The sequence below is a fragment of the Pollachius pollachius genome (genome assembly GCF_949987615.1).
Source record: "Pollachius pollachius genome assembly, chromosome: 12".
In the NCBI taxonomy this organism is placed as follows: Eukaryota; Metazoa; Chordata; class Actinopteri; order Gadiformes; family Gadidae; genus Pollachius; species Pollachius pollachius.
The window spans coordinates 9,342,769-9,445,268 of NC_136945.1; the positions used below are offsets into that span (position 1 = coordinate 9,342,769).

The following is a 102,500-nucleotide window of genomic DNA, read 5'->3' on the forward strand; positions in this document are numbered from 1 at the left end:
GAGAGAGAGGGAGAGAGAGAGAGAGAGAGAGAGAGAGAGAGAGAGAGAGAGAGAGAGGACCTATTGTTGAAAGGCAATTTCTTACTGTATTGTCTGGCTTGATCAATGCAGCGTTATTGGGCACACCCACTAACCCTTCACCCACTAACTCTGTAAGGGTTAATAGGTGGAGGAGGTAGCAGGTGTTACAGTGGTCAGCAATAACCATGCATTACTATTGGCTAAGCTATGCTTAGCTAACTATATAGCTAAGCATTAGCCACGTGTAGAATCAGGAGCCGTAGAATACTTTTTAATTCCGGAAGAAAATTTGGATCGGGGTAAAACTTTGTATTTGTGTAGAAGGTCAAACCAAACATGCACTTGGTGCTCTGAAGCATATTAAGAAGCCCCCACAGCCAATGATGTCATGAATGTTTGATATGATGTAGTGAGTTGCATTTAGTTATGTGTTCTGTAATGTGTTACCCTTGTGCAGTATTGTAGTGCATCTCTTTTGATCCGGGGCACTATACTTGTTGTTACGTGTGTTACAGAGAGAGAGGGGGACTCAAGCCTGTGTGTGGCATTTACAACCCTCTTTCCATTTGAACTGAGAGGAGGAAAATAAAAGCCAGTAGGCTGAAACAGAGAGAGAGAGAGAGAGAGAGAGAGAGAGATAGAGAAGAATAGAGCGAATGCAGAGAAGGCGCGAGGAAGAGGGACATAGAGTAAGGGAACGAAAGCGGGGGGAAAACTGGGGGAGAAGGAGTGAAAAACTGGAGAGGGGGAAAAAAGGGAGAGAATTAGAGATAGATAGAGAAAGCATTGAAAGAGCTCTGTAGGCCAGTGGTGCTATGGTTGAGCAGTCCTTTAGACTGATGGGAATGAGAGAGAGAGAGAGAGAGAGAGAGAGAGAGAGAGAGGGCCTATTGTTGAAAGGCAATTTCTTACTGTATTGTCTGACTTGATCAATGCAGCGTTATTGGGCACACCCACTAACCCTACACCCACTAACTCTGTAAGGGTTAATAGGTGGAGGAGGTAGCAGGTGTTACAGTGGTCAGCAATAACCATGCATTACTATTGGCTAAGCTATGCTTAGCTAACTATATAGCTAAGCATTAGCCACGTGTAGAATCAGGAGCCGTAGAATACTTTTTAATTCCGGAAGAAAATTTGAATCGGGGTAAAACTTTGTATTTGTGTAGAAGGTCAAACCAAACATGCACTTGGTGCTCTGAAGCATATTAAGAAGCCCCCACAGCCAATGATGTCATGAATGTTTGATATGATGTAGTGAGTTGCATTAAGTTATGTGTTCTGTAATGTGTTACCCTTGCGCAGTATTGAAGTGCATCTCATTTGATCTGGGGCACTATACTTGTTGTTACGTGTGTTGCTGAGGACTGGTACAGCGGATTAGTATTCCTTCCCACACACTACCACATAACCGCAAAAGAGGAATACAAAAAAGTTAGAAAGCAGAAGTGAATAAAAAGAGCGGGAGAGAGAGAGAGAGAAGAGAGAGAGAGAGACCGAGTGAGAGAGGAGAGAAGAAAAAGAAAATCCACCTGTGAGACAAAAAAAAAAAATCTCTTTGGGTCACCAGACATTTCCTATTCATTAGCGGTTATAAAAGCCTGACAAAGAGAGGGCTACCACCCTTCATCTGCCTCTTCACTCTCTCTTACGCTCTCTCTCTCTCTCCCTCTTGCTCTCCTCTTGGCTGCTGGAGAGGAGGAGAGTGGGGAATCATTTCAGGAGGGGTTGAAAAGGTTAAAGTCTAGCAGAGGGCCTGAAGATGCTGCGTCTGCCAGGGGCACCTGAAGAGGGGCAAACATTTACCGGTTAAGAAAAGAACCAGAAGGGAGAGAAGAGTGGGTGCGGGGGGGACAAGCGATCAACAGCCTGCCCCCAAGAGCTACAGGGGCCACGCTGAGTGGCTAGTGTAGGGCCCTTGGGGAGTTTGTCTTGTAATTGAGTCAATTGTTGACCCCCCCCCCCCCCCGTTCAGCTCGCCTTGACGATCCCTGGGATGGGAAAAGCCTGCAGAATGATAAATGTTCTCCATCTCTCTCTTTCAAAACCTCCTCTCTCCCTCTCTCTCTTGAGTTCCCCCCCTTCTCTCTCTCACTCTCTCTCTCTCTCTCTCTCTCTCTCTCTCTCTCTCTCTCTCTCACTCTCTCTCTTTTAAACACACACCCTCACATAGTAACACTCACTCTTGTTCTCTGTCTCCTTCTTTCTCTATTGCTCGTACACATTATTTTTCCCCAACTTCCATCCATCCATCCGTCCGTCCCTCCATCCATTCTGTATTCCCCCTGTGTGTGTGTGTGTGTCTCTCTCTCTCTTGCTCTGTATTGTCTCTGAGGGGTTAATTGTTCCGCCGGTCAAAGGCAATGATTTAGGGACGGCTGTTTGTATGTGGTATGTGGTATGTGTGTGTGTGTGTGTGTGTGTGTGTGAGAGAGAGAGAGAGAGAGAGAGAGAGCTAGTGTGTGTAAGGGAGGCAGGGGGGATCCGTTCAGGGATCTGCTGAGGCTTACAATCTTTTCACCCCCAAATCCCCCCCCCCCAGCGCCCCCTGTCCCCTCCTACCCCCTCTTTCTAGACTCTGCTCCGTTCTGCATTCGCCTCCTTTTTTTCTCGCTCTCTCATCCCCCCCTTTTGTTTGCACCGTGGGACGAATGTTGATCGCTGGCCTCTCCTCTACCTCCGACACACTCAACCCACTCGCTCTCTCTCTCTCTCTCTCTCTCTCGCTCCCTCTTTCTCTCTATCTCTCTCTCTCGCTCTCTCTGTGTCTATCACCCTCTTTCTCTCTCTCTCTCTCTCTCTCTCTCTCTCTCTCTCTCTCGCTCTCTCTGTGTCTATCACCCTCCCTCTCTCTCTCTCTCTCGCTCTCTCTGTGTCTATTACCCTCTCTCTCTCTCTCTCTCTCTCTCTCTCTCTCTCTCTCTCGCTCTCTCGCTCTCCTCTCTCTCTCTCTCTCTCTCTCTCTCTCTCTCTCTCTCTCTCTCTCTCTCTAGGTTGGGGAGGGGGTTGGTGGTGGTGAGTATTTGTCACTACCATTAGAATCAGACCAAATGTCTCCTCCAACAGGCAGCGGAAGCCATGATTGAGAGACGAAGGAAGACGGGAGAAGGGGCAGCAGGGGAGAAGAAGAGGTGTGCAGGGAAAGTAAGAGAGAGAGCATGGGCGCTACGCAAAGACGACGGTTCAGAAAGAGAGCGGAAGGGTCCAGTGTGCGGGATAAGAGGATAGAAGGGGACACTTTCTGTTGGCAAGGGAGATCACTTTTAAACGGCTCCTTCATTGGAGAAGTCTTTGTTTGCACAAGAGCTCTGCCCGCTCCGTGTCCCATTGTGCCGCCGGGCTCATCCCACGGGACAGTGTGTCACAGAGGAGCCCCTGCCAGGCTGCCGAGAAACTGTTGTCACCTTTTCACTCGACCACTCATTAAGGGCTCCCATCCCAAGTGGCTCCCATCCCAAGTCTCGCTAAAGCACCCCCAAACGTAACCAAAGCAGAAACAAAAGGTTACAGTCATACACAATACATCCCCCCCCCCCCCCCCCATAACCATCCCATGCAGCCAACGTCCTCACCAGAGACCACCACACCAAACGGAGACACTTCACCCTGCACATCCACCATTTCCTCCCCCGGGTCTGTAGTACGATGGCCCCATGCCCGCACATTTGTCCCCTTTCTTCTCAACACCCCGGCCGCGGCCCTGGCCTGCCCTGCCCTATAGCCTGCTGCTGGCGTCACATGCAGCCGGCCGGACAGACAGACACACTCCTTAATTCCTTATGTGGGCTTCAAACAAGCCGTCGCCAAGCCACGAGAGAGAGAGAGAGAGAGAGAGAAGAGAGAGAGAGAGAGAGAGAGAGAGAGAGAGAGAGAGAGAGAGAGAGAGAGAGAGAGAGAGAGAGAGAGAGAGAGAGAGAGAGAGAGAGAGAGAGAGAGAGAGAGAGAGAGAGAGAGAGAGAGAGAGAGAGAGAGAGAGAGAGAGAGAGAGACCAATAGGCATCCAATGTTCTTCTGGAAGGTTGTTTGTGTGAGAAGAGCTCTTTGTAGTTTAGGCCAGAATTCTTTTTGTGACATTTCACACCTAGTCATGCGCGTTTGTCTTCTTTCGCACAGAAAAGAAAAAAAAAAAATCCTCGAGGCATACTTTCTACTCTACGTAAATCTGTTTCATCATCCTTAAAAGGTAAAGCTAAATGTTCCTGAGCGATCATAGAGATTGCGGAATAGCCACAAACTAGCTCCGGGAACCTTCAAGCTACGCATTTTGCTAATTGCCACGATGCAACCATAGTATGGATGAACAGGTAAAAAAAGCCGACCAGTATGCCAACTGATGCAAACCTCATATTTGGAAATCTTAAAAGCAATCGGGCGAATGCTGCAAACTCATGGATTTGTGTTGGGGGCCAGTACACAAGGCAATATAGAAACCCACATGTTTTCTTGTTCTATTTTGTGTGTACGTACATGTCAGTGTGTGTGTGAAAGGGAAACAATCCCCTTATTTGCTGTAAATGTAGAAAGGAGAGAAGTCTAGATCGGTCCCTCCCCTCCTCTCTCTCTCTCTCTCTCTCTCTCTCTCTCTCTCTCTCTCTCTCTCTCTGCCTGACACTCAACCCACCCTCTCCATTTGCGGATCTGCTCGTGTGGTGTTTGTTAGGAAATCCTGAGCAAACCGCGGCTGTTTGTCCTCTCTTTGTCAATGAGCGGTGTTTATAGACTTGTACTATTGACAATCGCACGACTTCACTTGGCCTCTCACAGGCGGGATAACACTGTGCAAATATGTGCATGTACACACGCAATCACAACCGTGCCGTTGAGAAACACACCCACCACCACAACCCTCCGGAACGGCCTGCGTCACGAAAAGCAGACAGAAAAAGGGGGAAAGAAATCTAGCCATAACATATATGACATTGAAAACTGCCAATTGAATGTGAATTTGCATCAACAATTCTGCGCTGTTCTGGAGGCATGGGGGGTAGGAAAATATACAACACTCAGACGTCGCAGGGGGGAAGCAGCAGTGAGGAGTATTGTTCACACGCCGTCGTGAGCGAGCTGCACACAGGAGCACGTGGCCGATGTGACGGTGCGGTGTCGGCAAGCTGTAATGAACCGCCTCGGTCACACTTCAGGCTGGAGCAGCATTTGTTTCAGTGCTTGCACCTTCGGGATGATGGTGGAGGAGGAGGAGGAGGAGGAGGAGGAGGAGGAGGAGGAGGAGAGATGCCTATGTCCAACAAGAGACAGATGGATCCACATAGACATGCAGAGGAGAAGAGACAGGGGGAGAAGCAGAGGAAGAGAGAGAGAGAGAGAGAGAGAGAGAGAGAGAGAGAGAGAGAGAGAGAGAGAGAGAGAAAGAGAGCGCACACTGCAGGTACAGAGTGAGAGTAACCCATGTGTCAGCAGCAGAGGGGTGGGACCCATCAGGGGTCTGTCAGCACAATGGACCCCCGACCGTGCCCAAGACCCCTAATACCCATGCTCCCATTTCACACATCCTTTCAAAGCACCCATATACGCACCCTCCCACAAACTCTAGCCTGCCCCCAACTCACCAAGCCGCTATCACAGTAGTCAACACCTCCACCTCTACCTCCACTACACCCTCCCTTTCCATCAACCCCCCCCCGCTACCAGCCCCACCAAACATAAGAGTCTGACCACCTCCACCTCTGCCTTCATTACACCCCTCCCCCCAAGCCATCTAGCTCATCGACCAATTCAACAAGCCCCTTTTACGCAGCCCGTTCAAAGCGGGAATGTTGTTCTGCCTCGCCTTCTGTATTAAACGTATAAAACATCAGCGACATTGCTTGTGTTTGAAGAGTGGTACGATTGTGCACAGCTTGCAAAAGCAGCCCAACGATCAGTTTCACCTGCCATTATTATTGAGAAGCAACGTTCGCGTATCACAGACTAGTGTGACGTATCTTCTACGTCACACTAGTCTGTTGTGGTACAGACTAGTGTGATCCGGAACACCGGCATGATGTGTACAAGCATAACATTGGCTGTGTTTGGTTCTGTGTTAAGAAGCAAAGCCGGCATAATGACGGATCATCTTCACTGCAATATTAGGGCGTCTTTGGGTAAAAGGGGCTACAGTCATTACACTCACCACTCCACCTCCACTACACCCTCGACATCCATCTCCCCCTCCCCCCAAAATCAGTCTCACCACCTCCACCTCCACCTCCCCCTCACCCCTGTTAGCAGCCAACAGATAGACAATGGCGAGAAAGACCCCAGCTACAGCTGTGTCAGTGTATGTGTGTGGGTGGGGGGGGGTGGGGGGGGGGCATGTAGCTGAAACAGGGGCCATCAGGGGCCATCAGGGCACCTTGTCTCTGTGTATTGGAAGACAATGGCCCCCATGTGAGGAACAGTAACGCTCACTTCCTCCGTCCTGGCAGGGAGCGGGCTGAGAACGGTGGTGCTTCCAGTGTCGGTGGTAAATGGGTCATTATCATGATCTAAGGTGAAGTGTGGAGCAGATAATGAGACAATGCTGCCCATCACAGTGCCTGGGGAGGGACGGCCTTGGTCGCCAATCAAACGTGGTTAAGGAGAACCATGGGGGGGGAGGGCCGAGTCAGGAAACAACCATTTGGAATGGAAGAAATTACAAATGAATGCACCATTCAATGGCAGTGATATATGACGTCCAATGGCAATGCGCACTAAGAGTTATAGATGCCATATGTTTTAGATATGAGCAGATAAGAGCACTTAATTAGGATTGAATGTGTTCCAGAGAGTTGGCTACCGAACATCCAACCAAATGATTTCAGAGTGGTTATGTTGGAGATGGATCCGCAGTGAGATCTCGCCTCCAAACTTCTCAGGCCCTTTTTTACTCTGGCAGAAGAGAGCATCAAGTGTAAAGAAGTAATCCTTTGGAGTAGCAAACCCAATGAAATATATCCCTACATCCTATGCAGTTCCAGGGAAGTTCTGGCCCAGTCCCAAACATGGGAAGTCCTGCGATGAAGGCCGAGCTTTGTGGAGCGGGGCGTGAGGGAAAACGCACAGCGGTAGGTAGGTAACCTGGTAACCATTTGCATTAGCCAAAACTACTAAATATTCTGCTTAGAGGAGACTGTTGGCAAATATGATTTGTTTTTGTTTGTTTGTTATACTGTGAACTGCATTTTTCTTCTTAAAAAAACATGCCAATTAAATGTTACGTTGAACGATATCAAAGATGGAGAAGAGCGAATGCCAAGAAGAACACACGGAAAAAGAGAGTTATTTAGCGAATATAAAGAGCTTATTATTTTGAGGAATAAATTGAACACCTTAGCTCCCCGGTTCAACCAAAGGGCCCTCATACAAGCGGAGCCTCTATGGCCCTGGGAGAGAGGGCTCGCTCCCTGCACCCGAGGCCTTAGCTGCATTAGCATGCTAACAAACCCCCCTACTCCCCCCTGTCCTTTGATTGTCTTGATTTAGCTTAGCTTCACACTAGCCCTCTCAAGCAGGCTGCTGGCCGCCACTCAAGCACAGCCCTCTGCTCTCCTTTTTTGTGTACAAGGCCCTTTAGAGGCAGGCTGGTTGCTAGACAATGTGCTTGGTTATGTGGGTTATGTAAAGACCCTCCTGCCACACAAAAGCCAATGCGGGCGCCTGTTATGTGCGGCTCTTCAGTAACCGGGGCTCAGTTAGCAGAAGAGCTGTGGCGCTTGCCACCGCGGCCCGTTTGCTCTTTAATGTGTTTACCGAGAGGAGGGCGGATGAGAGCAGAGGGACGAGGAAAGGAGGGGAAAAACAATCAGATCGGCCAAACATGTCAATTACCTTCTGCTCTCCAACCGCCTCTCAGCTGAGGTTAAAACAACTCCCTTGTTGACCAGTTAGTATATTAGACAAGGTTTTGTGTGTGTGTGTTTGAAAGTGTGTGTGTTTGTTTGTTTCAATGTGTGTGTGTATTTATGTGTTTGTTTCAATGTGTGTGTGTGTGTGTGTGTGTGTGTGTGTGTGTGTGTGTGTGCGCCACGATGCACACAGGCGACAGATAAAGAGTAAAAGCCCTCCAGCCAATAGTGCGGTGGTAAACCGCCACCTCAGACACACCGCTAGTGGACTCAGCGACGGGCCTGTGGCCAGAGGGGGTCAATGCAAGCCCCTGTGTGTAATGGGCCCATCTAAAAGGCGCTCGGGCCTGCTTACACAGAAGTACATCCACACATATGCATAGTATATGCCCCACATATAACATCAAAACAATGTGTGTATGTGTGTGTGTTTGTTAATTGGATTATACATGTGGAGGATTCATTGCGTTGATAAAATATACCTACACATCATTATAGAACAGCACATTTATGGAACGCTTGTATTTTATCTGCATGCAAACTTGATACATTCAAATTTATTTGGACGTGCACTAATGAATAACACTGCAGATATTTGCTGTAAGTGAGCTGTTTATTTCCGCTGTAATGGGAGCCAGTTCTTGTTTTGCAGGGTTAAACATACACACAATGTCACTGAGATTAAACACATAAACTACAAGGTTTTGAGTAACGGAAGGAGAACACTGCTTCACTCATTCATAAAATGTCATGATGTTACAAACAATTAGTTTGGAACAACATAAATCTACAGATGTTTATGCACACACACTCTCACACACACACACACACACACACACACACACACACACACACAAACACACACACACTAACACACACACGCACACACACACACACACACACACACACACACACACACACACACACAAAGAGACACAAACGCAGGCCCACATACATACAAATATATACACAACCTGACATAGAAGATTACACAGAGGAAGAATTTCGCCTGCACCTCACACACACTCAGGAGCAAGCTGCAGCACGGGCTGGCTGTTTGAGGGACAGACGAGTCTGCTTCCCCCAGGAAGGCAGGGTGAGAGCTGGGGAACTCTGGGTCAACCGGCCAACCGCCACAAGGAAAAACACTTCAACCACCGTCAGCTGGAGTGACACGCAGAGAATACGTGTGGGATAACGATGACCCAATTGCTATGTATGCTGCAATATATATATATATACAAACACAGACACACACACAACCACACACACTTATTTTTGCTGAAATATTTTTCTGGTGGTTGAGTACCCTTTCATATCCCAGCAAAATGTCAACAGAAAAAAAAATGCACAACAAATGTAGATCGGTCCAGAGTAGATTGAGGTGGAAGTACCTCAATCTGATACAAATATTGTGCTGGCTAATTCCAGCATTTTATACCATGTGTGATTTTTTCACACTGTCCCTTCTCTCAAATAAACAAAATGGTTATATACCGTAATGATACATATATAACAACGAAAGATAGAACTATGAATCCATCTTATGTTATGATATATTTTCCCAGGTCCTAGAGTCTTAGATTACCTCAACACACATGACTAGGTACTGAGAAACCAAACTACATGCATTCCAACGAGTGACCTCAAGGCTGCTCCTCACCACTGTGGTGGGATGTTAATGACAGCTAGCATGGGTCAAACATGCTCAGTGACTGGGATATAAAATAAAAAAAAAAGCTTTGCTCGGGGCTGATATTGAACGACGACGTCTGAGTACAGAATAGAATGCGTCATGTTCCCTCACCGTGTAGGCTAACCATGCAACCACATAAAACCTGCCCCGCTCAGCCACGCACAAACACACGCATACACACACAGCAAACACACATGGCAACATGGTAACAAACGTGCGCAACCTCAACACAAACGTGTGCGCGTCGCTCATCACCTTCTCTGCTCCGCAGCTGTGAGAGAGGAAGTCAACACAGAGCCGCTAGGGGAAGGGACACCAGCTCCATGGGTCTAGACGATGTCCTTTCAAATCTTTTCCAAGAGATAGTTCTCTCCAAAGTGCAAATGAGGCCTCGGGTTCGGCCTCCTCAAACACTGAGCTTTTGGTGAGGAGGACACCCCGTTAGGAGATGGGAGAGGCAGTGGATGGACGTGGGGGGGTCTGTGGGTTGGACGTGGGGGTCTGTCATCAGCAGACTAGGCTAATGGACTACAGGTGCCAGCTTATGGGGCCGTAAACGTGCCACGAAGCGCAGCAACTGTAGGTCCCGTCACAAACACACCGAACCGGGAATGTACTGACGAAGGACGCTCGTCGGGCACTGCTGGGGAAATGATCAGGGTGTCTTGGGTGGGGGTGGTTGGGGGAGGGGGAAGCCCCCACATTGGTCCCACAGTCTGTTACTAAAGATCTAGCTTATAGCAGCATAGCATGTCTCTGATTGGGCTTCTGAGTTATGTATGTATACAGTATATATATATATGTTAACTATTTGTTTTACTTTCTGTTGAAGATATTTGGGTTTATACATAGACATTAACAACAATCAAGATGTCGTACTGGAGCCATTATCAATGAGTCAGAATTCAGGAGAAAGTTTGATTGATTTGAACCCATTCAACTCAATGGCAGCAATGAACACTCAGGCAATATTCTTAACACACACACACACACAAACGCATCGAGCCAATGGAGATTCATCCAATCCTCTGTTTCTACACATTTACACGACACTGCCTTTCTTTTGAACACCTGTCGTTCTTCATTGTAGTAGCAGGTGGACTGCCCTTGTTGTAGAGAGAGAGAGAGAGAGAGAGAGAGAGAGAGAGAGAGAGAGAGAGAGATCGAGAGAGAGAGATGAGTGCAGAGAAGGGGGAAAAAAAAGCATCAAGAAATCCAAAAGAAAGAGAGGAGGAAGAAAAGGGGGAGGAGAAGAGGAGGAGGAGAGGACTACATTCAGGAGGACCTGAATCAACAACCACAACAACAGCTGGGAGGGCCACAGGGCCATCAGAACATGTGTCTCCTACATGCATGATAAGTGCATGAGCACGTCCCTCCCAGTGTGGGAACTAAAGAATTCACATTCATTCGATTTTTTTGTGAACAAACCTCACAAAGTGCGGTTATGTAATGGGGTGGCATGCAATGGGTGGAACGGGAGTAGGAAACGGTCCAAAGGCTGAATATTCTTCCTTCTGTTAATATTCTTCCTTCCTACACACAGAATGTATGATATTGGATGATTTGATATAGGTCAAGTCCATGACAGTATTTTATGTATTTGATGCATTATAAGAGCAGGAAAAGGGTGATTAGACACGGGTAGTAGCAGCCGCAGTAGCTTGGATACAATACAAACCAAAACCCAGACTGCATTCTCGGGCTGTGTTAAGATTACAAGCCATAACCTTTTTTTTGTTACTTATCTAACTTTGCGAGACAGATTAGTGGGGTTTTTATGGGTCAATGAACAGCACACATCACATGAAACCCGGTTCTTATGTTAAAAAAATCAAAAAATCCCTGATCTGATCATTGGCCATGTGACTGCAATATGCAAAAAAAAATAAAAAGATCTGAATGGAGCATTAAACAAGCCTGTAATGTATACACGTCCGGAGTGACGTGGAGAACATGAGAGGAAAGGCTGGCCTTGTTCTCAAACCAAAGCCTGGGCAGACGACAGCAGATGGACTACTAAAAGACACAGCATGCCTCTCTCCCACACTCTCTCTGTCTTTCTCTCTTTGTGTCTGTATGTCTATTCGTGTGTGTGTGTGTGTGTGTGTGTGTGTGTGTTTGTATACAAATGTGTTAAATTAATTTGGCTTCATCTGTATTCCTGTCTGTATCAATCAAAATTAATTAATTATAAGTGTAGCAGCTTAGTAGAAGTAGTAGGTTGCATCAACAACCACACTTTGTGTAGCCAAATAAACACGGCCCTACAGCGTGGTCTCCACTACTTCTCCTCAGAGGAAACACGCCGCGTGTTGCCCATGCCACGACACACACTAAAGTCCCATGTGTCCGTCTTTACTAGCAGGCTCCTCGTTGGTTATGGGCTGGCAGGAAATGAAGGCCCTCCTTCTTGTAATTAATAGGTACAATTATGTAATTGAGGAGGGGTCTGCAGTGCTTCTGCAATGGGGACCAGATGTCGGGCCCCCCTACTCTCTGTTGACTCTCTGTTGACTCTGTTGTGAATTCAGTTGTTCGTTTGTTCTAATCACTTACAGTGGGGTCAGCAACCGTACCAAGACCCCGGCCTGGCCCACGCAGCCACCCAGACCGTGGCCCCTACACTCAACCACCTCTTTTCTTTTTTCTTTCTCTTGTAAATAAAGATTTAATGGCTTACCAGTCTGCCAATAACCGTAATGCCTTCAGAGGGATTTATCTCGCGGAGAAGCGAGGCAGCAAATCTGGAGGGAACAGACTAGCCAGGGTAGCATGCTAGCTACACTAAGAACTAAGGTTTTTTCAAGGGGGGGGGGGGGGTAGGAAGGAAGGAAAGTTAAAGCATTGATTTACCGAATGATGCCAGATATACTATGTTTTGGCTTGCTTATCCACCATTAGTATGATGTGTGTATGTATGTGTGTTTGCTTGTGTGTGTATATGTGCGTGTGTATGTGTGCTTGTGTGTGTGAAACCGGTGTTTGTGTGTGTGTATGCATGCGTAAAAATGTGTGTGTGCTAATCCAGTAGTGAATATGCATGTGTGTGTGCATGCTTGTATGTGTCTGTGGATGCTTGTGTGTGTGTGTGTGTGTGTGTGTGTGTGTGTGTGTGTGTTGCTAAACCACAGCGGTGGTCGGTGAAGCAACCGTTGTGAGAGTTTTAACTTTTGATTTTGGCAGCCCTGCGCCAGCTGGTTTACATGCAGCTGATGTCATTCCTGTCCGTGTTGCTGAGACCAAGGGGAACCTCCATGTTTCAACAAGCACAGACCCACCAACGCTTTAATGTAATGCTACATTGGAAAAGCCATTAGAAAATACAGGCCACCTTTATGTTATATGATAAAAAAAATGCGCTAACATGATTGATTTGAATTTTAGATCATTTTAATTAAAGTAGAGAATTGATTTACAGTTAACCAAAAATTGCTTTGCTACTAAAAATCAATGTACTACATTTAATGAATTCTATTCATATTTTATCTTTAATAAAAAGTAAGAAAAAAGTAACTCTTATGTATTTCCCAAAATAAAGTAATTATTTACAATGAATTTCAAGATTATAAACAGAGAGTTTGAGGGGCCTAAACAGCTAGCTCAAAGCAGGCTATTGGATGTACCATGTGAAAACGGCCTGGTGAGTGAGCTGCTCTCTGTCCGGTGGAAACGTGAATCCATGTGAAGGCTAAGCAGGGCCCAGATCCTTCTCCTGTTGAGCAAAACAAACAGCGAGTGTGCTGGCACGGAGGAGAGAGAAGAGGCAGCCGCACTGGGTCTTATCAGATCCAAAGGCCTTGGTTAAAGGTTTGGAGTCTGGCGGCCATGTTGTGTGTCGTTGACGTTAAACCCAACTGGTAGAAAGTTATACACAATATACATCAAGCAGATCTAGATTTTTAGGGAGTATAAAGTGTACTATCGTTTTTGTGTGTTTTATTTTTTTAAGGTTTACACACTTAAATAAAAATTTGAACATGGGACACTGAATGAAACTAAGTCAAAGAGTGAGAAAAGAAAAAGCAACCTAGGAGTATGGTAAAGTTGTGGAAGGCTGTACTGGGCAGTAAGTCAGCCAGTCAGCCAGCTAGCGAGCCAGCCAGCCAGTCAGTAGGGACAGTGGAGCTGTAAATGTGTTCCAGCAGGAAAAGCTAGGCTGAAGTCTGGAGCCGGCAACTTTCCCCTGCTGCATCTAGCGCAACTCCCTCCCTCCTTCCCCACTCCCCCCATCCCTCCCTCCCTCGCCGTAGCCCACCCAAGAAGCAGCCCATGGGCATAAATTTGAGAGCCTGACTCAGTGCGGATTTAAAACAATCTGCATCTCTCTCTCTCTCTCTCTCTCTCTCTCTCTCTCTCTCTCTCTCTCTCTCTCTCTCTCTCTCTCCCTCTCTCTCTCTTTCCCTCATTCTCGCTGTCTTTTCTCCCATTCCTTACTCCTATTCTTGCTATGAAAAAAAAGTCTCTCTCTCTCTCTCTCTCTCTCTCTCTCTCTCTCTCTCACTCTCTCTTTTCTCCCATTCCTTTTCAGTCAATACCCACGGTTATGAGGGATCAAATATTTCATTCTTGGTTCGTGCCAATAATATTATTTTCACAAATACTTGATTTGATTTGTCTTTGCAAAGGCTGTAGCAAATAGGCATTAGCTGTATTTTAGTGTGGAAATGTGGGCTGCGTTGACTTGTTTTCTGAAAGCTGCTGGCCCAAACACAGTCATTACAATTTGAAAGAATGGTAGCAGCTTGTCCCAAAGCATGGTTTGTAAAAAAGGATATTGCTCTCCAGAAAGGAACTGAGCGCATTGTAATGATTTCAGCTCAAGGACAATTATTAGTTTCCATGTCTTTGTAATTTATGGCCGTGGACCACATGGAACATTACAATAAATAATATTTAAAGCTTCAGAAAATGACACAAACGACAGAAGGGACAGTTACTGTGGTACAAGATGTTTCTACTCAAAGTAAAACCAAATATTGATTTGATGCCAATTAGAAGAAGTAAAAATAAAGCAAAACTCAATCTCTAATTCGAAAACAATTTCTATGACTTTTCTGAATGGGACCACCAGTTTAGTTAGTACATTGAATGTATTCATTTACAGTAAATGTATACACCAAAAAACATATTTGTAGATTGCAGAGTTCAGGGACATGACTTGGAAGTTAGGTAAGTTTAGTTGGAATACAACTTACTTGTTAACATGCATATCACGCATTGCGGTTGTAAATATTAGTCCTGTTTTTTTGACTGTGGAAGCAGTTACCTCTGACCTACGGTGGATTCATGTCAGTGTATCAGTGACGAGCTGCCCACATTTGGCCTGCAGTGGTTGTAAGTCATCTGCAAGTGTGTGTGTGTTTGTGATCCTCAGCTATGTATGTACTGCTTTCCTGTTGTGACATCTGATTTGGCTAACATGACGCTGACAAGTGGCCTTTCAACCACCCTGATTGACAAAAACGACTTTCAAAGAGAGGGAGTGTGAAGCAACGCGTCAATTTAGCAGAGGACAGGGAAGGATGGGACATCTTTATGCAAACAAAAGACACCCCAACTAGTGATTAAGACCAGAAATAGCATTGCCGGCCCCTTTAACAACACATGCGTGTGTTAGACTACTAGTTTAGCATGAACGGTGCCGTGTTACATGGTTTCTGTAGTTGTCTACTCAAGGGTTAAGGGTTGGGTGTGGAACTATAGTTCCAGCTTGGCCAGCACATGTGTCCGTTCCAAAAAGGTTTTTTTTTTTTTAAATCTCATCTCAGATAAGGAGAGTTGTTGTTGAGAAGGCTTGTCATCAACACACAGTCAGCATATCTCTCTGATCTCGTTCTCCTTGAAAATATTTCTCTCTGGTGCTCACCACTTCCCTCCCTCTTGGCGGCTTCTCTTTGCTTACTTTCAGTTTTTTTTCCTGCTTGATGTAAATGGAAATTAGAAGAAATGATTGCAACCATTTAACTCTATGCGTACCGATAAAACTGTTTCATATTTATTTAAGATACCTAATAAGACCTTCTATGAGAAACAAATCATTGTGAACGAAGAATACCATTAAAGTGCAGCCTTGTTGGCTGTAAACAAGTTGCATTCAGGGGCTGGTGTTTGAAAGATTAAACCCAATTGTGTTGCCCAAATTCACTTTTTCCCCAAATACCCTCGACTGCACTCAAAGCCGTCGCACACAGCTGCTTTCACGTTTTTCACCCGCTAACACATTCAAACCAGTGCACCTCATCACCTGTGTGATCTCAGGGCGGCCGGCCAAGTGTGCGGTCCTAATTGGCGCGAGAGAGAGCAGTGGCTTACACCGAGGAGGACAGTCCGACAGTCACAGCGCTGCAATTACACGGACGATGACGCCGCCCTAACGCACCGCCGCCATGGCAACCGGGGGAAATAATAAACACCGCCTCCTCTTCAATCTCTGCCTGCCAAAGGGGACGACACCATGTGAGTCATCCACTGTGGAGAACACACACATCGAGACACACACACACACACACACACACACATTCTCTTAACAATGCGGGTGCCCTCATTGAAATGACCAAGTGAGAACATGCACCACACAAAGACAGACACACACACACACACACACACACACACACACACACACACACACACAGACACACACACTGTACTTTATAACCTTGTTGCACATGCATTAACGTAGATATTGATTAAAATATTGTAAAGAAGTTTATTCAGTTATTCTTTGGTCGTCCACATTTTATGGAGAAGTGCAATACTAGCGACAACCACTCACTTATTGAACCATCTTATCAGCCAACTGTTACCAAACTGAATAAGGGCACTGAGTGTGATGTTGGAAAACGGAAAAAAACAACAGCACAAAGACCTGTTCTTTTATCCTCAGCGCTACTCACACAAACAAGACACACACGCACACACAAACACACATGGCACCCAACCACACACACACACACACACACACAAACACACACACACACAAACACAAACACACACCCACACACACACACACACACACAAACACACACCCACACACACACACCCACACCACACACACACACACACACACACACACACACACACACACACACACACGTCTAGTGTTTCACCTGGCCTTTGTCAAATCTAGATGGAATCCACAGACTTCTCCATCATGTTGAGCCCCAGTCGGCTGGTCGCCTCAGTGTTGTGGACCAACCTAACCCGGCGGAGGCAGGAAATGAGCAGTGTGTGAGCAGAGCCGCTGCTGGCCCTGCATGTGAAAGCCATCGGCCGTGTTCACCTGGATCCCGTTACTACTGGTTTGATTTCTAATATTAACCACATGAGCTGACAGCGAGTCGCTCTGGCGGCCTGCCTCCGCCGTGCACGCTCCTACCCACTGAACACACACCTATGCAGTACGCACGTACACACACACACACACATACACATATACACACACACACACACACACACGCTCGCACTCTCACACAAACACACACATACACACAAACGCCTATGCATTGTGCACACAGACACCCCTACGCATATATGCATAGACACACACGTAAATATATATATATATATACAGTAAATACACACGCACATACAAATAAATTAATACACAAACCCCTACGCAGTACACACATACGCTTACCTACGCATTTATATACAGACACACATACATATATATATATACACACGCACATATGCACAGACACACACATTCACCCACACTCAAGCATATACACACTCACACACGCATACACACAGCGAAGCAAATACTATAGCGCACTAAATGCACACAAAAACAGACTTGTATGAATAACAAAAGAAAATAAATCGCCACCCTGAATCAAAGCATAGGGGGGTAGAAGGGAACGGGTGAGAGACCAGATCCACTCTGCCTGTTACTGTCAGTATCATAAACTACAAGGAACACACACACACAAACACATTCCTGGGGCATATGCCTGGGCGCTAACATGAACGTGCATACCAAGCCTTAACGAATACTGAACACATGCTAGCGACAACGCTAGGCCCACTGATGACTGGATGTCGCGTATTACTCCGTCTCATCTCCTTCAGCCTTACCGCCGGGTCAAGACGGCTTATAAACATTCAGATTCAATTCGTAGTATCTTTTTGTAAACACCTTGCTGAAATTTAATGTGCCTTACTTAAATCCCCTGATGATGATTATCGTGTCTTTAAAAGAAAGGTTAAGTGAATTTAATAATGTTGATTGACGGTGTATGTTAATTTCAACACAATTTTAAATACAAAAAAGTATGGTTAACACCTTATAATTTAATATAGGTTTTTATAATTACACACATTGAACCACATTTCACCCATTGTATTATCACAGAAATAAAACTTTACCCGCCTTTGTATCTGGATTTATCAGATGCCTTATTCCTTTGGTTATACATAACCTTTTCCAACGCTCCCTCTGCTCTGGGGAATTTCTTGTGAGCTTCATTTCTCCATAGCCATTATTTTCATTGCTGTCCCCTGCCACTGTTGTGACCCCTTCTCAGTATGGATTTAAATATAACCCTAAAAGACGATTTTCCGAATATTCGTCATGAATGTCACATTTCTCTATTGGATTGTGGGTGCCCTACGCTTGCTCTCATTGAGTGCTTTCAAACGCCTAATGCCTTTGCCCTCTGGTGTCAAACATCCATTTTGTGTAGCCCTGTGTCCCACCCCCCAGGATCATTCCATGGATTCCCCCGAACATCCCCTTATGTTTTACTAGAGGGCCTCACCGTGGCCCATTGAATGAAATCATTAGGGCAACAAGGGGCTTGTCACGAGGGCTGACTTTGGCATCTCCACCGGATAGATGTTAGTCATTTAGTCAAGTGAAAATAATCCCGATAGTCAAACAATTTGTGATGAGTCGCCAACCACCTTTGTGGTTTAACAATGTTTTGTTGTTCTTCAGGCTAAATGACACCAAACGAAATAAAATGATCTCACCGATGGTCTGTCGTAGTTAGTCTACTGTTTGTGAAGACGACAATACGACAATTGATTGGGGGAACTCGGATCTGATTCACACTGAGGGGATGTTTCAAAGGGACATTTGATTCAGTAACATTAATTCATGGCAAACCAAAACAATGACTTCTAATTTAAAAACTGAAAATCCAAGCGAGATGAATTAAAAAACTTCAAAACCTACGCCGGGGGTAACAGAGAGAGGGACAGTGGCATGAAGCGTGTCCATGTGTTATACATGTCATGTTCGTTGCTCTACGTGTGTACACTGTACACTGTGTGTACACTACACTGTAACCTGCGTGTGCCTGCGCTGCGTGTGTGTGTGTGTGCAATGGGTAGGCACCATTCTTGTCTGTTTTTCTTCAACAACAACAAGAAATAAATCTTCTCTTGGAGCATCTCCCCGCTTATCCCAATCTAAAGAAGGTCTTCTCCGCCCCACCAGAGCCCAGCCAGGGCATGGCTATAGCAGGGCTTTGCTGGGCCAGGCCAGGACAGGACAAGGCAGACAGACAGCTGCTATTAAACCACGATTGTTTCAGGTTCACAGGGTGTGAAAGGCCCTGATTGAGGGGCTCTGATCCCAGTGAGGGTGGTCCTTCTCTCTCTCTCTCTCTCTCTCTCTCTCTCTCTCTCTCTCTCTCTCTCTCTCTCTCTCTTTCCCTCTCTCTGTGGAAGAAAGGAAGGAGGGAGGAGGTGTTAGGGAAGAAAGAAGAGTGGAGGACGGGATTGTAAGCGTCACATCACGTGACACAAGTTCCTTGCCGAGCGGACCAAAATGGAATCTGGACAAAACCACACCACTTGTTGCTGCCTGCCTGCCACTGTGTGTGTGTGTGTGTGTGTGTGTGTGTGTGTGTGTGTGTGTGTGTGTGTGTGCGTGCGTGCGTGTGTGTGTGTATGTGTGTGTGTGTGAGGCTGAGTGCGTGGGTTTGTGTGGCACATGACTCGCAGTCCTTAATTTAAAAGCATGCATTACAAATCATTACTGGTCAATAAATCATCATTCATACCCTCAAAAATGTACTCCACAATTGGCAGGAGAGAAGCTTTTGGTTGACCATGGTGTGACGCTGAAGGAAGACCCTGCTTAAGAACCTGTTCCCATGTATCACATGGACTAGTTAAAACATTTTGAAGATATTTGGTATTGACGCTTCACCATGTATTGTTCCACCTACAGTTTACCAGTTTACAATGATCCCTCATTAAAAGAAAAGATACAGTAGTCCTTTGTTTTTCAATTGGGACATGCGCTCTGCGTGTGTGTTTCAGACTTATCTCTTTGCTCCTGACTTATCTGTGATAACCCTCTGCTGGAGTTAACCCAGCACTGGCTGTATAGGACAGTTCCTTCCTGTATATACGCTCTCTATTTGTTTAAGGGCATTCCTTATAGGGGGACCTTTTGGCCTTAACACAGAGACAGAGAGGAGGAAGCCTCCCTGCAGAGCCTTTCACCCACAGCCAAAGTGCACTTTTCTTCTGAAAAGAAGGTTCACAACTCCACCCTGACAAAAAGGAAAAGTGTTCAAGCTATATCTTCAATTGCATTCAATTCATTCTCGATGTCAAAGTCATCAGAATAGCATATATTATGTTATATATATATACATGTATTTCTGTGTGTGTGTATGACTGTGTGTGTGTGCGTGTTTGTACGTGTTTGTGTGTGTGTGTGTGTGTGTGTGTGTGTGTGTGTGTGTGTGTGTGTGTGTGTGTGTGTGAATATGAAATAGCTGCTTAGCTTGTGTGCTCAGCACTCCACTGTCAATGTAGAATAAATAAGTGTTTGGCTCTTCTATTGAGTTTGATGTTTACACTCTTCAGCGCTGGCCCACAACATGAGACAAACGGCCTAATCTTTCCACATTAACAGCTAAAGTGACCTTTAAAGAGACAATAAAATGGATTATGGTACAATTATGCAAAATGTCTGAGTATTTGCCTCTTCAGATGAAAGAAAGTAAATAAATGAAATAAAGACTATCATTTTGAAGTAGATAGGCCTATTGGACTACAGGCCTAACGCCAGTCCAAATTCGACCAAACTTGATGTGAAATCTGCTTTTAACCCGTTGATGCTCGTTAAGTGGTGGGTGTCTGCCAGAAAATCACAGTTAGAAAAATATATTGGCACCTAAAGTATTTCAGGTTACAAGAAACAGCTGTTTTCAGGCGGCGTTACGAACCTCGGAAGAACCCCCCCCCCCCCCCCCCACACACACACACACACACACACACACACACGGCGAAAATAAAATAAGCTAATATTGGCAGACAGACATCTAAAATTAGTTTCTGAAATGAAAAGTGAAGGCAAAGTCTTAAGATCAACGTTTCCTTAAGTCTGGATAGTAACATCATTATTACGAGTGTGTGTTGTCACACACGTTTATCCATCACAGACATTGATTCCGCCTGAATAGAGGAGCAGCAAGCAGTTGAATCCACAGGTTGTTATCAACCAAGTAATTTCGCCTTGCTCAGACCACAGTTGGTTCAGCTTTAGTGTGTGTTGCATTGACTGGCATCACATTGAACTCAAAATAATAGCTTCCACACTTCAGTCATTGAATCCACCGCTTAAGATGTGGTCTGGTTCATGCAGTTTGCAAATAGTTGTAATAATTTGCATGCATCTCGATAGCTTACACTGAATGCATTGCAGTCGTATAGGCTTCTACATCATAATGAACGCAGTTGAAAAATGCTACTTCTACTTATATGAATTGCGATGTTTTGAACATTTGGATGAGGCAGAAACACCGTTCAGTCGTTTCACTTGGCAAAGCGTTCTTCTTTATGCTTTCACAGCAAACTCTACAGATTAATCAATAAATGTAGCCCTACCTTATCACTTCGGCGGAAGAGTATTCTGCATTAATTCTCTGACTTCATGCCCAGTCCTCGGATGGTCTCGGAAAGTTCAGGGACTGAAGACTCAGCGTCCCGCTGGGGGTTCGAGAATTTCCAATAAAGTCTCCTCTTCTTCTCCGCGTTCTGGCGGACGCAACACAGATGGAGATGGTTCGCCCCGCGTATAAAAAGCAAGACGTTATCCCTTCCGTTAAAAGTTATTTTCCATAGTTTTCTTTAAAGCCACGTATCGTAAACAGTGACAAAATTGTATCCCATGTTCGGTTATGGAGTCCCGCAAAATCCGAAGTTGGTTCAGCCAATGCGGGAATGCGCACCCCCTTCGCCTGACTCCCTCCTCCCCTCCCTGCTGCAGTCTGTGGACCACCCCGAAACAGGAAGCTCACTTTTTGTTTTTCTTAAAAAAAAAAGAGAAGAAAAAAAGAAGACCACGCCGGTTGGGGTTTTTCTGTTCCAAGTTAATTTATTGCACACGTCATTCGAACACAGTTGAAGGATAAACGCCGCTGCTTTATAGAATATCAAATTAATCCAATATATAAAGGCCTACATATATTTGAAAAAATATTTACAATTGCGCTTTGCCACTGTTGCACGAGAGCATTAAGGACACCACGACCTTCATTAGAAAAACAATGTATCGTTGTCTTATTTAACGCAGGGCCGACACACACGTCGATCTATCAATATGTTTGTTTACTTAAATGCTGTTACTTCATAGGCAACTTCTTGACTGCGTGTGTGGGTGGCTTACGTGTGTGTATGCTGTAGAAGCCGAGTCTTACTAGGCTATTAAGTTGTTTAAATCAACCCAAAACCCGGGGTGGATTTCAACCCGGATCTTCAAAACAATATGTATCTTATGGCAAGCCCCAAGAGAAGCCCAGAGAACGAGTTTAGGCCTACTTGAACAATTTGCATATAGCATAGCATAACAAGGATTTGGAATAAAAAAAACTATTTACAGAATTTGAATAGATATCAAAGGTTTCATTTAAAAGGCCTAGTCATTTTTTCGTTTACTCTTGACAGCACAGCCCAGGTTTTGATTCAAATTCATATGCAAATATTTTATACATATATGACATTTGACAAGATTCAAAATTAGAATGTCCCGTTATCATATTATGGAAAATATGCAAACTTGCTGTAGGACATCTACCACAGATTACCCTATAGATGAGCAATGTCCACAGAGTTCAGAAAGTTGTTTTGAACAAGGTCTCAAACTAGTGGGCTGCAACCAGCCTATCAGCGTGTGGGTACACCGAGAGAGCATAACAGCAGGTAACCAAATCAGATATCCTCAATGAGAGTCTTGGGAATTAAGTCCCAACATAGCCACCCCTAAAGCGGCCTCACAAGGGATACACGGTGGTGGTGGTGGTGCAAGCAAATATCTCCACAGATGCCGGGGCCATATGCCTTATCAGACTGTGGCAATGAAAATCCTTTTGCGGCTTAGCGCCTCATTCACACCAGGTGGAAAGTCCTCTACTGTAGAGTATCAATGGAGAGGATTGCATTTGCAACGGAGCTGTTGAAAGAGTGAGAGTGTCATGGCACAGGAGGTGGACAGTGCTGCTTGTATTTATGTGAATGCTTTTCAATGTGAGGTAACTGCATATGTAGTTTTGTAAATGTATTCATATGCATACGTATGTATGTGTGATCAAGTTTGAATGGTTACACTTTCCGCACACACACACACACACACAAACACACACACACACACACACACACACACACACACACACACGGGCGCACACATATGCACATGGGCACACACGAGCACATACACACTTGTGTATGCACATGTTTATATTTTACATTCAAATGCCCAAATCCTGTCAAAATATCTATAGGATTTAACAGTATTTTCAAATTGCAGGTTAGAAGGATGAGTGAATAACAGTTACAGGTGTTGACTTTCAGAAAGAGTCAGAAGTTCATGCAGAGTTTACTCTTGAGGACAGATTACACAAAGGATGAGTAGCTACTCAGCCAAAGCAGAGACTTCTGGCTCGATACCTAGTTCCAGCGAATATTAAAGATTGCAAAGTGTTTTGGTAAGTGAACACACACTTCACTTACCAAAACAAACTTTTGACGAGCTGCTCTATAGGATCTTGGTCATCAATACACCACTGATTAGGTGTTCACTCATTTGTGAACACACTCACTGCTGAAGCTACGTCAACAAAAATATGCCGCCCTCATTGTAATTACCGGTGATTTAATAACCGTTAATTCACATTATTTGGAAAAACATTTATGCAAATTTGCAACACACAAACGTAGAGAAAACAAGTAAAAGAAGCACATTGCGAGGGATTGTCAGCTTGACTGGTCTCCAGGTTAGCCCTAGGGCCATATGAGGCTAGAGGCTCATATAGCCTGGGTGTGTGTGAGCGAGACGGAGCGAGAGACCATGCATCTGTCATTAAGACTCGGGAGCAGCTGGACATCATTCCCCATGTGCTACAAAATCCAGCAGATTGTTGACAGGATTTGTTTTTCCATTGCAGATGGCCCTTTGCACATGTTCCCCTCCCATTGGTCAGGGTCTCAGGCAGACTGCCGATGTGTCGCCTGTATAAAGATGCTCTCTATCTTCTCTGTGTTTCACCTTGGATCGTCACATGACCCACCCACACACTCATATACACACAAAGTAGAATGAGGGATGTAAGAGGCGCAGATAACAGAGGAACAGAGATGGTATAGGGAAGGTTGCAATGCACCCACTGTCCTAAAGCAGAGTGAGAGTTAAGGCCATTCCATTTTTGGTATCATGGAAAAGTTCAAAAAAGTTGATGGAAATTTTTCATTGCAAGATGTGTGACAGATGTTGGAGGGGAACTGTGGTGACAAAATGTTAACAGGTTCATATTTTTTTTGAATGGAATCATTACTATCTCCTCCAGCATCATTTAAGAAATTAGAATTATGGTGTTTCTGTTTTCTTTAATTAAACTGCAGTTAAATTTTATGATCCAGCAAACTCTGTTCTAAGGCATTAGTACGGAGTTGTGATGCTTTATCATTGCTATGTTCATCAATCCATCCCTCCATCCCTTCATCCATTAACTGATTCTCAATTATGGTTACACACACACACACACACACACACACACACACACACACACACACACACACACACACACACACACACACACACACACAAAATAATTAATATTATTATATATATTAGAATGTTCTTTCAGTTTTTTGCAGTTGCTTTTTACCACAAATTATCATTGTAAATGCGTAATTATGTTGGAATCCCGATATAACAACCATCAACAAATCAATTTACAGCCGCTAGAGGGCACCATAACACAGGCTAGGAAGTGGACGTCCCAATATAGAAACAATATGCAATGGATGAGTAGAGTTTACTAACGAGTGGTAATATCCTATATAGCCTGTATCCAAAAATAAAGCTTCTTGTAATACTTTGTAATATAATGTGGCCTAGTTTAAATCCTGAAATGTAAAAAAAACATTTATGTCTTCTGTAGAAAATACAATAATTAAACCCAGCCAAAATTCGGAATAGCGGTTTGTCAGAGATTTAAGTAAAACTGTCTTCATTATGCTAGAATATTGTCTACCTCTATGCGTGTGTGTACGTGTATGTACGTGTATTTGTTTTTATGTTTGTGCGTGTGTTTGTGTTTGTGTGTGTGTGTGTGTGTGTGTGTGTGTGTGTGTGTGTGTTTGTGTGTGTTTGTGTGTGTGTGTGTGTGTGTGTGTGTCTGTGTGTGTGTGGCTGTGTGTGTGTGTGTGTGTGTGTGTGTGTGTATGTGTATGTGTGTGTTTATGCATGGTTGTTTGTCAATCTAGGGCATGTATTTACGCATTTATGAATGCATGTATTTATATGTGCATTTAAGAAATGTGAATAACTTGTGACGTGACTCAGATTCATTGGATTTGTAGTTAGATGCCTTCCCACCCAAGGGGGGGGGGGGGGGGGGGGGGGGGGGGGGGGGGGGGACAGCAGGGGCCAGTGCCCCATAACACTGAGCAAAATATAAAACAAACGTTTTATTTATTTTTATTTTTACCTCCGTCCGGACGGGGGGTCGATTGTTTGCGATGGTGTGGCACTGACGCACAAGGTGGAACTTGAGATTTATAATGTATCATACTGACTTTATTGCTGTTGGTGATGTATGATACTGAGTGGTTTGATGTCAGTGAAGGAAACCTAAAATGTTGTAATACTTACAATTGCTTTAACCAATTAAACTTTTCAAATGTATAATATTGACAATTGCGGTAACTGAAGGAAACACTTAATACTATGCTACTGAAATACATGCTGTTACGGGACAATTATTGTATATTGTCTTTTTGAATGACGTTACTTAGTACTAAACTAAAAATTTTGCATTCTGGGTTCAATGTGCCCCTCCAACAAAGCAACTGGCCCCAGTCTGCCCCCCCCCCAAAAAAAAAAAAAATAGTGGTAACAATGTTCAGGGTCATAATTATAAAATTCAAATAACAATGATAACAACCCACAATATAATGGGACATAATAGAGTGAAACATTGAGACAATAAATCTCCTTTGACACTTCCTTAAAATCCTATAACTATCGCTCAAAACAAAGAGAACAACCTAGTCCATGGTTCCACTCTATATGCTGCTCTACAGCAGACTCCGGTGGTCACACGTGTTAGCCGTAAACTACAGGAAGTGGCATAAAAAATACTGGTCGGGTATTTTCCGCTCTATCTTCTCCTTTAGAGAATTAGGAGGGAAATCTCCACAGGAAATTGCATGCGGTAAGAAAGAGCTGAAAGTATGAGTGAAGGTTAAGATGAAACAGCTAGGTCTCTGGCATTAATTCCCTGAACTGTGCTGCAAGAACAGTTGCAAAACAACTCTCTCCATTATGCATTTCACTTCTCCCATCTTTGTGTTTGCAAAGCACTAGCATTCTAGGACAAATAACAAATAGCTATAATCTATGATGGTCGTTACAACCGTAGTGACATTGTAGAAGTTATTTGCACACTATTTATTTGAAACGTTGTGAAACTTCATTCAACATTAACCATATTAACAATTGTAACCCCCTAAGTGTTTCAATTCAATGTTCAATGATATATAACCCTATATCATATGAAACATAATTGCTAAACAAAACATTAATATTAGAAGAAAGGTAAAAAAGAAAGAGCGCAGACCATTATTAAACAATTTTGTCAGACCCCTGGCCATTGTTTTCTAATTAAAAAGTTTTCTATATGTTGTAACAGAATGTCTTGCAAAAGAAGATAGACAGAAATAGAAGCTAGGAGAGCTTGCTACAATTACCGGCCATTTCCACAGCATGGCATGGCAGCGGCAAATCTATATTTTTAATGTTCACTACTGGCTGCATATAAGGAACATGCAATGATTGCTTGTGGATTGGTGGCTATTTATTTAATGTAAGCAGGCATTACGTCTACAGGCCTAGCAGTACCGGGTTCTATGGAAGTTAAGCAGTGCTGGTAATGGTCAATTATTGGATTTGAGACCAGTTGGATTTGCTCATCGATGTACCCTATTTGATATCCCCAATGGCCTGCGACAGAGACGAGCACCGTCATTCAGATGAGATGTTAAAGGTGACGTATTATACCACCAGGTGTGAGTGTGAAGCCTTTTTTAAAAACACGCCCACTGCCTGGGCATGTCCACCTAGATGTATTACAGATAGATGAGCAACGTTTCCTACAGTCCATTGGGTAGGCTGGTATATATCCGGCATATATCTAGGTGTCACCTTTAAACCGAGATCCTGTCTCCCTTTGGTCACAGAGGATCCCATGACACTCATTGTAGGGGTAGGGGTGCTATCTCCGAGCCAGATTCCCACCCTGTCACTTTTACAAACATGGTTCCCTGATCATTCCCCGGTTTTATTTGGATTGCCAGTATCTGAGCATATTGGCAGTACCTTGTGTATTGCCAAGATGGGTGCTACACACTGGTAGTGGATAAGGTGTCATAACGCCCCCCCCTAAAAAAAACCTCCCTGTAAAGCGCTTTTGGTCTCTTCACAATTCTGCGGCCTGCACATATGAGAAGGTCACTACTCAGAGACCGTACACACCCCTTTAGAGGACGTGAGGTCCTCCCAGAGCTAAGCAGCCCGTTGCCCTTCTCTGCCGGGGTTTGCGTCAAGTATCATCGTCATCACTGATCGGTGCAGAGGGGAACAGGCATAGTGTTTGTTTTGGTCTGCCAGATACAAAATAAAAAATGAAATGCACTGCACACTCAGTTGGCTGGAATTAACCAACACCTTTTTTAGACGGTCATTGGAATGATTTAGCATCTTTTTTCTTTATACGACATGCTTTCAATGGAGCGGACTCAGTCTCGCGATTCGATCACGGATAAGCCCATCGGTCCATGAACATTTGGGATTACAAACACCGTGTAAAACCTTGTCTCCACTTTAATAGAATTTAAGATGTGGTCTTTATTTGTTGAGCACGATAGAGCTAAATCTAGTGTGCATGCTCAAAGTTGGGGACCAGACGTCCATAACAGTGTTGGCCAATGGGACATGTTGGACGGAGAACGAGCAAGAGTATTGTGCCATACCTTGCCTTGCTCTTGATTGCCCAAGCCCATTGACCCATCAGCTTCATACTGCCAGGGCGCTTTCAGATACATAGCAATACACCAGAAGGCTGTTAGTTTCCAATGTAGTGCAGACAAGTTGGCTCACTTGGTTGCCTCATTTCCTTTAAATCGCTGTAGCTTCAATCATAAATATCAGATATTAGTTTAATTCCCATATGACAACAGCTCAGAGGTTAAATATCAGAATCATTGCCGGCCTAGCAGCAAGAGAGTACTTTGGCTTTTTGAGATTGGGGTGTGGCCATGACACAGCTGCAGAGGAATGGCCGTATTTAAAGGTTTGACAAATCTAGTCAAACTTGGACCAGAAATGAAAAGGACCCAGAGCTCCATATTTAGGCAGTCTGCATTTGTTGCACTATTTTTTAATTCAAAGCAAATAAAGGCCCAGTTTTGCTAGCAAAGCTAATAGTAGAGTATAGGGATAGGATCGTATGGTGAAGTTGAAAAGGAGTATGACACCAATCCACAGGTTGTGTCAACTGGGTTTGATCTTGAAAGTCAGAAGTCTATCTACAATTGGGCAAGATGCGTAACCCCTAGTTGGTCCTTAGCAACCTTACCTGTCTGTATTTATTTACTGTTAGTTGCGTGGAAGAAAGGTGTCTGCTGTATGAGTAAGTAGTGGAAGCAGACAGTTTGTCACCCATTGCAAATTGGAATGTACCCCGCTCAAGTCAGCACATGAACGCTTACCCTGAGTTTTATAGGTTATGTATTTGTCTTTCTAAAGGATGGTAACAACATTTAGCCATGATCTGAAAACCATTGAAGAGAATTCATCCGTGCCATTTGTCATGGAAAACATAGAACTTAAGAAATGTAAAAAAGTGTTGTGTCAAATTTAATGAACAAATACCTTGGGTATATGATAAGTATATAGCTTTAGCTGTTGCCTACAACTTTTGGCTCATATAAGTGCCAGTTTCATTCCAATGTTGCCCTGTCTGTCAATTTAATTAGCAAGAGTGACAGTACCATAGGTCATAACTCTTTGTTATAATGATCATGCACTCACCTGCCTATATTCTCTTAGGTAAGGACATGTTGCTACAAGTACCATTACTTTATCTTTGACTCAATACAGGAATCATTGCTGGTTGGTACATGCTTAATGTATTTTTGGATAATAGTGTTTTGAAAGGCAGAGTTATGTTTCCTTTGTCTCTCAGGGATTCAGAAGCCAACCAATAACCATGGCTAGTCGAACTGTCAAGATGTTCAGTGCTCAGGGGATCAAGTTCTCAAGACATTCATGAATCACCAGTCCTCGTAGGACATTCAAATATGTGTACGGTCTGCAAAACTGTTTGAAACTAGGGTATCCTTTTCATAATTGGTTGAAGGTTCTGTAATTTTCTTTAGCTTCTCTTTTCTCAAAATATTGATGATCTTCAAACTTTAGAATCTTTGAAGTGAACTAAAGGAGGGGAGCAGAATAAACAGATTATGGCAAAACAGGACTCTGTTTAATTTGTATTTATTGGGTGTAATAATCAGAATAAATTGAACACTGTGGTCAACCCATGGTTAATCTTGGATCCAGCAGCTCTACTATGTTATTGCAGAATTTCTGGGGGGAGACATCAAGGGGTGAAATGATGCCTTGTTTCCTATTTTTTTTCTACCAGAGATACGTGATTTGTGCGAGTGGATGAAGCTTTCAGAAATTGATTTTAGTAAGTGTATTAAAATCTGGCCAATCTATATACCATGGTGATTAAATACCTTTGGACCGCTTTTTGAAGTTAACTGCTGATGGTTGAGTCTGTGTCCAATTACGCACTTACAGACCCCAGCCTCCATGAGTTATTGGTTGAAACATATATGGCTAAAGAAAGTGAAACGCCTTATTCCCCCAGATCCACGTTGTATGCCATCAGACTTTAGATATTATTTTAAAGTATCATTTGTGAGACCAAGTGGAAAACATTTTTCTGCATGCTGCTCCTATTGAGAAAATAAAGCTGGAAACCACTTGCAACAAATTGCACAAAAGAAATAACGTTTGTAGTTTTAAGTAAGTTGAAAGTTATTGAAGATCACGTACATTTTTTCCTTTGTCGTTGGATACCAGATTGCTTGATAGAATTTGCCACAATATAATATGTTTTTTTGCAGTATATTATGTTTGTGAATACAAACATAAAAAAGATAATCTTAGAATAATTGCAGACATATTACTTTACATTACTTATTTCCAAATGTCCTTATGCAAAGGACCACATGAAGATGCGTAAGCGAAGGGCAACGTATCATGTTTCAATTAAAGGCCCATTTTAGCCTAGTCTCTTTGTTTATAAATAGAGGTTTGTATTCGTATAGTTAACAACAAGGTGCAATTTTAAAATTAAACATGAGCATAAATTAATTTATATAGCTTTCGAAACCAATCAAGCTACAAAGGTGTAGCCCCTAGAGTCCTCTTATGGGCCCTCAGTGGTCCCCAAACCTACCTTTGAAAACACCCAGCTAAGAAATAATTGATTCAAGTTATGACCAGCACATAGACAATATAGTTGTACTAATTACATAAAAAAAGTAAACTAGTCTATAACAATGCTTTAAGAAGTTACATGCTTAGATGATCCTTGAGTTCACCAAGGATGAGGATACATGTTTTGTAAAGCCATTCTTATGTCACACAAAGTGATATATCAGGAAACTGGGTGTGTCGTAACAAGGTCACCCTGTGCTGATCCTTCTGTTATTTGAAGTGGCTTGTACAAGGCTGTAAACACACGAGCCAGCCAACCATATACACATCTTGTGGACTGTAGAAGCAAGAAGTATGTGTTAATTGGGTTTTGTCTGGGTTATGCTTCCTCAGAAGGCAGACATCCTTTCGGGTCAGATCTGCATTATTATAAAGAATGGCAATTCTAGTCTTCTTCAACAGGCAATAATAACACTGTTATGTCACTTACTCACCAGTGTAGCTACATTTAGTGTGTTTTCAATGGTAAAAGATAAGAGGTGGACCATATATGCAACATTTAGTTTGTCTTACTTAACAATATTAACACATGTCTTTGTTATGGGGTACAAACTTAAAGACTCAATTCAGTCAGAGGTCATATTTATGGAGACTTAAGTTTTGTAGCCTATATTACTGGTTTACTGAGCAAACTGCCTTAAGCAAAGGCTTGCACAAATAAATGAGAAAGCCCCTTGAAACTTGCTGTCAAACATGTCTGTCTGATAGCATTAACCTCCCGCCCACCACCCACGCCCCGGGGGATTTGTGGGATGGCAAATGGAGTGAGGGATTAGGGTTTTTTAGTGTCAGCAATCAGTGGGCCTGTGGGTCAGTGTGCCACTGTGCCAGTATATCAGTGAGTCAATGGGTCTCTGATACAATCTTCGAGTACTCCCTTTCAATCTCCTTTTCATAATAAACATGAATTTGTCATGCAGATTGCTGTCATCACATAGTCTCACCTTCTCACATATTCATGGAGAAACCGTTTTGTCTCTTCACCCATCATCACACCTGCAGCTATACACGCTCACTGCCTTTTCCCTGTATTCTCTCTTGGATAAGATTTGGTTGTTTTTGAACTGTGGCAGGGGAAGAAGAAATGTGTCGTGATGTGAAGCAGAGGAACTGTGGCCACATTCTTAGTAGTAAAGACCAAAGTAAGCAATTTATTCACCATGCGTGAAACTTTCCCTTTCCCTTTGCCTTTTAGATTACATTTTAATGCAGAAAAAGGCAACGATGACACATGATGAATCAGTAACAGTCAGTTCTTCTCATGACTTCATTTTGGCTGCTCTACAGGCATTGCCACATTTGGACTTTATTTTATAAACCACTATGGTTTAAGCTGCTAGTCACATCCTCTGTGATGAACTGAATGGAAAGTGTCAGTGTGGTTTTAAGGATGGGCAGAACGGACTCATTCGAGTCACAGCAACAGAAACCAAACGCCCTATGGTATCTGGATATGGTTTGCATTTTTTTTGCACTTCATTAGAGCTAGGGTCAGCAATTTGGAGAAACCAGCCAGAGTATGCCAGATTTTTTACTTTTCCAACCGAGGAATTTTCTTCAGGCCTCCCTCCAAAACCAAAATTGAAAGGCGTCTTCTCTAGAGCCGCTACGGGCTGCGGTGCAACATAGCACGTCAACAAAGACAGAGGGACGAGCCGGGAATAGATCAGTTATAGGATGTGATTTTATTTATAACATTATTGAAATCCTTATCGATCAGCATTGACTACAGACATGTCCGGGAAAATCTGAGCTGAAATGTTCCGTATTGTCACTTTGATCTGAAGGCACATGCCAATGTGGTGCCAGGTGCCAGGGAATCTCAAAAGTGTTTACAACACAAACATAGACTCGATAGCACTTCCACCTTTTGTTTGCGCAAGCACAACCTTTGCCTAGGGGAGCACGCTGGTGACATGACAAATCCTATGTTTCTCATGGGATGTGAAATTTGCCAGGAGGGATGTGAAAGTTGATGTATGTGCATGACGCAATGATGCATTTTAATGTTAAGAAGGAAAAGAGAGAAAAGACCCTCTGATATTTAAAGATTAAACAAACACAGCACCGATTTTTACTCTTTTTTATTTAAAATATAATTTGATTGTCATTTCAGACCATTTCAGAACACCCTGAAAACTCTTAACTTTTAGTTACAATTGATTCTTCAGAAAGAGATGTTGGCACAATCACGATTTGAAGAAAGAATTACAATGCCGCATAATTAATTTTCACCATCTGTTCCACTCTACACACATATTCAATATCATACATGTTACACAACTATAGCATGAGACAAAAACATTTGCTTTTTGCTTTATTTTTGGCAGTACTCAAGCATCCTACGAGACGTAGATGCTTCAAGCAGAACTCAAAAGTACAGTAAGTTGATAAAGTGCTTAGTAAGCTATGTACGGCCCCTCCTTGTTGCTGAGGGGCCTAAAAGAGGAAGTGCTTGCAAAAAAAGGAAATATAAAAAATAAAATAACACAATAACTCTTAGGGCATTGAGCAGACGCTTTTATCCAAAGTGGCTTACAATAACTATTAGGTGAAAATTGTTTGCAATAACAAACATTGGCAGTATTCATTATTACATTATTATAATTGTATAGCACTAATCTCAATTTATGGATAGCTTTGTAGCTGTTTGCTATTTTATCCTTGCTTATTTCAAAAGCACATCATCTAGTTGCTTCAAATTTGTACCTGTTATATCACATTATCAACGTCCTGTGATTTTAAGACACTGACCGTACAGCAGAATGGTACAGTACAGACCATTCAGGCCATTACACCATTAAGGATATACAAGAAAGCAAAAACATACATTTAATTCAAAGTCAAAACTTCAATGAAAGACATACGTAGCAAGAACCAGATGTTTCCAAATCAGATGAATAATCAATTGTTTGCTTGGTGGAACTTGAGAAGCATATGACTTTAACAAAGACTTTGGAAAATGCAAATGCCGACGTGCCTGCCACACATGCCAAATGACCCATCTGTTTCACAGACCTTCACATTACCTGGTTCTGAAGCAATCGCTGAATGTTTACTCGTGTGGCTGGGAAATAACCTTGAGTTCAGGCCATCAGAGCCTCAGTTGCCCAACGGGTTGCCTGAGCAAACAATACAGTGCAGATGCTGATTAGCTGCATTTCCCCAGCATGGAGCACATGCATACAGCTCTCAGGGCAGATTCTAGACGTCAGATGCTTGACGCTTAAATGGTGAAATCTGACTTCACCCGGGACCCTCTCACCCTGCTTTCCATTATTCATAGATGATCACTTCAAACATCTCCTCAAATTGCTAACAGAATGCAATGAAAACAAAAAAGCATGTTCGACGCACAAAGCTTCTAAATGGAAGACTGTTATAGTTATGAATAAGTCCAACATGAATACACTTGATCGGATAAAACAATTGTCTTTTTTTGGACATATTTTTCTGCATATCAAATTGATGTGCAGAAGGAACAATTTAAGTTGAATAGGTGAATAACTATAATTGTTAAAAAAAAATGCTGGACATAAGGGCAGCAGTTACACAAATTAAGGTAGTGTGTGTTTCTATGGAAGCCATGGAAGTACAAAGTTTTGCTATCACTGCAATGCAAAGCAAGTTGCACCTAAGTAATGGTTAGATACAATTACAGTATAAAAACTACTCCCTTCAATCATGCTCCCATTATTAAGGCACTATATCATACTGCATCTCTGAACAGAATCTCAGCAGAATATTGAATGATAAAAGTAACAACTAGTTTTGCATGAGAATGAGGACACAATATCAATCCCTGTTTTTTGTGTCAATATGTTTTGGTCCAGATTTTCTATAACCTTCTTAGTATTTGGCTGTTGGTTTTTTGATTTAGAAAAAAATATATTGCATTACATCAGAATAACGTTAGTCATTTACCCCCATGATGGTTAAAGAATTGGGTACCTGATACTGCATGTTTACTTACCCAAAAGTATATCAAACATTTGTTTGGATGACTTGCAGAATTGAATTGGCATCTACCTCTGTTATTAGTTTTTTGCAAAGCAAAATTCAACAAGGGTTGCTAGAAAAAAAAAATATTGTTGTGTGATGCTGAAGGAGCTCAAGGAGCCCTGTATATATATATGTATGTATAAATATTTATATACACATATGTATATATGTAAATAATTGTTCTTTGTATGTGTTAGTACCTTTGTGAATGTCAATGGGAATTTCCCCAAACCCTTGTGTGATTACATTAACATCGACCACCGCCTCCGCCTCCAGCTCCATCGCCGCCTCCCTTCCATCTATGTGCATCCGCAGGAATCCACGATCATGTCGGGGACGTCCATCTTCACGATGTTGTGCTGCGAGTTGAAGTACATCATGGAGAGCGGCCTGCGCTCGGTGGGCACGCAGCAGGACGACACGGCCGTGTTGATGCCGTTGATCTTCAGCTGGCTGAACACCGTGGCGTGGAAGGAGGACGCGATGCCGGGCGACCCGGACAGATGCTGTGGACACTGGCCCATGCAGTAGTTCATGTGGTAGCCCTCTGGGGCGATGATCCAGTCCTGCCACTGGATGTCCTTGAACTTGATGTAGAAGTCCCTCTTGCAGCACACGGTGACGTCGTCGCCGCACCGGAGCGAACGCCTCCTCAGCGAGTGTTGGGACTGGTCGTCGCGGTGCCGCACCTTGGCCACCAGGAAGGGCTGGTGGTGGGGGTTGGCGCCGGCGCTGGAGGAGCTGGAGGAGCCCTGTAAGGAGCACAGGTTCTCCCCGCCGTCCTCCCAGCAGCTGACCTCCAGGTGGAGGTGGCTGTGTTCGCGGTCCAGGAAGGCCTGCAGTGGGCGGGTGATGGTGAAGGTGTGCCAGTTGCTCTCCTGGACGTCCAGCGTCTTCTCGACGAGCAGCGTGCGGTTTGAGCCCCCGGGGAGGCCGGACAGGAAGATCTGGGCTTGTATACGGTGGGGGTCCTGGCCAGAGGAGCGGGCATAGACCCACAGAGAGGACTGGAGCACCTGGATGTTTTGGCCGTGCTCCTGCAGGAACTGGAAGGTGAGGCCGAGGCTAGCGTTGGGCCCACTGCCTCTCTCCCCTGAAACAGAAACCATGTCAGTTAAAACCATCAGCTAAAAGTGTGGAATACATTTTTATTGTTTTTTTTTACAAAAAATTATGTGACAACTTTTATTTCCTTGTTGTCATAACGAACTGAGAACTGGAAAAGTTAAAAGCAATGTGTTTATTGCCAAAAAAAAGTAGATGTCATGCAGAAAAAGTAGGCGCATTCAAAGAAATAAAGTAGGCTATCAATCATATTGTTTCTTTGTATGCTATAAAAGTTCAATCTGCATATGGTCATTGCTTGACCTTTTTTTTTTCCTTCGCAGAAGCGTTATGACCATTAAAGTCCCTTGAATGACCAGGACTTGATTTCACCGTAAAAACCTTGTCCCCGTTAAAATGTAAAACTCACCTGTTTCTGCAAAGCTTACTATCTCGTAGCCATGATCTTTCGTGGGTATGGTGTTGCTGACGCGCACCGCTTGGAGTTTGCGAAGCACCGTTAAAAGCGCCACCCGAGGAATTGTATGAGTGATGTTTGGTCTCTCTTTAAGGTGCAATTTGCTCAAAATCTGTTGCTTCGCGACCTCGATCATCAGTCTTTCCTCCGCTTCCTTATCCAGTGCCGGCAAACCACAGGACACACATCCAGGGGAGTCACCACCAGTCGTGACCTCAGCCCGGAGCCCCGTCAACATCAGAGAAGCAATCAATAACAACGTTGGCAATATCATCGACGTTATGTTGCTCTCCTTAATCGAAGTGCGCACGTTTTGTTTTGTAGGCAGCACAAGTAATAACACACGTGAAAGCATGGTTTGAAGGCTGTTTCCCTTAAGTAATCCTAGTCGAACTGGAAGAATATAACATTTAGAGAGGTTTTGGTTGATGATGGTCCGGGTCCTTGTGGCCGAGTGGACAGGCTTGTTGAGAGAAAGAAAAAGTGACTCCTCATCTAATGATTGAAATATCTGGGGTAATCCACAAAAAACGTGTGACACGTTGGAGAGGCGTACCAATGAGCGCACTGAGGCATAGACCAAATTCTGGCATTGCATGTCTCAGCACCTCTCACGTAACACACACACACACACGCACACGCACGCACACGCACACACACACACACACACACACACACACACACACACACACACACACACACACAGTTGACTGGAAATGCTGAACCGTAGCTTTTACGCACACACGATAGCCAACTGCATGTCTGCTGCGCAGTGGCGGGCGCTAATGAAAAGATAAGTTTTAACCTCGCTGTATTCTGACATAGGCCTATCTGACATTGTATGCGTGATACAATTAAGCGTTCTTCAGCACAAACATTACACACTTTTCCCGATGTTGGACGGACAGTATGACAATTGCATTAAAGAGGAAACGCTGTGACGACTACGAAGTGTTACGGCATTACTTAACTTATTTCGAATTCGACAGGAGCGAATTCAACATACCACCGAACCAGGTGGTAAGCATCCCATTGGGACAGCGGCTTGTCAGTAATTATAGTCTACTTGCCCAAAGTGCCCAAGGCCGTAACGGCCTGTTCAGAAAGTTGTCTTAACATGTCGATTTAAAAGGCGCCGAATCAAGTTGCTTATTTGTGTGTGTGTGTGTATGTGTCTGTGTGTGTGTGTGTCTGTGTGTGTGTATGTGTGTGTTTAAATTGAGTGCGTGTGCGTGCGTCATGTGAGTGTTTTCTTGTTTGTGCGTTTGTTTGTTTGTTTGCTTGTTGTTTTTTTTTAAGTGTTTGGGTTCTTTGGAAGGCTTTAAGGTTTAAGGTATAAGGTTTATATTAGCATTAAAAAAAAGTGCTTCATACATTGTGAACCATATGCGTCAGGTAGCTGTGGTAGCGCAATCAGCCAGCTCATTCATGTCGGTAATGGTAGGTAATCCCTTCGCTGATCCTTGAATTCAACCTTACCCAAGCCTAAATTATCCACCTCTTCTCTCGACCCTACACGCCCCCAGCATCTCGTTCTACTATTAAAACGTTGAACAAAATGTAACCAAAATGTATTACACCTTTACAAAAGGTAAATAGGCTTGATATCTACCACATAACCGTGAAATGCACATATTTAAATTAACTATTGAAAAAAAGGGCTGGTAATAATAATGAACTACAAAATAGTAAAAAGTAATATATATTAATATATAAAATATATATGTATTAAATATAAAAGGATAAGCAAACAGACAAAGAGCAAAACAATAGTGTCTATATGAGTAACAGTGACATTATAGTTATATTTGTCGCCCCCTATATAAACAATGAGTTTAATTATGCCTAACGGCTATATTTCCTCCTTAAAGATAAGACAGTTGTGTGGTTGGAATGATTTCCAAATTATTCTCTCTTTATGTCCCCGTTGGCAATATGTGTTTTGATGTCTTGATTGGCCACAAAATATAAAGCAACAGCTAAGTGTTTCCAACACAACGTTAGTGCCATGTACATACTCCTTTAGGGAGCTGGCTCGGCCTTTTTTCATGGTCTTCTTGCCATTTCAAGCAATGAATAGTTCCTATCAGTCACGGTTGGGGTCAAATAACAAAACGATTTAGGCCTACTTTAATTTCGGGTGGATTATTCACAATATGTCAGAATGAATTGCCGTTTTCTTATTATTTCTCTCTCTCTCTCTCTCTCTCTCTCTCTCTCTCTCTCTCTCTCTCTCTCTCTCTCTCTCTCACACACACACAAGCTCACAAACACGCACGCACGCGTGCCGCTCGCGCACGCACACACACAAGCTCACACACACGCACGCACGCGTGCCGCTCGCGCACGCACACACACACACACACACACATTAAAACAATTAATGTGGATCGGCCTTGATGGATGCCGATCCTGTGACTGATAGCAGGCTACAAGACGAGTCAGTTACATTTAGGAATATCGCGGAACTAGCCTGCCGACACGCGGTACGTATTTGTAAGTACAGGAAGAGCGTGGAAATCAATAACAGTAGGCTACTCAATCATAAGCAGATGCAGATCGTTGGCTCATTTTGGCTCTAGGGTCGATGTTTGAAATGCAGCATTCCTACATGAAACCAAGAACGAATAAAAGGCACTATTCTTAATCCGAAATTATCAGACATCCTTTAAACGATCCTACAACGATGAAAAGGCATATGAATGAGATTTATAGATGATCACGCTGTCCTGTCCCTGTTGTTTCCTCTGCTGCTCCTTTTCCGTTTTGGGCTTTCGGATGTATACAAGTTAACTTAAAGGAATATGCCAGTAGCCTACCACAAACACTGTAAAAAGTGCTCTTGACTTAAACTTGGTGACAAAAAATGTGACGCTGCCACAGTGGCCGCAGCTCATAGGTGAATACCGTTTTGTATATTTTGTGTTCTCTAATTTGATGAATGCATTATTTCCCAAAAAGTAATCGTCTGGTTATTTTTCACATACTGACAGACCGGGGTTTGACATGAGTGTGGGGCGCCCTGGTCGGCAGTTTAAGTCACCCGGCGGCCTATCACTTCTATCCGTCTCGTGCGGCGCAGTTGTGACAGTGCGGGTCGCAGTAAACCAAGTGAAGCTAGCAACACCATTATTAGCATCGGTGAGTCTTCTGGAGATGAGCCTATATAGCTTAGCCCACCCCATAGCTAGCGCCTCATATTGTGACATGTCAGTACCTGGTTAGTTTAGGGTAATGGCCAACCTCAGTGTTAATATTTGATATTTAGTTTGGGAGGCAGCTGACGTTTTGTTGACATTATTGTTGCCTGTTGACGAAACGATATAACGTGAACGTCTACTGGGCTAATGCACTAGTGCTAGCTGGCCATTTCGCTAGGTCGGTGGGTAGGTAACTAGGTGGCTAATTATACTTGCTGGAGAAAGCAAGCTAATGCCATGAGCTACCATTAGCTATTGTTACCCAGTGTTTCAGTAGCCTAGCCTCGGCACCGACAACACCACCTGTGCTCAGCAAACACATCGTGAAGAACTGGACAATCCATATCGGACTCATTGAATACAACCCCTCTTGCGGTGAGCCTAACCTTGTTAATGACTCAATTAGTTATGTTTTATAAAACCCATAACAAGCGACTTTCAGCACCAATAACACCAGTAAACGTTGTATTGCATTGGGTGACAATCCTTATGGAGAGCGGTCACGATATCCCCGAAGTGAATATAGCGTTGATGCTTAGACGTTGTTGGTCGTTCATCCTTATCTGCACCAAACCCTTACTACCGACGAACTGTTGATTCCTAATGATACTCAAATCGTGCATAAAGTCGGTGCCGTAATGATCGGATTGATAGGATTATATAACCCATTACTGTATCCCTGCAGATTAACTAACTAAGGCTTCGTCTTGATTGGTTGAATTAAGATGTAAACAAACGGAACATTTTTAGGATGAGCTTTGGATGCATGAGACCATATCGGGATCTGTTCTATTTATTCTTAAAGTTATATCAACTTCATTACTAGAATTATTTAGTATTACCCGTGTTCAATGTACTGTATATTTCATTCAGCATTTTGGGGGATTCGCTAGAATTGTGCATGTGCGTCTGGTCAGATCCATTAGTAATATTTTTTTGCAAATGGTTCATTCATAATATTTGGACCAGTTGAAATAGCAACACATAGTTATTTATTCCTTATTAAACAAATTCGACACTATGCCTGATTCTGCTGTAGTGACCATCCGTTCATTTGTTTGTTGGAGTCAACACTTTGACCAGAAACACATGCTTTATATATTTTACTATATTCTAAGCGGTAATTATTCCGATTTGGACGTCGAGCCTTGACAAATAAGTATTGGTTCTTGGATTATTTCAGATGAATACAAAAATGTATAGAAAAACATGGCATTGTCATTGCCTTGTATTCTGATAGTGGGGACGTATTTATATATCCCACTATCAAATAACCTTTTTCCTATTCCAATTATATTTATCAGTTGACAGTACGCTTGGTGCTACTTTGCAATTCCCTTCTATTAAACCATTGAGCAATAAGAATGTGGAATATATAGCAGGATTTGAGGCGTTGGATCAGTGAACCACCAGTCTGCTGTTGCTAAGGCTAGAAACAAGGAAGATGATGGAGCCTGTCTTCTGTACTACGCCTCATTTCCTGCCCCTTGCTCATTTTGGTCCTTACGATCTAGCATCAGACTATTATCAGTTAAACTCTAACATCAACCGAAATGCTAAAAATAAGACAGCATTTCGGGTGATCAAATTACTGATGTCATTTTTCTTTGGTCATAATTTAATGTGAGTGTTTAAGTAAACTTATTTGTTCAATATATGAATTAAGCGTACACTGATTGCCTGAAGTCTTACTCCTTACATCAACTATTAATGCAGATATGCATTCTAAATGTGGATTGAAACTACTATTAAAACTAAAGGGTATATACAATGCAGGTTGTTTAATCATGCATTGGTTCTTTTGTTTGACATTACCCGTTTGTTACTTTGAACAGGTATCCATATCGCCTTCTGTGTCTGAATATCTGTTTGCAGCAGCAGAGTGCCTTTTTCTAGAGAGATTTGAAGAGCTATTTATAGATCTCTGCCAGAGCAGCAAGCATGGAGCTGTTGCTGCTGCTCCTCGCTCCCTTCTCTTTCACACTCATTCTTTTATTCCCTGCTCCTCTCGCATCCTTCCGAGTCCAGTTGTGTCTCTGTACCCATTTCATTCCCATGTTTCTTGATTTCTTTCTCTGCTTCACTCTTTTTTCTTCCCTCTCATGACCTCCACCCATCCTTGTTTCCATCCCCATATTCCTCAACTCGGTCTACTTGATGTAAATTATGTATCGGAGCGGAATGGTAACTGGTTGTGTGGTTCCAAGTCTGGCTTTGATGAGGCTTGGTTTCCTGATTGACCTTACACGATAGACCTAACTCTGCTGCAGAGTTGATGCGTTTTGGCATGATACTCCAACTCAATTCATCCATTAAGTCTCACTGCACAGTGTGGCTTGTAGCCTTATAGCAAAATAAACTGTTTTGATAAATGACACACACACACGTATTTTGGTTAGTAAGTTAACATTTTGTTAAAATGACAATCACTGGACAGAGTCTGATGATGCTTCTTGATTATAAATGTGTCCCTTGTTACAAGACCCAAATTCCCCTTGACATGATGTGAGGCTATCAAGTGAGATCATTCAATGTTAATTGCAATTATTATTTTGGTTCAGTGTTTGGTACCTACCTTTGTGCAAATCAAGCATTATACATTCTCATGCAAACACCAAGCTTTCTGAGCACAATGATTGGATGCTGAACTGACGTATTTTGTAAGATGAAACCTCTTCTGTTCATGTTTGTGAACAACAGTAGGTTTGTGTCTACTAACGAAAAACCTAAAATAGCTTCTGGCAAATCCAGGATGGCCCTTAATGTCTTTGTGGGTAGAGGCATTGATTTATTTGATACAAATAGTTCAAGAGGGAAATTGAGCATGCCTGGATGCAAATGGCTTCTATTTTCCTTGGCACTGGCCTTCAATATGTAGCAGTAGTGTATTTCTAGCTGTTGAACAATGCACCGTTAATCCTGGTCAATTACGGGAAACAACTTTTACGCTGTTTGGTCCGACGTTCCAAAAGCAATGCTGTCTTGCTGATAAGTCCCTGGTAAAGCCCTGTTTGATGTTGAACTTTTCACTGCCTCTCTGGCATTGGACTACACAGTGGGATTTGAGGGAAGAGAGATAGAAATGTACTCAGAAGGGGGTTATTTTATACCATTCAATTATATAGATAGCTTGTCTCCTCCCTCTGATTTATTTGACTGTAGAAGTGTTGATTCGTTGACATGAGCAGAACTATTAAACTACTACAGCTCCAAATTTGGATGGATGGTGTAGAAAAAGGAGGGTCTGCAAACAGGTGCTTTTGTGTTTATTGCTCCGGTAGATGTCCAGATGTGTGCACATAAAGCAGCATTAAATATTGGTCATAAATAGGCCATCTGGTTAATTTTTGTGCTATGAAGACTTGCATACAGGCGGATGCAACTAGGTCCATACACAGCTGGGCTTTCTTGGTGGCATTAGGATGGTCATCGCAATCATATTATTTTAAGAGAGGAGAGAGCGAGAGGGAGGAAGCTGGAGAGCTAGAGAGCAAACACGACCTGGAGACGAAGAGACATCTCAACAGGGAGGGTTGGAGTGAAAGGGAGCGGTGAGCAGTGCGTATCACAGTAAGCAACACACAGAGAGAGAGAGAGAGAGAGAAGAGAGCGCGTGAGCTAGCTAGTGAGCAAAGCTTTCTAATTCCCTCTCGTAAGCGTGCCTCATTCAGAAAAAAAACCTGGATACGATGAAAAGATAGGTTTCGATACAGATTCTGTAAAAGACACGTCTGATAGTGGTGGTCACAGTCTGGAGATCAGACCAAGCGGAAGGTAGAAACAAAGAAGAGTAATGGAGAGAAGTGAGCCAGCTTCCCAGCCTAAATGTGTTGCCGCGGGAAACGCAATATTCTACTCCAGCGTTTAAGACCAAACTAATCGTCGTTTTGCAAACCTGCAGTCACCGTTTCTGTTATCTCTTGTGCTTCTTTAATGTGCTATTGTCCGTAAAACCCTTTTATCCTCCAAGTCTGGGAACCCAGCGTGCCCAGTTAAAAATTCAAGTAAGTTTCTTCTGGGTTTTTACTTCTATTGCTGTGTGTGCATTAGTGAGTATTGGTAACATGCAGCCGAGTAGGGTAGGATTTGAGTTACTAATGCTTCCCTCAACTCTTAGGAGTGTTTTTGACCTGCTGCCATTGTCATCATTAAAATTGCCTTTTTACCTTCACCAGCCTCCATTAGTTGATGATGCTCCCAAGACAAAATTTGGGAGCAAAATTTTGGGTCAATTTTCTGCAATCTCCCATTAAATAAGCAAATTATATTAAGAAAGCACTATTCAAATGATGAGGTTTATCAGGCTCTACTTGGAGTAGGTGATTATAAGAATCGGTTAAAGCGCAACACGTATATTTATAGGCTTACTCCTTAATGCGTATACCTTTTCCTTTTTAGTCAATGGTACAGGGCAGCAACAGCGTGCAGCAGGGTTTGGACTGGTCCTGAAGGCATGCTATCAGTGGCAGCTGTTCCCTGATGTCTTGGACTCACACGCACAAATGAACATACCACACCTACAGAGTGCAGTGAGGCCAGTACTGGGGTTACGAGGGATTCCCTGCTCCTGTGTCCTCCTCAAAGAGTTTAAGTGTGTGTGTGTGTGTGTGTGTGTTACATGGGGGCGCTCACTTCAACCTTGTCTTACATAGGAGGGGGAGGGACTACGCATACTCTATTGGTTTTGCCTACAGCTTACATGCAGTAAGGCTTGTTGTTGCTGCACACGGATACGCTAAAGACTTGTCACAGAGACGCAGATGATTCATAAAAAGGGCAGGAATGCATTATTCATAAAATGGAGGAAATTACCTTAAATTCAATTGTGCTGTGCATTATTAGCGATAATGAGCCGTTAATCTTTACTCAAACCCACATTTAAGACAATAATGTGTACCAACATATGGCAAGAGAAGGAAAAGGAGACCGTAGCAGCAGCAGCAGCAGCAGCAGTCCTCCTTTTAATACAAAATCTATTGCTGCTATTAATAGCAAACGCTCCTCTTGTCTTTAGTGCTGGTTTAGCTTTAGAAAACTAGTTTATTTTTTATTTTTTTATGTCTGACTACTTGGTACAATTTTCCTTGGCTCATATACATGTCTTATTTTTTCAAACTATATGAAATATTTAGTGCACAAATTATTTGTTCTAATTGAATTTGGAGATGCGTTAAAAGAAAATCTGCTTTTGACACGTTTATCTAGTAAAAAAAAAAGACATTCAGGTGCGAGTTAACCACAAATAACTTTATTTCCCTGTCAATTGTTCTCTTGTTGTAAGGTTGATTTCAGCATATCCTTTCTCATCGCCTGGCAAATAGTTCATGTCTTAATGTACACACATTAGGAGTCAAACTTTAGCATTTGGGTAATGGGGTTCAAAGTAAATATTCCACTGCACATATTAGTTATTACTTAAAATGTGAATATTAGGATGAAAAAATAATAGATATAATGCTTGGATGCCAATCATTGCAGTCAAAACATTACCCTAATGGACGTTGTTTCTTATTGTGTTGAAAGCTGAAGTCCTGACATGTATCCTTGTTCTTCTGCATCATTAGCATATTGAGGACTAGTGCTTCAAATACGGCCTTTTGTACTTGGAAATCCAAACAATGGATAAAGATCACAGAAACACCCAAACTAGATAATCAAACTCCATTTCGGCTTGGACTGCTTACAGATTCCTCACTTATGTCCCCAAGCCTACACACTTGGCCCCTCAGTCCCCTGAGAGACTGAGGCTAGGATGACTGATGTGGCTGAAGCATCCAACTTAAATCCCTCCTCTCACCCATGGTGCTTGCTGTGAACACACCTCTGTCGATATGGCCATGTGTGCTTTTGATGTTTGTTTGGTTGTTTTTTTTGGTAACTGGTTCCCAGGTACTGATTGCTCAGAAAGCCACCCTCTTGCATAACAATTATCCGTCCGTGGGAAAAGCGACCGAACAGGGGATGGGAGTAAGCTACTGGATGAGAGGCGTTGCGGAAAATCAATAGCTACCCCCAGATCAGCTGCTGCCGTAATTGCCATTGAAGTCAGCAGGTTCACACTCCTTTCAAACTCAACTTTAGATGAACATGCAAAGGTGTATTGTCAGAGACTTATCAATGATGTGTATGGTTTGATTATTTCAGGCTGCTTCCATACTTTCACCCTTTTTTGATCTCTGCCACTCTTGAGTTGTTTTAGTATTTGTCTTGATTTTCTTTAAAGCCATTGAAATAATATTTTGTCTTTGACTCTAAAGAGTAAGAACCTTTTACTTTACCTGTCTAGCTAATGGATACGGACAAGGAGCACTGATAACTGATTTCTTCTGAAGCAAACAATTTCCTTATCAATTCACTGCATACCACAATGAATGAATGGCTTTTGGGAGAATTAATGCTTAAACATGCTTTAGGTAATATTAAAGAACTATTATTTGAACACAATTTGTTAGAAATGCCATCTGTCAGTTATTAGTGAGTGAAATGCTCTGTGAGAATATGTTTCTAGTTGAGTTCGCCTGGCTATGCATGAGACAAATACAATTACATTAACTAACGATTACCTGTTTAACCACTCGCAACTCTTTTCTGAGAAATCAGGGTTAACCTGATTTGCAGGCCAAATGGGTTCCCTGAAACAATCAAATGCGGGCATTTGCCATTTTAATAGTGCCGCAACAGGTGCGTGAAGGAAACCCTTCTCGATAGCTGAGAAACATCAGGAGGCATGGAGCATAGCTCTCTTCTGCTCTATTCGCAAGGTAGATACTGATAGGCAGGGTGCATTAAGCATTCCCCTTACGTTTACTGGTGTGGGCGGTTCCCACACCAGTAAACGTTAAAAAAAAGTAGAGAAGAGCTAAGGAAGGATGGAGAGGAGAGTGTACATGAGGAAAGCAGGTACCAATCTGGGGATGGTTCTGGTGGCAGGAAGCAGATGGTGGAGGGCAGTGAGAAGCGGACCTGTCGCCATAGCTAGGTCACCTACGTGATCAAGCTCCAGTTTTGTGTTCAAAAATGCCGTTCATTCAGCTACACCAACAAATATAAAAAAAAATACATTGTTCCTCATTATTATGATGGTTGTGATGATGCAATAAAAATACCTTGCATGATCCAGTGGCCATCACTTATCCAAATGGTATCTAACAAGATGTTATCTAGAAGGAAGACATTGTCCTCTGCAAAGCTCAGCCAGCGTCTGCCACCGTAATTGCCTCCGTAATTGTGTACTTTACCATTCCTGGAGCATTCAAATAATACTCTATATCTGCCTTGGACCTGGCCTACCATGTTTTGTCGCTTTATCGTGTCATGCTGTGTTTCTTGAGAGAAAGCTATGACCTAAAATGTGATGCTGACTGGAAGATTAATAGAGAACCAGACCTGTTGTGATGGCTTGATAACGGTTTGATCGACTAGATGGCCGGCTGCTTACCGTCCCGCCTTCTGGTCTTTTTGGAGTGGACACGCTGAGGGGTGACAAAGACTGCACTGACTCCTGGCCCAGCAGGGGCAGCCGGTCGGGTTGATTGGCTGGATGCCTGAATTCCAGGCTTGTTGGCTGGTTGGCTACCCTCACAGTCCCTCTTAAGAGGCCCTTGCACAACCACCACCACTGTTTTGACTTTGCAGTGAGGCAGATTTCACAAAGGGTGTCTGAGTTCTAGTTTGGCAGCTCATCAATGACATTTGATGGACTAGGTCCATCAAATGTCTCCACTAGGTGCATATGCAGAGCAAGAGCAGTGTGGTCTCTCTGCTAATAGGATATTTGGTTCCAGAAAAGGCTCTCTAAAGGGGAAAATCCACTAACACGTTTCATAGAATTTTTGTTACAAACATTAAGGGCAGAGTGAAGCAGTGGGTTTGCCATGCCTTTTGTAGCTTTGCAAGTACATTTCTTTAGGAATTTTCCAGATACTATGATGGTGTGTGGAAATGCAATTTGGTCTCATAGGGAAACTTTCCTGTACATTCTTCATTGTTGTCTGATGTTGCCCATCGTTTCTAGCAACATTTAGGGATGTGCCAAACATTTTATGTCTAAATATTGCTGCTATCAATGCATGATGGTATCCTATAAAGAGTGTGGATTTGTTTGTAAGAATATAATGCTTATTAAGCCTATCTACTCTACATAGCATAATAATTTTAGTAAACAATCGTATGGTCTTAAAAAGACAAATATAGGGTATCAAGTAGTTCAGAATGGGATTAAACTATTTGTCAATCACTGAAGACGGCATTGATCTATCATCTGCTTTATTACATAATTTACAATAACGGTACAGCCATCATTTCTTTAACAGCCCTTTTTAAAAATGGAACACATTTTCAACTTCCACATTTGAACACTAATTGATGTGGCTGCTAGCATTGCTGAAGTCTCTTATTGACTCTGAATTATTTAGGATGCATGTTCGGCTTGTTGTTTTTAAATGATCTGTCAGCAGATGTTTTTCAAAGTGTGACTGGTAATCTTCCCAGTCACTGATTATTAGGTTTTTGGTCTCATGCCAAAACTTGAAAACAGGCTTTCCTATTGACGGGTACCAAGTTGAGAACCCCTCACTTTGCACAGAGTACCTGTGCACCTGCAATCTAAACCTCTGCTTTAGCTGGACAGAGAATACGAGAATATAAAGACACCTATATACTTACTTATAGAAAGATAAAACGCTGGCTAGACGAGCTGTAAGGTAGCCTTGTCATTTATTTAGGGTCTTGGGGTCTTATTTAGGGTCTTCGGGTCCACTGACAAGGGTCTTGTCAGTGGCCACAGGGAATGAAAGAAGAAGAAGATTGAGCTAGGAAAACGAAAATAAGGATGCTTGAGTGCTGATGGTTTATCCCGCTATTTGTTTCACCATTTTCCTTCAAGGTGGATTCTGAGTGCAGACACTCATGATCACAGAGCTCTGATATACGCTTCAGTGGTGTTATTGGTGTTGCATCCATTGGGATAGGGTTCCTGCTTGCAGGGCTGGGTGAGACCTTTCAGGAAAGCACCAGTGACGGAGCTGTTGACTGCTCCTCTGCCCTGCTGGCCAGGGCTATTTGTATTAATACATTACCCTATAGGGACGGCTTATCCAGAAAATGCCTTACTGCACCCATTACTATGTGACAAGTACACGGCCAAAGAGACCCAGAGTGAAAGCTCTATGGTTGCTTATTATGGTATGGTGAAATATCTATATGGTGATGGCTCTCTTGACATATTATGTTTTTTTTGGAATCATTAGAAGTGCAGAATATACCGGTAAATACTGTTTCATTCTGTCCTACTATTTTGCAGGAAAACGTTGAAACAAAAGAGAGAATTCATATTGAAAGAGTTTGTGTTACCACTGGATTGCGATTTTTTTAATTACGATATTGACCCAAATTTTAAATGACCTAAATAATAAGATAACTCCCCCCCCCCCCCCCCCCCCCCCTTTTTCAAGTCTCATTTAGGAAATAAATAATTAGTGTTTGAAAATAATGATATTTACAAACCCATTTAATACCAGGTAGGCTGTTGTTTTTAACTAATACGGTGACGCAAGCTAGGTCAACTTATGTTTGAACCAGTGTGGGAACTTTCAAATGGGTTCACGTCTAGTGGGCGTGGGCACTGGATCGCCCTAATTATACACTCTCCCATGTGAGCAAGCTTTTAGGTTTATTGAAATGAAAGCGAAGCAGTCACTCTGCCTAGTGATAGGTGTTAGGTTTATTATATGGCAGACCTTCCTGTTAGTCATGGCTTCCATCGGGCAGAGCAGAACGCAAAGCAGACGTGGGTTATGGGGTCATCTACACACTTCCGTAACCTGTGTGAGAATTACTTGTATTCTCACGTGTCAGTTAACATTTGCCACTGCCATTGATTGGTGAATGTTTTATTTGCAGATGGCAGTCAAAAGTAGTGATGCACGATTAATCGAATCGCAATCGCGATATCAGCCTTTGCGATTGTGTTACTGCAAAAGGCTGCGATTTTATAAAAAAAAGTTTCCTTTTTTCTTTTTTAAATATGTATTTTCTAATTTATTATATATTTTTTATTTAATTGTACTATTGAGAAAACCTAACAAGTTTGCACAGCAGAAATGCCTTTATTTTAAAAAATATATTTTTTTAATTCTGTAAAGTATTGTTATTTTGAAAACAGTACTTTACACTTTTTTAGTTTTTGTATTTTTTATGCTAGTTTTAAGTTTGTATGTTTTGAGTTGAGAAAGAAACAATTTAAAATTATCAGTAATCTGTATGCATTTTCCTTGATAACCAAGCAAGTAGACCCATGACACCATTTGTTATTATATCGCCATCACATTCGCATATCGCAATATTGTTCACAATAATCGCAATATGACATTTTCACCAAATCGTGCAGCACTAGTCAAAAGGCGGATATCAGCCGATACTGATTAATCGGTGCATCCCTGCTCCCTTTGCATTTACAATCGCAGAACTGTTTCTTGATGACAGTGTAAATATTAAGTTGTGTGGTCAGGGTGTAGGTTCCCCTTTGATAAATAAAAACTGCACAGCCTACCTAGAATTTGTATTTAGAATTTGTAGTTTTGTTTAACACTTAGAGAAACAAAAATGCAATTATATTTTTAACAGAAAGCTACACAAAACTATAAGAATATATATATTTTGCATAAGGAATCAGGAATCGGACAGCACTGTTATTTTGTGTAATACCTTTATGTATGTTACAGAATAAATTCAGTTTGCTAGATGAGCCAACCATACACACACATGCATGCACGCGACCATGACCTGAGTCTGATCATGGCCTAAGATTTAAACCATGGGCCGACCAGGGAGTCGCTTGTTTCTAGACATGGATGCGCCTCCGATCATAATCGACCAATAAATCCTCTAAATGGGTGATCAGTATGTGTATATCCTTTCAAGCATCATTTCATATGCATTAGTGAAAGTCAAGTCAATTGTATTTGTATATCCCTTAATCAAAGTTTCAATCTGAAAAGGCCTAATCCTTAAAGGCCATATATATTTATGACTCCCCCTGAGCCTACAAAAGTGCTTTATTATCAAGGAATAAATCTTCAAGAACACAGAATGGGGGATCCCTTCTCCCAGGGATGGTGAGAAGTGCAATGGGTGCCACAATTGACATACAGAGTAGTATTACCAGCAAACATTTTAAGTGTAATTAAAAAATATATATATTTGTATTGTCCATGGCGATGAGGTGCTGGCTAGGGGCTAGTCTTAGCTGGGGCATAGATTGGGCAGGGTGGCCAAGGAAGCTGTAGGGGACTTCTAATCCAGTACCTTTCGGCACGAGGGCTAGGCTAGTGCTGGTTAACAGGTCGATTCAGGGGTCTATAGGTGTCTAGCGTTCAAGCTGGATGCTTTTCGTAATGGAGTTTGGGCAACCGGTCATTACAGAAATCAAGTCTAAAATATATAAATGCTCGGATGAGCATCTCTGCCTCTGCTGCAGATAACATTGGTTTGATTTAGCAATGTATCTATGATGAATTAGATGCATTGCATTAGATACAAATGATCTATTGCAGTTCTGGTAATACTTTTTACATCTCAATCAAAATTAAGCATATGGTCAGACATGAAAGACGCCAAAATGTCTGACACAGGAACTTTAAGAGATAGCAGAGCCATCTAAACACACTGACGTCCTCAGACTGTGTTGGTTTTTTCTTATTTTTATTTTTTTAAGCTGCCTGTAGATTTGGGCCGCCCATCTTTTAATTCAACCATCCGGATCGAGGATGAGTTGTTTGATCCAATAGGAATGTTGTCAGTGTAATAGGGAAAGCAAATTCTGTCACTGGATAATAAGGCCAAGAGGAAGACCCTAACCTTAGCGTGATGAGAACATGAAAAGATGGGCACTGTTCTGATAGGCAAAAATACAAAGTAGAAATGGATACATTAAAATCCATTTATGAAAACCTTAGCCACTCATGAAACATTTTTTACGAATAGTTTTCTTAGGTAGAGAATATCTCTAACGAACCAGGGAATAACGTTTAACTCTGCCCCTTGTAGTTTCTGGTTTCCAGCCCAGGGTTTTTGCCGTTTGTCATAGTACAAGTTCTGCTGTAACAGAAGACCCATGCTGGATGCATGATTATCAAAACGTTGGTTCTTGTTTAACCAAAGCAATTTAAATGGGTGAGCCATCGTCTTTGTCTACGTGTTCAATCGATTTCATGTCGTACTGTACTCAATTTGAGATACATTTCCTTTTCATGTTTTACCATTTGCTATCCTTTTGCTAAGCTTGTTAGCACAGTCAGCAAGGCACGGTGGTTTGTACTCATCCCAAATCTGCAGAATATTCTGAAATAAAAAGAATTGTGAAAGTTCGTTCTGAGAAATGTTTTCTTGTAAATATGTCACTAACAATGCAGTCTTACTTATAGGCAGACATAAGTTCATAATTGTAGCATAAAATTTCAAAACACAATTAATCCACAGGCTTGCATTGTGATTAGGGTCTCTTTAATCGAAATGTTATTCCTTATTAGCCTAATAAATGTATCTCATTGATTTGTAATGTTAAAGAAACATTGCGTCATATTCACAAAAGCCTTCTTAAGGCTGCTTCTTGCGTGTGTACCTGAGCCCTTGTGGGCCTGCAAGATTGAGCCATTTTTTTAAGGACCTGAAGTGTGCAGTTGTAAGTGGGCCAGCGCCGCTGGTTAGTACCTGAGTGTTAGTGTTTGTGCGAATACCAGGTGTGTTTGTACATTGGTAAATGCGCTGAGCTTTATAAGTGTGTGTCTGTGTGTGCGTGTTTGTGCGTGCACGCAGAGGGTGGGGGGGATTGAGGGGTATGGCTGCTTTTCTCTTGGTGACAGAGCCTGTTGCCATGGAGCTGTTCTCTCCATTGGCGGAGGCCTAGTCCAATCACTTAACAGCACAGTCTGTTTCATCATTGAGAATTTTCTCCTCTCTTCCCAACTCACTCTCCTTTTCGCTCTCCCTCTTCGATCATGTTTTCTTCTCCCCTTTCATTCCTCCCCCACCCGCCACCTTCCTAACAAAATGAGGTAAAGAGGATGCATATGGATTGTAATGAAGGAATGGTCATTTATCCAGTGTCCATTCTGGTAATATGTTGATGTTGACACTGTTCATCTTTGAATCCTCTTATTTTATTATCTTCTGTACTGACACTAAATTCTCACATTAGAACTCCTGATGCAGCTTAATCCCCCCTCCCCAATTTATTTCTCCTTAAATTGAGCATTATGCTAATTGTGCTGTCATCTTGTTAGGTACATGTGATGGCCTGGAGATTGTGCAGTGAATCTTTCCTGGTCACTTTGCTACATAAGCATCACTGCATGCAGTGATGCTTACACTACTGGCTTCATTCATAAGGGCTGAAGCTATGTTCCGAGTTGTTTATATTTGGCTTCTCCATGTGTGACAGTCTTCAGCTGTTTTTGCTAAGCCAAAATAAATGTTCTGTCAGTGCCCTGTTGCTGTTATTTAGATACTCCCCAAGGGCTAGCTTCTGACAAACAAGTTGATAAGAAGACGTTTCGGCTGGACCTGCACATGCCCATTATTATACATAAGAAGGGGTGACTGATAAGAAGTGCTCAATGACATCAGTGGGGAAACTAGTGTTGTGTAAAATGTTGAGTTTTTTCGCCCATTGCCCAATCTAATCCTCGACCTGGCAGTACTGTGAGCCGCATCAATAAAGCATTCTGGTTAAGGATTCCCCCTTCCTCCTCTGCTACCTATACATTATGTAAAAGGGAGAACTTGACTTGCTCATCCCCTTGCATACATTGTCGAGGCGTTCTGTGGTTCCATTAGGCCTACTCTCATTTCTCTGATGCCTGTTTTGTCATTCTTGCAGAGAAAGTCAAATTTAGCCTGGTATAGCGTGGTGGGGGAGAGAGACACATGGAGTAACTAAGGAAGGGGAGGGAGAGAGGAAGATACTTTTAGTGAAACGAGGGGAGGAGCGGGAGGTAGAGTCATGGGGTGTGAACAGGAAAGAGGTGGCAGATGGAGATGAGGTGCGACTGAGGAGAGGGCGAGAAACACAGGTGTAACTAAGGAACGAGGGAGAGAGGTTGCTGAACTTGGAGAGCGAGTGACAGAAAGGTAGCTAGGTTTGTGGGGAGGGAGGGAGGGAGGGAGGGAATGAGTCAGAGCTCATCCCACCGGACTGAGTGGGTTGGCTGAGCGGAGGAGGATGGCGTCAGCAGCAAGGGCTGACAATCGGGAGGACACATTAAACGTGGAAGAAAAAAGCAGAGAAAAAGGAGAAAGTAAACAAAACGGTTAGTGGTGGGTGGACCAAAGGATGTGAGGACGGGAGGGGCTGGAGGGAGAGGGGGCAGATGACAGGCAGGGGTATCCTCACTGAACCGAGCGAGCACACATAACGGAGGTGGTGGGATGATGATGATGGATTCGTAGTTGAAGAAAGACGATAAGTAAAAGAACGGAACCCCAGTTTCCGCTCACTAACCGTGGTCGAGGAGCGCTCGATCCTACCGAGCCTTCCTTGGTGCTCAATTTTGGGGAAGACGCCAGTTTCCTCATTTACTTGAAACTGAGGTAATTAGTCAAACTTGGCAAGGGATACTCGTGAGCATGGGCGAGCCGGCCTTCTTCGTGAACGGTCGCTGTATGGGACTGATACACGTGTTCTTGTCTGTCAGACTGTACAGTACCCCAGCCCAGTCCATTCGCCTACTAGTGTTTCAACCTTTGCCAGACCGGATCTGTGTGGGCATGGTACACTGTAGCCAAGGCAAAAGGGCGAATTCTGTCTGACGTTCATTCACACATAAACCACAAACACCGGTGCGCTATCATACACCTGCAACAACTACTGTGAGGACATGGTCTGCTTGTGCTTGCTTCCTTTTTTGTGAAACAGGTTTTCAGTGATGTTGTCAAATGGGCTCTGCTCTGCAGAATACTGAGTAGGTGAATTATGTTGAGGTTCCATTCATCTTAATTTCTTACTCGGAGGCTACGCAGAGACTATATTGCATTCTTGGGGCAAACTGTTATGATGATTGACGATAACTTGATGCAAAAAGGATATTGGGCACAACTATGTACTAATGTTAATCCCCCTTCCGCACCCACCCAAGAAGTTTTGCAACTCTATGTGATGGGTTTTGGTAATAAGCTAATGCAGTGGCATGGAAATGAGCAACTGCAGAAAACATTTGGTGCTGTAGACCCTTATTGTTGTCCAAAAGCTAACAAAGGGAAGTCATGGGCCCTCATATGAGGGAAACTATTACTTGAAGATATATGCATCCATACACATTATCACCATATTACAATTTCATGCACATGTTAGCAGACCCTATGCCCCCAGTGTGCACAGGAATTCCGCTCACTTCTGTGGAATGCCCGGTTGCTAACTATTGCAAAGACCATGACCCAGCTTGCCCTGGAGAAACTAAATTGGACAGTGATGTCCCCGCTGCACATAGCCTCCTTGACCAGCATACTGATGGCCATACAGTGCACATGCGTGCCCTGTATCAAGCACTTTTCATGTGAAAGTAATTATCATTGAAGGTGATCAAAGAAGTGGTATCCAAACTCTGCCACTACACAAGGATGCAAGACATTGCGCAAGGTAATTTCATTAATTTTTTCCATATTTTTTGTATGCGTTTATCAAACCCCCTGTTTATTGGTAGCTGTCACATGGTCATTTAGTCCAATAATTCAACTATGCAGATGTCCTTTTTGGATATGTAGCTCGGAAATAGATATGGAAAGGTTTAATATCTCTCACTCTACTAACCTTCCCTTTTTGCTCCCCCCCCACCCACCCTCCAAAGACCATGCGCTCACATCCCCTGATTGTGAACCGTGCAGCATTGGCTGTGTTTGGAGTGGTAACCCGACACAGTGAGCTGGGCAGGGGATGACCTGTGGCTGTCAGCTAGTGACTTGTCATCCACTATGCTTGTATTGGTGGAGCTGCCAAGGACGCTAATGCCCTGAAGTGGGTCAGAGTGCCCTGCACTGCTTCATGCATGCTGCTGCTGGACTGCCCTGCTCATGTGTGGTTTAACCTGGGGGGGGGGGGGGGTGTTTGTGGTCAAGCTATGAAGACTTCCGCCAGCAATTTTTGCTTTGGTTTCAATTACATACGCCTGTTCCAAAACAATGATAATTTTCAGCAAAAACATAGTACAAATGGAATTGCACCATGCATTTATCTGAGCCTCTTCTTGAAACCTCTCCTCTTCTAAAAAAAAATGTGACTCTCATGGTGTAGGTAATTCCTGTGCACTACCCTGTGCTATCACTTCAGTAAAGTTGTAATACAAGCGAAGAATCTCAAACTCTTTTCTGACCATTGGAATAAGTCATCTTTATTTACTCTTGGAATGGTGTGAGGGCAGGAGAAAGCTACTGAAAGCCATTGTTAAGGCAATAAGTGTAATGCAGAATGTCGATGTATAGTCAAAAGCAAGTGTACTGAATAAACCATACGTGTGAGTAAAAGGTGTAAAGCTCTAGCAATCTTGTGCCTTACTGTGTTCGGTTATGAGCTACTTTTATTTTTTTTCTTCCTTTTTCCTTCTGGCGATTTTTATTTGTCCTCCTCTCTGGGCACTTAGCGCTAACTGTAATCCACATATTTATTTTTAATATCATCCTTCTCCCTGCCCCTCTTACTGGTGCTCGCGCGACGCAAATGCAGCGACGCAGCAGCTGAGAATGACGTTACCGTCTCCTAGGCAACCCATGTCCGTGTGGGGGAAGTGGGGCGCATAGAGGAGGAGGAGGAGGGAGAGAGCAAACGAGAGAATGTGAAAGAGAGAGAGGTGCGGCTGAGGTGGAGTGAATAGGGTAGGCTGCTTCATTCATGAGCACCATTTGGAGATCCCATTCATTGTGTGTGTGTGTGTGTGTGTGTGTGTTCTACTCATTCATTCTATCATTGCAGAGAATATTTGAATCAAATTTCCGATTTACACCACATAAGGCACAATTGCATTGCAAGCAGTGTGTATCCGCGTGGATGATTTTACATATGCATACATCAATATGTGAAGAGGCAGCCAGAGCCCCTGGTGAATCATCAATACGCTGTGTCGGTAGCCAAGTAGAAAGTGTATCTGCGTAGATATCTTGGCTCTGGTGTGCTGTGCTTGCTGCTGCATGGCGTGCTTGTGTAACTGTCTGCAGAGCGGGGCGAGGTTGTGTGGGTGTCCTGGTCATTGATGCATTGCGTTGGTGCTGCTGCTGCCGAGGAGGCTGATGACGCCCTTGCTGTTGCATTGCCTGGGTCTTCCCCACACCGGGAATCCCAATATCTCTCGCTCTCTCTGTGTCTCACTGTCTCTCTCTCTCTGTCTCTTTGGCTCTCTTTGTCTCTCGGTCTCTCTCTGTGTCTCTGTCTCTGTGTGTCTCTCTCTGTGTCTCTTTTTCTTTCTCTCTCTGCCTCTTTCTCCTTCTCTCTCTCTCTCTCTCTCTCTCTCTCTCTCTCTCTCTCTCTCTCTCTCTCTCTCTGCCTCTTCCTCTATATCTCTGCCTCTTTCCCAGCCCTAAACACATCGGATTGAGTGTTTCCCAATAGCATTTTTATCTCTTAGGTGTTTGTGGATCCCCCCATGTGTCCAAGCAAAGTTTGTTTAATACCGCAGAGGGTGCCGATGTACGTATGTGCGTATGCCAAAACATAATTCGATGATGATGACTGCTGTAATTAACAGGTTGTCGTTCATGACAAGGGAGGTGGCAGAGCTCAAGCTGTTTCCTCTGATTGGAGGAAGTTAAATTAAAAGGAACTTGTAATTGGAAGATGATGAGCGGTTTGTGATTGATGAAGGCAGAATACTGAGTGTGAGTGGCTGACTCTGTAGGGTGTACTCAACTTGCTGCTACATTTATTGTTGTGTGGTATTAGGTATTTCCTTGTTCTTGGATTGGATACTGGACAAATGTAGTAATCGGAATTGGATTAGTGGTTAAAACACCCAATGGCAAATCTGTGGCAAAATCCTGTGTTCAGCAAGGCTTGGTTACCATAATGATTGGCTAGACAAGTGGATTAAGATCTAGAATACTACATAGATGCTATTAACATGGAGGTTAAGTAAAGAGTTACTTTGTGGTGGGAGATAGCACTCGACTTGTTCCCTTTCAAATAGTACTGATGCTTGCAGTTTGGGGAAACCCATTTTAAGGAGAAATGCACCTTTTGCAACATCTTTTGGTTTCATTGAATAAATATCGACTTTATTTTTTGTAATGGTTGCCCAGGCACTTCTATTGGCCAATGGGCTCAGCGTTTCCAGGAGCTCTGCCCTACAGAATCCCCAGCAGCAGCAGCAGCAGCAACGGCAGCAGCAGCGATGAGTCACTGGATGTGTGAAAAATGACGTCATCCGTGTCTTCCTCTTTCCCTCTCGGTCTCCAGGACTCCTCATTGGAAGGCAGAGCATGCAACTGCACTGAGACGGAGACGGAGAAGAGAGCAAGAGAGTGAGAGAGAGCGAGGCTCCAGAAGAACGTTCAGGTGGGGGCTGGTCGGTCGGTGTTTCCCTCCCTGTCCCACTTTAGTCTGGCTAGCTAACCGCTGCCCATTCAGTTCCACCCGATTGCTGTTAATATGCCTGCTACTTTTGTGCTTTTTCACCGGTTGTGTTGTTGTTGATTGAAGTGTTTTTCTGGTCTGCATCGATCTTGCACCTAGGGAATGTGGGGTTGTCAGGATGTCATTGTGTAATAGGCGTGTGTTGTTCGTTGTTTTGAAGAATGATTTATTTTATTTGCACAACTCATCTGTTTGCAATCAAAGATTACATCTTTTTTTATTAAGCTTCATCTTGGAAACAATGATTAGGATTTACCAAGATATTCTTACTGGTAAAGCTTTACACTGCAGCTGCTAAAACAGTCATTTTTCAATATTGTTTAGCTACGGTGCATCACAAAATAGCGGAAATATAATTGTTTCTGAATGATTTTCATAATGGATCCGAAGTGAAACGCCAGTATATATTTATTTTGAATCGTCTGGGATTCATTGTGTAAAAATAGTATACTCTTCCTGATGCTATAACTACCGAGGCAATCAGGTACGGAGGGTCAGTAGTTTTGCTGCTGAGATATTCAACAATAGGAAATATGGAAAATGAGTTTGGCCAGGAACTTGGGGAGGACGGCTGAAACCAACTGAATGTCGTGAAACATTAATTCTCCAAACTAATAATAAGCGGAAGAAAGAACAAAATGAAAATGTTTGGTTGGCTTGAGCGTAACAGCCTCCTTTGCCAACAGTACTCTTTGATCAATACTGTAGCCTGAACCTTGCAGATCATAATAAGCAAAATTGTCACTATAGAGAGTGGGGCAGAGCCAGGTTAATCCGTGCTCTCAGCTCCTCTGAACACGGTCTTGAGTAAGTGCTGTCTGCTCTATTTACCTTTTTATAAATCAATCAATAAAGAAAGAAGTCACAAAGAAATTATTGATATAATACTTGAATAACTATTCATTTAAAATTCCTGAAACAGAAATTTATTTAAATATCAAGACACCATTGATCGTTTAAGAGATGTCTACATTCTTTGAATACAACTATAGATTTTCAACAATGAACATCCACTCCCTGGGGATTATGGCACGGTTAATGGATTTTGTCGTGCAAATAATAACCAAAGTGAACAATCTGTATAATCATGAAATCCTGAAGCCATGAAGATGGTTAAATAGAAATAAACAATCTCTTGTCTAACTGACCTTGTCGCTGTAACTGATGCCTCCAGCTCTCAGGCTCCAGACTGGCCATGGACTGCCGTGCTCCTACTGCTGCAGCCCAACCCGCTACTCCACTCTAGTGGGATCCCCTCCTCCTTGCCGGTGGCATCCACCCTGCGAGTCAGCGCACATCTGATACCATCCATAGGTATTCCACACAGTAGTCGCCACCAACCTGTCGGCAGCTCTGCAGCTACCTCTCTGTCTGACCCCTCTGATGTCCCAACGGATAAAGACCTAAGTCACACGCCTGAATTTTTTTTTCTTTTTCTCCCTGACCCCAAGCCTCTGCTGGGTCCTCCAGCCCCCTCCCCCCACCCTCTCCCTTTCCCCAGAAAGATGTCAGTAAGCCTGGCACCGGACATCCAGCAGCAGGGAGAGAGTGGGCCGCTCACCGAGCCCTGTAGCCGAGGCATGGGCTCCCCCCAACCTCAGGCCACCAAGGATGGGGCCGGGGAGGGCCCGGAGCCCGACGATGGCTCCCTGCACGATGCACAGGTGAGACACAGGGATGGAGAGAGTAGGGGGCCGAAGAGGGCTACTACTTTCTGGATTTCAAATTGTCTACTTATTCATAATTGTAACATATTGTGCCATTTTTACAAAATAGGTTGTAACATAGCAGGTTTAATGTCTTTGTCCTTTACACACAGAGACGGGCGCCTAACCACAGCCATAGCAGGAAAAGGCCTAAGGTAACGGTACTTTCTAAAATAAATAACATTGTATTATATCGAAGGTTGAAAGGTTTTAGTGTCGTTAAAATAGAAACACTCAAAAATTTGTCCAAACGATGATAATATTTAATATTGCACTTCTGATTCAACGACTATCTGTTGTTATTAGTGTGAAACAAGACTATTTTGGGAGCATCCTCGTAAACTGGAAGGACACGATTCTTTTAATATCTAAGATCCATGTACCAAATTAGAATTTCTAATGCATTTAGAAATATATATTTGTAGCCTATTTGTGTTTAGTAAATGACTTATAAAAAATATTTGATTAGTCAACTTATCTAAAAGTTACGTTGAAGTCCCAAATAAAAAACATTTATAACATTTTATAATGTGTGCTGATGGATGGTAAACTGTTATTACGCCAATATAGACCGCATCATACATGAGCTTCACTTGCTAACAACTAAGGCTTGAAAAAACCAAATCTTTATAAAGGCCACATCTGTGTGAAACAAATACTTTAAAGTACATCAAATCCTATCCGAAGGCCCCCACGTTCTGCTGAAAGGTACAAAGACTCACAAAGGCACTCTTTTGATTGTGACCTTTTAATTCAAGTGTTTTGCATTGAAAAGCTGCAGCATAACAAATCAATGAGTCTGTGAAAAGCCTTTTGAAATTGTGGGATGTTTCTGTTGGGGCAGCGCCCCTTAGTAGACAACACATGGTGGAAGATTAGATGGTTCTATGTTTAATATAATGAATGGTATTGATGCTATGCGCGCCAAGGCCTGGAGCACTAGTGCTATTCAAGAGAATGCGGATAAATGCACTATTTTAAATGACGGATCACCAGAAATTAAATTGGATTTGAAGTTTATTTCCCAATTAGCAGGCTTATTATTAGTAGCCTAGATAACTTTTTCAAACTCTTGGTGCAAGAGGGGCATAACCATTTAGCAAACCTTGACCATGTCAATATTATTTTTGAAAGGTATTTCTATAGAATACAGGGCATAATCAGCGAGGAGTGAAATCGTCGCAAGGCTAAATTGTCACCGACACTTGTTTAGAGGCTGCACAACCATCATTTGTCTGAAATATTTGTATACAGGCCGCGGCCTATATTCGATTAATTACGGTATGGTGAGTATGGTGTAATTAACTGAATGGCTTGTGTTTCAGTCTAATGCCAAGCTGAAGCTGGTACGGAGTCTGGCGGTGTGTGAGGAGTCCTCGGGTCCATTTTCTAATGATGGACTTCCAGAATCGGTATATTTCATGCTTTCCTATACAATATGCTCATGCAGTATCACGTATAATGCAGTTTTCCATACCATAAGTCAGCTTAATGTATTGACCGTTGAACAGTCTTGTTTCTATCTGCTGATCCGATCTCGTTTTCCAGGATATCATTCAGCTTCACATCAGCTGTCCGTCCGACAAGGAAGAGGAGAAGTCCTCCAAGGAGGAGTATGAAAACGAAGAGAAGGATAAAAAGGACAAAACGCCACGCAAAATGTTGTCCCGCGGTAAGATTGCGATCGTACGCATTGTATAGGTTTTGTTTTTTATGACGTGTGATGGTGAGTTGCATCATCTGACCATCTTTCGCCAAGAAGACAAAGCAGTCGGGCATGGCCAAGTATCTTATTGTAATTTAATCTCATTAAGAGTGCTAGTGCAGTGCCCCATCAGTTAAATCATTTAAACCAATTTGCATCGACATGCAAGTGACTTCTAAGAAAGCCAATGGGAATTATTTGCTTTGTTTAGCCTGTCTTCTTTGTTTCTTTTGTAATCTTTCTTTATCTCTTCACTTCTGAGACATTCCGGCCTTTTATGAATCATAGAGCAGTAAGGAGACAAAACGACTTAGCCAAGGTGTGTGTGTGTGTGTGTGTGTGTGTGTGTGTGTGTGTGTGTGTGTGTGTGTGTGTGTGTGTGTGTGTGTGTGTGTGTGTGTGTGTGTGTGTGTGTTGGTGCCTCCATAACTACATGGAATTAGCCAGTCAGGTTAACACTTAATCTCCTCTCCCTCTGGGAACCTCGCAGCATGGAGTCGCTGGGGTTCTCCAAGGCTTTAAATAATGGAATGGAAATGCCCTCATTGATATATTTATGATCTCCCTCAGACTCCAGTCAAGAATACACAGACTCCACTGGCATCGATGTCCATGAGTTTCTGGTCAACACACTGAAAAACAATCCCAGGTATTTGTCCCACATTCCCTTTTGCTTTGTGGTCAGGAACGGACAAACAACAACAGTGGTATGTGTATGTCAACCTGTCAGACTGTTTTATTTTGTTTATCATATATGTCCGATCGGTACAAAGGCTGCTGCTTGAATCTTCAAAGGAGGACAGCATTTTTGACCCGGAAGCTTTAGCCTGCGCCATCCAAGGAAAGGAAATCCCTTATTTCACGTAATGGGCTTTCTATTTAGAGATCTCCCCAGTCTTTGGCATTGGATAAGTCTGGCCTGCGTCAGCGCTGGGGGTGCTATTTCCAACCCATTTAGATGGGTTGGAAATAAAGAGCCTTGCCTTTTGATCTTTCCCTGGTACTTACAAATGCTAATCAATAATCTCTCTCTCTCTCTCTCTCTCTCTCTCTCTCTCTCTCTCTCTCTCTCTCTCTCTCTCTCTCTCTCTCTCTCTCTCTCTCTCTCTCTCTCTCTCTCTCTCTCTCTCTCTCTCCAAAGGGATCGAATGATGCTGCTCAAACTAGAACAAGATATCCTGGAGTTTATAAATGATGACAAGTGAGCCACATTCTTCATAAACACTCGCTCGTGTTTAATTTAGCATTCCCTGGTCTAGCCCATTTCTGCTTATAGGCTGTTGTGGTAATCAGATAAATATGGCATGTTCTATTTGGTAGGACAAAGTTAATTGGTACTGACCATTGTGTTATATAACTGTGGGTGAGCTTTGGCCGAGACACATGGCATTTTAGTAGTAACATGACTATATCCATAAAACATTTATTTGAATACATCTTGTTTGTTTTTTGTCGTTGCATATACATATGGAAAATAACCTTCAGAAAGCAAAGCTAATGGACATTGGTTACATTGTTTCATGTATGTGACCGTATTGGAAAGTTGGCTACTGCTACCTAAGTAAACAAGTCATGGCACCATGTTTGTCCACGGGCAGTAGGAACCTATGCACTGACGTCTGTCCCTTGGTTTTTCACTGGCAGTAACCAGTATAAGAAGTTTCCCCAGATGACCTCTTACCACCGCATGCTGCTGCACCGGGTGGCCGCCTACTTTGGCATGGACCACAATGTGGACCAGACGGGCAAGGCTGTCATCATTAACAAGACGGGCAACACGCGCATGTGAGTCGCTCAAGAGACGCATTCACTTTTCAGTTGAAGCAAAAGTACAGTGTTACTATGATGTTTTCTTCTTATCGTATGTGGATGATGTTGAAAAGTCATCACAGTCGACTCTCAGGGGCCAGGTTTGAATAAATTGAACAATGGCAGGGTTTGTGTGTTGTACCTGTTCTTTTATTGGATGCATGATACTAAGAAGGGCCCCATAGGGATCTTGTCGACTCAAAAACATTGTTTTTGAAGTTGACGTTGTTGTGCTCTCGTTTTTGATTCGCCCCACAGCCCAGAGCAAAGGTTTTCTGAGCACATTAAGGATGAGCGCAACATTGACTTCCAGAAAAAGTTCATCCTGAAGAGAGATGACGCTAGTATGGACAAGGACGATAATCAGGTACTTGCCAGTACTGTGCTTAGTAAGTTTTGGACTAAGAATATGAGTGGTATGCACAGTACAAACTATCTTCATCGGAGCCATTTCATGGATTAGTAACGTTCTGTTAAAGAGAACTACAGCATCTGGATTACATTGTTTCTCTTGTTCAATCTGCTGTTTGAATCTTGTATGTGCTTATATTGAACTGAATAAGCTGCTGTTGAAATACCAACCATCCAGCAGTTTTTTGAACTTGGTGTGTCATGTAGCTGTCAGTGAAACACAGGAAGGTGCCTATTGGCACAAAATTGAGTAGAGGATGCAGAACAATCTTGCTTGTGATGTTTTAAAGATGCTATAGCAGGAAATGGAACAATGCATTTTAAATGAACTAGAATAAAATGATAGTTTTATTCTAGCGAATGTAGAATTGGTCTGTGAGTGCTCCAACTCTGTCTTCTTGCAATTGCAGCCAGTCTAGCAAACCACAATAATTATGATCAATGCATAACAGATCTTACAAAAGGATGCAATGGCAAGGTGCCCTGAGTGGCCCAGGCATGAAATCGCAGCTTTAATGAATATCATGCATGTGTTTCGTGTAACACTTTGAGGTCTTGTTTCCCTGCAGATCCGTGTTCCGCTGCAGGATGGGAGGCGCAGTAAATCCATTGAGGAGCGTGAGGAGGAGTATCAGCGGGTACGAGACCGGATCTTTGCCCGAGAAGTAAGTATTGGATAGAGACAGCTTTTCAGACCCCATCATCAGTTAACAGTGAATCTACGGTGGTCAGAGGAAATGAGAGTACAGGCAGGGAGAGATCTTCTCTTTGTGTTAAACCCGTACTGAGTCATGTAACCGATCCCTGATAAAACTTTAGGCTAACCTTAACTTAACCTTAACCTTATTTCTTGCAAAAAATTGAAGCATTGGGCTCTTCTGTGGCCCTTCTTCGGCTGGAATTAGCCATTTGTAATGTGCAGGTGTCTTTTTCTTTACAGTCCTCTCAAAATGGCTACATCAACGACAACAGGTAAGATGATGTGTCCACTAGAGAGTTTGTTGTGTATAGTAAATAAGACATGGCCAGACCTGCTCCCTTACTCACCCCAGATGACACTGCATGCCTTGCCAACATCCTGTCTCAGTAGACGGGGGCATGTGCCCTGAAAGACAATGGGGTCTATAGACGCAATACATTTAGGTTGTCTTAATAATGGCATTTAAAGCAGAGCTGATTTCATATTTTGCCGCCGTGGATTTAATAACATTTGGTATGAGATGTTCACTTCCTGAGGTTAAATTAACTTGTAATAATGAATTGGCTGGGCCTGTTGGTTTTGGCTCAATATGACTGCAGGGGTTATATCATCTGTTGCAAGCATGTGTTTGTTGTGGAAGGGCATTTTGCAGGGGAGGTTAGCTAACAGAGGCAGAAAAAGTCCACCACCCTCCCCAGGCTTCTGGCTGTTGACTATGACAGATTTGTAGACAATATGCTGAGGAGGAGAGAAAAAGGGGAGCGTGGGCCTTTTGAGCAGTCGTGTTCTGCCTACTTTGCGATTTTATTCCTTTATTTAATTATTTTTATTTTCTTGGAGGGCTGGAAGTTGTGCACTGTGCCTACCTCAATCTCCTACTGCTCCCCCCCCCCACCCCCCACCTTTCCAAGCACCCTCAACCCTCCTTCAATCCATTCCTGTAACCCTAGCGTTTTTCTCCCAATGTTAACCCCAACAGACTTTCCACTGAGGGCTACTCCTCTCAAAAGAGGAGGCAGATCTTTAGGTACTGGGGTGTTCTGCTGACCTTGACCTCTGTGTTTGCCATGCCCATTTCTGAAAGTGGTTTGGTGGTCATAATGGTGGTTGACTTGTGGTGCTTTTCCTCTTTTGGTTTTTGTTTGTTTTTGTAATTGAAATGTATCTCTATCTCTGCTTGGCATAGTCCGCTGATTGATGGCTATTCCAGCACTGCACTGTGGGACCCCCCATGACCCATGCATGGCTGCTTTATGATCTCACTGGGGACTGATTTGACCTAGCTTACTTTCCACTCCGTCGATCATCATTAGCACTGCAAAATTGTTTGGTTATTTTTCATGCAGCAACCGCATTGCTTTCAGTCGCATTGTTTGTTTCGTGAGTTATTTTTTTGAGTTTTCAACATCATCCGTTGTATAATGCATAATAGAAATCTCTATTGTGCGTTAGACTTGCCACGATTAATTATGGGAGCTGTATGTCAAAACAAGATGACGGCAATTTTTTTGTGATAGGAATATTTAATCATCTATGCTCGAATGTAATACACAGTATTTTTTGGTTCTACGTTGTCAGGCAGAAAATATGAAACGTTTAAACCAAAGACACACTTACTTTCTTCGCCGGTTGGAACCAATCAGTTTTTTGTGTCCTTAAAAATAGTACAAATACATTTACATGATACAAATAAACTAAGGATTATTTCAAGGGATGTCCCTACTTTAATGATAGAAGGAGGATTTAAGCAGTTACTGCATTAAGCACATTTACCGTAATTTAAATGTTGAAAGCAACACCAAATTATAATTTCTCTGGGCTTGATGACATCTCAGCTATCAACAAATGTTGACCAGTCATGCAACACAATGCAAGGTCGAAAAAGGTACAAAAAACTACTGCTAACTGTCGACGCAGCAACAATATGGTAACTTATTTAAAGCTGCTTTATGATTAAAGCAGCTTTAATTGATTTTTGGCCACTAGAGGGCAAAAGGTACACTTCAAAGAAGTTGAATTAACAAACACAGTAGGCAGTCCCCCCCACCCCCCTCCTACGACCGTAATGAGTGATTTCTCGCTCTTTCATTAGGTTAGAACAGTTTGAAAAAAATCTATTTGCCACCAAGCATTAAAGAATTTGGTGGTGGGAGACAAATGTGGGTTAATGGGATATTTGAAACTAGTAGATCCCATAGCGTTGATAACCAGTTACATGCATTACACAATTAGATCTTTGAATATAAGTATTGGTATTAGTGTAATAGTATTGCATGATGAACCTATATTTTCTCATAAAGCCCACCACAGAAAACATATGTTAACCTGGTTGACACATGTTTGTTTAAACACTTAACAATAAATTGCCAATAAACAAACAAACATGGGCTTCCCATTACTGAGCAACCTAAATAGCCTTCAGAGAGGAAATGGAACTAGTGTCGATTTGCTCCAGCACTAAGGATGAAAGCACGAAACAACAGTGTCGCTCGGCCAGATTGCATACATATAAAGGTGTGTTTCTATGCAAGCGCTATAGATGGAACATCATGTGATGAGCTGGAGAATCCCCCTCCCCTCCTCCATCTCCCTGCTCTCATCTTTGTCTCCAGAGCGATGTGAAACAAGCGTTGGCTGCGTGCAGCGAGCAGCACAGCACCCGCCCGTCCTTAAAATAGGCTCTGCAGAGTGAGGTCTTTAAATAGATTCTCCATTAATTACAGGTTCTCTGAAATATTTATCAACTATTGCCATGTCAAAAACATGGCTCTACGAAGCTGGTCTGTTTTTACCGGGTTTCGCCCAGCCCCCGTTCTGTTTGGCAGAAGATTACAAAAATCATCATCATTTTAATTTTCCTATTATTTTTGACATGTGTATTTTTTTCCCTTTTTTACCAACATAAACCTCAACAGGATCGCACACTCTGTGTTAATCCGCTCAGCATAAATTTGTCACTGGCAGTTCCTTTTTATATTTTGGCTACCATATTGCAAAATATTTGGTTATTTTGATGTAAATGTTTCAATCAATCAAATGAAACATGAATACGTTGTATGATTTGGAGTATTGTCTGTCATGCAGCATTGCTTGAAGACTACTATAGCTGCCGGTAGGCCGATTTCTTTGGAAGCAACATAATGTTAATAGCATGTTGTTTGCAAGCCCATCCATGAGCCCTTACGGAGTTGGTACCCAGAGGTTGTGCTTACAGTCTGATTGCTGGTTTTCTTGGCTGCTGCTCCATCGCAGAGCGACTACATCACCGCTAAACACAACAAGAGCAACACATGTTTATTCAGCAGTCTAGTATCAACAAAACAGTGGTTACTAGTTGCAAACCAGTGCAAGTATTTATTCCCTAGAGAGTGTGTCTGTTTTGTATCTGGTCTCAATCTGTGTATTTCCGTGTGTTTGTCTCCCTGTTTATGATGAAGTATGTCTGTATGTGCGCATGTTTTTAATTTTGTATGAACCTGAAATGTTTCTATAATCACCAAGGTTCATTAGTTAATGGTCTCAAGTGTCTCAAGTCTTGGATGGTTTGTCTTTTGTGTCTTGACGTATTGGTGTGGTTTGTCTTGGGAGATCACTGTACCTGCATGGTTGTGTTGATTTTTGTCGCACCGTACTGTTGCGGTTGCGTGGGTGTGCGTACGTTGTTATGGTTGGGGTTTGTTGCCTGTTTTCTTTGACTATATTTTAAATCATAGTTTAATTGAACAAGCCCACATGCATCTCTTGTCTGTCGAATGCCCTCATCCTGTCAGACTCTGGAGCGGCTGATGGCCAATCTGTCCTCCGTCCTCCAACACCCCCACCCTCTATGGCCCCGCTGTGTCTCTGTGCACCTTAATGATCAGTAAAACATTGTTCTGTTCCTCTGTGTTTCCTTTCTGCCCATTATACCTCTCGCACAAACCTTCCTCCCTGCTCCCATTACCTCGGCTCTTTTCAATCCCCATATCCTATAATTACACCCCTTCATCCCTTTGCTTTTGAACCTCTGTACGTGACTGACTTCTTTGTGGTATTTCTCGTCTGCTTCTTCCCACTTTCCTACTTTCTGGTTCCTTCCCGCCCCCGTCGTTCTCCCACATCCCACCACCGCCCCCGCCCAACCAACCAGGGGGAACCGTGAGAGCTCCAGCCGGGCGTCCAGCAGCCGCCAGAGCAGCACGGACAGCGACATGAAGTGCCTGGAGCCGCGGCCCTGGAGCAGCACCGACTCGGACAGCTCCAACCGCACGCTGCGGCCGCCTGTCACCAAGGCCAGCAGCTTCTCGGGCATCTCCATCCTCACCCGCGGCGACAGCCTGGGCAGCAACAAGAGCTCCCAGGGCAGCTGCCGGGGCTCGCGTTCGGGTATGGGCCCCCCCACGGAAGAAAGGGCAAGGGGGTGACGGCAGGGAGGGAGGGAGAAGGGGGGGGGGGGGAGGAAGTGGATAGATGGATGGCTGAACCCTGAGGAATCTGACCTATGGAGAGCAGTTGTCAAATATGTCATTACAGGAAAGACTTTCCCTCATTAATCATATCCGTGATGTGGATTTTTATGCTCCCAGGCTTTTGAAATTGTGCTTATTAAAATAGTAATATGAGAATTTAAGAATATTTTCAAATTAGTATATCCTCTAGGGGATCAAATGACAAGTATTACATTTGTAATGTCCGTTAACACCTTTGATCGTGTTGCTCAAATAGTTACACATTACACACGAGTAGTGTACTGTCAAATCAACTCATCATTTGGCGGTTCTTCTATTCTTCTATTTTTCTTCCTTCGCTTTCTTCAACGTTTGTTGTTTGTTTTGTCTGTGTCTTCAAGGCCTGCCCCTGGTGAGTCCGGACCTGTGTCCCCCAAGCCAAAATCCCCAGACCAGCCGCAGCCTGCTCCCCTGCCCGCCCCAGACCCAGCAGCCCCACGCCCAGCCCCCACCACAGACCGCCCTGCTCCCCACCCCACAGCAGCACCCCATGGGGAACCATATGATGGCCCAGGTAGGAACAGCCTCCACCCATGTCCCAGTAATGGCCGTGATGATACATTTGAATGAGTGACTTGGGTGGTTAAATTGGGCCTATTGAGAGATTTTGGAACCACCTATTTGGTCTTGATTTGTGATTCTCTCTGGTGTTACATAACACCTTAGAGAACCTCATGTTTTCTTCCTCCCATGATGATATCCGTCGAGCAACTGCGTTGCGTTTCCATGCACCACGTTGTCTTCAAAGCATTTTGAGGCCAAACCGTTTATTTTGGTTACCAATTTCCTCAGTGTTCTGACCCAAATCTTCCCTTTGTCGGCCTGTTTATTAACGTGTATTCATCTGTCTCTGCAACGTCTTGCTCTCCTCCTCCTCGCTCACTCCGTGTGTGTGTGTGTGTGTGTGCGTGTGTGTGTGTGTGTGTGCGTGCGTGCGTGTGTGTGTGTGTGTGTGTGTGTGTGTGTGTGTATGTGTGTGCGTGCGCAGCCAGTGACGTCAATGCAGCCCTCCCAGTCCGTCTCCTACTCCAGCCCAACCTGTCCCCAGGTCCTCCTGCCCGTCTCTCCTCCCCAGCAGTACACCATGGTACTGACTCCTTATTGTCACGCCTCACCAAACCCTGTTGTCGATCAAAGTGACTTGGGATATTCAATCGGGCTTGCAAAACATAAATACATCCGGTTGGACTTTTAACAGCTGACTTGAGACTTACCAATATTGGATTCAAGCCATTTGTCTTTTGAATGGAATCAGATGCAATTTTAGCGTTCATCCTTGTGAAGTGAATAACATCCGCCTTTGGTTTCTGCCCCGACACCGCCTCCTTCCTCAGGGAGAGGAGCTGGCCCCCCAGTTCAGCCAGATGACCCTGAGTCGGCAGGGCTCCAGCGAGAACCCAGAGGCTCCCCCCATGTATCAGACGGCCCCGCCCTCCGCCGTGCTCACCCAGCACCCGCCCCCCCAGACCAGCTACATCATGGCCACCGCCGGCCCGGCCATGGCCCCGCCGTCTGGCTACCAGCCCGCCACGGGGCACTCACATCCGCCGCCCCCGCCTCCTCCGCCCTCCCAGCCCGTCATGCAGGCCCCGCCCCCACCGCAGGGCTACCTGCAGCCCCCTCCGCCCCAGCAGGTAAGGGGGCAACAGCCCGACAGGGATTACGTTACGGTCGTTGGATTCAGTGGTGGCCGTTTGGGAGTTCTCTACACATGGGGGTCTGTCGTGACACGCACCAGTAAACCAATGGTGATTCTTGTTAAAGTATGTGTGGTGTGTGGAGAACCGGGGGCCGAGAGGGAGGTGTCTCTGAAACCAGAAGATGTATTGACTCCAGCCGTCTTTTGTTATCGAGGGGCGAACGTTAAGAATAGATCCACCGGCTCGCAGAGTTTGAATGGCGGCCTGTTGCATCGTGGCCCAGGTTGACACACACTCTATCGAGTGTGTGTGCATCCGCGGTTGAGTAGACCACTGCTGCAACCTTGTACGTTTGTAGGATACGTTTCCTCTCTTAAATATTTACGAATGCCCTGCGTTCTGACCTGCCGTCACCAATGCACTTTGAAGAACGCTCCATGGTCGGCATCATGTTCCTAACCGCACATCAACCAGCCCTAATGGAACGCCCTTCCGCTGTTAAAACAGAGCTGCAAGTACACATTGTTCTTGACCCTACCACTGCTATCACTCAGTGAGCCTATCAAACTGCTTCCTAGCTTATCCATCAAACTTTCCAATTGCCATTTGAGCTTGATCATTTCGACTATTTGCAAGTGTTTTTTTCACTGGATTGGATTTGATGATTGTCTGGTGGAAACAGGGCAATCAATGCTTTGCCTACTTTGATCCAACAGTGGAAGAGTGAAATGTTGTGAATTTCACCAAGTAGCAGCATTCCCCCGGTGTGAAGTGCTTTCCTCCCACTCGGTTTGCTATACGTTCTTCTTTTCAGTCAGTCAGTCATACTGGCTCTTATATAGCTTCTCAGATGTATCTTTGGCTCTCTCCTCTATTGGTTAGGGTTATATTGAGCCCTTAAAATGGTTTATGGGATGCATTTTCCTACTGCCAGTGATGCTGTAGTCGTAATGAAGGGATGTTTACATATACTCACACATAACTTGTGTCTTGTAAATTGTGATTAAAATGAAGGTCAAATGATTTGGCCAAATGTGTATATCTGTATGACTCCCTGGTGTGGTCCACTCATGTCCACACACGTTAGTTGCAATAAGACAAATCTATAATATTTGAACTGTGAACTGTTGAATCCACATTAGTGGCTCAAGTGACTCAGTGTTTCGGATGTGCAATTCACACACTCGCTACAGGTCTGAGCGTGTCTATTGTGGTGCAGTGGAGCGACTCAACTCGGCACTAGCCAGTGTCCTGCCAAGGTGCTTACCTTCCGATAGGAAACACAAAATCATTTATTTTGGTAGGTGAACCATATGGTACCTTGCAAAACCTTGTTGAAGGAACTACGAGACAAAAACGATGAATTATACAATCCACGTTGCTGTTAGCGGAGCCATATTTGGTGAAGGCACCCGCGCTCCCAACGCCAAGGGGCACACTTCCATCTTAAGGAAAAATAGCAATATGTGCATTGTTTAATTCATGGTTTTAGTTTTGTAGTTTTATTAACCAGGTTTTGCAAAGTGACACATGGATCATCCATCGATAGATTATTGAACCCAACCTTGGCCACGCTTCCCATCAGAGGGTAATTGTTCCATCAGCGCTGAGTTGAGTTGCTCCATTCCACCACAGAAGAAGGAACCTCAGTCGAGAATGGCCGATCAGAAGCTATGAGTGTGTGTGTGTGAATTGAACACATTTGAAACTAAGGGAAATATGTTTAAAAACTCAGACGGGAGAAAGAGAGTGTTTCAAAACCAAGTCAATGATTGCACGCGTTTCAATCTATCAACAAATGCCTATTGGACAGTTAAGGAGCCAATTTAACATTAACAATTGAAACTAATTCATACAGACATTATTTTAAGGTATTTGTGGAAAAAGTATGGTTTGGATTCATAAATATGTGTACATTTGTACAAACCATTGCAAATTCATTCAAATATAAATTAACAAGACACTGTAAACTTGTACAAGACCCAAGTTGACTACAATAAGCATTATTCCGTATTGTACTTTCTATCTGTTTACTTTGTCTTAACTGGTCTGTCTATTTTTATATATTTTCCCCTTATCAACTCCCTGTATAGGCTTTGTCTTTTTCAATTGATACTCTGCAGAACGAGGCGTGTGTGTGGGTGGGTGTGTGTGGGCGGGGGTTGGTCCACAGCGTAACAAGAGAGCAAATATCGACATCCCCAGACCAGCCCCGGAGACGGTTGGTGTGTTGTCATTTATGTAGATGAGGGTGGAGGCAGCAGCAACAGCAGCTATCGATTCTTCACGGCTTCGCGGCTACTCACTTTTGCTATGTGTCATTTTGATGTCTCCTTTTGTGTGCTCACACAGTATGTCTATGTTTATATGCCAGTGTTGAATAAGCCACTGTGGGCTGATACCCAAAAATGGAAAACTAAAGAGGCAGACATTGACAGCGCTGGGCCTAAATATAAGCCCCTGTGTACTTTAGTCAGAGTGCATTTCAGTGCCTATACATGCACAGCCTTAGCTGGATAAGGATGAATGGATAGCAAGAATAAGGCTGCATTCAGAATCAGGTAACTACATGCGTTTTCAGTCCATTGATAGCTTCTTGTCAATGTGTTTACATGACCAATGCATATGAGCAGATGTTGTCTGTGTCAACACCCTACGCATTCTTCCTTCATTTGGTGAATCAGCTGCTTCTGGTGTGTGTGTGCGTGTGCGTGTGTGTGCGTGTGTGAGTGTTATGCAGATGTTTGACCTTTTGCTGCATGCACAGAACAAACACAAAGCCAAGGCTATTATGAATATCCTTTTTACAGACCCAAAGGTGTGTTATTTGCAATATGTCTGGTCCATGTGACTTGAATCTTGAATTTGGTATGCTGTTTAAGGTGTGAAAAGGGCAATTTAACTTTTTGGAAGATGCTTTGTATACATTTGTGACATTGATCTTGTCAATTTGTGCATCACTGTTGATATTTAAGTGGGTAATCATTTTTGGTACACAAGCTCTCTTTCTCGTTTTCTTTGGCAGGACTGCACGCTCATGTCAGGACTCTGAATTGTTGTAAAGTCACCGTGTCCGTTTGGGACAGGCTCTCTTTTGGCTTATGCTTTCTCATCACGTTCTCCTTCTCCTTCCGCACAACCCCGTCCAGATCCAGGTGTCCTACTACCCTCCCGGTCAGTACCCCGGCACGGGCCAGCAGTACCGCGTACCCCAGCCCATAGCCCACCAGGTGTCCTACCCTGCGCAGCGAACACAGCCCATGCCACAGCCTGCACAGCAGTCGGGTGAGTGGAGGAGGGTCTGAGTGCCGGGGTTTAGGCGGAGCGAAGGTTGGCATTGCAAGGCGTACACATTTCTGCTCAAATATAAATAACTCCCATGACCCAAACTTTATCACTTCAGGCTGTATTTATTTCAGTTAACTGAACACTCTGAAATGTTCCCATACCAGTCCTTGAAGCAAAAACAAAAAGTACACACACCAGACACCTAACACCAGCCTATGTTTAGCCCAAGCAAACAAAATATTATCTTTGTCAATACGAGTGCTCTAACATTGTTGATTTTGTTTATGTAATGGATTTTCGTCTGATCAATACTGTCTGAAACATATTTAATCTCATTGGACTGGTAAGAGCCTGTGGTCTGAGAAAGTTCAGCGGGGAGAAGTTTGGCTGTGAAGAGTTTGCTGTGATCAGTGCTTTAGTAAGCTAACAAGGGGATTGTAGGCAGTCTGGCTGTAAACGCTGGCCTAACTCCACATATACTTACCTTTTACCTCCTGTCTTAAAACTGTACATACTTGGCTTTTTAATATTGCATTGTTGCATTATATTTCACTTACTCCTCTGTATATCCCATCTAATAAAATATGTACATGCTAACTATTTAACAAAGATGTAGTAATTGAGTAACACTTGAGACATTTGCTGTATAAAGCAGGTAAAAGGGTTAATATAGCCAAGGAAAAAAGAATATAGCCAAAATAGACGTTTTTCTTTTCTTTTTGGCATGGAAAACACATGTTTCCGTCAAGCTCAGAGTAGACCAGAAGGGTGTGGGGGTGATGTATACAATGAGTAATGGCTAGGCTGTGTTGACCAGTTTAAAGGAGGAGGGGATCTAGTGTTTGTCAGTGAGACTTTCCATTGGGTACTGCGTGTGCAGACACTTGCTTGCCACTGAGGGTAATGTCAATATTGATATTGGAGGGGAAATGGCCTTTTATTTGTATTTTTGTATTTTTCTTACAATATATCCACCACGTGGATGATAACCTCTGGGATGATAAAAGTGCTTCTTATCTTGTTGCATAAAGTTGCATAAAAATACTTATTTGGTGTAGATTTGAGGTATGACAATAAACTCTTATCTGAATCTTATATATTTATTTTGCTAATGTATTACTTATTAAACTCATTTTGATAATAAACAATATTGCTTTTTAATAATAATATACAGTTAAGAATGTAATTTATTTGCACTACAATATTAGACCAGCCGCCACTATTACTTGACACACAAACTGCCAGTGCAAACACCATCCTTTACCCGATATTGTCAACCACCTCCACGCAGCCACACTCTCCCTTGTGTTTCCAGCCAACATTCAAGCCTTCATTTCTCAACAGGGTCATGGTTTTTCCGATGTTTTGTAGGCCACGCAACCTTCCACCTCATTACATCATCCTTATTTCTGTGTAATAAAAACAAATAAACTAAGGAAAACCCTTATCTAAAAGTTGTCCAGTTGAGGGTCCGTCCACACACTGGACTCCCGACTCCTCCAATCTTCCTTGCATTAAGTCCCTCTGATGTAATTGTGCTCTGCTCTCTGTTGTGCCCGCAGGGCTCCAGACCATGATGCCAAGCCAGCAGCCTAGCTACCAGGGTATGATGGGAGTCCAGCAGCCCCAGAACCCAGGCCTCATCAACTCCCAGAGGGCTGGCATGGGGGGACAAATGCAGAGCATGATGGTCCAGTACCAGCAGATGCCCTCGTATCAGGTATCTACGCACACCAATGTCTCTGTTGGACGTACCACGCAGAGAATAGCTGCCCTCTCGGCATGTCTCGATGTCTTTAGGATCTCCCAGTTACGACTGGTGTTTCTGTCTGAGGTCGTTACTATTAGGACTTGTTTTTAAAAGGGACTATTGATGCCTACAATGCCATCAGGACAACAAACGGATAGCAAAAGTGTATAAAACATAAAAAACAGAGCAGTAATATGGCAGAGAAAGTGCCAAATGTGCATGTAATATAAAGTGCAAGATTGTAATTATTGTGCAAATTTAGTTAATTAAATTGCATATATAGTGTACTCAATTCCCCTGATAATAAGCCACCGTATTCATGTGTGGCCTACCATAACCCGCATCAGTCATCTGTATGAACAGGTATATGCCCATCATACATGCGGCTGTTCACATGTATGTGAGCATCACAACAAATGAGTGATCTAACCCGCGGTCCCCCTCCATGTTTTATCCGTGGTGCTGATTCACAGATGGAGTCGGGCCTCCCCGCCTGCGTTCAGGTGTCCGTGGGGAGTGAGTCCCAGCAGGTGCAGCAGCAGTACCAGCAGCAAGTCATGGTGCCCGTCAGCCAGTCTGTCCAGGGGCCCATGCCTGTCTACTACAGCGTTATCACCCCCACACAGCAGACCAGCACAAGGTGAAAAGACCTTGTGGTTTTTCTGAAATCGTGTGTGAGCAAGCTGCTAACCTGCAAGTCCTCCTAATAGCCTTGGCCGACATTCCAATCCCTGGCAATTAATACAAATGTAAGAATATACGTCCTGGGGTAGCATTACATTTTTCACATGCCTATAGCACTAAGTACTACATTGTAAAGTACATTTTTATTTACAACGGGACATCAAACGTTGGATATAGAATAGCTTTTGCCTGTAATGCCAAGGATGTATGCAATGTTACAAGGGCCTATATCTGTACACAGTCTTCCAGAGGCAACTTTTATTTAACAATAGCATTTAATGGTGTGTGCAAGCCCTGTCCAAATATCAGTAAAGTTATTTTTTGCCGTAGTGACCCCGTTCCCATCCACTTGAACAACTTGTAAATGCCCTGACTCCCCGTCAGGAAAGGAAGACACTAGTCTTGTATAGATTTACATGAGGGTGATCCATAACGCATTTCAATTTTTTTCATGAACCTATATGGATGTGTGTCCAACTATGGATGCTAACTTGTGTGTGTGTGTGTGTGTGTCTGTAGGTGTGTGTGTCTGTAGATGTGTGCGTCTGTCTATAGGTGTGTGTGTATATGTGGGTGTGTGTGTGTGTGTCTGTAGGTGTGTGTATATGTGGGTGTGTGCCGCAATCCCTCCTAGCCATACATCAGGGATTTGAGCTACTGCCATCTGGGAGACGGTATAGACTGCTTAGAGCTGACAACATTAATTATAAAAGCTCTCTTATCCACAACCTGTATCTGTGTTTGTATCAGGATGTCCAACACTGATATCTATGCTGTATCTGTGTTTGTATCAGGATGACCAACACTGATATCTATGCTGTATCTGTGTTTGTATCAGGATGTAAGCTCATTTGCTTTTGTCTCACTGTGTAACACTGCGTTGTGCCCCACAGTCCATCAGTAGGCTACCTGCAGCCCCCCAGCACGGAGCAGTACCAGATCACCCAGTCCCCGTCCCCATGCAACCCACAGCAGATCCAGCAGCAATATTCAGGTGAGGCTGTCATTATCACTGGATGGGGTAAAGTCAGGTAAAAATGACCTTTTTTAGGATGTCAACCTGTTTCCATGTAGCACCTTTTTAGCAGTAACTTGATTTGAAAACAAACCTATTTTGTTCCCTACTAAAAATGTGTTCTTATAAAGTTCTCCAGCCGGCGTTTATGTAACTGCCAGGTTAAGGTTTACCATGAACATCCGCAAATGCATCATTTATTTGGGCTGGGGTTGATGTTGAACTTTGAACAATACGTAATGCGTGAACCAATACGTAATTCAAAGTTAACATTTGTTCAACCTCTCTTTCAACATCGAGCTTGGCATAGTAAACAAAGCACTGTGTGTTTATTGTCAGTTGTGTTATTGCCTTAGACCACATAAGTCTGACATTACATTTCTGCACAAATAGGATGTCTAACTCAGTCAAATGTATACACAGTCTTAATTGGCTTTCATACTTAAATGTGAATGTTATTATGAGACATGAAACAGTGTTCCGGCTCATTTATAACAACGCAAACATCCCTCCCCTCTCCTTGCTTGCCACGTTTGACATTAAGTTAATGTTTATTGGGAAACATAAAATTTCTTTCGCTGTTGCTAGGTGTGTCACTCACCGGTTTTCCATTTTGTGTGTGTGTGTGTGCGTGTGTGCGTGTGTGCGTGCGTGCTTGCGTGCGTGTTCCATCAGGAGTGCCAGCCCCCGGTCCTGGGGTGATGGTCATGCAGCTCAGTGTCCCCAATGGACCGCAACCTACCCAGAATCCTCCTCTGGTCCAGTGGAATCCGTGCAAGTACTACAGCATAGAGCAGAGGCCCAGCAAGCCAGGGGAGCTCTACAAGCCTGAGAACCCTCAACAGGTGAGCATGGACCCTTCCCCCCCCACTGATATGAGGACAGGTCCTTGGCGCACCACAACATAAAGACCACTGAGTGACCTCAATCCACACTCCAACAGCAGGGCAACTTTAGCTGAATGGGTCTAATTAATTTATGCCCTGACTCTACCCACATAACACAGCAAAACAAGTCACTTTAAAAAATGTTCAGCCCAACAATGAGTTGGGCTGAATGTCTTTCTTTTATGTATTGTTTTGTGTGGGTGTTGTAACAAGTGGCTTATGCATGTCTTTGCCAGAGCACCGTCATCATCATCAGCATTGAGTTGTATCTCTGGTCTCCTCCTCCTGTCCCCAGGCCGGTACTCAGCTGGCCAACAGCCCCCTGGCCTCACCCACCCAGTCGCCCGCCCCGTCCCCCTCCGGCAGCGTGAACAGTGTGTGCCCTGGCCTGGGACCCCTGCCTCTCATCTCCCAGTTCTCTCGGCCCGGAGGACCGGCACAAGGTAGGGCACCGGAGTGCGCCCTAGACGAGCTGGCACGAGCCCTAGAGATGAGTGGAAGAAACGAAGGAGTTCGGAGTATCAGAAGTCTTCAGAAGTCATGCATTCACAAGTGTCAATCATAAGGGCTTTAAAATGTTTTGAAAGGTCTTAAGTCTAAATTGCATAGGGCTTGTTTTTTTTGTATGACTCAAAATAGGATTATAACATAAATTCTTATTATGTTGTGGCAGGGCTTAATGTTGCATGTCTGGTGTCTCTGGTCTTACAAAGTATTTTTTAAGTTGTTGAAACCTGCAGCTACCATGTGTTAAGTGGTTCATTATAAAACACTTTGTCTTTGATAATTGCATTGTAGAGTCTTAACTGTCCCCAAGAAGGTAAAGTTGAGTCCGGAAGGGTTTGGATATGCTTTACTGGATTTCAAATGGCCCAGAAGGACCCATTTAATGGAATTGTAATTCCATGCGCTCTGTTGTGCTGTTTGTGGTAACTATGCCTAACTGCTGATCTGCTCTCTTGCATACTGCCAGTTGGACCCTCTGCAAACCCTCTATGTCTGTGCTAGGGCTTCATTGATGGCATCATTGCAGGCCATTCACTCACAACATCACATGATCTCTTTCCCCCTAACCTGAGCTCACCTCTTACCTACACTCCCACACAGAGATACATCCTTCGGCCGGTAGAATGTCAACCGGGAATAGTTCAGACCAAGCTGTCCTGTAGCCTTGATTTTATAGGAAACTGTACGATTCAGATGGAACCTTTTCAATGTTATTTATGCAATCAAAAAAAGATGAATTAAGCAAAAATTTATTGAAAACATTTTTATTCAAACATTGTCATTCAACCAATTAAAATCCCCAAACCCTAATGGTCGATATCTGAAGTAGTTAGTACTTCCTTCATGTCTAGATCAAGCCGTGATGTCTCCAGCTGGTTCCTGAGCTGGTTCTTCTCTGTGCTGAAGCAGCATAGCCACCACTCTCAAAGTATACATGTGCTGTAACTGTCATTACAACTAACCGTTGCTCCCTCCCTCTCTCTACCTCTCCACCTGGCCGCTGTGTTGTGGGTGACCCAGGTGACGGACGCTATTCCCTGCTGGGCCAGCCCCTGCAGTACAGCCTCTGTCCCCCACCGCTCATGCACGGACAGCCCACCTACAACTCCCATCAGGTCAGTGCACAGCTTCCCTTCGGATCCATGCATCCATTAGCGTTCGTTTGAATGCCTGCCTGGGAACGCCCTCCCGAAGTGATTGAATTCAGACAGTGAAAGGGAAAGTTATTTTTTTCCACCAATCATGGCATTATCCTATACTCGTTTGTGTCCCTTTATCAACAATGCTATATAACATAAGCATTCAATCAGAACTGTAAAATAATTTGTTGCTCTTATTGAAGGATCGCAACCTGTGTTATTCTGAATTTTGCATTTAGGGCATGTTTTATTGTGATTTTACATTTGGAACACGGTAAAGAAAAACCTCAATGGCGGCCTCAGTTTTTTTGTGCTGTTGTCCATCTGTATGTGTGTGTGTATACCGCCATCTGCTGTCACAGTGTGTTACTACATGACACTAATCTGCCACAACACTGTCTCTGATGTGGGTTTCCAGGGCCAAGGAGCCATGAAACACGGAGCGAGAGGGAAGAAACAGACGCTGAAGTCTCAATCAACAGATCTTGGCACCACTGATGTCGGTACGATATGAAAATTCATCAAGTCAAATGTCTCTACCCACGCTGTGAAATGCATGTTCTTCATCAAATGGACAGAGGTATACATTTCAGGTTCAGAAAGTAAAAAGACTCTCTGAACGAAATAGATGGACTAACGCCTCAAAAGCAACCAAAAGCTAAGCTCAGCCGAAGTTCGTATAGCTCAACTCGAGCGAACGTGCGAAAGAGGCGAAACAAGTAGAATCACGCAAATCTGTGTCGTTTGTGCCGCCGGCAACGCCAGGTGAGAAACCTGCGTCTATTGGTGCCTTTGCATTTACTTTGCATGTAATCAATTAAAAAAGCAGCGGCCCTGGGCTCCCTCTGCTCTGGCATTGTGGTCTCACTGTCACCGTGTGTTTCCCGCCAGTGGTCAGCCGCGTGCTCGAGGTGACCGACCTCCCCGAGGGGATCTCGCGCCCCGAGGCCCAGAAGCTCTTCAACCAGCTCTCGCTGTGCGGCGCTCGGATCCAGTGGCTTAAGGACCCCCAGGGGGGCCGGGGGGGGGCAGGGGACACCGGCAGCCACCCCCAGCACTACCCCCACCCCCAGCAGCACCACCACCGCCATGACCCGGCCCACCTGTACACGGTGGTGGCGGTGTTCCCCAGCACCATGGCCGCACAGAGCGCTTCCTTCAAACTCAACAACAGCGGCGGCGGCCTCTTCAAGCTGCGCGCCGCCAAAAAGAACTATGACCTCCGCGTTCTGGAGAGGGCCAGCTCCCAGTGAGCAGCAGCAGGAGCAGGAGGAGGAGGAGGAGGTGGTCAGGCTTGAGGGGAGGGAAGGTGCAAAGAACAGAGAGAGAGAGAGAGAGAAGAACGGAGAGAGAGCGAGATTGAAAGAGGGAGAAGGACTGAAAGAGAGACATTCATGATGTGGCATGGGGTTGGGAGGGTGAGGAAGGGGGTCGCTGGGCTGGGCTGGTGGTCTCTGACTCTCTCTGTATCCATTTTGCCATTGTTGAGATATATATAAATATATATATATATAGTATATAAAGGCGGGGAACTCGGTGTGAATAATGAGGTGGCCGGTGTTTGTTTGCAAAGATGATTTGGTTGTTTTTTTGGTTTTGTTGTTTTTTTTCTGTTCATTCTTACTTTTTGTTTTAGTATTTATATACCTGAAGAGCACACAAGACACGTGAGCATGTGTTTCACTGTTGCCGGTGGGGGGTTGGTATGAAAGAGGGAGGGGGGCTGGAGAATTTGTGCTGCCATTATACAAATGCACAGCGTACAGCATGCATACAAATACAAACATTACTCTTGTCCCAGCACAGGGGGAACCGACATGGGGAACGGATCAAGACACACGCACACACACACATGCAGACGATAACATAAACACGTGCGTTCACACAGAAAATGCAGGCAACAGGGTTCCGTAGCACATCAACAATAACACGCTGGAAATCAACCTCTCACTCCTCTCAAAACACCGTCCCTCTCTCCCTCCTCTCTCTACCCCGACCCCTGCTCTCTATCCCCCCCACACACACACACACAAACAGAAATACACATACACACACCCATGCCAAAACCACTCCTGACCTTTTCAACTCTCGTCTGTGCTTTCTCTCCTGCTACTCATTGTGATGCCCCCCCCCCCTCCCTCTTACCGAAAAAAACCTCCCGACCAAATCCTATAAATCTGTCATATTTATAACATTTCATACGCACAGGCTCTCCGTCACGCTATCTCTCCCTCTCTACCTCTCTTTCTTCTGCTCTCTCAATCTTTCTCTTGACTGTAACCTCTTTTTCTATCTCTCTCGCTTTCTGTTTGCCTTACTGCTGTTGTGGGTTTCCGTAGTGCGCTGTTATTTCTCAGAAGAGTATTGTTCTTTTTTGGTTCGATATATTTATAAAAAGTGATGTAAGGAATAAAAGAAATCTATATATTCAGTGATTATTTTTCCTCCAGTGGATGAGTTTTAGGCCTTCTGTAACACCCATCCTTTCCCCTTCCGACACATCCTCCTTCCCACATTCTCTCCATTCTTTGCTTCCTTCCTTCCAGTTCTTCTTATTTTCTCATCATTTTTCCCTTTGCCCCCGCTCTCCCCCCCCTCCATTGTGTTTGCTTTTATATTTTTTTGACAGCTGTGCAGAACGTTTCAAAATTAGTAAAAGTGCACAATATAACATAAGTCTACTGTAAATTTTATTTAATCTTGTTATTTTTTGTTGGTTTTTAAAAATATAAAGTCGAGAAAAAAAGAAATCCAAAAACATCCTTTGATTGTCTTGTGGTTCGTTATTGAATCCCCAGAGACAGATTGCTTAAGCTGAACTCAACACGGGCGCCCGGAGGTGTTATTTAATTATATAGGTGTTAAGAAATGTAATTTTCCTCCTCCGCGACCACGGAGATGGCGAGTGAGGAGAGTGAGTCATCCTTGGTTGACTAACCCCTGGTCAGAGGCTTGAATCAGACCGTCACTCCAGGATAATGTCATTATTCCCGCTCGCCCGACCCTCACGGTACACCGCAGTAGGGGACACTATGAGGTCCATGTTTAGTTCAGATTAGACCCTTCAGATTTTCATCCTTAGATTATTGGTGTTATTATCAAAACCTGTAAATACAAAAACGATGTATTAGTATTTTCCTGTTTAATAGAAATAGCTATTACTGAATGAAATGTCCACTGTAAGTTGCTTTGAATGAAACTGTCTGCTAAATGTAAAAGTTATCGTTATGCAGGGTCCTAGCATCCTCCAACTAAAGAAATGCCTTATTTCACCTAACTTTCATCACAACACCATGGCAGTGTGCTTTGGTATCTTCCTGGGCAGTTAACACTCAATATCTCCTGGGCCTTTACCATTTTTACAGTAAACCATGGATAACTGCAGTATATTCTGCGGCTGTCTTGTGTTTCGGTTCTAATAAGACATGTCAACATTGTCTTAAGGGAGGAACCAGAACGGGGCGTTGTCAGTTTAACCACAACTACGAGGGGGGGCATTCAAAGGGTGGCTTTCAAAGTTCTCAGCTGTCCCAAACGGTCACAAATGGAAACACACACACACACACACATGCACGCACACACTCTCAGAAACACATCCATAGAATAGGCTAGACCCGGCTGGGCTGGGCTTGGGTTTCTTGCATTGCAGCGTGTCATTCTCCCACCTGTTAGGGCCTCGTTTAACGACCAAAACAAAGGGGATGATGGGGAGAATGCTGGAAGAAGAAGTCCTGGCATCGAGGCACTCTCCGACAGGGAGCCAGATCTGGCACTTCATGTCTGTGTGTCAGTGGTCCTTCACCCCTTTGTGTTTTCCGGTGAGGAACTTCGTTTTACTCTTGAGGTTAGTTGATGTGTGCTGAGCCTTCACAATTTGAATGTATGTCTATCTATGTATGTATTTACCTATGTATTCCCTACTTTTTCTGCGTAAATCACTTCCTTACTAACGCATTCTACGTACAGTATATGCGTGTTTTTGCATCTACTGAACATTATTATGAAAGGTGATGGGGAAAAATATTTTTCAAAATGATATTGCATTAAAATTAAGCAGTGGGTTATAAATAATGTTTATTTTCTCTCCTGCCTTGGAAGGAGGCACAGGCATTAAATAGGAGGCAGGGCTGCAATGTATATATCTAGTTATCGTTTAACATTCACAAATGATGTTTCATTGTATTTAAGTGGATGGAATAGTTTGGAGATGTGATATATGATAAATGATTGCGACCAACATTCCTGTCCTGCAGTAGAAAATATTTTCTATGCAGTTCATTTTTTGTGTCAAATAATTGTACCTTTTGACGTCTGGTTGCCAGCTGAATACCAACAATGGCTAACTACGACTCGTGAGTTCACCCTTTATCATTCTTGATCTTCACTTGGATTAATTGTTAATGCTTCTCAGGTATTAAATAGACATATGGTTTTACGGAAATTAACGTAATCTGTGGACCTTGTTGTGTAGTTAACGTTGGTATGAATTGCTCATGGATGGATGTTTCTGTTTGGGATGCTTGATAACAGACTGGATGATAAGGATTCCCTGGACTTCCATGACAACCCACCTGCGCCCGACAACGTGGTGAGAGAGAACGACAACACGGTAAGGGAACTGATTACCAATCAGGATTAACAAGCAACATGGAACAAACACATGGCAACAAACTACACAGATGATGGCCAGGACCCTCTGAAAAATGAGGCCCTACGTACTTCATTCTTATATTTTTCTATATATGGGATTTCAGATATTTTTTCATTTCTGCTTTAAAAAAGTGATAATCCCATGTCTGACAGAATACCTTTTTATCCAATCGATGAACAAACTAAAAATAAACAATCAAATCAAATCAAAACTACAACCTTCATCGGTGATGGTAAAAGACGCCTGGCCCTAAACACGAACATTACATGATAACTCCTTCCACCTTGGCATGTAGGACTAATCCTATACACTCAGTCTTTCCGAAGATACTAATGTACCTTTCAAGAGGGTAGCTTATGGCAATAAAAACACTAATCTTCCTCTTATTCATTCCGTTGGCCCGTACAATGGAACAATGAGCTCATGGTATAGCATTCTTTACCATAGGTGCTTTGGAAATACAGCACCCGGAGCTATATGAAGCTGGAAACGGATGGTACAGTAATAATGTGTTAACTGTCTGCGGCATTAGTCAGCTATTGTAATGTTAATCCCCCTGCTTGCACAGGCCTCTAAACCCTGCCAAAACCTGACAGCGGTGGACACTGTGTGTGTGTGTGTGTGTGTGTGTGTGTGTGTGTGTGTGTGTGTGTGTGTATTTGGCTGTAGCCTCAGTATATTTAGGAGCTGTAATGCCAAGCTCTTGATTACATACAGTTGGGACTTCTGCCGGTTTCTGTTGAGTTATTTAAAGATGAAAGCCCTTTCAAGTCGACCCACCAGAGGTGTGTGGGTGTGTGTGTTCTGTGCATGATGAAGGGTATGATGGGGAATCCAGCCGTCATCTCTAATATCTTCTCTATAGTCAGAGATGTCCACAAACTGCACGGAGCGGTATTGTGTCGATATGTGTTTGGGATGCATAGTTGGTGTATATATATGTGTCTTGGTGACATGGATGGAGGCTGGTGGGTTGTAATCTCCCTACTCCTGGTTCAGACCAGAAGGACAGACTCCATATGGGTCAGTTCCCAGGGGGGGTCAGTATAAATAGCATGTTATTGGGGAGGGGCAGGGGGGCTGGGCTGCTGTGTGTGATGCTACTGGTAGGTCGATGGAAGTTCTGTATATATTTTAAATTGTAACAGTCAACAGCCAGTTCAATGTTACAAATGGCTTATTTTCTTTGATTCACATATCTCATCTTAGGTTTGATCTTTCATTTAGTCAAGATTTGAACCTAAATGAACAACATATAATCATACTGAACCTAGATTATTGTTCAATGTTCGACTCAAATTTAATATATTGGGATATACTCATTGTCCCACATTCACATTTGGTTTATCTATATATTTATTTATAGTTACAACTCACTACTAGTTCCTATTACATTCTGTTGATCCCTTTAGTAAATTGGTAGTTCTCACTCAATAGTCTCTTTAACACTTGAAGCCGTGCTAAGTCTGTCTTCCCCTGACAACTGGAAGGGGTATTTCCTCTGTTGGAGTCCTTCGAAGGCCCCATCCGCTGTCTTGGTGGGGAGTTTGTGGTGAGGGGGGTTTCCTGGGGTGTTGGTGCTCGCCAGTGAAAATCATACCGCAAAAAGAGCACAGCCAAGACCAACACTGTATCGATCCTAGAATAAGACGGCGAATAAAAATACTCAATAGCAAAAATCTAGAGTTTAAAATAAACACAGATGAAACTATATAAATAATAAAATACGTCAGTTTGACCTCAGCCTTTCATCCTCTTTGATAATGATTCCATTTCAAGAAACTGTACATTATCCTTGATATTCTACATCAATCCTAAAGATCCATGCCCCTTACCCCCTGCATGGCTGCTGGAACCCAGGTGTACTTCGTCTACGACGAAGAGGTGGAAGAGGAGGAGCGAGAAGACCCCGCCTCCCTAGAGCCTGTCAAACCTGTCAACGACAAGCCCCACAAGTTCAAGGACCACTACTGCAAGAAACCCAAGTTCTGTGACGTCTGCGCGCGTATGATAGTCCGTAAGTCCTCCTTCCTGCCGGCTGCCTGCTACAGCTTTACCATAAATTCAACTCTACATAGATCTCAATAACACTACCTATAAGGCCTACCTGCCGAAATACAGCAACTACAGCTGCACCATCAATTCCCCCTTACACAGAGCTCAATAACACCACCTATAAGGCCTACCTGCTGACCTATAGCTACTATAGCTGCACCATCAATTCACCTAAACCAAGAGCTCAATAACAACACCTATAAGGCCTACCCACTGACCTATAGCTACTACAGCTGCACCATCAATTCACCTAAACCAAGAGCTCAATAACACCACCTATAAGGCCTACCCACTGACCTATAGCTACTACAGCTGCACCATTGCATCACCTCCACCCAGAGCTCAATAACCACACCTATAAGGCCTACCTGTTGACCTATGTATCTTCACTCCAGTGAACAACAAGTTTGCCTTGCGCTGCAAGGACTGCAAGACCAACATCCACCACCAGTGCCAGTCCTACGTTGAGTTCCAAAGATGTTACGGCAAAATTGTGAGCCACTCAAGACCATGATGTAGTCCCACTTAAGTTATTGTATGCAATCGTGTTAGGTGACACGGTTAGGTAACAAACACATGGTTTGATGGTGAAGCATGAATACATTCCTCTGTGATCTTCATGGTTCCCTCCATGCTCTCCCTCCCCTCCAGCCCCCAGGCTTCAGGAGGGCCTACAGCTCGCCGCTGTACAGCAGCCAGCAGAACGCCACCGTCTCCCAGCTGCTGCCCTTCTGTTAGTCCCCCCCTGCTCACACGTCGGAGTGGGAGTCCGTATGAAAACCAGAGTGGACATCCCAGCAGCCTGCACAACCGATAATAACACTCTCCGAATTTGACAGATTTAGAAGTCAACCAAAATTGTAATATTCTTATTGGTCTCGATTCCTCGTCTTGTGCTGTATCATCATTCTGATTCCGTATCAGAAATCATTTTATTTGCATGTATTCAATTTAGGTGAGTGGGAGTTGGGAGGTGACTGGGAGTGTAATATAACTATTTACCAGTCACTATAGCAGCATTCTATCCAAACCAGTGGTTCCCCCATCGGGAAACACCACGTTCCACACCAGAATTTCAAAAAATTCTGAAAACGAAATCAAGGATATTAAATAAAATACAGGTTATTATCAGGTTATTATCAATGTCCCCCAATATTTCACAAAATGCAGACTGCAAGTATCCTAGCCATTGATTGGACACAGGGATTCATACAATCCGATTGCATAACGTGGAACAGCATCAAAACAATTCCTAAATAGTGCCATGTAATTATCCAGTCACACGTCTCTTGGCCTGCCTTGCCCTCTAGGCAGGAAAACTGATCTAAACCATGTCCCCTTTCAGCGCAGTCCAACCGCACCGACCCCGTGTTTGAGACTCTGCGCATCGGAGTCATCATGGCCAACAAGGAGCGCAAGAAAGACTCGGAGGACAAGAAGAATGTGAGTCCAGGAGGGTGTGAAGGTTCTAGCTGGAACAACAGAGAGGGAGCCATTCAACCACCACTAACACTGTGTTCCTTAAAGTGATCATCATCAATAACAGCATCACACTCATGAACACAGGAATTAATCAAAAGTTATTCAATATATTGTTGCATTTGTAATTTCACCAAGAACAATGTTAGGTATTCCCACAAACAATAAAAACAAAATAGCTCGAGATGGCCGGCGGTGCTGGAGTGACTTAATGTGAGGTGTTGTCCGTTGAATCATGGTACAGGTAATGATGATGATGATGGAAGAAGAGGATTCCCCACCCAAAGGAGAGGAAGGAAGAGGAGAAGGTGAGCTTGAGGTTTTAATATCTATCTTTCTTTCTCTTTCTGTAAGGGCGGGGGTTATTGATAAAGTTTGGTAAATCGTAGCACTGATGTGCCGACTGGTCCCTGTTTTTATTTTCATGTGAACGATCGATGGACTGATTGATTTTGTGTACTTCTGTTTTGTGTATTTCTGCATTCTTGTGTTCCCTACCAGCCATCCCAGAGGCAGACAAGAAGGGGGAAAAGGTTGTTCCAGATGATAAGGTCAGAGGATAAGGAGCCTGTGTTTCACAGTGATGCTAAAGCATATGATAAGTGAATGAACCACAAGAGAAAGTGTATGTGACCGTGGTCAGAACAATGCAACCATGAACATCACAATGACATAATGAATAAACAATGCTTAAATTATTGATCAAACATTACAACACATAAACAATACAGTCTTTAACATAATGGCTCTGATTACAGTCAAGGAACTCAACATCAGAGGACTCCATCAATACAATTAGTTTACAATACAATGGTGTTGTATATTACAATATACCTTGTGACCATCGGAATTAGCAGAATTATATGAGGAATAATACTGCATAGATAATGGTAACACTAATACAATGCTTAAAGGGTTATACACATGAAGCCCTACTGCTGCGGTTCAGAACTGGGATGATTTCGATTTATTAATTCATAAAGTCCTTATCGAGCTGGCGCTGTAATAACATTGTCCTATGAGGTGACCATCACATGATACCTATGAGGTGCTAGATCATAGTATTCTGATGTGCTGTGCGTTCAGAGTAAGAAGCCCCAGCCAGGGAAGATTGGCGTGTTCAGCCAGTCTCACTACTACCTGGCTCTCTACCGCTTCAAGGCCATCGAAAAGGACGACCTGGACCTGCAGTAAGAACCTCAAACCACCCTCCGTCCCTACGACTATCCCTCCATCCAATTGTCTGTCTGTCTCTAATACGTTTGTTCCTTTCCATTGTTGTCTGCATTTCTATATTTGTATTCAATACATTTGTATTTATTTTTTGTATTTGTTTGTTTTGCTTTTTAATTTTTGTTTTGTCTTTTGTCATTGTACTTCAGTCATTAAGCATCGTATCATACTATATTACATTATAAAAGGACAATACTAGCAGCATATTAGCAGTATCTGATGTATCTTAGAAGTTTGATAGCTGTAGGTAATTTATAGTAGCAGTGTTATAGCAGTATCCAATGTATGCCATCAGTTTGATAGCAGTATGTCATGTATATTAGCAGTTTTATAGCAGTATGGTATGTATATTAGCAGTGTGTTACGTGTATGTGAACAAGCTGTGCTGCCTCTGTGTTGCAGCGCTGGTGATAGGATATCGGTGATCGATGACTCCAACGAGGAGTGGTGGCGGGTGAGCATTAGCTAACGATGCTAATGGTACTAACAGCGCAGGGAACGTATCATTTAGTCAACGATCATGGCTATACCCGCTTTGGGAATTACTCCCAACTACTGCAGTTTATTCACTGATGCGCTTTAATCGGGACACAAGCTGCATGTCGCAGTAAGCTCTGTGTTTGAAGTTTAACTTGTGGGGCTTGAGGATTTTTGTTGGTATTAACATTTTGGTCCTTATGTCTCCTTTCTCAAGGGTAAGATAGGGGACCGCACAGGCTTCCTCCCGGCTAACTACATCATCCGCGTGAGGGCCGGGGAGAGCGTGTACAAGGTGACACGCTCCTTCGTCGGGAACAGAGAAATGGGTCAGATCACTCTGAAGAAGGATCAGGTTTGAGTCTGCATACACACCCAAGCAAACACATCGGACACGTACGCACATGCACACACACACACACACACACACACACACACACACACACACACACACACACACACACACACACACACTGTTACTGAACCAATAAATTAACTGCAAACTGAAACAACTGCAGTGAATGAATGGCAAACTCCCGACACACTGAAGCATAATGTTTAGTGTTGGTTTAAGTATCTGCAGTGTTGTATTCAACGCTCTCCGTATTCCGTCTCTCCAGTCCACTTCAATAATTTAGTAGAATTGATCCGGTGGAGTGTATCAGGGGAATAATATAAAGCAACACATCACACTCTGCATTCCCCTGCATTATACATCAGGCCATTAGGCTTCATAAGCATAGGGGGGACAGATATAAATGACACTACAGCGACACAAATTCGCTTAACACACACAGAACATCAAGGGTCATTGAGTGTTTGGATAGATATTAACGGTAGCACCCCCTTTACCCTTATGTTGCCACCTCATGAATATCCCTTTATGCAACCTAAATACCTCCCATAATCATAATATAAACGTTAATCCCTAAGCACCAAACCATGCTTCTTCTCTTCTCTTTAGGACCCTATGAACATACGATGAGCCTTGAGTACGATTAAGACACATTTAAAGGTCCCAGGGCATGCTACTTTATGGATGCTTTAATATAGATATTAGTGGGCCCCTATCACAGTATTTGAAGACGTTCCCGAAATTCAGCCGTGATCATAATTACAGCCACTACGAGCCAGTCGCACATTGAGCTTTCCCCAAACCTTTCACATTTCGGTGTCTGTAACTTTAATGCAAATGAGGAGGAGAGAGGCGGGTCAAGGAGGAGGGTGGGGGTGTGGCCCTGAGCAGCTTGCGGCCACGGTACCATGCGCTCTGTTTACAGTGGATGTATCACAATGGCGAGGCGCACACAGCCTTTGGCCTCGTTCTGTAAATATTCTAGAACACTCCAGGTGCTCCGGCGGTAGTCCTGGAGCTCTATAACTAAATAATATCATATTATACATCGATATCTATATCATATAATATATATTATCACAGCCAAAAAATGTGTACGCCTCCAGACGATATAATGAATCTCAAACGACTGCGTCGGGTTCTCCGACATCTCTGGTTCTTCCACGTCCACATCAATCTGAAGTAGACTGAACCACGACATGGAGGAGAAGGGATTATTGCCCGCGATTGTTGAGCGCGTTTGTGGGACCACCACTTCGGCAGCGGTCAGCGCTTAGGCACCACCGCCTCCTGCAGTGGGCAGCGCCGAGGCGGTGGTCCCTCGGCAGCGGGCAGCGGGAAGCGGGGCTGAATCAGGCGACAATCGCGGGCAACAATCCCTTTCTCCTCCATGTCGTGGTTCATGTACTTCAGGGAGTCAAAGCCAAAGTTCCTTTCCCCCAATTCCTCAGCCATGGCTGAGATAACCCCCACTACGAGTCTCGTTGTGAAAATACCAGAGACGAGAGTCCGACGTGTAATGCGCCATAACACCAACAGCAGAACGGTTATCCAAATAACAAAGAAGTGTACAACACTTGCGTTACAGTCCTGGAGCTCTATATCTAAATAATATCAAATAATACATAGATATCTATATCATATAATACATATTATCACGGGCAAAATCTGTGTGCGCCTCCAGACGATATTATGAATCACAAACGACTGCGTCTGGTTCTCCGACGTCTCTCTTCCACTTCCACATCAATCTGAAGTGACTGAACCGTGCGCTGCCCGCTGCCGGCTGCCAGCTGCCGGGTGGTGGTGCTTCGTGGAGGTGGTGCCTCGCAACAGCGAGCGGCGGGCAGCGGGGCCCCAATTCCTTCTCAACCATGGCTGATAACCCCAACTACAGTCTCGTTGTGGAAATACCAGAGACGTCAAAGAGCCGACGTGTTATGCGCCATAACACCAACAGAAGAACGGTTATCCAAATAACAAAGAGGTGTACACTTGCGTTACAGTTTGTGTAATCACACACACACACGCACGTGGCGCTCGCACAGTCGTAGCTTATTGTCTCATTGGCGGGCCAAATTCTCTGGGCTGGCAAGGCAGAGGAAGCGGGGGTGGCATCTCCCCTTATGACGACATACGGGGAAAATACCAAAACAGCGCATCTGAGCTTCGTATTTTCAAAGGCGGAGAAGAATGCCTAGTGCTCGTTTTACACCCAACAAAATTTCTAGCTACTGGGGGACCATAGGTAGGCTAGGGGAACTCATATTAATGTTAGAAAACCTCAGAAAGGGAAATTTTCATGCCATGGGATCTTTAATATTAGATGAGTGGAGTGAAACAGGGGCACACACAATGAGAATGAGATGGATACACACATACACACACACACACACACACACACACACACACACACACACACAGGTAAACAGTGTGAGTGTGAATGAACGTGCATGCGCCTGTGTGTGTCCATGTGCTGTGGGCAGATCGTGGTGAAGAAGGGGGAGGAGCTGAACGGCTACCTGAAGGTGAGCACAGGGAGGAAGCTGGGCTTCTTCCCTGCCGACCTGCTGCAGGAGATCTGAGGAGGAGGAGGAGGAGGAGCAGCGCCACACGGAGCCGCCTTCTGATTGGTCAACCAGGAGGAGCCACACCCACCTCGGGCCAGAACCACTGCCTGACCTGATCAAAATGTCAGCGAGAGGTTAAAGTGCCGGTAAAATCACATTTGTATAAATGTTTTAGGGTCTAGTTATCAGCCTCTCTGATCTTCAATGAAAGCTATGCCATTTTTTCATTCTTACTAAAATAATAGCATATTTCATAAAAAAACATGAGCAAAATCCATGTGAAAAACATGATGATGATAAGATGTTTTATGCTCAACCAATGAAAGCACTTGCTGGAAATATTGAAACAAAACCAGACAGAAATATGATGTATTCTAATATTGTTCCTCTTGTCATCAGAATCCGATGTGCCTTTAATGAGGAAGAGACTATATCTTCATTATCTGTTGTATTGTGATGCAGCATGAGGAACTGCTGATGGTGCTATTTTAGAATCAGACTAATGAAAAAGCAATGTGTTGGTGGAAAGGCCCAGTCTGAGATTTTAATGAAGTGTTTTTAGAGTGTGGAATTAAAGAGTTGGCATTTAGAATTTTGTGTTTCCATTTGTTTTTTAAATTATGTAAATAAATGACAAATTGGGTCATAATTTAAATAGATTATAACCTCAGAGTGACCCTTTAATATGCTGTTCAGAGTAAGAAATAAAAAAAACTAGTCAAATGTATTTTGGAGTTTGGAGAGTGACACAATACAAGTCTAAACTTAATCTGAGAACTTTACTGTGCAAAATACATTGTTAAGGCAAATAATTTAGAATCATATTAGAAAACATTGAGTGAGCCTTATAAATGACAACCAGACTGACCTTTAGGCTTCACACCTACAGTATAAATACATATATTGTACATGTATCATTGTCTACTCAATATGTGTTGTCCATGATCCAAACCCTGTGTGTTTGTTTATGTGTCGGAGAAAGAGACTTCTCGCTTTAAATGAATGACAATGTTGCGGCAAATCATGTAACCAAAGTGAAGAATGTGTGTATAAACAAAACCAACAAAGATACACAAAACGTGAGAGAGCGGTGACGTCCCAGAGTTCAGTGCTCTCCTTGGTGTCAGTGTGAGGGCCAGTTAATTACTGAAGGGAACCGCCCTCTCGGTGTGCTTTTCCCTTTTCAGGGGGATGACCAGGGGATGAAGGAATGCAGGGAATGGCATCTTCATATCCAGGGAGCCATTGCAGCATTAACCAAAGAACACACTGACATGAGGAGGACAGACAGACATGCAGTCAAGCCACTCTCCCCAAAGGGTCCCGGCACAAAGATGACTTGCCACATATGATATAAATATCAGCGCTCCAGGGAATAAATTGTAATGAAGCAATATACAGTTGAAGTTATTTTTTAGGAAGTCAAACTAGAGGAATCCAGATGTATATAAACTTTACATTGAGGCGGTTACACACACACACACACACACACACACACACACACACACACACACACACACACATATTGTTGTGTGAGTGGCAGCAAGGGGGAGCCCCCACCAAGGAGAGAGAGGCAGGCGGTGATGGTATCAGCGCTAGCCTTCAGCGGTCCACTGATGAGACAACACAGAGCAGCACTTCCGACAGGGGTCACTTCCTGCTCCTCATCTCCCCCTCACAAAGAGGAAGAGCTACTGTTTGGTGACGCTATACACTCCTGCCATGTTGTGTGTGTTTGTGTGATACACACCACTGTCTAGGCTGCTTAAGATGCCTCAATCTCCAGAAATATACCAAGGTAACCGTCAGTAGCCCTGCCATACTGTGTTGCAGTTGAATGTCAATCAACAACACATTATGTTGGGAAAATAAGTAATGTCAACTTAGATCCTAATTTCTCTGTTGTACTTGAGATTGAAACTGCTTTCATGATCGCACACTGGGCTATCTAACTGAATCACAATATATATCACATCTACAATATCTAAGAACAGATAAATGGCTGTTGCGAGGATTACTCTGACCAGCAGATGGTGCTGTTGTAGTGGCTATCAGAGGCGTGTGACGTACAACAGGCCATGAAGACAATATTCAGGTACAGGCCGACACACAGACCGAGCTCTCCCGAGCAGGTACCAAGTGGCAAATTATTGAATACCACCCGCATCTTCATCTGTAGCAATCATAGAGCTCAAACTTAAACAGTGTGAGATGTATGAGTAGCATGTTTAGTTAACCCTCTGACGTAGACAATATAGCATACATTTTGAACTCCCTAAACACATTTAGGCTTCTTACTTACTTAAATATGACTTGGTGATGCGCTCAAAAAACGAACAAAAGCAAAAACACTGCCTCGTTTAACAGCTCTTATTAACACCATACCTTGTATTGGTAAGGTGTTGTATACCCATGTTTTCCATGTTGCTGGTCTACAAGAACTGTCCTGGGTGTCAAACGCTTCCCCCTCATACCCAGGGAATGACACATCCTGTTTTCAAAGCGCGGGCTTCGTATCATATCATTGACCCGTCCTACCCAGAAACACATTAAGTGTCCAGTCACTGGGAAAATCCATCTTCTCTCCGCCAGCCGCTGAGAAATGTACCAATGCGCGTGGAGAAATAATAATATAAAACTATGTTATAGTTCCTCTTTGCCTGGCAGAGGAGGGTATTGATTTTTAAGGGCAATGTTTCAGAAAGTATCTTCCAAAGGCGAATACTAATGCTTGTTTTCTTCCAAACAATATTTAGGTGCATTTGGCAAAGACTGGCTTATTTTCCTATTTTATGTGTGTGTATGCCTATGTGTTCAGGCCACATGCAATTCTGGGTGCATAACTTTGTATATATTTCTGCATGGTAATAGTTGTGGAAATAGTTCCATTATTAAATTAAACTTATACTTATACTGTTATTGCCGGCCTAGGGAACTGGCCAGTAACATGGATATTATCCCCTCCCTATCCGGCTTCCCACATATATAGCCATCTAAATAGGGTTTAAACGCAGAAGACAAGTCAAATATTTTACATTAGGCAGAGACATGCAAACGCAGAGACATTATATTAGAATTAATCAATGACATTTGGCTTTTAATAATTGTCACGGAATAGCCATTCCTATTTTTTCCTATAGTAGTCATTGCAGTGTTACATTTCAATTATCTACTGTGATAAGTATCATGGTTAAATTCCACTGGGCAGATAGTGCAAACGCTTTTGCAATATAGTGAAGTTATAATGTAATCTTTATCAAGTGGACGTTTAATATGAAAATCTCCATATATTACTTCAGACAGAGCTGTCTAGCTATAGCCAGGCAGATAGACAGACAGGTATATACTGAGATAGAACGCTAGATAGATACTAGAGGATGGAAAGCTTAATTTCTGACACCTGGGAATTGAATGGTGATTCCATGCAAGAATCTGCGTAGATATCTCTAGCAGGAGACATTTGGTGATAAGATATTGACAGTTTGTCGTACAAGGGGATGTTGATAGGGCACTCATGCGTCTACACTATGTGTTTTCACTTTCTTTCCATCTATCTCTCTGTCCATAATTTCGTCCGTCTCTAATTTCGTCGACCGTCCGTCAGATCAGGAGCACTGAGCAATGCACAGGGAGTTCTGTTCAATCACACTTGTTGGATAAACCCACACCCACACCCACACACAAAGTTTTGCTAAGTCGGGCTGGAGGCCCCTAACAGGGAGAAAGAGACAGAGAGCTGGGTATTGAGAGAGAGCAAGGGGAGAGAGAGAGATGGATAAAAAAGCCAGAGAGAGAGAGAGAGAGAGATGGATATTGAGAGAGCTAGGTGGAGAGAGCGAGAGAGCTAGGTGGAGAGAGAGAGAGAGAGAGAGAGAGAGAGAGAGAGAGAGAGAGATGGATATTGAGAGAGCTAGGTGGAGAGAGCGAGAGAGAGAGAGAGAGAGAGAGAGAGAGAAAGAGCGGGAGACTGTAGGGTTGGAACCAATTAGGCCAGAAGCTCCCTACACCTGCACCGGCGGGCCCCTGGGGCGTGAGGCCCCAGTGACAAGATGAGGGATCATCATCATTACCATTATTTATTTGCTAAGCAGAGGACGACTCTGGGCCGCCACTAATGGGATCCGCAAATTACAATGTGTGTTGCTGTTGGGCTGCTTGGTGACGAACTGTGTGTGTGTGTGTGTTTGTGTGTGTATGTGTGTGTGTGTGTGTGTGTGTGTGTGTGTGTGTGTGTGTGTGTGTGTGTGTGTGCGTGTGTGCGTGTGTGTTTGTGTGCTTGTGTGCGTATGTGTGTGTGTCTGTCTGTCGCTTTGTGTGTGTGTGTGTGTGTCTGTCTGTCGCTTTGTGTGTGTGTGTCTGTCTGTGTGTGTATATTTTTCTATATGTTTGTTTGTGTGTATGGGTGTGCGGGTGTGTGGTTAAAAGCCCAGGAGAATAAAACCTGAGCTCCATGTTAATGCCTGAACTGCAGTGTGAACTTTAGAGGCTTTACAAGGATGGAGTTGCACGGATGACTTCGTTGGGAGTTACCATTTACCAGGTTTGTCACGTGACCTATACATATAAATGCATCGTAGCAGGATGAGGCATTTGCTTGAGCATTTGCTTGCTTGCATTACATCTATTAAAGACACTACATTTACATTTACATTTAGGGCATTTAGCAGACGCTTTTATCCAAAGCGACTTACAAAAAGTGCATTTGTTACAATAATTACATTTGTCATAAGAAGTGAAACACTATATGATCAAGGCAGGATAAGTACTTAATACACATTTTATTTTATGTTGATATGTATTTTGGCATAGTTATGAAGAAGGATATATCATTTAATAGCCTTCGCCGTTGAACATTAATGCGTTGTTGTTAAGAGTCTGTAGTAGACATTGCTGGCCCTGTTGAGATATTTGATAATCAACAGATTATCCAACAACAGTGTAAAGTCGCCAAGGAGACGGGAAGGCAACCTCACTACTTTCTACAGAGCCATAGTTAATTACAAAATAGCCTATCCTGTCCCTAACTTAAACCCAATTTAACCTTGTGAAAGGAGAACCTGAATTCAACTTTTGACAATTTTCGCAATTTCACAAAATCGCTGCCTGGAAGTGTATCCTGTTTTACTCCTGTGAGGGGGTATAGTGCATATAGAAAATACAGACTAAATCTGATAGTTATCCAACGGATTGGATCAAGATTAAGAGAAGGTGTCATGCTTTGTGTCACAGTTCCGTGGCACAAATTTTTATTCTGTTTGTCTCCGATCGCGGAGGGCCCTTTTCGTGGTCAGGGCCCCCTTGGTCATGGACCCCTGGGCATGGGCCCAGATTTCCCATATGGGGAAGCCGGCCTTGTATACGATACGACAGCCCCCGGTTATGGGGGGAAATCTGATGGTTCAGGGCCCAAGTCCTCTTTGCCAACCGACGAGGCATTTCTTGATGGAAACCAAATGTATGTACTGCTCACCGTGCACACGTCGGCACAAAACCCTCCCAGAGGTGCTCTGGGATTTCTACATCTAATATGCAACATCAATATTTAATTTAAATACTTTAATGCCTAAATTAAACGCAGGCCGACGATCTGTCCCCCTCCCCCTTTCCCCCCCTCCTGCTCTCAACATCTTGGGTAAATGAAAAATAAATTGCAATGCGAGCGAACGAGCTATAACCAGAGGCCTGTTCTCCCCATGTTCTCATCACCCTTATCATCATCATCATCATCATCATCATCATCATCATCATCTCATCATCAACATCATGACCCTAGCTACATCACGAGGGGTTATGGGGTGGGGGGCCCTCCAGCTATGGCTCCGTAAGTATAAAGGTATAAAGTCTGCGTCGCCATGGCTACGTCATACATCTGTCTGTGTGTGTGTGTGTGTGTGTGGGGGGGGAGAGATTGAATATATAATGAAAGTGTATTTATTATCTTTTTCATTTGATTGTCTGCGTGTTACCGTACGCAGACGCAGACAATGAGTATGTGTGTTCAGCGATGCGTGCGCACGTTTGTGTGTGTGTGTGTGTGTGTGAGAGAGAGTCAATGAGGAATTGTGGCAGAGAGAGAGAGAGAGAAAGAGAGAGGAGCATGGTTGGATCATAACTCATGCAGCTCTCTATTCACAAGACACCTTGGGGCCCACATTACACCAGCAAGACTCAATCACAGCCTACGCAAAATCGATAATCCCGGAGATAGTGGGCAGAGAAGGGACAGAAGGAGAGAGAGTGAGAGAGGAGGAGAAGAAGAGGAAGAGGAAGAGGTGGAGGAGGAGGAGAGAGGGAGAAGAGGGGCTAAGAATGGGAAGATGAGGGATGAGGTCTTGGTTTTTTCCCCCGGTCTCCCAAAGGCCTCGTCCCGCTGACTGTGACTTTTAGCCGAGGATGTGAGGACATTGTTGAGGAGGTGCGGAGCAGAACCAGAGAGAGCGAGCGAGAGAGAACGATAAGGAAGGAAGAATCGCTGAGACAGACAGGGAGCTGAAAGGAAACGGTTGGAGTGAGAGGGGGGGGGGGCAAAAAAAAAAGCTGGTGTTGGTTTCTTTGTTTCCGTGTTATTTGTTTGCATGGTGGGGGGGCGGGGCTACCATCAGAGTGGGAGATTGGAAAACGCCAGGTCAGTCAGAGTTAGCTCCTTTTTTTTTCTCTGTTTTAGCTCCTAGGGTTTGATTTCCTTTCCTTTCCCCCAGTCCGGACCCCTCATTGTGGACGAGACCTGGGATGCTATCAACAGGTTGAGTCACAAGCCCCCAACTGCCTCTCCTGCTTTTCTCCTTCCCTTGTCATGTGGCATCTGTTCTGCCTCCCATCCCCCCCCCTCCCCACTCCCTGTGTCACACAATCCCTCCACTGAGTTTTTTGGACACACTGTTATTTTCAGAGTTGTTTTTGTTTTCTTTCCCTATTGCCGTCCGTGCTCTATATCAGTCTGCCTGTTTCTCTTTCTATCTGTCTGGTTTTCACTTTCCATGTAGCTCTTGCGTTCTCTCCCTCATCGGTCTCTCACTGAGTCTGTATCCCTCTTCCTCCTCTCATTATCTCTTCTTTCTCTCTCTTCTCTCTTTTTAGATTGCCTTTTGTAGGTTTTTCTCTGAGTGTTTCTCTCAGCCACCATGACGTACAGACCCCCCCACCCTCTGTCTCTTTCTCTTTCCTTCTCTCTTTCCCTTTCACCATCTCTCCTTCCCTCCTGCCTCTCTCTCTCTCTCTCTCTCTCTCTCTCTCTCTCTCTCAAACAGTCCCCCCCCCCTCTCTCTGTTTCTCTGCATATGTCTCTCTATCTCTTACTGTGTGTGTGTGTTTGTGTGTGTTTCTCCGTCTCTCTCTCCACTGCTTGCTGTTGTTTTTGAGTGATGCGTGGCTGACGGCTACCACTGTGCGCTGACAGATGAATGTGACAAGCAGATGGTTTTGCTTGTCGTCTCTTTAATCACACAGATTCAGTCGGCCATGAAGCCCGGGCTCTGTCTTGTCATAGACAACGCAAACTGGAGACAAATTTATCCACCAAGACGACGTACCAAGTTGCACCAAGAAAAATAAAACGCAGGCATTCGGCGAGATGAGGGACTAAATGTAAATGGGGGTCTTTGTGTGTGTCGTGGCGGGGCCCCTGATACGGGGCCCTTTCGTGAGAAGCGTTGAGTGAGTGGTTTCATTTCAGAGCGCTGACAAGTTGGGTGGAACAAATCAATGTTGGCGTTGGATGTTTTGTTGTGTATTATTTTTTGGAAAAAAAAAAGCAAGTGCTTCTTATTCATTACATGAACAGCCTGCAGAGCAAAGATGCCTAAAAACGAGTTGAAATGTAATTGGTAGCGCATTTAATCGGTTTCTTTATGGCTTATCATAACCCTTATTTACCTGCTTCATGAGCAATACAGCCTTGGTATCTGTAATGTTATGCACTCTATAGCTATAGTCTTTTAATGAGTACTGGTTAAAAAGTCCTTAGCTGTTGTCAGGGAGGATGATGACTCCGGTGGAATTTGGGAGGTTCGAGGCAACATCTGGGTACCCTAAATTTGCAGTCATAAGATCAGAAGCAACCTTAACTCAGAATAAGGTGCCAATCGCAATAAAGAGGGAAAAAATGTAAGATAGCCTGTTAAGGTTAGGGCAGCAAGGTCAATTGACTTTAGATTAATTAACTGACAATTAAGGGAGTGATTGTTTCATTATCCGGTGTTGCCCTCTCGGGACAATGTGGGCGGGGCTGTCGCTGTCAGAGCTGGTTTGAGGGCCGATAAGGAAGTGAGTGAAGCCACTCACACACACTCCCTCACACACACACCTACCTGAATGACTCACAGTCATTCACATACAAATAAACAGAGGGGGAGAGAAAGAGAGAGGGAGAGTATGCATATTTTCGGAGGAGAAATAACAGAGGACGCGCCCATACTGTGTGATTGCCTTTGATGTGCACAAGTGTGGGGGTTTTAAGTGGGTAAGCGCAAGGTTGAGTCCCATAATGAGTGGCCAAGATGGACAGGGCGAGGGATATAGCCTCCATTATCTCCTAACACCTGCTCTACTGGCGGCCCTTCTACCCTCTGCTGTCACCACACTGCACAGGGTCACTGTGGTACACACGCACATACACATCACACGCACACACTTTATAGGCACACACTGATATAAAGACACGTAGACACACACCCACACACAAAACAGAGACAAACAAAGACACAATACTTAGACTCATACACACACACACACACACACACACACACACACACACACACAGTACAGAGACCCCCTCTCCACACACACACACACACACACACACATACACACACACACACACACACACACACACACAGTACACACACACAGACACATACACACACACACACACACACACACACACACACACACACACACACACACACACGCACACACATTAACACCAAACACTGGAAATGCTATTCTTTACTGAATTCAACCTTCAGGAATATATTTGCGAGGCAGACAGAATCAAAACAACCAAATATTTGCACAAACAATACTACAGCAAATTCAGAAAAATAATACTACGTCCATATACAAAAGAAAGAAAAGCTAGCATTTGTCCAAGACATTTAAGATGGATTCTATAATGTTGCAGAGGAGGGCGTCTGTGCCTGGAGGTGATTAAATAGGGATTTGGTCATGTGCATGCCTCCAGTGTGAATGACATCCACAGAAACGCCTGTCACTCAAACTTGAATCCCGCTGTTTACTTCCTGTATACCGAGTGAGGTTTGCCATCCCAGGAAAATCTGCATGTGCCCTTGTAGGAAGTCACTCCAAACATGTCAATTATCTGAGAGGTTGAACCACCACAGTAGTCCACTATAGTTCAGTCAAGTTATCACCACAACACGCGTGACAGCGATGTCTTATAGCAGCAGGTTAGGAGGAAAACACGATAATCGACCTGCCGAAAATATTTCATTTCAAACTGGAATACACACCAGAGAAGCTGATGGCAGCATCACACACACATCACACAATTAAATGTATCAATATAATTGATATGAATCTAATAATGAAATGTTTGTCATCTGTTGCGCTTAAATAAGGTTTGATCCGGATCAGAGGCGTGAATATCCTGTTTTGCCACAAGAGGCAGAGAAGGCCGCGGAGAAGGAGTCCTATGTTCTCCAATCCATTTCAATTACAGCTGATCTCTGTGAGCTGGTAATTGGTTTCTCAGACCAGAGCCTTCTTATAATCAACCAAACCCTTCTTGCCGCTCCAGTCGAGACTGTACATTGTTTTCCGTCAATTACTTAATTGCACACTCCTTAACTGCTTTCATTTCTTAATTTCCCCGTTTTCGACGAGGAAATCCATCGATTCGGACACTTCTTCACTTCTCCACGCAATGCAAGCCAAGCGTGCACCGGATCTGTTTTGATTGATGCAAGCCCCCCTATGCCTCCCCCACATTCGTTTTAAACACCACAAGAGCGCTTCTTATGGTCCGGTCGAAGATGGATGACGTGCGCCACAGTGCATGGATGGATAGGTAGACTGATGGATGGA

The 102,500-nt window shown here is 43.6% G+C and overlaps 4 protein-coding genes across 7 annotated transcripts in view; 2 read left to right on the top strand and 2 right to left on the bottom strand.

Moving 5' to 3' along the window:
* gli1 (GLI family zinc finger 1) overlaps positions 1 to 21,709 on the bottom strand; it is a 45,161-nt gene extending 23,452 nt beyond the window's left edge. The window contains exon 1 of the mRNA XM_079748171.1: positions 21,397 to 21,709. The gene's annotated coding sequence lies outside the window, so the exon portion shown is untranslated. The remainder of the gene's footprint in view (positions 1 to 21,396) is intronic.
* A 13,169-nt stretch (positions 21,710 to 34,878) lies between these two features.
* Positions 34,879 to 36,456, bottom strand: LOC307084402 (inhibin beta C chain; the record flags this gene model as incomplete). Its single annotated transcript, XM_079748772.1, has 2 exons — positions 34,879 to 35,672; positions 36,054 to 36,456. 2 exons carry the CDS (start codon positions 36,454 to 36,456, stop codon positions 34,879 to 34,881), a joined length of 1,197 nt encoding a protein of 398 aa, XP_079604898.1.
* A 3,052-nt stretch (positions 36,457 to 39,508) lies between these two features.
* r3hdm2 (R3H domain containing 2) lies at positions 39,509 to 82,347 on the top strand. Of its 4 annotated transcripts, none has more exons than XM_079747497.1 (27): positions 39,509 to 39,676; positions 57,735 to 57,833; positions 59,086 to 59,225; positions 59,363 to 59,575; positions 59,731 to 59,772; positions 60,943 to 61,029; positions 61,166 to 61,289; positions 61,893 to 61,971; positions 62,464 to 62,523; positions 62,967 to 63,107; positions 63,390 to 63,498; positions 64,112 to 64,207; positions 64,465 to 64,514; positions 65,222 to 65,269; positions 68,372 to 68,607; positions 69,071 to 69,243; positions 69,718 to 69,816; positions 70,064 to 70,363; positions 73,519 to 73,654; positions 75,220 to 75,377; positions 75,881 to 76,047; positions 76,985 to 77,085; positions 77,782 to 77,951; positions 78,289 to 78,436; positions 79,521 to 79,615; positions 80,058 to 80,142; positions 80,531 to 82,347. In XM_079747497.1, the coding sequence occupies exons 4-27, from the start codon at positions 59,417 to 59,419 to the stop codon at positions 80,890 to 80,892; spliced, it is 3,225 nt and encodes a 1,074-aa protein (XP_079603623.1). In that variant the 5' UTR covers positions 39,509 to 39,676; positions 57,735 to 57,833; positions 59,086 to 59,225; positions 59,363 to 59,416; the 3' UTR covers positions 80,893 to 82,347. The 4 variants fall into 4 exon arrangements, with proteins under 4 accessions (XP_079603623.1, XP_079603624.1, XP_079603625.1 ...); XM_079747498.1 differs by having other exon boundaries at positions 64,483 to 64,514; XM_079747499.1 differs by lacking the exon at positions 65,222 to 65,269.
* A 1,627-nt stretch (positions 82,348 to 83,974) lies between these two features.
* On the top strand, positions 83,975 to 92,474 carry LOC307083878 (SH3 and cysteine-rich domain-containing protein 3-like; the record flags this gene model as incomplete). The annotated part of the gene is made up of 12 exons (XM_079747902.1): positions 83,975 to 83,991; positions 84,170 to 84,248; positions 86,151 to 86,307; positions 86,741 to 86,838; positions 86,997 to 87,078; positions 87,691 to 87,788; positions 88,069 to 88,132; positions 88,326 to 88,375; positions 88,911 to 89,014; positions 89,460 to 89,511; positions 89,752 to 89,889; positions 92,376 to 92,474. The coding sequence occupies 12 exons, from the start codon at positions 83,975 to 83,977 to the stop codon at positions 92,472 to 92,474; spliced, it is 1,038 nt and encodes a 345-aa protein (XP_079604028.1).
* Positions 92,475 to 102,500: the final 10,026 nt, after the last annotated feature.

Coding starts and splice junctions, on each gene's coding strand:
- r3hdm2 (XM_079747497.1), top strand. CDS start 59,417: ATGTCAGTAAGCCTGGCACCGGACATCCAGCAGCAGGGAGAGAGTGGG. Junction 64,515..65,221: donor GGCTACATCAACGACAACAG/GTAAGATGATGT, acceptor TAACCCCAACAG/ACTTTCCACTGAGGGCTACT. Junction 77,086..77,781: donor GATCCAGCAGCAATATTCAG/GTGAGGCTGTCA, acceptor GTGTTCCATCAG/GAGTGCCAGCCCCCGGTCCT.